The 108,242-nt window shown below is 40.2% G+C and overlaps 3 protein-coding genes and 2 long non-coding RNA genes across 13 annotated transcripts; 4 read left to right on the forward strand and 1 right to left on the reverse strand.

Moving 5' to 3' along the window:
* The first annotated feature begins 7,859 nt into the window (after positions 1 to 7,859).
* On the forward strand, positions 7,860 to 26,493 carry gtpbp4 (GTP binding protein 4). Its single transcript, XM_061730992.1, has 17 exons — positions 7,860 to 7,984; positions 9,479 to 9,649; positions 9,736 to 9,839; positions 12,530 to 12,666; positions 12,780 to 12,880; positions 12,975 to 13,067; positions 14,810 to 15,001; positions 17,176 to 17,241; positions 17,359 to 17,448; positions 17,532 to 17,642; positions 18,662 to 18,739; positions 20,385 to 20,436; positions 20,535 to 20,635; positions 21,713 to 21,910; positions 22,173 to 22,238; positions 25,536 to 25,679; positions 25,962 to 26,493. Exons 1-17 carry the CDS (start codon positions 7,937 to 7,939, stop codon positions 26,112 to 26,114), a joined length of 1,905 nt encoding a protein of 634 aa, XP_061586976.1. The 5' UTR covers positions 7,860 to 7,936; the 3' UTR covers positions 26,115 to 26,493.
* A 1,318-nt stretch (positions 26,494 to 27,811) lies between these two features.
* On the forward strand, positions 27,812 to 103,913 carry LOC133452413 (WD repeat-containing protein 37). Of its 9 annotated transcripts, XR_009783256.1 has the most exons (17): positions 27,812 to 27,955; positions 33,515 to 33,680; positions 35,768 to 35,803; positions 38,779 to 38,875; positions 39,866 to 39,961; positions 40,216 to 40,280; positions 40,671 to 40,757; positions 44,487 to 44,622; positions 46,883 to 46,954; positions 47,062 to 47,106; positions 48,364 to 48,440; positions 48,530 to 48,767; positions 48,840 to 48,981; positions 95,880 to 96,014; positions 97,786 to 97,900; positions 99,032 to 100,913; positions 100,962 to 103,913. XR_009783256.1 is itself a non-coding variant. In XM_061731694.1 (16 exons), exons 2-16 carry the CDS (start codon positions 33,543 to 33,545, stop codon positions 99,161 to 99,163), a joined length of 1,611 nt encoding a protein of 536 aa, XP_061587678.1. In that variant the 5' UTR covers positions 27,812 to 27,955; positions 33,515 to 33,542; the 3' UTR covers positions 99,164 to 103,913. The 9 variants fall into 9 exon arrangements, 8 of the variants coding, with proteins under 8 accessions (XP_061587678.1, XP_061587677.1, XP_061587679.1 ...); XM_061731694.1 differs by having other exon boundaries at positions 99,032 to 103,913; XM_061731693.1 differs by lacking the exons at positions 95,880 to 96,014; positions 97,786 to 97,900; positions 99,032 to 100,913; positions 100,962 to 103,913 and adding exons at positions 51,654 to 51,788; positions 53,539 to 53,653; positions 54,788 to 59,022.
* On the forward strand, positions 73,939 to 75,126 carry LOC133451850 (uncharacterized). Its single transcript, XR_009783216.1, has 3 exons — positions 73,939 to 74,297; positions 74,426 to 74,487; positions 75,082 to 75,126. It is a non-coding gene; the product is annotated as an uncharacterized LOC133451850 (long non-coding RNA).
* LOC133451851 (uncharacterized) lies at positions 75,151 to 75,584 on the forward strand. The gene is made up of 3 exons (XR_009783217.1): positions 75,151 to 75,173; positions 75,272 to 75,390; positions 75,516 to 75,584. It is a non-coding gene; the product is annotated as an uncharacterized LOC133451851 (long non-coding RNA).
* LOC133451852 (tripartite motif-containing protein 16-like) lies at positions 88,458 to 90,140 on the reverse strand. The gene has a single exon (XM_061730993.1). It carries the CDS (start codon positions 90,120 to 90,122, stop codon positions 88,458 to 88,460), a length of 1,665 nt encoding a protein of 554 aa, XP_061586977.1. The 5' UTR covers positions 90,123 to 90,140.
* Positions 103,914 to 108,242: the final 4,329 nt, after the last annotated feature.

Consider the following 108,242-nt stretch of genomic DNA (forward strand, 5'->3'; position numbering starts at 1 on the left):
GTGCATATTTCTGTAATGTTGTTGACTGTCTGACCCTTTAAAATCAATAAATATACTTTATAAAAAGAAATAATAATAATTAACCCCCCACTATGGACAACTGGATTGGGATCATCTACGAGATCTATGTTATGGAGAAGATCTCTTCCTCCCTCAAGGTTGAGAAAGAAAACTTTTATAAGATCTGGTCCAAATGGACTGAGTATGTGAAACCAATCACATCTGATTTCATGTGAACTGTTTTTTTATGTGACGTAATGATTGTAGACATGGGTGCGCTCCCCGGTTCTGTTTTTTTTTCTTTTTTTTCTGTTATTGTTTCTAATTACTGTTCATGAAAAACACCTGGAGGACAGTAGGGACAAAATCATTTAATTTAAAGATTGAATTATTTTATTTTATTTTATTTATTTTTTTAAATTTTATTTTATTTATTTTTATTTTTATTATTATTATTTAACCAGTTTACTTATTCGCTTTCCCCCCTTTATTAACGTATGATTTTATTTTTCTTAACTTAGTCATTTTATTATTCAGGCTCAACATACCTAGGGGCGAGGGTGGGGGGTGGGGGGAGTGGGTAAAAGCTCACTATAAAAATGGAAAAAATAATGTAAACAGGATTCGATGTGAAGATGGAGCACACCTCTTCTTTCCGTTTATTTTTCCTTTCTCAAGAGATTCCGATATATTGTGCTCCTTTTTTCTTTTTTCTTTTTTTTGTTCTTTTTGTCATTCACCGTTATTATTATTTAATTGTTTTCTCTGATCAGCAAGCACCTGTACTGTATACAGTAATGTTCTACTCGCTTTGTTGCTCTTGTTATTGTTTTTATCATTGTCCTGTTTACAATAAACAAATTTATAAAAAAAAAAAAGATTGAATGTTAAAACATTCAATCAGATGGAATCCTGCTGTTCTAAATAAAAAGAGAATAAAAAAAAAAAAAAATAGTAATAATTTGACAGAGTCCTTACAAACACCAGGAAACTGGACCATAATACACCGGTCATGAAAACACTACACTGGCTTCCAGTTAGTCAAAGGATAGAGTTTAAAATCTTACTGCTGGTCTACAAAGCACTGAATGGTCTTGGACCAGAATACTTGATCCTTTAGTTCCTATGAAGCTCCCAGACCCCTGAGGTTCATCTGGATCTGGTTTGTTGTGTTTCCCAAGAACCAGAACCAAGCAAGGTGAGGCAGCGTTCAGTTATTCTGCTCCTCACCGGTGGAACAAACTTCCTGTAGACCTGAGGTCTGCTCCAACTGTCAGCTCCTTAAAATCAGGCCTAAAAACATTACTGTTTACTGAAACTGAAGTTTTTATGTAAAGCACTTTGAGCTGCTGTGTGCACGAATTGTGCTATACAAATAAATCTGACTTTGACTTTGACTTTGACTTTGAAGAGTACTCTTAAATTAAATACTTACCAGCTGTACTCTACTGCCCTTACTTTTTAACAACTTGTAATTTTTATTATTTTGCCCCTTTTCTTATCATTTTATTTGTTATTTACTGTTTAATTATGTCTTGCCACTTTTAATGTTGATGTAAAGCACTTTGAATAACCTTGTGTTGAGTTGTGCTATTCAAATAAACTTGCCTTGCCTTAAACGTTGTTTTAAAATGTTTTTATTTTATTTTATTTACTTCTGGAAGTAAGGGGTGCCGGTCAAACAGAATCCAGTGTCAGCTCTCCAACATTTGATAATCACGTGACCTGAGGATCTTTTAATTGGTTTGAATTAGATTCGTAAAGAAACTCAGTTACCAGCAACGAATCAGCGATCAGCATCGTGACTCGTATGTTGTTTTTAATCTAGTGTGATTGGACAATTTATTCCCCGTCTTTTTTAGAAAATCAAACTGAACTACACAAACCAGATTTTCATGTGGGTTTTAAATAGGTTAAATAACACTTGCTTTTGAAATAATATTTGTTGATTTTGTATATTATCAAATATCTGAAAGAAAGGAACTTTCAAAAAATATAAATTCCAGACAGAACAATGGAAATGTTAATATTTTTCTTCTCTCTAATGTGTAAAATAAACTGAACCCAAACCAGGAAGAATAAAAACAAAATAACAGTGGACTTGTTGAAATGTTAAACTTTACTTACTACTTTATGTTCAGTTTTCTTTTTCCACTGCAGCAGAACTGATCTGTTTCACTAAAACTTATGACCAATAAGCCATTGTTGGATGGTTACATTTTTCTAAATTAAAAGGACCAAAATATTATTTTTTACCTTTCTTTTTTCCCCATTGTACCAATCTTGTACCTAGCCGTGACTTCTGTGTACCGTTACACCCCGATGTATGCCAAGGTCAATTGCGCCCTCCAAAAACATTTTAGCATCAGCCGCCACTGATGGCCAGGTATAAAAGAATGAGATAGACACAACAGCTCCCAGAAATATGTGGGTTTTATTTTCCGACTGTCCTCAGGATGCATTAATTTTAATCAGCATTCATTTTGGTTCAATTTGGAGTTATGGAAATATCTGTTAACAGTTGCTCTACCAGTGTAGGCTAAGGTAAAGGTACTACCTTTGACATTTTATAGTATGTCAAAAAATACGTTTTTATAGACTTTTCATTTGAAATGTCACATTTATTTATACCACTAATGAATTAATGGATGGGTGTGGTTATCTGAGAAAGTTGCATCCCTCACCATCCTCCCTTCCAAATAAAACTCAACATTTTTTATCTTTTCAGTAATAATTGTATTTTTTAAATTCTTTGAGCTTTCAAGGCTTCACTGATATTGGCAGAAAAACCACCCAAAGTGGCTGCACATGACTTAATAGCCCGATGTCACACATGAACAACGTTGAAAGTCAGAGTTACAGCAGATGTGATGCCAGAAGCAGCTAAGACAGTTACTCAGGCTGCAGACTTGTATGTATTTGTGTTTTTGTGTACCAATGAAATGCCATCCGTCACAGCCAAAGTACCGCTCCAAATCAAAGTTTGCAACGAGCACCCAACGTTTCAACTTTTAGATGTGGAAGCGTTAAAGATTGCAGTTCAAAAACTCCAAAACTGAGTGAATCTCCACCTCAATGTCAAAAAGTCTGACTTTAAAGTAGGAATGAACATATTTAATTTCTGGTTTGTTCAAATTCAAAAAAATCATAAAATAACTATAACAAAGTAAAATATAAAAAGTAGTTTTTAAATTAAATTAAATATATTTAAGTCTCAAATATATATATATATATTTATATTTATTTATTTTTTTTACATTTTTTTAAATGTATTTCTTCATTAATATATATTTTTTTTATTTTTTACATGAGACCATCTCTATTCTCCAGTGATTTAAATCATTTCATGTCTGATCTCACACAACTTAGAAATACTTCACAGGTCTTAAGTTTTAGTTTGAACAAAACTGAAACTGTCAAGCTTCAGTTTCATTTCATTTCATTCATTTATCTTAGCACTTGGTCATAAACTATTGAACCAGTGAAGGAGCCTCAATTAGAGATCAGTAGTAATATTGGTCTGTTTAGTGGAGATTGGATTGTTTAAAAATGAACAGTAAATGTTTTCTTACATGTTTGCAATAAAAGTGGTAAAAAAAAAAAAAATCTTTGGAAAACCGTCTCAAATTACAAAATGTAGTACAAATGTAGACGGACAAGAGGGCCGTAAAGGAAGTAAACACGAGTTTGCCGCTGCCGGTCGGAGTGAGACCTCCTCCTGCTTCTCCTCTCTCTGGTGCAGCACTGAACTCGCGCTGTCACACAGAGCTCAGGCCCCGCCCCTCCTCCCGCAGCGCGGCTTCTGATTGGCCCAGACTGTTGGTGGGCGCGACAGGCCGGCTCGTGATTAAACAGAGTGGGCGTGGCCTGGAGACGTCGGTGATCGCTGATTGGTTGGATATTGATTAGCGCAGATCACAACAAATATATATTGTTTCCTCCTCCCATATTTTTATTTATAGCAAAGGATGTAAAGTGGAAGCTTAAAATAAGGATATTGAATATATATGGCCTATTTAGAAAATGTGAATAAATAAACTAACAATTTCTAAAGTGTTTTTTTTAATTAGATGTAACATGTATAAATAATAAAATATAAAATAAATTGTGGCTTGCAATACCAAAAAAAAAAAATTGTTGTTTTTCTTCCCCTCTTTTGCTTTTTTTCTTCTTAATAACAATTACAATTTTAAGGCCATACTTTGTTGTGTTCAAAGTAGAAGTGTACATTTTTACTAATCAAGCAAGAATCAATTTGAAAGTTAAAATTTTGTAATCAATCTTTATATCATCTGTTTTCAAAACCACATATTAGTACAGAAACATCACTGAAAAAAATCACAAAAGGTCATGGCATCAGACTTGAGTTCTTGTTTCCACTTTTAGTTTTACCTGATTTGATGCAAATAAATAAATAAATAATTAAAATAAAACCACCCCCTGGGGAGTTGGAGGCCAAAAGTATTTTTTAATACCCGACTGTAAATATGTTTGTTTCTGCAGTAAATTCCGATATGGAGGTCGGTGGAAACTGATTCAGTTTTGGAGCCAGCCCCTAGTGGACAGTTGAGGAACTGTAACTTTTTATTTGTTCCACATAATATATAAATGTTATAAGAAAAATGTATTTCACTGAACTAGATTGCTAATTAGTTAACAAATACACAATTACATTTTCTAATTTTTAAAGTGTTTTCTTAATGAATAATTTATTATATATTTTAATATATATTCTTTTTTTTTATAATTATCTGATTGACAACAAATTAATTATCAAATAAGGTCACTTAAAAATCTTTTGGAAAATGCATTTTGAAACAGAAAAATAAAGAACTCAATTAGAACATTTATTTAGGGATATGTTTCTACACAGGCTTTGTGTTTCTTCATTTTTTACATTTCCTTTTTTAAACCACTAGATAGGGTTGCACTTGAAAATAATATAGGATTTAATGAAATGATATAAATCACTATATGAGTCTCCCAGAATATTAAGGGAGGTATTTTTTTGTGTGTTTGTAAAAAACACTTAAAGTTTACAGACATAAATAACTTTTTCTGGAACATCAAGAAAAAACATTGAATTATATGTTAATAAGAAAATTTGCATGTGATTTAAATTATTACCTAATTTATCAGTTCAATTAAAAGAGTACTGATTACACACACACACAGGCTCTGGTTTTGGTTCTTGGCTGGTTCTAGTTGTGTGTTTGGGGTCATTGTCCCGCTGGAGGACCCGTGACCTTTCAAGCTTTTCTGACACTGGGCGGCACACTGGTCTTCATAAAGTCTTGATTGTCTTGAGATTCATTGAACCTGCACAGACTCAAGAAGACCCCAGAACCAGACGCAGCTCCAGAACAGAACCGAGCCTCTTCCAGGTTCCACAGTGGATCTTTCTTGTTTCCATATCATTTATTATACATGTTTCTGCCTAAATCTATATTAATATATCTGTCTAATTAATTAATTTAAGGCATTAAGAAGAATTCCTGAATCTGAATGAGTTTGTGTTTTCTTGCGGTGATCTGCGCATGCCCAGAAGCCAGGGTACTCTGCGCATGCCCGGACGCCAGGGTTTTTTTAAAAAAAATACTTTATTTAACATTTCAAAGTACAAAATTCCTTTGAGGAAACATTTGTTGCATCTGAAACATAACAAGCTCACAACACACTTAGCAAATATGTATACCTATACATTTGTTTTCTAATATAATTTTCTAAGATGAAATAAAAAATTAAAATTAAAAAAATAATCAAAAATAAAATAATCACAGGGGTTGACATTTCAACAAAAGTGTTTAAGCGTAGCAAGATTGTAACTTAAAGAGCAAGAGACTTTGACATGGTTTCACATAAATCCTGTATAGACTGATTTTCTTTTGATAGTACCTTTATGGATGTTATATAATTTTTTATTTCATTTTTAAAACAGACTATGGAGGGTTTGCTGTTTTCCATTTATTTTTATGTAGGCTATATGATATTTTCCCAAAATGAGAATTATGTTCACCATCTTGGATACCTTCTTTGGCAGACCAATCCGTATAAATTATGACCTGAAGCTTGCTAAACAAAGAGTTTTTGATCCCAATATTTAACCAGCGATAAACATCTTGCCAAAAAAGCATTGTGACCTAATAAGAAAAGAATAAGTGTTCAATTGTTTTGTGTTCTGTCTTACAAAATACACAAGGATCTACTTCAAAATTGAACCTTCTCTTTAGGGTTTCAGCAGCAGGATAAATATTGTTAACAGATGTGTCAAGTAACGAAGTACAAATACTTAAGTAGAAATTTTGGTTATCTATACTTCACTGGAGTAATTATTTTTCAGACGACTTTTTACTGTTACTCCTTACATTTTGACGCAATTATCTGTACTTTTTACTCCTTACATTTTAAAAACAGCCTCATTACTCTATTTCATTTCGGCCTTTAAACAAAAAACTATCCAGTTAAATTGCTCCATCCAGATAGAGTGAATTTGGTTGTGGTTGTTTCAGATGTTCTTGTCCAGTTTTATTCTTACATCCGTTGCCCTCAGATTCCTGCAACTAAACTTGGATGTACATTCCAATAAAGGTTAGGATAAATGATAACATGCCTCTGAAGTTTGACTTTTTACACCATTACAATACTTATAGGCAACTAGTCATCATATCTCCTGCTCTCTGAAACACATGTTAATGCTCAATAGTACACATATATGGTTCTTTAATATATTTGCATTATACTAAGATGCATTCATTTTCAATGGCTTTTGTCCTTAATGGCTTTTTTCCCCCTTACATTACTTTAATTTTTATACTTTAAGTAGTTTCGAAACCAGTACTTTTATACTTTTACTTGAGTAAAAAACTTGTGTTGATACTTCAACTTTTACAGGAGTATTTTTAAACTCTAGTATCTATACTTTTACCTGAGTAATGAATGTGAATACTTTTGACACCTCTGATTGTTTATTATTTTAAACTGATTTTTTTTTGAAACTTTATTAAAAAGTCAGACGTCACAATTAGTGAAAACACATTCATGTGTTCCCAAGGCAGGTGGTAATGTACATGTGCAATTACAACAGTAATAATAAACAACAATTAAACAAATGTAGTACATATAATGGCATGACGTTATTAATAGAAAAGACTACAACAGCTGAGTGAATTGAGCATGATGAATAATTAGAAATCCAGAAAGAGTAACAAGGGAACATAAAACTGACCCTAATGTGACATATTTTAAAATGCTTTAACATAAAGTGCAACAGACTGATAATAAAAAATAAATAATAAACAAAAAATAAATAATAAACAGACATAATGAAATAAAAGGAACTTGTAGAAATAAGTAATGAAATTAGTAAAGTAATTAAACTAGTAAGGAAAAAAAGCAGCTTTTATAAGGGGGAATTCACACTGAATTTATTCAATTCAGTAGGGAAAATTCTTTAAGAGATCATATAAATTTCGTGCCTTAATTGTTGTTATAAGTTTTAGAGATTTCAAATACATTTTAAATTCGTTCATAAATACACAAAATTTGGGGGATGATTTTAGTATCCTATTCTTGTGGATAAAAAATTTTGCCAAGCAGAGGATTACATTGCAACAGAGTTCATCATTTTTGTTTTTCAAGATCATACCAAAAGTTACATTATCTTTAGAAATAGAGGATGGGATTTTAAACTGAATTTCTTTTGCTTTGGGTGCCCGGACGCCAGGGTGCTCTGCGCATGCCCAGACGCCAGGGTGCTCTGCGCATGCCCGGACGCCAGGGTGCTCTGCGCATGCCCGGACGCCAGGGTGCTCTGCGCATGCCCAGACGCCAGGGGGCGCCACGCTGAAGCGCGTCAGCTGATCGTGTTTTCCGTTTCCAGCGGATCTCGGACTTTCCTCTTCCTCGTGCCGCGGCGGACCCCAACGTGTCCGACAACATGGCAACTTACAATTTCAAGAAGATTATGGTGGTTCCCACCGCAAAGGTGAGCTTAATACCCCATTTATTGATTGTTAAAGGTCCCGGCGATGCGTTCACGGGCTGCAGGAAACGGTCGTTTTTAAAAAAAACACGAAGCCACGAAGAAAAACACGTGGTTCCCTGACGTGAATCCACGACCGCAGGATTCAGAGGAAAAAAGTCGACTGTTACTTGAAATCTGTCAAAAAACAAAGGGCCGATGTGAGGTTTTTGTTGAATTAAAGAGACGTGAACTACACGATACAGATATAGTTGTTAAATGTTTCTGCTTTTTGATTCAGCTGTTACATAACAGATCAAATCAAGATGACACGTTTTGCTACTGGCTGTAATCATTGCAAATAAGTGATATCTTACTTTTTTTTTTAACTTGGGTGGTTTTAACTGTTTGTTTGGGTCATTATGTTGTTCCCAGTACTGGAGTTGAGGGGGGGATGGCATCCCCCTGAAATAAAAACGGTCCAAATCATCCCCCCTGTAAAACTGCCATCCCCCCTTTCCATCCCTTATGTCATTTCATCAATGAATGTGGTTTTACTGCTATTTCAACATTTAGAGTCTACCAGAAAAATAACTTATTTGACAATTTTCACCTGTTTCAAGTAAATTTTCATTCGAAATAAGTAGAAAAATCTGCCAGTGGGACAAGATTTATCTTCTCATTACAAGCAAAAAAATCTTGTTCCACTGGCAGATTTTTCTCTTATTTTAAGTGAAAATCTACTTGAAACTGGTGAAAATTGTTGTTTTTCCAGTGATGAGTCTTGTTTTAAGTGTAATGAGATTTTTTTTTACTAAAATGAGACATTTTAACTAGAAATAAGACAAATATTCTTGTTGTGATTTTGAGTTTTTGCAGTGATCCATTTTACTTATCCTGTGAAGGACAGAGTCATATTGATAAGTTCAGAAAACTGTTTTTTATTGTTGTGTTTTGATGTATTTGATGTAAGCCCAGTGGATATTTAAAGCTTACAGAAGGCTGCATTTAACTGCTGCTATGTCATTCCTGCAGTATTTCCGCAGGTGTTTTGGTCTGTGCTATTATTTTTAATATGTTATATTATTTGTTATCAGCACAAATTATCTGTCCCCATATGATAAAATCCACCATCCCCTCTGTTTTTCTTTTTTTTTTTTACAACTCGAGTACTAGTTGTTCCTCTGATCTGTGACGGAGAGCAGACCTTCAGCAACACTAATTTCCTTGTAAAGTGGGATCTACATTGTGTTTTGGGTAAAAAGGCTATAAATATACTATGAATAATCTCTTTATTCATCAGTATACATGGAAACACTGAGATTTGTAGTCTGCTTTTTAATCCATCAATAGTTAAGACTCTGTAACCACTTCACACATTTTTCTGGAGTGTGTCATCTTGTCCTTTTATTTCTGTGATTTACATATTTCTCTCATCTTTGTGACATTCATTTTGCCCCTTGTTGGTAAAGTGATGATATATTTTTTTTAATTTGTGTGTTTTCTGGCTGTCTGCAGGAATTCATCGACATCACTTTATCCAAAACCCAAAGGAAGACGCCCACGGTGGTACACAAGCATTACCAGATCCACCGTATTCGTCACTTTTACATGCGGAAGGTGAAGTTCACGCAGCAGAACTACCACGACCGTCTGACGCAGATCCTCACCGACTTCCCCAAGCTCGACGTGAGTCCGGACGCCCCCGAAACAACGAGCTCCGGTCCTTCGAGATCAGTCTGTGACGTTGTTTTGTGTTTGTTGTTCCTCTGCAGGACATCCATCCGTTCTACGCGGATCTGATGAATGTGCTGTACGACAAGGACCACTACAAGCTGGCCCTGGGGCAGATCAACATTGCCAAGAACCTGATTGATAAGTACGTCTGGAGAACGTGAATGCCGCGTCATGTGGTGGCAGGCGTGGGGGCGGAGCCAGACCCTCCCCTACAGGCCTGCTACCATGGTAACCAGGTTACCTTTTGTGTTTTTTGGCGGGTAAACAGACGTTTACTGCTCTACGTTTCTCCCAAACCCACTAGTCCTCATTGGTTCAAAGTCTCCAGACATCCCAACTTGACCCTGAACATAGACAACTACCCGGTCTGGGTGGTACCCCATCATACCACACCCACAGCAGCATCCGGTCCGCCTACCTCCGCCTCCGAAACATCAACCTGTCATCTCTCCCGTCCACTTCCATTGTAAAAACAGGGATTGGATCAAAGACAATCAACAGCAACCAGAAATAAATAAAAAGGAACACTTCAGGTACCGAGGAGTTTAAAAAACGGAGGTTTTCGGCGAAAACGACATCTTTTGTTGAATTTAGCTGATAGCACGGTGGAAGGTGCGGTCGTCCACGTAACTTTATCCAAATTTACAATTGGTTTTGGGATGAAATCTATTCCTGTGATTCTCTCTTTTACAAGTGCCCCGACCACACCGCCTAATCATTTTAATAAAAATAAATAAAAGGCTTTCACAGTTGTAACTATGGGTTGTAGCCTGCTGCCGAGCCGACTTTATGACTTTTGGATTTCTGGGGATAAAAATACGCTGCAATTTCACGACACTACAAGTGTTCCTTTTACTAATACAAAGTTTAAAAAAGTAATCCAGTTATTTACATTTGGATACAAGGCAAGTAAAAACTAGGCTGTTTCCATTGATGTGAACGAGAGAGACGACTGTTTTTCCCCAGTCAGGGACCAATCAGAAGGCAGAGAAAGGGGTAATTCCTGTCTCTTTGGTCTCCCCTAAAAACTGCCCCATAAACTCCAACTGGACCAGAACCTGCTGCCCGGATCCTCACCAGAACTCCGTCCATCAGTGACATCACCAACTCTGCGTGCTTCCCATCAAACACTCTATCAACTACCGTATTTTCGCGACCATATGGCGCACTGTGTGGAAAGGCGCACCCTCAGTTTTGTGTGTCATTTTTGGTTTTAAAACACACATACGGCGCACCGACCCAAAAGGCGCCGTCTACGGAGACGGAGCTGCACACACAGGCGTTGCAAAACGCACACGCGCTAAAAATACAGCGGAAGCAAAACTTAGTTTGATATTTTATTTCACTTTTCACATCAATCAAACCCTTCAAAGGTTCATATTCTGTTTCTGCATTAAAGAATTTAAAAAAACCACCGGGTTGCTGCACAAACCTGTCTCAGCCACTGATCATCTCCTCATCCATCCAGCCCTTCATTTCACTCTGGCTGGAAAAGTCTCTTTAGGGAACGCTTTTCTTTTAAAAATCCCGACCGCGGCGGTCCCGGGTCCCGCTCCCCGTCTGCTCCCTCGCGCTGGACCCGCTCACACACGCGCTGTCGGGGAGCCGGTACCGGGGTTTGTATCCGACTGAGCTCCGTTAATTCAGCTGCGCCAGTCCGAATTTCCAGACCTGTCTCAGCTTGTTGATCATCATCCCTTCATGCAGCCCCCTCTTTTCATTCGTCCTTATAATGACTCCGGCTGGAAACGTCTTATGCAAAGTTTTTCTTTTAAAAATCCCCATACAGTTTCTGTCCATCAGCTGCGCCAGGCCAGCACCACATAAACCAGTAAGTGTGTGTCGCGCCGCGCCGCGAACACACCCGCGCATGTCGGGATCCGGTACCGGGTTTGTAACCGACAGATTTGGCTGCAAATTTCGGAGGGTGAAGCTGATCCGACCTGAGACAGACCCCAGAAATCTCTGCTCCCAAAGCGGCCGGGAACCAGGTCGATCGGACCGCTTTGGGAACCAGGAAGTCGGCTGCAGCAGCGCCCATCACCGCGCTGCTCCAGCCGCTGCTTTAACCGGGGAAAGTCACCGGTTCCGACCGACCGGGACCGGAGCAGCCCACATGGACTGGTAGCAGGGGCTCCCGGGGAAAGAGCACCGGCATTTCAGCCGGATCTGCAGCGGGGATGCGGCGATCGGACCCGCAACCCCACGGCAGGTGCGATCGGTTCCGACATGCAAAACACACGCGCGCTGCAGAACACTCACACACAAGTGTGCTTATTTAAATAGAGCGGAGCAAAACTTAGTTTGATTGTATTTTATTTCACTTTACACATCAAGCAAATCCTTAAAAGTCTTCATCTGTTTCGCATTAATCAGCTCAGTGAATGGTCTCATTCACGTCGTAACTCACGGGGGCTTCACCCGCCCCCTTCTCCCTTTACCATTCTCATGGTGGCCGGCCTGACATTACCGTAATTCAGGTAATAGACACGGCGCACCGTTTCTTAAGGCGCCCGGCACATAAAAAAAAAAAAAAAAAGTTGCGCCTTATGGTCGCGAAAATACGGTACAATCATCCAAACCCTCCCTCAGACCTCTCTGCCCCCCATGCATCAATATCCCCAACTGGTGTCTCAGATCCGCCTCCTCCATGAGCCCGGCTCACTAGTGAGGACTCGGGTCTCCTCGTCCTAGTGAGGACTCGGTTTTTATATCTTGATTGTTGTACGACGACCCTGAGTGCCATAAAAGGCCCCTAACAAATACAATGTATATTTATTATCATTATTATTGTTATTATTATATTGATTAATTTCTCCTTCGACCCTCCAGTGTTGCCAAAGACTACGTCCGTCTGATGAAGTACGGCGATTCTCTGTACCGGTGCAAGCAGCTGAAGAGAGCCGCTCTGGGCCGCATGTGCACCATCCTCAAACGCCAGAAGTCCAGCCTGGAGTACCTGGAACAAGGTGACGGAGGGCGGCAGTCCTGCATGCCGAACACCGGTTTCCTTGCTTTTCTGATCTGCTTTAATCCGTCTTTCCTGACGGCGCGTCGTCTCTCTGTCGTCTTCCCCCTGCAGTCCGCCAGCATCTGTCCCGTCTGCCGAGCATCGACCCCAACACGCGGACCCTGCTCCTGTGCGGTTACCCCAACGTCGGCAAGTCCAGTTTCATCAACAAGGTAGAGATCCCGGGTCCGAGCTCCGTCGTCACAGAGACGCTTCAGTCCCTCGACCTGGTTCTTCTCGATCATTAACCGTCTCCTTCTCCCTCAGGTGACCAGAGCAGATGTGGACGTCCAGCCGTACGCTTTCACCACCAAGTCTCTGTTTGTGGGTCACATGGACTACAGATACCTCCGATGGCAGGTCAGACGCCGCCGCCACAGATTTACACCACAATATGCAGGTCCTTTATGACCTACTATAGAACAAGTCCGCCTCAGCATATTTTTTACATTTCTGCGTGCTATACTGCCATTTTATGGAGTATTTTTATTTGCTTTGCATCAAAATAACCCATATAATCCAGTCTTTAATAATCTGTGTTAAGTCCATACTAACTAAATAAATAGCTAAAAAGTGCAAATAACTACCAAAAAAATTTAAATCGTTTTTTAATTTTACACATTTTTCTGAATACAGAAATCCCACAGCTAGATCCCTCAAAACTGTCAACTGAAAAAAGTAACAGAAACCTGTCAAACCTCAGGAAATGTATTTGGAATTAATTCATACTTTAGTTTTTGAGATATATCATTTTATATAGCGTATTAAGATATCACGTCTCATCCGGCGCTGAAATCAGCTCCAAAACTTCGCTCACGGTAAACCGTTTCATAATGTGTGTGTGTGTGTGTGTGTGTGTGTGTGTGTGTGTGTGTGTGTGTGTGTGTATAGTGAGTGTGTGTGTGTGTGTATAGTTGGTGTGTGTGTGGGTTGTCGCTGAGTAATCTTTCGTGAAAATCTCGATTTAATGGATTAAAACAGCACTCTGGGACACTAAATGCAAGATATCTAAGTGAAACTTTTCTTTCTTCATGCAAAAACAATTATTGCACTGTTTTATTTGGTTGTAATTATACGTTTTGAAAATCAATATGCAAACGGGATTGCCGGCCCTCCAGCTGATCATAAAGGGTTAAAAAGTCTTAAATTCCATTTTTGCTAAAATAAGGCCTTTAAGTGTCTTAATTTGTCTTAAATCTCAATCCAGGGGTCTTAATTTTAGAGGGAATTTATCCGGTCGTTATTAAATAGTTTTGAGGAGAAATAAATTTGTTTACCAGTTGTTAGACGCACGCTTGCTTGACAACACCTCAGTCAGTGTTGCCAGATTGGGCGGGTTTCCACCTGATTGGGCTTCATTTGGCTTTGGGCTGAAAAACACAGGACTGGCAGTTTGATAAAATTTGGGCTGCTTTTGCTTGTTTTACATAGGTTTTACATTGCGTTTGGGATGGAACCTCTCAGCCAGATCTGGCAACCTCGACCTCAGCGCTGGATTTCTTAATGACTTCTTAATGACGTCTTTTTGGTCTTAAATTTTCTTTGAAAATGGTATTAAAAAGTCTTAAATCTCAATCCAAGGGTCTTAATTTTAGAGGAAATGTATCCAGTCATCATTAAAAAGTTTATTTCATCGTTTTGAGGAGAATCTCCTGCAGAGGTTCTAAAATCTGTGTTGCCACATTGGGCAAGTTTTCAGCCCAATTGGGCGGAAAAATATATATTTAGGCTGCTTTTCCTGGTTTTTACAAAATATTTAAGGGAAATTATTAACAAAAAAGTTACCATTATGGCAGAGAAAAGTAGAAACTTACACAATAAACTCACTGATATTTGATATGCTTTAATCTACTCAATTTAATTGTAGTTTTTTTTTTTGGCTTCTTTTGCTCATGACTTGAAATTTATTACGCATTTGATAATTGACGGTTGTAAAATAGAGAATGTATGATTTGGACTGATTTTTCATTATTTCGGCAGGTTTTACATCATGTTTGGATCTGGCAACCTCAACCTCAGCGCTGCATTTCTTAGTGACTTGTCTTTGGTCTTAAATTTAGTTTGAAAATGGTATTAAAGAGTCTTTAATTTCCGGTGTGTAGGTGGTGGACACCCCAGGGATCCTGGACCACCCGCTGGAGGAGAGGAACACCATCGAGATGCAGGCCATCACGGCCCTGGCCCACCTGCGGGCGGCGGTGCTCTACGTCATGGACCTGTCGGAGCAGTGCGGCCACACCCTGCCGGAGCAGCTGGAGCTCTTCAGCAGCATCCGCCCGCTGTTCGCCAACAAGGTAAGACATCAGCACCCCGGACCGTCCTGCAGTGTTGGATACAGTATTGATCGTGATGCTAAAATATCCGGACACTACAAACCTCTACTCAAAAATATTAGTTTTTTTGTTAAATTTGAAGACTTTTATGTCTTTATATGCTGCTTTTTTTTTTAACTCTACGACTCAATTTTGCACTTATTCAATTGAAAAGAATGTTTATATTGTTTTTGTGTGTTTAAGACAACTAGAAGATCATGTGATGCTGCTTAAGCCAGACAACATACATGCAAGTGTGCTGAGTTGTAAATAATACTGGACTGAATTGGGCTGAGGATCGATTCAAATGTCAACAATCGATTCAATTCCGATTCTTGATCGATTATCACGATTTGATTCAATCTGATATCAAATTTGGGTTAGTGTTATTAAAAATGTTTTTTGAGCTGTTGCCTGAATTACAGGACCGTGTAGTTATGCAACATATTAATACTGGTATGAAACTTGAGGCCGTGATCATTATTTGATAGTTTCACATCACATGTGGAGGACCAAAACTGACATAATTAAAAATAAATGCAGAAATATATGTATTTTGTTTTTCCTTTTCCTTATACCTTCATTCCTTGTTTTTTACATCCCATCGTCTCCTCTTTTTACTGCTCTGCTATTGATCAATAAACAGGAAGAAGCAGGATCCTTCCCGTTTACTGATCGATAGTAGAGGAGCCCCGCCCTCATTTGCATAACGTGGCAGAAATGCATAAAGTAAAGTAAAAAGCGCAGATGAGGAAATGTTAAAAAAAGAAAAGCTTTTGTAAGGAAAAGGAAATATATATACATACATATGTGTGTGTGTGTTTATATATGTTATATATGTGTGTTTATATATGTTATATATATGTTTTCCGTTTCTGTTTCTGCTTTTATCTTTTATTATGTTAGTTTTGGTCCTCCATAACCACGTTCATGCGTGAATTAAATGACGTGACTACTGGGATTAAAGTTCACCGGGTGAAAATATAATATAATAACAAAAAAAACCTATCTTTAAACATATAAATTGATTTTTAGGAATTAATATGAGAATCATTTTTAGAATCGGAGAATCGATTTTTCAACACGGGCCTCGGACTGAATGGTACCGTGGACATGTTTGTCCCTCCAAAGCAGCCATGGTCAGGTTCGTTTTAAACTTCCGCCTCAGAGGAGCAGCTTTAGGATCAGGAGGGTAACGATCAGCGCGACTGGTCGAACGTTGACGCACAATCCTGAAACCCACAACGAAGATGAACTTGTAGAGGCTCTGAAGGAGCCACAGAGTAGAGGGCTGCATTGGGATTGGGTCCCGCCGGGTCCCGCAGAACGGTTTGAACTTTGCTGCGGGCAGCTAAAAAAAACACCGCAGGATCAGGATGTAGCCTAGCGACTAGATGGAAATCAATGACTTGGAAAAGAACCTCAAACAAGGTCTTTACAAAACAAAGACAAAGCAATGAAAGTCAGATATTTGGAGAAACTGCATTTAGTGTCTGTGGCGCATCTTGGAAGAAAGACGGAGGGATTGGAACCGCAGTCGGTCAGCAACATTCTCTCCCTCCACAGCAATGTAATGGCTAAGTGGTTAATTTGTTAAATTAATTCATTTCATTCGTTATCTTGGTTTATTTTATGTTATTTATTAGTGTTATTTGAGCCACTCACAGCTACTCTCGTTGCTATAACCTCAATCCCATAATTGATGCGACGCGAAAGGCGAAATAGCTTGTGCAATGATGACAATGATGGATTTGCATCTAACTTTCTGTCCGGTGACCTATGAACTGTCAATTATCCATCAAGCTCCACAATTATCATGTTAACATTAAATCAGATAGATTTGTCCAGGACATTTCTCTTGCAGGACAGGAGAAGACACAAAATCAATCCATCTCTATTATTGTGTGGGCATGAGTTCTAAGAGTTTTGCGGGAGCGGGCGGGAGTGGAACACACACGTTGCAGGTGCAGGCGGTAATGGTGAGACATTCAGCGCGAGTGTTGGGAGCGGGATGAGGAAAACAGTCCCGCACAGGGCTCTACCACATGACCACGTGTTTGTAGCTCAAATCAGATGTTTTTATTTCATGTTGACTGCAGCCTGCGGGACTAAAAGTTAGTTTGATGTGAAACTAATGCAGATTCTTCCTCCTGCAGCCTCTCATCGTCGTGGCGAACAAATGTGACGTGAAGAAGCTGAACGAGCTCTCTGAGGAGAACCAGGTTAATATTTACTTAATATACTCTTAACTAGATAGCGGAAGAATCGTCCCTGTTTTCATTCCATCGTACAGTCGAGCCAGTCAGGACTAATCATCCTCTGATCCTTTGTGTTGTCAGAAAATCTTTGCAGACCTCTCCGGTGAGGGCATCCCCGTCATCGAGACGAGCACCCTGACGGAGGAGGGAGTCATGCAGGTTAAAACTGAGGTGAGAAGCAGCATCATGCAGGATCCTACTGCCCCCCCCGGCCGAGGCGGTGGCTGTGATAAACTCCTCCCCCGTGTTTCCAGGCCTGCGACCAGCTCCTCGCCCACCGCGTCAACAACAAGATGAAGGGCAAGAAGGTCCACGACGTTCTCAACCGGCTGCACCTGGCCATGCCCAGCAAGAGGGACGAGAAGGTACTCGCCCCGAGCTCTCTGAGCTTCAGGTTTCTGCCTGCAGCCGCTGCTTTCTGGTGTTGATGATTATTATACAAATATTTTCATTGAGTTTTCAGTGTTATGAATTACAAATAGCACACATAAGAACATCTCAGCCATATATACAACTGCACATTGACAAAAGACGGAAACAAACAAAAATAATACATATCACCTAATCAGGGGGTGGGGGGGTGCTGCTGCCATGTGCAGCCACAGAGAGTCCCTTATTGAAATAGTCCATGAATGGCTGCCAAACATTATAAAACTTTTGGGTACAACCGTGAGAGGAGTATCTCAGTTTCTCTAACTTTAAATGGGCCAATACTTCCTCGAGCCAGTGTTTATGTGTTGGAGCCTTGACATTCTTCCAATTGCGAAGAATCAATTTTCTGGCAAGTAGTGTAACGAAAGCAACCACATCTGTACCAAATATTGCCATAATTGGGTTGGGGCTGATCTTTTTCTTAAAAACATGAGAGATGGTGTCAAAGAGAGACAGCCAGAAGGAGCTCAACCTCGAGCACGACCAAAACATGTGGCTGAGGGTGGCCTCGGTCTGGTGACATCTTTCACATATTGGGTCAACATTTGGATATAGCCTAGCTAGTCTGGTTCGGGATAAGTGGAGTCTGTGGAATACTCTGAACTGGATCAGACCATGTCTGATACAGATGGAGGATGCGTTCACTCTACCAATTGCCAGTTGCCAGGTCACATCTGGTATTTGCAGGTTGAGATCCTCACCCCATTTTGTCTTTATATGATGAAGAGAGGGAGAAGCTGCAATTTGGATTGCTTCATATACAAATGAAATAAAGCCTTTAGTTTGTGGATCCCTGTCTACACAATCACCAATCCAATCTCCCTCTGTAGGTGTTAGGGAAGGTGAGAAACATGTCTTAATGTAATTTCGAATCTGCGGATACCTGAAGAAGTGAGTTTTTGGAATGTTGTGATGCGCTGCTTTCTGGTGTTGATGATTGTCTGCTCTGCAGGAGAGGCCTCCGTTCATCCCCGAGGGAGCTCTGACTCGCAGGAAAGCCATGGAGGTGGACGCTCCCAAACGCAAACTGGTACGTTAACTTCATGGGAGCTGATCGGATTAGTTTATTTCAGAGGTAGATATTTATCATCAAAGTTTAGTTTCTTAGACTTGGAACAGTTTTATGAAGTTTTGATAAAATGTGTCTGCTTTGCAACCGTCTTCTTTTCATAGTGGGTGGAGTCTGGGCTGACTCCTCCATGTCATCTTTACAGCTCTGCTCCACCAGACAGATTAAAATATGGTTATAAAAGTATACAGTGATCCCTCGCTATAACACGGTTCACCTTTCACGTTTCGCTGCTTCACGGATTTGCAGTGTGCATCGTGTTCTGCATTCTGATTGGCTAAACAGTCTTCACCTCCTGTGTCAATAACGTTGGTCGCTTAGCAACAATGCTGAGAACGGCCAATGAGCTTCAGCAGCAGCTCAAGAACGGGACCCTTTGATGAATCGATCATTACAGTCTCAGATATAATCCATGGTGGCATGTCGGTTTATAAGAATCTTTTTGCCCAGAAGAAAAAACAGCGACAACAACTGCCCATAACTATTTTTCTTCTCTCGAAAAAACACACCTGCACCGCGAGCTTTAGAAGAAAAAGACGCTACAGAGCGAGTCAGGATGCAACAGCGCAGTCAGAAGAGCAGTGAAATACTGTAGACCAGTAACAATTTGTCATACTGTACTTATTATATATTTTTTCATAATCATTTTTCATTTTTTCCCGTTCAAATCCAATTACTCGGTCGCCGTGGGGCGGGGCTGATCTCCGCAATTTGAAGCCTTGTATAATTGTGAAAAAAAAAAAGGTTGCTACTTGCCGGATTTCACTTATCACGGGTTCTTTTTGGAACTTATTTTCCAACCCATGGAAAACGAGGGATTACTGTATTCGATATAGTTGCAGTTTTTGTTCTCAGATCTTGACGTTTCCTTCATCTGCAGTTTAACTGCAGACCGTTTAGGGAACAGTTTTTAGTCATGAATTAAACTGGTTCAGACTGTTAAAACTGGACTACAGGTAGTATTTTCTGCTAAGTAAAATTGTTGTTGTGTTGTGTTTAAAAAAAAAAGTGAATTCTCTTGCTTATCAGCTTGATGAACTCTGGGTTTCACAGCTCGCTTTGTTTTTGTCCGTCTTTACTTTTAGAGGCTGACGTTGGAATCTCTTGCTCGTATTTAAGTTTTACTAACTTTTACTCTTGCAGTGGCGCTGATGGTGTTTACGGACGATAGATCTGATTTTCAAACTTCCCACTAGAAAATAAAACATTAAAAAATGAAAACTAATGGTAGAACCTCTTAATCTAACCTTCAGCTTACATCACCTGGACAGCTGCTTATCACATTTAATCAGTGTTTGAGTGGAGATCACAGGAGAAGGCTGTACTTTACACCCTAACGGGGGTCTGTGATGTCATAGAGCCCGAAAACATGAACCTCTCTCCGAATGAGACATTTTCAGGCTCTAGTGGGCTCAAACGAAAAGACGCGGTCAGTTTTTAAGTTTGTCTTCACTGCAGACGCCAAACTAGAATCTCTCAAACACGTTTCCTTGTAAGATCAAACCCATCGAATGGATTGTTGCATGTTTTTATTGGTTAAAGTAAAAGGGGTTCAGATTCGGCTCCTATAAAAGATCGGGGTTGATGGATGTCGTTGTTCTTGCAGGAGAGAGACCTGGAGATGGAGCTCGGTGACGACTACATCCTGGATCTGCAGAGTAAGGAGAGGTTTCATTCCAGGAACAGAGTTGTCTGAGTGAAGTTGGAGGAAGTTAAACTCTTAGTTTCCTTTTTTAAATTTTTTTCTTCCCACCAGAATACTGGGATCTGATGAACACAGACGAGAAGCAGGACAAGATCCCTGAGGTGTGGGAGGGCCACAATATTGCAGACTACATCGATCCTGATATCATGAGGGTGAGTCGCGGCTTGCTGTTCTCCGATTGGAGACTCTTTGCTTTTCTTTATCTCCTACGTGCTCGTTTAACCCCTGATATATTAAATAATGCACAGAAAATTATATATTTTCTATATTATTCTATATTCTTACAGTCTAAAGTACTAAAACTCATGGATCTATGGGCATTTCAATCTGCACAAGTAATGTTTAAAGCAAAAAATCAATCGCTACCGGATAACATTAAGAAATTATTCATTGGGAGGGAAGGGGGTTATAATTCAAGGGGAAACCTAAACTTCAAATCTTTATTCGTGCGTAAAAACAAAAAGATGTTTTTGTGTATCAGTTTGTGGAATTAAACTGTGGAATGGTTTGAATTTGGAGTTAAAAGAATGTACAAACATAACACAATTTCAGAAGAAATGGTTTATTTGAGGTATAAAAGTAAAGACTGTTTAAAGATCATCTGCTGTGTGTGTACTTGTATTTTGTCATGTTGTCTTTATGTTTATATACTTAGATATACGTATTATATTTATGTCATAGTTATATTATATTTATTTCATAGTTATATTTATGATAGAGCTTACATCTTGTTGATATAATATAAATAAACAAATATTTATATAATATTTACAGGTTATTTTGTAAAAAATGATATATATTTATACAAATTAGTGTATAGTATAAAAAATAAATACAGACATACATTTATGTGTTATGTTATGTGTGGAAAGGGGGTGGGATTAAATAAGTTTATACTTCCTCCCACTCCTTTTCGAACATGTAACTTGAAATATATGTTTTGATCTTGGTTTTTTTTCTTTATGTGGTGGAATGCCCACCTGTATTTGTTTTCTCGTCTTTTTTTTTTTTTTTTTTTACATGTTCGAAATAAACAAACAAAAAACAAAGCAATATTTTAAATGTGTCGGAGTTAAAAACACTAAATAGTTTTTTTAAAGAATAATTAGCTTCACACCTGCTCGGTCATTGAATGTCTCAACATGATAGCGGACATGAAGGTTATTTCTCCTCTAATGGTTTAAAGTCCGCCACCTCATCCTCCGGTTTGTTCCCGTCTTCCTTCCCAGAAACTGGAGACGCTGGAGAAGGAGGAGGAGCTGAAGGAGCGGGCCGGGGAGTACGACTCCGACGACGAGAGCGAGGACGAGGAGATGCAGGAGATCCGCGTTCTGGCCAAGCAGATCCGCGAGAAGAAGCAGCTCATGGTCATGGCGTCCAAGGAGAAGGACGTGCACGGGCCTCGCATGCCCAGGACCGCCACCAGGGTGAGTCGCTCATACACGCTGCAGGTGAACCCGGGGCTCCACCCTCGGTTACCCGTTACCATGGTGACCAGGCAGCATTTAGGCTGCCTTTTTTCCCTGTTACACATGTTAAAACGAATAGAGGTTATAAAAGTGTAATAACGAACATCTTATGTCCCTTTTTCTCAGCACAATCAAGGAAATCTAATGATATTTTTTTTTTTTTCTCATTTTCATCACTTTCCGTGTCTGATGTGAGGAGTTTTTTGTGTTTTCACGACAGGTTGAGAAGAAGAAACTGGAGAAGGAGATGGGTAACCTCGGCCTGGACATGGACGACAAGGACGGAGTGAGTTCTCCTACGGGTCCCTCTTGTAGGACACGGTTGAATTATTGTAAATTCTTTCAAGATTCATCGTCGTATATGAAGATACAACGAAAGAAATGGCTTATTTTCTGCACTATAAGGCTTAAAATCCTGAATTTTTCTCAACAATCATCAGTGCGGACTATAATCCGGGTCGAGTTTTTGCCGGACCAGTTTAATGTGTTACACTGAACTCAAAAATCTGTCAACATGTAATTCTACAAATATCATCATGGGATGAGGATGCAAGGCTGCTTTGTAGCCGTGACTCGTGGATATTTGGTTCAAGATAAAACGTGCAATAAAAATAACACTGCGACTTTGGTAGTGACGAAGCCGCTCCGCCTGATCGATGTCGGACTGTTTAGACACGTTAAAGTCGGTCCTTGGTTGGATACGGGTTGAAACATCAGACAACGTTAGATAACTAACTATGTAGATCTGCAAGCAACCATCATCCAACATCTAGTCAACGTTACCTTACTGTAATTAGACGTCAACGTTAAGTTTTTAGATTAAACCCAGTTTTTAAGTCTACATCATAATCAAATGTTGGACTACAACGTTGTTCCAACCTCACACTAACTTCAGGTGTCTGCTATCGCTGGCAACGATGAACCAATCAGAGAACAGGACGTAGTACGACGTTTACCTCCACTTTTTATTGGTGGATTTCTGGAAGATGAAAAGATGTTTTTATTTTTTTGTTTTAGTTTCAACTGAACAACATTCTGAGTTATTGTTAATGAGTTGAATATAGTTCAACTTACCAGACTGTTTTGTTTGGCTTTATATGTTTTATCATGCGCCTTGACCTGCTCATTGATATTGGGCCTTATAATGGCTAATGGTCTGAAAAATACGGTAACAAAAATAACCAAACCTCAGGAACCAAATGGAAATTCCAGCAGCAACGAAGTCCAAACCTGTGATGAGACCGGCATCCTTGTGTGGTGCAACACGTCCCATTTTATCAGGCTGAGAAGTTGATAAACTGGGCAGGGGCGTATTTATCTTTTTAAGAGGTCGTAAAGTTGGGGGCCGTCAGATACAGATAATCCCTTTGGGGATTTTTAAAGTGTGTTTTTGACCAACAGCAAAGAGTCATCGAAGAAAGAAATAAAGGTCAACGGTCAAATACTTGAAAGTGTCACAAAATTCAAATATCTAGGCTCAATAATCTCCGACGAAGGATCAAAGCCTGAAATACTGTCCAGAATAGCCCAGACTACAGCCGCTCTGACCAAACTTAAATCCATCTGGAACAATAAGATCATTGCTATTAGCTCTAAGATCAGACTGCTACGTTCCTTGGTCATGTCAATTTTTCTCTATGCCTGTGAGTCATGGACACTAAATGCTGGTACTGAAAGAAGAATCAGAGCCATGGAAATGAGGTGCTATAGAAGACTACTTGGTATCTCATATAAAGATCATATCACAAATGAGGAAGTGAGAGGAAGAATCGAAAATGCCATTGGACCACATGTTGACCTTCTGACCGTCGTCCGACAACGGAAACTGAGATGGTATGGGCACACTACTCGCTCATCTGGCCTTGCCAAGACCATCATGCAGGGTACCGTAAATGGGGGCAGAAGGAGAGGGAGGCAGAAGAAACGCTGGGAAGATAACATCAAGGAATGGACGGGACTTGAGCTGAGCGACACCTTACGGAAAGCTGAAGATAGAGAGGAATGGGAAGCTGTGGTTCGGAGATCCGCTGCTGCGCCCCGACGGATTCTAATCTAAGGGACAGGACAGGACAAAGTGTGTTTTTAATTGAATTGATTTGGATTCATCCATCGGGTAGGAGGGTCCATACTGACGCCCATAGACTCACGTGGTTACTGAAGACACGCCCACCACATGTCAATCAAAGTTGGCTTCGCCCTCAGCCTCTTCAGTGGATCCCTGCTGAATTATCCACCGCCAGAGAGGGATGTGATACTTCCCACACCAGAAAGGTGCCTTTATTTCTAAAGCTGCACTGCTGAAGGCTCTAAAACAATAAAATCTCTCAACTCGGCCCTTTCCCTGAAATAAAATGTCACATCTATCAAACAGAAATCCTTGATGGACATTTTTAGCACATTTCCTAGTTCGAATGAAGTTCCACTTCATTACTAATTAATCTAATTAATAAAATATACCCACATCCGGCTCTTCACAATTGTTCATGTTTCATGGCTCTGCGTCCTTTTCCTCATTTAACAAACGAGGATCTGTGAAATACTCAGAGGAACCGGTCCAGTGCAACGAGGAGTAAATAGGAGAAAAGAAACTCCGCAAATGCTTGCGTGGCACAGAGGAGACGCTTGTATCTCAAGGATAAGAACACGTCCACATTCTGGCCTGAAAAACCTGATGATTTGATGGGAAGAGGGAAAGAAACGGGAAAAACTGCCATTAAACAGAAGCGGTGGCATTAGGCTCATCTGTCAATCATAAAACGACATGGAAAATATACGACTGGGGGATTTCCACTAGGGCTGGGGATCGATTCAAATGTCAAGATTCGATTCCGATTCTTAAAATTCAGAATCAATTATCAAGATTTGATTCGATCCGATTCGATTCCGATATTGATTTGGGTTAGTGTTATTAAAACAGTTTTTTGAGCTGTTGCATGAATTATATGACTGTAGTTCTGCAACATATTACTACTAGTATTATATTGAGATTAAACAGCAAGTATTGCAGCTAATGATGCTGTAAGGACCAATCAGCTCCCAGAATGCTGATAGAACTGCTTTCAGAAACATAATGTGGGTCATTTTTTACCAAACAGATCCAGGGCAGCAAACGGAGACGGATGAAATCGGTTTTATTTTTTCCCACATTCCGTTTTTATTCGTCTATTTTGGTTTTTAATTTTTGAGCATTTGGTTTTTAGCATTTTTTGCAAATGTAACCCCAACACAGTATATAAAGTAATGAAATATAGACAATTTATGCAATTATAACCTAACATTTTAATGTTTTCATACCTTTAAACATATTTAAAGGCAAAAACATGGCACCAGTTATTCTCGTGTCCAACAAAACATTCCTTTTTTGGGGATAAACAAAAAAATAACCAAAAGTTGTAATGTAATGATGAAAAAAAAAATACATAAATAAATTTAAAAAAAAAAAATCGATCTTTAGACATATGAATCGATTTTTAGGAATTAATATGAGAACCGATTTAGAATTGGGAAATCCAATTTTTTCAACACAGGCCTAATTTCCACCAATAAGATGGTGGACACTAACTTTAATTCCTTGTATTTTCAGAGTCACTACGCTGAGCAGGCGCGGCGCTCACGCAGCGTGGCGAAGAAACGCAAGCGTGATGCTTCTGCACCTCCGCTCTCTAAAACCCGCAGCCAGAGCGCCTCCCGTCCACCTCGATCCCAGTCTGGCATCCGGGATCCAAAGGTTTGTGGCAACGCTTTCACTGCGCTTTATGACACTTTGTGTTTGGGTTTATGAAGTAAAATGTTCATGGGAAGGCTGTGCTGCCTTGTATTCGTTAGAGATGTGTAATTAATAATTATTACTGTTTCACAGGTGAATAAGGCCAAAATAGCAGTTTTTGACCATATAGGTGGATTAAAACTGGATTTTGTTGAGATCAGCAGATCTTGATCGATATAATAGTCTTGTATGGGTTTAATAACAGGAAACTCAGTGCTGATGTCTCCCGTGTTTGTTCCACAGATGATGAAGAAGACAAAGATGATGATGAAGAACTCCCAGAAAGACATGAACCGTCAAGGCAGGAAGGGCGAGGCCGACAGACACGTGTTTGACCTCAAACCCAAACATCTCTTTGTCGGGAAGAGGAAGGCGGGCAAAACAGATCGCAGATAAAACACTTTTTTTTGGACTGTTGGGGCCTGGATATTGAGAAAGATTGCGCCTTAAACAAACTGTGGAAATTATACGGATCTGCTTACATGAATAATTGTACTAAAACAGTGATGTATCTCATCTGACATTTGTGCATAGGTCAACTGCAAAGATCTTTGGACAGAACACCAGAGATTATTGTTAATCCAGTGAGATTTACACACCGATGTCAGATATTAGTTGGTTATAACCAAGTTTTGCTGTTGGCAGTAAAAGGAACTGTGGCTCAGGAAATGCTGGGCTTACGTTGGATAAAGTGATGTCGATGTTTTCTCCTCATGGCTCATATTGAAAAATATTTACCAACATGGGAGCCAAATAAATAAACCGCTGAATTCAACGGCTTTAAGTTGTCTTTATGGTATAACTCTCTCATAGTGCTTTTATTTTGAAAACCTCTGTTGTGTCCCAACTTGACCTTTTTCCAAATGTTTTCTTTTTTTACATTTTAACCACCTAACCAATTCTACTTGCATTTAATGTTTACATAATTTTACTAGTTTTAGTATATTGTTGCTGGATTAAGTAGGGGCGCAATGACTGTGCTACTGACGTAGGGTTGTTTTAATTTAGCTGAAAACATTTTGGTTCAGAACAAGCAGGTGGATCCTTGTTCCTGTTTCACGGATTAGGTTCAGTTTATAAGACTGCGTAACCGGTAGGATGCACCATGAGTGCAACTTTACGGATATTCGCCGTCAGAAAGGGAAGTCAGCCAGAATGGAAAAGTGGGAACCTCAGTTTGTTTTTTAAACAATATTTTTTATTAATTTTTCACTTTTACAAGTAAAGGATGGATACATAATATGATCCACAGAAATAACAAGCAAAACAGGCAGACAAACAAACAACACAAAAACAAACCACCAGCTCAGATCCATATAGATAATACCTGGGTTACAGTAAAGATGTACAGTATGACCAGTCAAGAAAATCCCCGCAGCATGATATATACGAGAGATACGGGAGCCATCTCCAGTTTTAAGGGAACGTCATAGTTAAAAACTGAGGATTAAGGCAAGGCAAGTTTATTTGTATAGCACAATTCAACACAAGTTAATTCAAAGTGCTTTACATGAACATTAAAAGCGGCAAGACACAAACAGTAAATAACAAATAAAATTAAAAAAGGTAAAATAATAAAAAGCACAAGTTGCTGAAAACTAAGGGCAGTAGAGTACAGCAGGTAAGTATCTAATTTAAGAGTATGCTTCAGTAAACAGTAAGGTTTTTATCCTGATTTAAAGGAGCTGACAGTTGGAGCAGACCTCAGGTCTACAGGAAGTTTGTTCCACCGGTGAGGAGCAGAATAACTGAACATAACTTATCATTAACTTAACATTACAGAAAATAGAGGACTTTATCACAATATTCAAATTTTCTGAGACAGTCCTGTATATTTTATTTGCATTGAAGACCGTTAACTGCAACAGGTGCAACAGTACAATTACTTTGTGATTTATTTATGTATGTATTTATTTATTTGACTAGTTTTAGTATATTAATGATACAGGCAAAAATATGTATGTGTATATTTTATTTGAAAAAGAAAAAACATTTCTGAATAGATTTTTAGTTGGAAATTGCGTTTTTATTCCTTTTATGTGTATAACCGTGCAGAGGCTTTTATTGTGAAAACCCCGCGCCGGAATTGGCTCGTTAGCGTCGCCGCCGCTGTCAGCTGTCAACACACTTTACACGATAATTCTGCATCATCATTGCCCCTTTCTGCAAAATGATGGACAGAATAACAATCTCCACGACATCCTGGGAATAACAGCCTGTTTCTTTTAGACTTTCGGGTAAGTTAGTTCCTCATGTCTTGAGACGTTAATGGCCGATAGCCCGTTAGCATTCAGCAGCTAAACGGTGAGAACCTTATTTTTTTTAGTCGTGTTTAGGAAAAACTAGGCTTTTTAGTCCCTGTGTTTAATTTCCAGTGATGGAAATGGGTTTTTGTTTTTTTATTTCTCCGCACAAAGGCGGCATTAAGGGTGTTTCCCATCGTGGGTCTGGTTTGTTCTGCTGCTGCACATCTGGAGAAACATCTGCTTTCATGTTTCCATCAGCTCTCCAGACACTGACTCGTCCTTGACTCGTCCTTGAGTCAGCCCAAGGGCAGACCAGGAGGGACAGCTGCAAACACCTGGCACAAGGTGTCTAGATTCTCCATGAAACACGTCCTAACTCGATTGTTCTGCTGTTTTTTTAAGCCATTCACTCACCTGTACATCTGTCAAGGTGTGGATTTAAAAATAAGGGTCACACCCAGGTCTAGTATCTTACATTTCAAGACAGAAATTAACCCTTGTGCTGTCTTTGGGTCAAGGGAGGGTGAAGGGAGAAAGGAAGGAAGGAAAGATGGGAGGAATGGAAGGAAGGGAGAAAAGAAGGAAGGAAGTAGGAAAGGGAGTAAGGAAGGGAGAAAAGATGGAAGTGAGGAAAGAAGGGAGAAAAGATGGAAGGAAGGGAAAAAGAAGGAAGGAAGTAGGAAAGGGAGTAAGGAAGTAGGAAAGGGAGTAAGGAAGGGATAAAAGATGGAAAGAAGGAAGGAAGTAGGAAAGGGAGTAAGGAAGGGAGAAAAGATGGAAGTGAGGAAAGAAGGGAGAAAAGATGGAAGAAGGAAGGGAAAAAGAAGGAAGGAAGTAGGAAAGGGAGTAAGGAAGTAGGAAAGGGAGTAAGGAAGGGATAAAAGATGGAAAGAAGGAAGGAAGTAGGAAAGGGAGTAAGGAAGGGATAAAAGATGGAAAGAAGGGAGAAAGAAGGAAGTAGGAAAGGGAGTAAGGAAGGGAGAAAAGATGGAAGTGAGGAAAGAAGGGAGAAAAGATGGAAGAAGGAAGGGAAAAAGAAGGAAGGAAGTAGGAAAGGGAGTAAGGAAGGAAGAAATGATGGAAGGGAGGGAGAAAAGATGGAAAGAAGGGAGAAAGTAGGAAGGAAGTAGGAAAGGGAGTAAGGAAGGGATAAAAGATGGAAAGAAGGGAGAAAGAAGGAAGGAAGTAGGAAAGGGAGTAAGGAAGTAGGAAAGGGAGTAAGGAAGGGAGAAAAGATGGAAGAAAGGGCGAAAGGAAGGAAGTAGGAAAGGGAGTAAGGAAGGGAGAAAAGATGGAAGGGAGGGAGAAAGGAAGGAAAGATGGGAGAAAATGAAGGAAAGAAGGGAGAAAAGGAAAGAAAGAAGGGAGGGAAGAAGGAAGGAAGGAAAAGCAAAGAAGGTAATAAAGGAACGAATGACGGAAGGAAGTTAGGAAGAAAAAGGAGTAAAGGAGGGTAAAAAAGGAGGAAAAGAGGAAAGGAAGAAGGAAGGAGAGAGCATGGCAGGAGGAAAGAAGGATAGAAGAATTGGGTCATTTTGACCCGAAGACCGCACAAGGGTTAAAAAATAACTACAATTATGAGGTCAGAATCTGATAGGACTACCTTTGTTGACACATTCATATGTATTTAATTCCTATAATAGAGCCTAAATGAAAACACAAAGGGGAATTAAAGCACATTTATTTATTTTAAATATTTTCAGCTTATATCATACCTGTCACGGTTTGGATTCAAATATAAGGGTTCCACCAGCCCAACGCAGGTCCAGTGTCCTACATTTCAAGACAGATTTACGGGAAATCTAAAATAACGACATGTCAACAATTATGTGCTCAGAACCTGCCAGTTGTACCTTTGTTGACACTGAAATGCTGTGGACTTACTATGTATGTAATTCCTATAATAGTCTAAATGAAAACACAAAGGGGAATTAAAGCACATTTATTTATTTGAAATATTTTCCGTTTATATACACATTGATTGTCTTCAAGTGAAACATTTACATTTTCTTTTAATTTATCATTTTCACCTATGTGGCTCTGGCCTTCACTGACTGATGACGAGGACGGATGTTTCTGAGCCTCCAGCTGACGGAGAGAGAGACGGATGGAAAATGTCCCTTTTTATGTCTTCACTTTTAGCATTTAAGCACTTTCTGTGAAGCTCTTTGGTTGTGGCTCAGCCGTTTGTATATGTGCTATACAAATAAAATCTGACTTGAATGGACGGACATCGTTCCTCCCCCCGTGAGACACTAAAATCACAGTTACACATCTTTCAGAACTCGTAACTGAGCCCCGTCCTGCTCCTCTTTAGGAAAGTAAATTATCCATCCCATTTTTAGAGATATTTACACAAAGTCTTTCACACACACATCCATCTCTAGGGTTTATAGAAAAGGCTCTGAAAATCAGAAAATATTCAGTTGCATGGAGAAAGAAATGTCCCGATGTCAGAGGAGAAGGAGCAGACTGGTTCAAGATGATAGGAAAGCAAAGGGAACTCAAATAACCATTGGTTACAACCAAGGAATATTATATTATTATAAATAGGAATGGGCGATATTTTACCGTTCACGATAAACCGTCAAAAACATTCCCCACGGTAAGAATTTGTATCTCACGGTAAAAACAATAAATTCCCATTGATGACGTTTTTGTGTAAAGCTGAATTTATGGTTCTGTGTTAAATCCACGCACAATGTACGGGAAGGAAGGAAGGAAGGAAGGAAGGAAGGAAGGAAGGAAGGAAGGAAGGAAGGAAGGAAGGAAGGAAGGAAGGAAGGAAGGAAGGAAGGAAGGAAGGAAGGAAGGAAGGAAGGAAGGAAGGAAGGAAGGAAGGAAGGAAGGAAGGAAGGAAGGAAGGAAGGAAGGAAGGAAGGAGAGAGCAGGAGGAAGGAAGGAAGGAAAGGGGAGAAAGAAGGGAAAAAAGAAGGAAGGAAGGAAGGAAGGAAGGAAGGAAGGAAGGAAGGAAGGAAGGAAGGAAGGAGAGAGCAGGAGAAAGGGAGGAAGGAAAGGGGAGAAAGAAGGGAAAAAAGAAGGAAGGAAGGAAGGAAGGAAGGAAGGAAGGAAGGAAGGAAGGAAGGAAGGAAGGAAGGAAGGAAGGAAGGAAGGAAGGAAGGAAGGAAGGAAGGAAGGAAGGAAGGAGAGAGCAGGAGGAAGGAAGGAAGGAAAGGGGAGAAAGAAGGGAAAAAAGAAGGAAGGAAGGAAGGAAGGAAGGAAGGAAGGAAGGAAGGAAGGAAGGAAGGAAGGAAGGAAGGAAGGAAGGAAGGAAGGAAGGAAGGAAGGAAGGAAGGAAGGAAGGAAGGAAGGAGAGAGCAGGAGGAAGGGAGAAAGGGAGGAAGGAAAGGGGAGAAAGAAGGGAAAAAAGAAGGAAGGAAGGAAGGAAAGGGGAGAACGAAGGAAGGAAGGAAAGGGGAGAAGGGAGGGAGGGAGGAAGGAAGGAAATGAGCCAGAAAGAAAGAAAGAAAGAAAGAAAGAAAGAAAGAAAGAAAGAAAGAAAGAAAGAAAGAAAGAAAGAAAGAAAGAAAGAAAGAAAGAAAGAAAGAAAGAAAGAAAGAAAGAAAGAAAGAAAGATAAATTCCCGTTGATGACGTTTTTGTGTAACAAACATGGTGGATCTGAGAGCGAGATAGATTTATAGTTAAAAAGGTGGAGTTGAATTGGTATTTTTTTTATCGTCATTTTTATCTTTATCGGGATAAATGCCAGAAATTATCGTGATACATTTTTTAGTCCATACCGCCCATCCCTAATTATAAAGCACAGTGAGTATCCAGATGTGCTGCAGCAGCAGAACAGCACACCTGAAGCTACTCCTGTCAGCTAAGAACAGCCCCTTATAATTGGACAATAAAAGATTGGGAAAATGTCTGGTCTCACGAATCCCAAATTCATCTGTGACATTCAGACCGTAGAGTCAGATAAAATAAAAGCATGGATCCATCCTGCCTTGTATCGGTGGTTCAGTTTGCTGGTGGGATCATGGTACGGGAAATATTTTCTTGCCACACTTTTAGGCCCCTTATTGATTGATACCCAATTGAGTATCATTTAAATGCCACAACCTACCTGAGTATTGTTGCTGCTCAAGTCCATCCCTTTATGATCACAGTGTCTTCTGATGGCTCCTTCCAGCAGGAAAATACACCGTGTCTCTGAGCTCAGATCATCTCAAACTGTTTTTTTGAACATGATAATGAGTTCACTGGACTGCAGTCACCAGATCTCACCAGATTGTCTTTGGGATGTGGTGGAACGGGAGATTTGCATCATGGATGTAAAGCGGATGAATCTGCAGCAACTGCGTGAGGCTGTCATGTGAATATGGACCAAACTCTCTGAGAAATGTTTCCAATATCTTGTTGAATCTACGCTACAAAGAACTAAGGCATGTCTGAAGGCAAAAGGGGGTCCGACCCGGTACTAGCAAGGTGCATCTAATGAAGTATTTAATGCAAAGCTGACAAGTCTTTCACTGGTATTTCTGCTCCACTCCACATTTGATGCCTTTAGTTTATGGTTGTTTGATAAGCTGAAGGCAGTTTATTCTGTACGTGAAGATTACCCTCTGAATTTTACTAATCCTGTGATACTTTTTTAGATTTTGCTCCTTATTCTCCATCCCTAGATGAAATAATCCCTCCTACATGGCCTTGAGGTATTGGAGGATTTGTGCAGCGTTTACTGTGTGACTAGCAACCAGAGGTGGACAGAGTACTCGACCCCAGTACTTGAGTAAGAGTACAAATACTACTGGTCAAAATTTACTCCGTTACAAGTAAAAGTAGCTCAGTCAAAATATTACTCGAGTAAGAGTAGAAAAGTACTTGCTTTTAAAGGTACTTAAGTATCCAAAAGTAAATGCTTTTAAATTTACTTTAAGTAAACGTAAGAGTAAGAGTAAATTTCTTATTTTCCACATCAGTAAATTACTATATTTTTTCTAAATTAATTGTTGCGGCTCTGTCTTGACAAACGCAGGCTACTTTGGCGGTATCGTTTTGAGGAGGCTTGACGTATTTCCGCTTTACGTACATCCCAGTGGAGAGCGTGCACTGTGATAGGTCTCCTCCTTTGACAAAAACAGCTCGTGTCCAATTAATTAAATAGGATTTTAGGGAAGAAGAAAAAAGAGCAGACCTGAAAGTAACGAGTACTTTTCAGCCTTCCTAGAAATTTACTCGAGTAAAAGTAAAAATATTTGTCTTGGAAATGTATTCAAGTAAGAGTAATAAGTACCAAAGAAATCTAATACTCAAGTAAAGTACAAATCCTCTGGATATGTACTTTAGTACAGTACTCAAGTAAATTTACTCCGTTACTGTCCACCACTGGTAGCAACACTCTGTGTTTGTTTTACACTTGTTCACTCGGTCCTTTCACACATTCACACTTCAGCTGCCAAATACAACCCGCTGCCAAGATCTGAACTTTTATGTTGTGCTTTTCACTGAATGAAAAAAGACTCACTTTACAGTTATTTCAAGCAGGATTTTATTTCGTCTGATCATTCGGCCGCCTCGCCTCCCTCTTGTTTTTTTCTTTCAGACCGGTTGCGTCAGGTCGGCGCAGAGGGATGCCGGTGGAGAGCGGCAGCAGCGCTGCTGCCCGCCAGGCTAAGCAGAAGAGGAAGTCTCACAGCCTTTCCATCCGCAGGACCAACAGCACCGAGCAGGACCGCTCGGGCCTGCAGAGAGACATGCTGGAAGGACAGGTGATGAAGGCCGTCAAAAAGGAAAAACAGAGCTAATTTAAATGCCATGATAACTCGAAACACCTCCCCGTGTCTTCAGCCGCTCTGATAATGTCTGTCATTATTAGCTTTCTGTCCTGCTGTTGCAGGCTGCGCCTGTAAGCGCTCTGTAAGCCTAAGCCAATTATGTTTTAATGCACCCATTTAGAGGACACAATGGTTTATATTGTTCCCGGGTTAAGTAGGGGCGCAATTACTGTGCTACTGACGTAAGGTTGTTTTAATTTAGCTGAAACATTTTGATTCAGAACAAGCAGGTGGATCCTGGTTCCTGTGTCACGGATTAGGTTCAGCCAGCTTATGAGACTCTGCGTAACTGTTAGGATGCACAATGAGTGCAACTTTATGGATATTCGCCGTCAGAAAGGGAAATCAGCCAGAATGAAAAAGTGGGAATCTCATAGTTAAAAACTGTGAGGATTTAATCCTTTTGAATGTCTATCCTGCAGCCGGTGCAGACTGAAGACGGTTAACTGTCTCCTTAAAGTCCCAGAGAGCTTGTCAGATGTAAATAAAAGGAGGACTACATTTTTTACCGGTGTTAGGAAACTGTAATTTAACCAATTAAATGGCCACCCCAGTGGTATTTGCAATGAACAGACAAGAAGTCATTCATCTTTTGTCTCCCAGCATGAGTCAAATACCGGTTCAAAAACTTCCACGGAGCTCATGAGCGTCTTTTCATAGACCAGCCCATCCCACATCCGTCGAAGCTTGACATAGGTGGGATGGTTAGGTCTAAAAAAAGACGTGTCAGTCAGGAGACGACGCTTTAGAACGCTGCTGTGACTTTTACTGAATCATTTCATCTGACTCATCAAAGCTCCTTCAGAGCTCGATGAAAGATCAGGCACCGTCCTCTGAAAAATGATTCCTAGGCTCATTTAGAAACAACGAGGTGTTTTCTTTTATCGTGTATCTTGTAGGGCTGTTCGATTTTGCCCAAAAATAAAATCTCGATTTTTTTCTCTCAAAATCCGATTTTCGATTACGATTACGATTATTTTGTGAATTGACAAAAGGCAAAGAAATGATTTCAAATATGCTGTTTTTTTTATTGAACATTTGCCCCATTGGGCTTTAAGTGCAAACTTTGCTCTTATTAAACCAAAAATGAATGAATAAAGTGCAAAACTCTGTAAAATAAGTTGAAAAAACAGTTTTAAAAAATATAATAAAATATAAAGTTTTATCTCTGAAAAAAAAAAAATCAGCAAATCAGCACTTGCAAACATACAGTAAGTTATATTTCCAATTAAATAAAACAAGACATTTTCTATGTTACAACGCCCCCTCCTACACTAAAGAGCCTCTCCGATGGGGCACTTGTCGCAGGTATTGAGAGGTGTTTCCATCAATCATTAATATGGTATCAATCATTAATATATGTGCAGACAAGGTATAAAAAAAAAAAAAAAAAAAAAGTGAAAAATCGATTTTACGATTTTCACGTTTTAACATCGTTCTAATTACATAATCGCGATTACGATTTATAATCGAACAGCCCTAGTATCTTGATATGGATTCATGACAAACAGTCCAGAATGAGTATTGTGACTGGTGGTAAACACAGCTGATGAGAAACAGCAAGCCAAATATATAAATCATTATTATTATTATTGTTATGTGATGTGCAAAATGCAACACTGTAACTTGGTTTATGTTTCTAACTCTTTCTGAGCGTTTTATTGGCCCTTTTGCTGTTAAGAGGTCATTGACTTTTACATGGTAAGCTTTTCCTGACAGATGGAGGAAGTTATGCAACACTTCTGTCTTATTTTTTTTTAGAATCATTTTAGTAAATGTAGTTTCAGTACTCTAAATGGAAAAGTAAACGGTTTATTGCTGCTTCCATCTTTCCAACGTCACTTAAAGTAGAAACTAAACATGATCATGCAGATGCAGTGGAAGCAGGATGGAGCTGTCTAGGTTGTTTTTAAAAAAAAATATTTTTGAAACCCTTACAAGGGTTCATTTTTGAGCAGAGATGTTATAATCCCTTCCTCATGACTCTTTTGTTTTTTCACTTTGGTCCCTTGTGGTTCCAGTCCTCTGATAATCTGGAATCCTTCGTGAGGATGGAGGTAAGTTTCAGGTGTTTCAGACGGTAGTGTAACACCCCGAGTAGCTTTTAGAGCTCAGCGTTGTTGTGTAGGTTTGCTGTAGTTTAGCTCCAGTGGAGGAATCCGAGTTTTCTACATAATTTAGCAACTTTTAGTGTCCCGTTTCAGCTTTTAAGAGGCTGTCTTGTGCTAGGTTTCAGTGTGATTTGTATTTTGTTTCTTTGAGATACTGCTGTTGAGAACCTAACGTCACTTTTGTCTCTCCCAGATTCTTGACCAGTTCCTTTCAAGGTTGATGTGTTGGGGATTAACGTTACTGTTAATGCTTATTTGAGGGCGTCTTCCAGGGAATTCTGACCGTCATGAAGTTACTGTTTCTTGTAGATTTGGCACTAATTTAGAAGAATCATCCATGACCTATTCCACTACCGGTATCAACAGTTTAGTTCTATGTTGGTGTTATTTTACAGTCATTAATCGAGCCTGCAGTATTAATGGTGCTGAATGTAGAACCAGTAACATCGCTGCACATTTAAGACCCATTCTGTGAAATGGGACAGGTCATCCTTAAGTCAAACGGGGAGATGGGGAGAAACTCCCTAACGAAAGCCGGAAAACCTCAGCAATAACAAACAAAATCCCAGATTTAAAAGTCTTGGATGAGCAGCTCCTGCCAATCAATGGAAGTGTTGGATATCCCTACTCGATTTAACATTCGGAGCTGCAGCTATGCATGTCTGCCGTCCCAGAGACGTGTTAGTGGGGCTCTGGCACCAATCATCTGACAATCTATCAAGGTTGGAAGTGAATATAACTAATTTATTTTTACTTTTTTCAAAATAACACAGTTATTGGTTTGGTTTTGGTATCACAATCTAGATTTTCTGGTGGCATTTGGCCTCACAGAGGTCCCCTCCGCCCCCCAGTCCACTTCCAGCCTCCTTCCTCTCACCCAGCTGATTTTTCCTCAGTGTTTTGCCTCCATCTGTTAACATCAACCTGCTATGACACTGATGGTGCACTTGACTGATCCTCGTTAGAAACTGTAGCTCCAAGCACGAGTTCAGGCTAAGAAAGCATGACTTATGTAGAGAACGTGGTGCCCTGGGACTAAGAAGCTCCTCACTTGGAGACCAACGCTTTGAGGGGAAATATTGAAGCCCAATGATTAGGTCTGGGGCACATTAAAAGGGTTTATAACTCATAGAGGTGGGTGCAATTCATCAATGTGTCGATGCATCGCGATGCGTCACGTGACGATTTGTAATCGATTATGGTCCAGTAATTTTTTTTTTTTTTTTTTTTTTTTTTTTTTTTTTTTTTAAGTAATCCTATCCAGGTTCCAGACTGAATAAGCTGCGGAATCATTTCATTTTCAAGAATGCACATTTCTTATTGTTCACTTGAAATATGGCAGATATGTTTACACTAAATACATATCTTGTTTACTTGAATTAATGAACTCATTAAATCCAGGGCTTGACCGTTTTCAGTGTTTTCCGCCAATAGAGGGCGCTCTCATGCAAGTGCAGCTTTCCCTGGTCAAAGTTAAGTAAGTCAAAGAGCAAATGTTTACATAGTCATAAAATACATTATTTTGTGTCTTTGAAAAATACATGTCAAATGTTCAAAAAACCTTGTTATTTACTTAATGAGTGTTGTTAGAGGAACTGAGTTCATTGATTGGCTATTTATTTACAAATGTAGCCACAGATGAAGACAAAATCAATCTTGTATGGAAAAAAGCATTAAAAATCACAATAATCGAAGAATCGTGGCCCCAATAATCGAATCGAATCGACAATCGTTATAATCGAAGAATCGAAGAATCGAAGCTCCAATAATCGAAATCGAATGGAATCGTGAGGTACCCTTGTTTGCACACCCCTAATAACTCTAGATGGTTGGTCATTTAGTCAGTATTTGATTCAGAGTTGTGGTTATGAGGTTTTTCTTCAGTTAGCTGAAAACAGTATAGATATCTACCATTACCTTACTCCACGGTTAAAACTTGAACCGAAGGAAATTAAAAAAGAATGATGTGAAAATTGAAATTTGATCAACGTTCCTCGTCATTCTAGTACAGAGTTAGTGATCTGCTTTATAAAACGGGGTGTAAACATTCTGTCTGCAGGTTCACAAGCTTGAGTTGATATCAGAGTAAGAATTTTTGGCTGCAGGCCTTTGAAAACACGTTTCTCCGGTGCCAACATGTCCAGCTTGTATTTATCCTTTCCTGTCAGAGCCTGAAACAGGACCTTGCTACTTCCTGGCTCAGGGTTTAATGTGTGATGGGACTTTTTTGGGGGTAAACTTGCTGTGGGAGGGTTGTTGTGGGCGCTTTCAACACCCAGCTTTAGAGTAGAATAGGCTTTATTGTCAATGTGCGGGTCCAAGAACAGCAAACTGGGTTTTCTAACCTTTTTGATTTAAATGTATTAATCATATTAAGGATTTTTCTATATTTCTGTGTAGTCACTTGTGTGTGAACCTTCTTTCACTACAATAAGATCCAGTGACCTGGGCATTTCCTTTATTAAACATTGCCACTAAAATTTGCTAAAACTTTGTTTTGTGTATAAAAAGTAGAAGCTGAATTTGGCCCTTGAACATTTTCTGCTGTGAAACAGCAGAAATGTGGAGGTGAAATGTGAATATGGATGAAGAGAATCCTAAGTATTTGGAAAGAATGACATAGATGATGGTACCGGACCTGCGAGGAGGCGAAGCAGCGATGCTGACGTTGATGTCTTTGGTATCAGCTGTTGCTAAAGCCGCTGTAACTGCGGTCTCTAGTTAAGATTGTCTCCAGCTGAGTTTTGCATCTGCTCTGGCTCTTCCGCGTGACACGTCAATGAAATGCTTTTGTTGCTGCAGCTTTGTCTCATTTCAAAACAGCATTTTAAAGACTGAAATGGACCCGTGTGGATGTGGCCTCGGTGGTGAAGTCGCATGTTTCCATGTTGTTGAGCTTTCTCCTTTTTCTTCCCCCTCAGGACTCCAAACTGCCTCTGTCCCTGAGGACCAATCTGCTGGACCTGTTCAGTCAGATCGAGAGGGAGTTTGAAAACCTCTACTTGGAAAACATAGAACGTGAGTTACCGTGAAAGCAGACACACGAGCTTCCCAATGCTAGACTTGTAGTCAAGACCGACTAAACCAAGACCAAGACCAGAGAGTATCAAGACCAAGACTAGTTCGGATCAAGAACAAAAACATACTGTACCTAGTTATTTCCTGATCCTGCGTGCGTAGAACATCAGCTCCATCCTGGTTCAGCTAGTTTCCATATGAGCTTGTATTCACCTGCAGCTCAATAACACAGAGAAGTGGATGATGATGCTGTTGCTGAACTCACTATAAATGTTTCCATCCATCAGCTGAGATCAGATCTGTGTGGCGACTGCACTACTGCTATTTCTACACTATTGGAGGATTGACTCCAGAGCTTTTAAGGATTGACACGACTACTAACTAGTCCCAAAGTATCTAGCAGAATAACCAGCTCCAACACCCCCCTCCACCTCAGGAAAGGAATGAATAGTAAATGTTACTGATTTAAATTGGACTTAATTTGGAGATGAAACCTGAAATTTAAATATTAAAGATACAATTATCGACTTGAAATTACATTATTACCATTATAGTAATCAGATTACACCGTATATCAGCATCACTTAATCAATCGATGGATAAGGTTGTGAAGTTAAGGACTAATAATTATGTTGTATTTACGGGTTCTTCTGCTGCGGTGACGGTGAAGCAGCCAGAATCTGAAGCTGAAAACACTCTTGTGTTTCTGTGTTATTAATGATATATACACATATTTGAACGAGAAGTTATTTTATGATATGTAACTTAAAAAAACTGCATTAAAACAGATCAGTCACCAGCAACAATAGCTTGTGCCGGTGGAATCCCAAAACAGCGTTCCAATAAAAACCTCAGGAAATCGCTTTTGCTTCAGGATTTCATTCCCAAGCGTCAGATAGTTTTTACGAGTCTTTACATTCCAGAGGTTTCTGGTCTAAACATGGCAGAAACTCCCGAAACCTGCTGTGACGCCATGCGTTTCTCTTCCAGTACGCAGAGAAATCGACCAGCTGAATGACCGTTTGGCTGCAGAGGGACACGCGTTCGAAGGGTCCGATTTAACCAAAGGAGCTCTGAAAACTAAAGGTGAGTCCCTCTCCGCACCCCAATGTCACATCCTGCTCTGCTTTATCTTTTTATATTCATTATTTTTTTTTATATCTTTAAAAAATATATATATATATATTTAGAATATTTTTAAAAATATAATTACCCTTGTTATTGAATTGAATGCATTAACTCTTTTAGGTAGGAAAATAAACATTTCTCTAAAGTAATATTTCTGTGTTTTTTATAATTTATCGACCGTCTGTGTTAATTTCTCTGTTGTTGATACCCAGCGAGTCATAGTACCAGTCAGCTGTCTCAGAAACTGAAAACAACCTACAAGGCTTCCACCAGCAAGGTAAATATGAATTTAATTGATTCCTTCTTTAAGTCTCCAGTAATGTGGACATTAAAAACCGTAGTGCAGTGTTGTGCATGCAGGTGCCAATTTGAGGTGCATTTCATCTAAAGAGGTACTTCTGATTGGTTTAATTCATCCTGCGGTCTTCTTGTGGAAACTAACGTATTTATTCTACCCTTCATGAACAGTAAAATGCTTCAAGAATATTCTGGAAACAGTTTTCTGTATGTTTCAGAGCAGAGCATCTTTAACTGTACTGACAGAGTTGGATCACAGTTGTAAAAGAGTGTAATTGTTGTCTGTATTTTCCAGCTCGTCAGTGTCTAACGATGATCATTTGAATGTTAAAGAGAGCTGTCTGTTTCACCTTTTTTTTTTTGCTCGTAGCCGCGTTCAAATTCTTGCCATGCCAGAGTAGGTGGATCCCGCAACTTCAGCGTAACCAGCTGGGAGTTGTGGGGTGGAGACTCATGGGTAACTCACTGATTTCTCCCCCTTGTGTGCCAATATGCATGAGCAGCCCAGCCCGGGGGTCGACACTCCCTCCCCACGACACTTGGTCATTCAAATGTAGGACTCTGAGCTTTTCTATCAGTTTCTATCAGCGTGAGATATATGGAGCCAAATCAGGGCCAAAAGTTTTGCTAATTTGAAAATAAAATTTGAACCTGAAATTTTTTTTTTACAGTTTCAGTTTTATTTTTTTCAGTATCAGATCTTTTTTTCAGTTTCAAATCTTTTTATTTCAGTTTCAAATCTTTTTTTCAGTTTCAAATCTTTTTTTTTTCAGTTTCACATTTTTTTTTTCAGTTTCACATTTTTTTTTTTCAGTTTCACTTCTTTTTTTTCAGTTTCACTTCTTTTTTTTTCAGTTACAAATTTTTTTTTCAGTTTCAAATCTTTTTTTTTTCAGTTTCAAATCTTTTTTTTTCAGTTTCACGTCTTTTTTTTCAGTTTCACATTTTTTTTTTCAGTTTCACTTCTTTTTTTTTCAGTTACAAATTTTTTTTTCAGGTTCAGACTTTTGGCCCGGATCTGGCGTGGGGGGCGTGGCATCAACTGAGAGGGCGTGGCATCATGAGTGACAGCAGAACAGAGAAGGCGGGGGACCTTCCTCAGTCATGTTGCCTTCAGGAAACGTAGGTTGCAGAAGTTATCAGTAGAAGTATGATTCAACACTGTATATACACCATATTCACGTGATTGGCAGTGGAAAAAACGGATACTAGTGACACATTTCTGTTTAAAAAGCTGTTTTAGACCGTACTTGGTAGTATGTAGAAGTGGGAAATGTCAAACTTTAAAGTGTGGCTGTTGAACTGTACAGTCTGGCATAGTTTATTGCTTTTATACTGCGATTGGTGCCAAGTACGGTCTAAAACAGCCTTTCAAACAGAAATGTGTCACTAATATCAGTTTTTTCCACTGCCAATCACGTGAATATAGTGTATATACAGTGTTGATTCATACTTCTACTGATAACTTCTGCAACCTACGTTTCCTGAAGGCAACATGACTGAGGAACGTCCCCCGCCTTCTCTGTTATGCTGTCACTCATGATGCCACGCCCCTCTCAGTTGATGCCACGCCCCCCACGCCAGATCGGGGCCAAAAGTCTGAACCTGAAAAAAAAATTTGTAACTGAAAAAAAAGAAGTGAAACTGAAAAAAAAAAATGTGAAACTGAAAAAAAAAGATGTGAAACTGAAAAAAAAAAGATTTGAAACTGAAAAAAAGATTTGAAACTGAAATAAAAAGATTTGAAACTGAAAAAAAGATCTGATACTGAAAAAAATAAAACTGAAACTGTAAAAAAAAAATTTCAGGTTCAAATTTTATTTTCAAATTAGCAAAACTTTTGGCCCTGATTTGGCTCCATAAAGATAAAACTTTTATTATCTCACTAACAGGCTTGTTTCAGTTGCACCTTTTTGGTTTTGATTTGGCTTCTTGTTGGCATTCACATAATGGTACACCGCAGAGACGTCTTTAACACGAGGCAGCCGTCGCCCCGAAATGCTTTTTACTCCTTGAATAACAGCGTTCAAGGAGGACGAGCGTTTGGCGGCTGCTTCAGATCATCACTCCGTCACCACGAGCGCTCGGCCACATCAGATTTTGCATTTGAATATTTTTTTTGTGTTTTTATTTTCCCCTTTTAATCACACAAAACTCCTCTAAACCCTGATAGATGGCCTGTATTTTCACCGTGTGGATATTCAGTGGTTCTGGTGGACTGTAACTGAAACCAGGTTAGAAATATCCTGAAAAGTGCATGATAAAATGCACTTTTTATTATAAAATATTTTAAGATTTCTTTTTTTTTTTTGTCTGCATATACAGGACTGTCTCAGAAAATTAGAATATTGTGATTTTCTGTAATGCAATTACAAAAACAAAAATGTCATACATTCTGGATTAATTACAAATCAACTTAAATATTGCAAGCCTTTTAATATTTTAATATTGCTGATCATGGCTTACAGCTTAAGAAAACTCAAATATCCTATCTCAAAAAATTAGAATATTCTGGGAATCTTAAACTGTAAACCATAATCAGCAATATTAAAATAATAAAAGGCTTGCAATATTTCAGTTGATTTGTAATGAATCCAGAATGTATGACATTTTTGTTTTTTAAATTGCATTACAGAAAATAAAGAACTTTATCACAATATTCAAATTTTCTGAGACAGTCCTGTATATTAATGGTTAATACCATGTTGTTAAGAACCTAAGGTATATATATATATATATATATATATATATATATATATATATATATGCATTTTTAATATATCATATATTTTATAAAAAAAAAAAATATATATATATATATATATATATTTTTTTTTTAATGATATTTTAAGATTTAAACTTAAGGAATCATCTCCCTCACGTCAGTAAACCTCAGACGTCTCAGCTGTGGCGGCATGAGACCGCAGCTCTGACTCGGTTTCTGAGCCTCAAACCTGCCGCTCCGCTAGCATGACGTCCAGATCGTCGTCACGCTGAAGAGCTGATTCAGGCCTGAGGAGATTATTTCTTTTGTAATGATATTCTGCCATGAGAATGTCAGAAACGAGCAAAATCTGGATGTGGCCGCGTCGGGCTGCTCGCCTCAACGCTCCAGACTCTAGAGCATCAGCCGCTGGTCGCGCTAGATCCGCTCCGCAGCCAGGTAGTGAAGCTCGCTCTGCAGCGCTGAACCCAACAGCCTCCCGTTTCCCCGTCCTGCTCTTTTTCATTCTGACATTTTGAAGTTCTGGATTCATCATCATCCGTCTCGTACACAGAAGTTCATCTTAGCGGTTTCACACTAACATAAACCTGAGGTCATCTGCTCACTAACAGTTAGCCGCTGTTTCCCATCAGGCTTAGCAACACTGTGTTTCCTCTGTACAGGGATGATGCTCTGAATGTGAAGCCTGACTTTTCTCTTCAGATCAGTGATTTCTTTCTCTTCCTTCGTTTCAGTTGGAACTTATTTAGCGGTCTGTGTCCGAAACGAACCAGGAGTCCTGTTTGTATCATTCCCATTTTTAATGTAAACACCACCACCAGACTTTGATACAGCTGATTGAAATAAAACAATACTGACCCACGTCTTCTCTCACCATCACCGGCCCTCTCTAGGTTTCTTTTTGATTTGCATCAAACGTAATCTGCCGTACTGAAATATCTCAACCGTCTGCATTGATTTTTCTGTTGCACTCCTGGGTTTGCTGGTACCTGATGGTGTTTGTGTTAAGGCTCTTGAAACGACGTTACGGGGCGGTTTACGGCAGCCCCGCCTGTCGTGTGTGTCAATGAGCTTGAAGCAAACATCATTTAAGATATCATTTGTAAAAGAGATCCCTCATAAAACATCTTCTAATATTTTAAAAAGCTTCTTAGCCCCGGCATACTACAAGGACCCCAGCGAGCATCTCCTCAGTGATCCTCCTTCCTGCTGACCCGCTTCCTCCCGCTCAGGCCAGGGTTCCTGCACAGCTCTCAAACAAATGATAAATGTTTGAAACCAAAGTTTTTTAATTGGGCATTTAAAGCAAATTAATTCAGCTCATTTAAAGCTTGTTAATTAAAAGATGTTTGGTGAAATATCAAACGTAGGAGAGTCCCGTTTGAGAAGTGCAGGAACCCTGTTAGTGGCACGTCGGGGGTCTTGGCTCGTTCTGCATTAACGTCAGCGTGTTGGTGTCAGATTGTGTCCAGCTTCAAGGCGACCACGTCCCGAGCCGTTTGTCAGCTGGTCAGAGAGTACGTGAGTCACAGAGACGGGATCTGGGACCTCAGCGTCACCAGGACCCAACCCGTGGTGCTCGGCACCGCGTCTGCAGGTGAGTCCTCGTTTACTCAGAAACACTGCTCTGCTTTGGGTTTGACTTGATCTCTTTTCTTTTGTACTCTCAGCTTGGGTTTAAAATGTTTCAGGCTATAAAGATGACATGCGTTTAGCAGACTGCATGATATCGGATTCATAAGGTGCATCTTATAATAACTCCAATTAGGGAGTGGGGATTGATTCAAATGTCAAGAATAGATTCGATTCCGATTCTTAAGATTCAGAATCGATTATCAAGATTTGATTTGATTCGATTCCGATATTGATTTGGGTTAGTGTTATTAAAACTGTTTTTTGAGCTGTTGCATGAATTATATGACTGTAGTTATCCAAAATATTACTACTAGTATTATATTGAGATTAAACAGCAAGTATTGGCAGCTAATGATGCTGTAAGGACCAATCAGCTCCCAGAATGCTGATAGAACTGCTTTCAGAAACATCCTGTGGGTCAGAATTACCAAACAGATCCAGGGAGGAAACAGAGACGGATGAAATCTGTTTTATTTTTTCCCACATTCCGTGTTTATTTGTTCCATTTTCGGTCTTTTTTTGCAAATGTAACCCCAAGACAGTATATAACAGGGGTTCTTAACCTTTCTGACCTTGGGGCCCAATTTTTTCAGTACAGAGTGGCCCGGGGCCCGTTAAATATTAACACTGTATAGCAGGGGTATTCAACTTTAAGAGGTCCATTTAGAGAAAATTTACTCAAGCGAATGTCCAGAACATCCTAATATACATATACATATATATATATATATATATATATATATACGTATACATATATATATATATATATACATATACATATACACATATATAGTTGTTGTATGTAGTTGTATCAACATCTGCATCTGACTGTTATATTAAAAAAGTACATATTTGCCCATTAACATGTGTAACTTCAATTACACATATTTTTCCACTTAAAAATAAAATAGATTTTATTTTAATTTTTCAAATGCTATCTTATTTTATTTCTTTACCAGCAGTTTGAATTTCCCCTTTTCTTTGTTAATTGTCTCAACACATTTTTATAATAAATGAATATAAACACATCTTAACAATTGAACAGTTTTGCAGTTTTTCTTTCTTCCCCTTAATCTTATGCCCCCACTTTCTGTCGTTCAGTGAGAGAACTGAGCTCTAATTTCTCCTGTCAGAACTTTAAATCTGGGCTGGATGGTGTCAGGTTCTCATGCACATGTGAAGGTGCTCATTGGTGAGCCTGGAAAGATATTTAGTTTTAATTATGTTCATTGTGGAGACGTGTCACTTTCCGATGCTTTTGCGAGCCCGAACAACAGTCCAGCCCACACATCTACATCTACAATCCTTCAGCAATAACGACGGAGCCCGCAAGCCCGAGCGGCACCGACCTCCCCGGCCGCGGGGACGCGTCAGGATAAATGAGCACGCCGCGCTCGCTCGCTCGCTCTGGGCGCAGACCCAAGTAATCGATCCCTGATCCTGGCGGATCTAAACGTACTCTGTGCCAAATGAAGGATTTTCTATATAAATACACACCATTTCTCTTACTATTACACGTACAGCTAGCTGAGGGTTTTCTTCTCCCCATTTGGTTGGGAGTTGCTATGCAGTCCCACGGCCCTCGCGGCCCACACGTACAAAACTGATATTTTTTTCGCGGCCCACTAGATGGCGCTCACGGCCCAAGTGTGGGCCGCGGCCCTATGGTTAAGAATCACTGGTATATAAAGTAATGAAATATAGACAATTTATGCAGTTATAACCTAACACTTTAATGTTTTCATACCTTTAAACATATTTAAAGGCAAAAATATGGCACCAGTTATTCTCGTGTCCAACAAAACATTCCTTTTTTGGGGATAAACAAAAAAATAACCAAAAGTTGAGATGTAATGGGCTGCTCGGTGGCGCAGTGGGTTAAGCAGCAGCTCATATACTGAGGCTACAGTCCTCCTGCAGCAGTCGCAGGTTCGAATCCCGGCCTGCGCACCTTTTCTGCGTGTCATCCCCGTTCTCTCTCTCTACCCCTTTCCAGTCTGCATCTCCAATAAAGGGCCACTAGAGCCCAAAAAAATCTTAAAAAAAAAAAAAAAAGTTGTAATGATGAAAAAAAAATGCATAAATTAAAAAAAAAAAAAAAACCTGATCGATCTTTAGACATATGAATCGATTTTTAGGAATTAATATGAGAATCGATTTAAAATTGGGAAATCGATTTTTTTTTTTCAACACAGGCCTAACTCCAATGCTTTTGCCGACAGATCACACTGCGATGCTGTGGAGCATTGAGACGGGGAAGTGCCTCCTGAAGTATTTGGGCCATCAAGGATCAGGTCGTTACAAATAAACTGCAGAATAAGTGTTATTTTAACCAAACCTTGTTTGTTTATTTGAGTGGCAGTATGAGGTGTGATTTGACGTAATGATCTGCTTCTTGCAGTCAACTCCATCAAGTTCCACCCGACTGAGCAGATGGCTCTAACAGGTAACAACCCCCAGCCTCCTGGACCTCTCCTGCAGCAGCTTTTACAGCCATAAGAGGAGAATCGTAACATGCTGAGGTCCACACGAGGGGCTGAGTGTGCATTGGTTTTGATTAGTTTTGGCTCGACCTGCCCCCCTCAGCCAGACAGTACCGGGGCACCAGAACCAGGACCAACAGACTCAAAAAACAGTTTCTTCTCCAAAGCCATCACGTTCCCAAACACGCATCTGACCATCATCAAACAGAAACCTTCTGGGCATTAAATACTTTATTTTACTTATCTTGCACTCACATTAGGACCAGCAGCTGCGATGAAGCACCTGTAATTTCACTGTTATGAAAAATGAACGATGACAAATAAAGAATCTGGAATCACACATCTCCACATGAGACAGTTGTTAAAATATCAGTTTCAAGTACATTTTAAGGATCAATTGCTTACTATTACAAGCGTGCTGTAGCTCTTGCGCCTTGCGTTCCTGCTGTCAGCAAAAACCAGACCCATCCTGGTGGTCTCGTGTCACAGATCAACGCCAGGAAACTGGCACAGCACACATATGTGGCGAAAGAGAGACTCAAGGAAGGAAATATGGAGGATAAAATGAGAGATTTGCTAAGTGAGAGTCCAAACACGAGTAATATTGTACAGCGTTTGTAGAGATCTAGGGTGTCTAGTCTCCGTCAGTCACACAAAATCCACAACAGCTTCCAGATGAGATGACAAGCTGTTGTGTTTGACTTCACTTTAGAGGTCAGACAACCGTTACTCTTCAAGTTTTAGTTAATAATCCAATATCTCAGTTGGTGTTGGCCGTAATTGATTGTTTCCGGACACGTCTGACGCTCCTCTCAGAACTCTGAATGTTGTTTTTAACTGTTTGTAGATTATTTTTTTAGGGGCCGAATACAGCTCACTATTTAATTATATTCATTTAAACGTCTAAGACAAATCTAGAAGATATTGTATTTAAAAACAACGTCTGATCCCAGATATGTGATCATATTTACTCAGTAGTTCGTTGTTTTAGTTTGAATCCCCCTACTTTGATTTGAGATATTGATATCTCTTAAGACAACTGCAGCAAGTTTTCCATACATTAACATCTACTAATTTAACTTGGATATCGCTTTTGTTTGAGATCTGCTTCTACATGTTTGTGTTTTGTAAACTTCTGGAAATATATTTCCTCACAAAGTGTGTGTGAACTCCTCCAGATGTTGGTGTTGATGGTTGAATGATTGATGTCTCTCCTTCAGCCTCCGGAGACCAGACGGCTCACATCTGGAGGTACATGGTGCAGCTGCCGACGCCGCAGCCCGTCGCTGACCTCACTGTAAGCCCGACCGCAGCCTGCGTGTGTTTGCCGCTTCAGACCTGCGCTGTGTTCCTAACTCCACCCGCCTGTCCCCCCCGCCGCTGCAGCAGACGCCCTGCGAGGACGACCTGGACTTTTCTGACAAAGATGAGGCGGACGGCGAGCTGGAGGGGCCCAACGACTGCCCCTCCGTCCGGGTCGCGACCACGACGCTGCGCAGCCACCAGGGGGTGGTGATCGCTGCCGACTGGTTGGTCGGGGGTAAACAGGTCGTGACGGCTTCCTGGGACCGCGCTGCCAATCTGTACGACGTGGAGACGTCGGAGCTGGTCCACTCGCTTACTGGTAGGAGGATCGACCCAGCACCTGCACCGGGAACCGGCCGAGTTTCATCAACGTGTGTGTGTGTGTGTGCAGGTCACGACCAGGAGCTCACCCACTGCTGCACCCACCCCACCCAACGCTTGGTGGTCACCTCGTCCAGAGACACCACCTTCAGACTCTGGGACTTCAGAGACCCGTCCATCCACTCTGTCAACGTCTTCCAGGGACACACCGAGTCAGTCTGACACACACACACACACACACACACACACACACACACACACACACACACACACACACACACACACACACACACACACACACACGCACATCCTTTCATGTCTTGTCTCGTTTGACTGCAAAGTTGGACGGATAGAAAATGGACAGAATTACAGAACAAACTTTGATGTTGATCGGCTCAAGATGCCACGTCAGGTTTGGACCGGTGAGACTCAACAATTGAGAGTGGATTTAAAACAACCTTTTTTTTTAAAAAAAACAACTTATTATTATTAAGATTTTAAATTTTTCATAAAGACAGGTACAAATAACAAAGACAAAAAACAAGTGTAGTGACTATCTTTACAATTAACGTTTTCTTCTTTTGCTACACTTGTTAGTCACTTCATGACTGTACGGTAATGACGACAGGAGATTATTTATGCGTTGAGTACGGCAACAGAACGGTAAAAACACTGTGTTGCTCCACCGTCACTCGTTTATTCAATGCTTTGTTCACTGGCTTTGTTCAGTTTTTAAATGGTACTTTTTTCATGCAATTATCCTACATTTTCTTCATTTTTTTCCATCTTTCAATAATTCAGTAGTTTTTCTTTTTCATGTTAAATTGTCTTTTTCTGTCTTATATTATCTATTTCTATATTGTGTTTTTGCTTTTGCTGTTGTTATTGTTGTTGTTGTTTTATAAACGGGAGGCATTTTCATAAGCCTTTTTGGCTTCCACCTCTCCTGCACAATGCTTCATTTGACCTTTTTGTTTTTTACTGTTATGTTTTATGTGCAAAATAAACTAAACTAAACTAATGACTCACAAAAAACACAGTCCTGCACTTCCTCCCGCTACGGAAGCCCCACAGGCCCAAACTACAGAAACAGTTAAGGCAAAACGAATCTCAGTAGTGAAATTTAAGTATTAATCACTAAAGTATAAAGTAATAGCTCTCAAAATTTAAACTGAAATATATTCCTCTGTGTAAAACAACAAGGCATATTATGCAATGAAATAGTTAAATTCTAAGCTATATGTGGCGCTTACAACAAGATTATGGTCATCAACTAGGTCGAGGCTGAACATACATGAACTACAATATAAAACATGTATGTAAAATAAAGGAAGTTACACCCTCAGCAAAATGTAAAGTCAGAGCACAGAGTATGATAACAACAAAACAAACAAGAAAAAAGAAGAAAAGACAATACTAATAACAAGTAGGCACTGTCACACATGGAGATCAGAAGAAATGAAGCATGGCGGTTTTTTAAATCGGTAGGCAGGATTAAATGATTATGAGACTGCAGACAATTGGATATTAACTTTAATGTGTTTCAGGAAAGGGTTCCACAATTTAGGAGGAGTTTTAGCAAAGCCTCTAATGGAATACTTTATTTTCTCTAGTTTCAAAAAATAGAGTAAATCCCTTATCCAGTGAGTAAAGGTGGGGGTTTGCCAACTTCCATTTGAATAAAACGAATCGCCTGGCGAGCAGAGTGGCGAAAGCGACGCAGTCAGCCTCTGCCTTTGAAAGTACAATTGTGTCTGGGGGAACGTGAAGATTGCTATAGATGGGCACGGAGAAATTAATTTATTAAGGCAATCAGAAATTGTTCTAAAAATAAGAGAACAAAATTCTTCAAGTTCAACACATGACCAGAACATGTGCGCATGAGTGGCAGGCATTAACTTGCAGCGATTGCAAGTTGAACTCACATCTGGAAAAAAACTACCTTTTTTTTTTCAGTAAATGTTTTTATTATTTTTCCACAGAGAAAAACAACAACAAATAACATGCAGAACAGAACAATCACAGTAAGGTTGTTCTCAAATATACTAATTTACTAAAATACCGGGCTCTGGAGGGAATTGTGGGACACAGTCCAAAGCAAAAATTGCTTTTAAGTCTCCCTGGAGGTTCAGTAATTGTCCCGTAACCCAGGAAAGAAAAGCACTTGAACGTAAATATACATCTTAATAAATCAGCAAGCTGAAACATACATTCAATTAAAGGTTGACATTAACAGTCAAGGCTAGCATGCTTCTAATGCTTCCCTCCCCTCTAAGAATACCGTAAAAGATCTCCGTATCTTATAAAAGATTATGTATTTACCTTTTATAATATAAGTCAATTTTATAATATAAGTCAATTTTTCAAGTGCAAGAGAGTTTGACAATCCTGTAAGCCAAACGCTTAGGCTTGTAGTGGTGGATTTCCAGGAGTTGGAAAACCACCTTTGAAACCAAGAAAATAAAGAAACAACATCTTCTGTTGATTCTGTTGCATAGGATGTAATTGTAAAGAAAAATTCTTACCCCTCTCTTGAACTTAAGCCAATACAACCTCGGGCGAACAGCTTAGTATGTAGCGTTCAAGTGAGTTCACACGCTGCAAAGGAGGAAAATCAAAGGTGTCGATGTTGGAGAAGCAGTTGCTTCTGCACGTCAGTCTGGGGAGGATTGAGAGACCGGCCCGATACGCCCGTCACAGAGCAGGTTATGTATAAACAACCCGAGGATCTGTCAGAAATATATGGGGTATTAAACGAGCCAGGGCATCGATGGATGTCACCACGAGGACAAAGCCACAAGGGTTTTTTTTTTCTCTTCTCCAACTCTCTCTGCTCAGACTTTAACCTTCCTGCTGATCAACCTCTCTTTCCTGTCGTCCGCAGCACCGTGACGTCGGCCGTGTTCACCGTGGGCGACAACGTGGTGTCCGGCAGCGACGATCGAACCGTCAAAGTGTGGGACCTGAAGAACATGAGGTCGCCCATAGCAACCATCCGCACGGACTCTGCCGTCAACAGGTCTGGGGGCTGTTAACCTCGCCGATGTTTACCATCACTGCTTCTAGACCTTTATCATCAAAAGAACCATTATGCCCCAACTTCTACAAAAAATAACAGAGATTTTAAAAGTTTTCATCTTTTATTTATTTTAGCTGTTGCAACAACTAAACATAACAACAGAAGTGCATTTGAAGGCGTACTTTGAAATAAATTAAACTGTGAACTCGAGGCCTATTTAAGTGTATATTTGTGTAAAAGTAAAATAAAAACTACCCCAACTTTAATATAAATAAAAATTTTTGCTGCAGCTTTAAAAATAAATATAAAATAATAGATGCTCTGATATTTTTATGAACAAATCTTTCATATATTCCCCGTCTTTACGAGAATACTTGTTTTGGAAGTGTCTTTCAACGTAACATTTTTTGTTGTTGGATATCTTCCCGCCACATATCAAGCACGAAGAGCCGGCGTCACTGGCGATGAAGGCAAATGAATATGGCTGAAGGCGTTACGTGACTGACGTATATTTTTGTTGACAAATTAGAAATTAAAAATAGTTCAACTCAAACTCCAAGATAACTGCCCAACAAAATAAACTAATAATATGAATAAAAATGAATTCAGAAATATCATTTATTTATGTTCAGGTTTTTTTTCAAGGCCAAAGGGAGTCGCTACGATGAGGACGAAGAGTCGCAGGTTGCAGACCGCTGTTCTAGACAGACACAGTCAAGAACCTGAATAAAAACACCTAAATAAAAAGAGCAACGATGTCCTGAAACACATCATTGCTCGTGTTCAAACAGCGATTACGAGCCTGAGTGGAAATTTCTCTTTCCCTTAACAGCCTGTGAGTGTTTTCTTATTGGAAAATCGCTTCATCGTCTCTGATGATTCAATTATTTTTGACTGAAAAATGTCATGAAGTAGTGAAGTTTGGAGACGAGCAAACGTTGTTGAAATACTAAGAAAATACAGGTTTTCAGAGGTTTTAATCAGAGAAGAGTTGACTCATTTTATTTAAATGAATTAAAAAAATAACGGTTGGATTATCAGAGTATTGATCTTTTTGTTTTGATCTTCTCATCACATGATCCTCCCTCATGTGGCGTACCACAAGGCTCCATTTTTTGGCCCTACTATCTTCTCTTTTTATTTTCTACATTTATGATCAGTTTCATCCAAACATAAAACATCTTCCTATTTATATATAAATGTCTTGTAAATATATCCACCTTTGAGTCCAAATGACGGTGATTGGGAAGAATCCCTGTTTAATTGTGTTAATAGCATCAAGCTGCGGCTGTCGCAAGACTTCGTTCACCTGATCGAGGATAAAACATTATCGTGGTTGGGACAGCTGATGGCGATGCCGGTCTCTTGGGCTCCGGTGCCTCGCTGCGTACTTAAAACCAGCTGTGAGACATCTGGGAGTGATTTTAGTTTTGATAAGCAGATCAACATTGTGGTCTGGTTAACGTCCCGGCCCGTAACCCTCCTCCTCGAGCTTTCAATACATACTAGTTTTTTACTGTGCGTCATGTTTACTTAGGTATTTATTGATGTTAATCCCTTTGGACACCTGCTGGTAGCTGTAATGGGTCATTTAAATACATGTTTATTGTGGATTTTTATTTATTTTTGACTCAAACTAAAACCATAGATCTGCAAAACATCAAATGTTGCTGCAAATGTAAAATGTTGTGCTCTGGCAGGGGTGGACGTATCTAATGCCTCTTTCCGCTCTGTTTTTCGCTGCGTTCAGGATCAGCGTGTCGGTGAACCAGAGGATCATCGCTCTCCCTCACGACAATCGGCAGGTCCGGCTGTTCGACATGTCCGGGGTCCGACTGGCTCGACTCCCACGAAGCAACAGACAGGTACACAGAAGTCACGGTTAGGTACAAGATTGGTACAATGGGGAAAAAGGAAAAATAATATTTTGGTCCTTTTTTAATTTAGAAAAATATAACTATCCAACAATGGCTTATTGGTCATAAGTTTTAGTGAAGCAGTTCAGTTCTGCTGCAGTGGAAAAAGAAAACTGAACATAAAATAGGGGTTTAACATTTCAACAAGTCCACTGTTATTTTGAATTGTTTTTTTCTTCCTGGTTCGGGTTCAGTTTATTTTACACATTAGAGAGAAGAAAAACATGAACATTTCCATTGTTCTGTCTGGAATTTATATTATTTGAAAAGATAACGTTCCTTTCTTTCAGATATTTGAAAGTGTTATTTAACCTGTTTAAAACAAACATAAAAATCTGATTTGTGTAGTTCAGTTTGATTTTCTAAATGAATTAAATGAATTGTCCAATCACATTAGATTAAAAACAACATACGAGTCACGATGCTGATCGCTGATTCGTTGCTGATAACTGAGTTTCTGGGACGAACACGACTGCGTCCCTTTAGAATCTAATTCAAACCAATTAAAAGATCCTCAGATCACGTGTTTATCAAATTATTATTATTAATATTTGTGTCAAAGGTTCATTATAAAACAAACATTGCAAATATACATTCCATACAAATACACTCGAGGTTGATAAACAGAACAGTACATTGGACACTGTATGTAAACAGGAGAATAAAGTGTATAGAGACTGAATGTCCCATGACAATTATACAGTAATATAATATGAAAATAAGTTACAAACAATAATAAATAAATTAAATACATGACATTTAAGTAAAATAATACAACAAAGTCCATCATAAAAGGGGTAAGTAAGGATATCAGTCTTAACACTTCATACATTTTTTGTGCATTTTTTTCAGTTATTAGTTTTAAAGATTTTAAATATAATCTAAATTCATTTAAAAAAAAAACAATTTGGAAAAGGACTTTAAATATCTATTTAAATAAATAATTTGGCTAAACAGAGGATGACATTATAACAGAGTTCATCACTTTAGTTTTGTACAAACATGCCAAATGTTATATTATCTCTAGAAATCACGCGGACTAGAAACAAGGCGGTCATGGGTTTGTTGTGTGTTGTGGTTCAGGGTCACCGCCGCATGGTCTGCTGCTCCGCCTGGTGTGAAGACAACGCCACCTGCAACCTGTTCACCTGCGGCTTCGACCGGCAGGCCATCGGCTGGAACATCAACATCCCCGCGCTGCTGCAGGAGAAGTGAGGCGGCGGACGCTCCTCTCCGGTCCCGGTCCGGCGTCGCGCTCCTCCGAGGCTGAAAAGACAGCTGGAAGAGTGTCGTCTCCGTGTTTGTGAAAGCTGCCGCCATGCCGACGGCTGTCTTCTGAGCTTACGGAGGGAAACGCCGCCACGTTTGATGGTTCACCAGATCCGTCCTGCTCCGGACTGAGAGGCAGGACAGGAAACGGACTTTAGCTCGCCGTCCGTCGCATCTGTTCCACTCCCGGAAACGCCACCGCTGCACAGCAGACTTGGATGTTCACCTTCCCAAAGGAAAACGCACCACTTGTTCCACTAATAGAAATAAGCACAAAGACAAAAGTCGCCATTCTCCCTCTGTGAAAGTGAAGACGGGAAGCTTTCGGCTGCAGCTAAAGATGTAGATTGCTTGAATGCTGATTGAAGCTGCATCTTACCTGTGCCACTAACAGCAGATTCCCGTCTCCACGGAGACGGCAGTCTGCTGCTTCCAGGAAAAAAGGTCAACACGTGTTGTTGTGTCTTGGTTTTTGCCGTTGTGTACATGTCGGGTGTTTCGTCTCCGGTGACTTACAGGAAGTTCAGCGTCTGAACACGGCTTGGCTTAGCTTTGTTTCGCTCTGCTTGTCGTCTACAGTTTTTCAGAAGTTCACTCGTCCCTGAAGCGAGTCGTGCACTTTTCTTTTTCTTTGAGAGAACCGGTGGCTGTTACAAACTCGTTTCTGGTATCGTTTTGTGTTGGATTTGTCCGTAACTTGAAGGTGCTTCGTGTTGCTGCTGTTGCAGCGATATTTTAAAGGGAAACTCGCGTTCAGGAGCTGATAAAAGGTGCCTGATGGCTGTAAAATTAAAATAAAGAAGCATTTGACGGCCTGCATATTTAGCAGTATGTAATAGATACTTGATTGTCATCTTCCTGTGAAATCCTTTGAAGGTTAAGAAAGCTCACTTTTATCTTAAATGTTACTGCAGACGGATATTTAACCCCTAGAGATTTCTGAATCCACTCAGACTTGAGGCCTGCCGTTAAAATGTCGTTTGTTCAAATCTGTTCACTAAAAGCTTTTATTTCTCATCTTCTGAACCAACGACCAACATGACATGAAACTTTCGTCTTGTGATATTTTGAAGAAACTGTAGTAGAGGATCTTAACGCGTGTTTCGTGCGTCACTCCGGGGTTAAGATGTAAACGCAAACATGTTTTAATGAGGTCATAAAGGGCAGTTTTAAAGTGGTTTCCACTCAAACCTTCACAGAGAAACCCGGGGAAACCAAGTGAGGTCATCAACGAGGGCGGGGCCTCGAGTCTCTTCAGACGTAGATGTTAGATCTGAAACCCCGCCCACATTTCTGATGCCGCGGCTTATTGTCCAATCAGGAGGCTGCAGTGTTGCCGGTGAGTTCTGCTCTCCTCGCGTGAACCCACGAACCACAACTTTAAAGACGGGATCCTCAGATTGATCAGGTGATCCAGATGTTTCCACAGATGTCCAACAGGATGTAGATCAGGGGCCGGATTCACCAATATGTTCTTAAGAACTATCTTAACAAATGTCTTAAGATCTAAAATTAAGAAGTTCACAAGAAAGTTAAGTGAAGTGAAATTCCTCAATATTTTCTTAAGAACCGTCTTAAGAACTGTCATTTCTTACGAATTTCTTATTTTTCCTACTTAAGAACTTCTTAAAATATGTCATTGCATTGCACGCGCCCACAAACAACATTTATACAGGTAGTTTGGGTCTTAACCGTCAGTCACTAAACATGGAGAAGGAGAAAAAGAGATGCAGGAACTTTTCAAGGTTATGGTGGATGAGATTAATGTGCGAAAAAAAATACTATTGGGGAAAATTAATAATAATTAACTACCACGCTAACTAACATGCTAACAAACAGTTAACAGGCTCTTTGTGTAATTAATTACAAAGTATATCCTCAAACTCAGACCTACTAGTCTAAACTTGTCTAAAATGTGTTGAAAAAGGTGATATTAGAGGCTTTACCTTTTCACAGAATACATTTCAAGACAGGTCAAGGTTGTCTTAAAGTTAAGAAAAAAGTCAAGAACAAATTTGAGAACTTTTATTTCAAGAATACCATTTATTCTTAAGTTTGTTCTTAAGAAAAAACTTAAGAAGAAAGTTGAGAAAATACTTAGAACTTTTTTGGAGAATACGACTTCTTCTCTTTTTTCTTCTTAAGACTGAACTTAAGAAAAAAATGACACTTAAGAAGATTTTTTTTCTTAAGAATGTTTTGTGAATCCGGCCCCAGGACTCTATTCCCGTGTTTGGTTCTGGGTTGGTTCTAGTGGAGGGTTTTGGGCCGTTGTCCTGTTGGAGGACTCATGACCTGTGACATCGCCGGTTTTCCTCTTGTGTCCACGTGCAGCGAGGTTTTCTTCAGTCCTCTGGAGCCTGAACTCCACCTGTCGTCTCAGAAACATCCGGCTGCTCGGAGACGGTCTTCACCTTCACCTTCAACACGCTCGTCCGGAGTCTCATTGTTACTTTGCTCCGTTTCAACTTCTTCTGGTTTTCTGTCCATGTAAAACCCGACACGTCTTTGTTACCGGACAGGAGACACATCAACACTGAAACATGTGACATCCAGGAGTGTTTTCGGCAGAGAATCGTGTTCAGCCGCGTGCGTTACTTTGGTTTACGCCGATTATGTAAGAAAAAAAGATTCCAGGCTGCAACAAAGGGAATAAAGAAAGAGACGGGTGTGAAGCTCTAACATGGGTGAAACTGCTATATTCCTTCTCTCTCTTTCTAGATATCGGCAGTGTCTAAACAGTGTTTAAACGTAGTTTTGTCGTGGTTCTCCGGACTCGCTCACTAACTCGTGTTGGTTCAGACGTTGACGCAGACATCGGCGTCTTCACTGGGTACAGACGCGCTCTGGTGGACGTTCACGGCTGCTGTTGGTGAGCGTTGGGCTGCAGGACTAAAGAAACCTCTGGAAACATGAAAGATCAATAACTTCTGGATTGAATAAATCAGTCAAACTAAAAACGCTGCTCTGCTTGTCAAAAGGGAAACCTGCAAACCTGCTTTAACTTTAAAACCGCAATATTTCTGTGATTTAAACTGTAAAATATAAAAGTCTGTCCGTCTAGTGACGACTCAGCAGCAGCTGTTTTATTATTAGCCTTTATAACTTGATAATGTTGCATTTAGTGTTTTATTTAGTATGAATCTGTTTTGTTGCTCGATGACTGACGTCTCATCTGTTTTTACTTTTGTGTAAAACTGAGTTCATGTTGTCATTTATGACGGGAATTAAAGGTTTATGGTCCAAATCCAGACGGCTCGTCCTGCGTCAGACTCTCCCATCGTGTGAATTTTAAAACTTGATCGACTGCGAACAAAATCTTATCAGTAAAAACCAAATCTTGAAGTGTTTTTGCTGTTTGGACAAACAATTTAATTAACTGCTTGTTATTGGAGAAAAAATACAATTTCAGGAAATATAACTATAAAAGCAACCTCAGAAAAAGATCTCCTACACTACCTTTAAATCTGATGTTCACATGACAACTCACACGAGGGCAGTCCTGCAGACATCCGTTTTTGTGAATAAAAACGAGAAGCTCCTCAAAAGGCGTCTTGAGCAGGTTTTTCTTCTCTTGAATTCACTGAGCCACTTTTCTGAGTCTTGACTCACAACTTTCAGCCGAATGTTCAGTTGAATCTCTCACAGAAAGACCAGATCACACACGCACTGGCCGAGCATCGTCCATCTGGAGTCCGACACGTGTGGAGTCTGAGAGGTCGTGGCTGCTCGGTGTTGACAGTGTTTTGTTGTCGAGGTAGAACAGAAAGAAAAACACTAAAGTGAAAACTTCTCAAATGTGTGGATGTGTGGAGGGAACAAGCGCCCACTTGTGGAATAAAAAATAAACAGTTTGTGCTGTTTGATGACGTTCAACTTGGCTGGTTTTTGAACATTAAGTCACTATGTAGTAATATCACTTCTCACCACATGGTGGCAGAACATCACAAGTAATTTCACCTCTTTAAATATCTGTGGATCAGCTGTATTACAGGTAATGTGTGCATTATTATGAGTAAGACTATATTATTATTATTAGACTATTATTGAATATAATTATTATATTAATATTACTGTTATTATTGCTACGACAACTGTAATTGTGATTATAATTGTTAGAATATTACTGTTATTACTTCTGTCATTATATTATTAATTGATTATTAATCAAACATAATCATTGTTACTTATTTTCCTTTTCTTTTCTGAAAGAATGTGTATTTTTTTATAGATCGCCATTATTACTGCATTGCTATGTCTAAAGAGGATTGTGATATAGGTGAAGATTTATTATTATAATTTACATGACTTATTTAATTGATTTGATTGTCCCCGTGTCAATCAGTTATATTAGAAATTAATTTAAAGCTATTTGTCACTTTATATAAACTCTGCTGGCGTGGTACAAAAAAAATATACCCACCTCAGAGTTGTCATGAATAAGAAATAAAATGGTTGAGGCCAAAATTGATTTATTTATTTTGAACCAGGCTGTAAATATGTTTAAAAACTTGGACATTGTCAGTGGACATTGACTCGCGTTTGCACCCCGCCCTCTATCGGCCAGCTGAAGAACTGCAACCCTTGAGCGGTCTCCGTTCGTTTAATCACGTGATCTAACGCGAGCCGCGGTCGGTCACGTGGTGTATTATACATTTTTCCCCACACACATAATTGCGCTGTGGTGTGTTGGATTAAAAATTAACGTGAACAACCTGACATTTTTAGTTATTTTTCTTAACATAAAAAATTGCTTCGGTTTTAAAAACTAAAAAAAGAAATCTATTAAGAATGCAAACAAACGGTGACGTCATACTGTAATGCGTCAAGATCAAAGGCAGTCACGTGATCACACATTATATATAGGCTACACCCAAGAATTGGAATCTTCTGTCATAAAACCTGAAATCTGTTGTGAGATTCTCTGGAGACAGTTTGCATTTTTTTTTTGCTGTAAAAAACCTTTAAATCTTCGAAATGGAGCCAAACATCAGTTCTACATCAAATTCACTGTTTGATATTCGACCGAGGAAAGTTCTCCGTGGTGGCTCCTGCCTTTACAACATTGATAAGTTGGTTGGTGAAGGTACATTTGGAAAAGTGGCCAGCTGTATTAACCTGAAAACACAAGAACATGTGGCTGTCAAAGTGATGAAAAGAGGAGCCGGTGTATTTGGCTTGAGAGAAGCCAAGATGCTGGAAAAACTCAGACAACTTGAGCCTGACAAGAGCAATTTGCTAAAATTCACAGAACATTTCAGGTATAGAAACTATTTTTGTTTGGTCCTAGAAAAGTTGGACATGAATTTGGTTGATTTCATGGAAAGAAGGAATTACACTCCACTTAGCATTCGTGAAATCAGGCCAATTGCCCAGCAGATGCTAATCGCATTGAAGGCTCTGAATAGCATACAAATGGTTCATGCTGATATTAAACCAGACAACATCATGCTTGTTAACCATTGTTCACAGCCTTTCAAGGTGAAGCTGATTGACTTTGGTTTTGCAAACATGGGATCACATCAAATGTTGACCTGTCAAAACCTGTCTTACAGAGCCCCAGAAGTCCTACTACAATATCCCACCTTGGATGAAGGCATCGATATGTGGGCCCTTGGTGGCGTTTTGGCCTATTTGTACCTCGGACAACACTTGTATCCGATGGAAAGTCGATATGAGGCCATGAGGGTGATGGTGCAACTGAACGGTCAACCTGACGATGATTTCCTGGACAAGGCAGCCAACATCCGTCACTACTTTCATCTGGTCAAGAAGGATTTTCGTCGTACGTGGTGGCTGAATTCCCCAGATCTATACTCGTGCATGGCAAGAGAGAATGTTGAAAACTATCATGGTGATTTTACAAATGTGTTTTCTCTGGATCAACTGATGGCAATGCAGCCACAAAGAATGATCCCTGTTTGTCGTGAAGACACCAAAGCATTCATCAGTCTCCTGAAGGAAATGTTCGCAATGAATCCACAAAAACGGATCACCCCAATTAAAGCTCTCGACCATACGTTCATCACGATGAAACACTTTCTTAGTGATGATGATCTAAGTTATATGATCTCAGCAAATACTTTAATGACAGTGTGTCACTTTGATGAAACAAAGGGGACTTCTGTTAAATGTGACGAGGAAAAGGCTGGAACCTCTGGAAGCGATGGTGGCAGCTGTCACAAACCAGCAGCAGCAGCAGCAGATTCCAGCCTTAACAGAAAAACCACCAATAAACGTAAACTAACATCTGCAGAAGGAACTTCCAAGAGGGTCAAGCTAGCCGACGATAACATATTATCTAATTACTTAAAAGGGATCAAAGGCTGCGAGCTCCAGTAAAGAAGATGCAACGTTTTTACGGAGAGCTGTAATTACAGCCGAGAGAGACTGTAAATGTTTTGTTATCAACGATGGATCAAATGAAAGCAGCTCCAATAAACGAAAAGCAACATATGTTGAAGAAACTTGCAGGAGTGTCAACCATGATGACTCTAAAATATTACCTGATAAATATGGATCAAATGAAGGCAGCTTTAATAAACAAAAAGCAACTTGTGTAGAAACAACTTTGTGTAGAAACCACTTTGATGAAACAAAGGGGACTTCTGTTAAATGTGACGAGGAAAAGGCTGGAACCTCTGGAAGCGATGGCGGCAGCTGTCACAAACCAGCAGCAGCAGAATCCAGCTTTAACAGAAAAACCACCAACAAACGTAAACTAACATCTGCAGAAGGAGCTTCCAAGAGGGTCAAGCTAGCCGACGATAACATATTACCTGTTAAAAAGGGATGAAATGCTGCCAGCTCCAGTAAAGAAGATGCAACGTTTGTACAGAGAGCTGTAATTACAGCCGAGAGAGACTCTAAATGTTTTGTTATCAACGATGGATCAAATGAAAGCAGCTCCAATAAACGAAAAGCAACATATGTTGAAGAAACTTGCAGGAGTGTCAACCATGATGACTCTAAAATATTACCTGCTAAATATGGATTAAATGAAGGCAGCTCTGTTACGGTTGGCTCAAGCAGCGGTTGTTTTTTGCACTCCGTTTTATGTGGTTCACAACTTTGATGACATCTTTCAAAGCCTCGTCGAGCTCCGGCACCATATCCTTGGCCGCCAGCGCTTCACGGTGCAAAAAGCAGTGGTTCCACGTCGCATTCGGTGCTCCGTCCAGAATTTGCTTCACCACACCGGAATGTTTCCCGGTCATGGCAGCCGCGCCATCAGTTGTGATTCCCACGCAGTATTCCCAGCTCAGGCCCACTGAGCTCAAATACAAGTCCACACTGTTGAAAATGTCCTCTGCCTTTGTAGTGGTAGGGAGATCTGTGCTGCAGAGAAACTGTTCCTTCAAATCACCATCCAAGATGTGTCTCACATAAACCAACAAAATAGCATGGCTAGATACATCGGTGGATTCGTCCATCTGCAGGGCATAGTAGGGGCTTGCTTGGACGCGGGCTGTGGTCTGTTCTTTAATATTACCAGACATGTCATGAATACGTCGAGCTATAGTATCATTGGACAGCGGTATGGTTTTCAGCTTGTCGGCCGCTGATTGACCCATCACCTCTCTCACCATATCCATTGCTGCAGGTAAAATAAGCTCTTCGGCTATTGTGTGGGGTTTCTTTGCCTTGGCAATACGGTGAGCTACGTGGTAAGAGGCACGGAGAGCTTCCTCTTGTTTGGAGCAAGACGCTGTCAGACACTTCTGTGAAGTCCTCAGCTTCTGGAGTTGTCTTTGAAAAAACTCCACTGGCTTGTCTTTCCATGCAGGATGTTTAGTATCCAAATGGCGCTTCAGTTTCGATGGTTTCATGCTCTCATTTGCAAGCACTTTACTACATACAACACACTGGGGTTTCTGTCCCTTAATATCCTCAATGTACGAAAATCCGCATTTTAAATACACCGGGTCATATTTACGCTTGAAATCAAGTGGCTCCCGGTCTTGTTGGCTCCCTCGAGCCAGGACCTTCAGCATGCACTGGGGCGGTTTGCAGCCGAGTGTGAAGCAGCTGGGATGAGAATCAGCACCTCTAAGTCTGAGGCCATGGTTCTCGACCGGAAAAAGGTGGCTTGCACCCTCCAGGTCGGGGGAGAGTTCCTGCCTCAGGTGGAGGAGTTTAAGTATCTTGGGGTCTTGTTCACGAGTGAGGGGAGAACGGAGCGCGAGATCGACAGGCGGATCGGTGCGGCGGCCGCAGTAATGCGGTCATTGTATCGGTCCGTCGTGGTGAAGAAGGAGCTGAGCCGAAAGGCAAAGCTCTCGATTTACCTCGATCTACGTTCCCACCCTCACCTATGGTCATGAACTCTGGGTCATGACCGAAAGAACGGGATCCCGGATACAAGCGGCCGAAATTAGTTTCCTCCGCAGGGTGGCGGGGCGCTCCCTTAGAGATAGGGTGAGGAGCTCTGTCACCCGGGAGGAGCTCGGAGTAGAGCCGCTGCTCCTCCACATTGAGAGGAGCCAGCTGAGGTGGCTCGGGCACCTGTATAGGATGCCCCCTGGACGCCTCCCTCGTGAGGTGTTCCGGGCATGTCCCACCGGGAGGAGGCCCCGAGGAAGACCCAGGACACGCTGGAGTGACTACGTCACTCGGCTGGCCTGGGAACGCCTTGGAGTCCCCCCGGAAGAGCTGGAGGAAGTGTCCGGGGAGAGGGAAGCCTGGGGATCCCTGCTCCGACTGCTGCCCCCGCGACCCGGACTCGGATAATGCGGTGGACAATGGATGGATGAATGGATGGATATTTACGCTTCGCCATTGCAACACAGACAGTGAGCGTCAAGTGGCAGTTACCATGGCTACCGCCTAGGCGGCTGCACGTGTCTGACGAGTGCCTTTCAAAATAAATCATTTTTCAAAATAAAAGACATGTCAAATTCTTAATTTAAAAAAAAAAAAAAAATAATTAAAACATTTTTTTTCAATTTTTTTTTTTTTTTTGACCAGCTGTCCGCGACCCACCCAGAACGGGTCCGCGACCCACTTTTGGGTCGCGACCCACCAGTTGAGAACCACTGGTTTATAGCGTCCTCTTCACATGCGCGTTCCCGCGACGAGGGGGGGCTTTTCACGGCAGGGGGGCTGAATCATGGATCTATTATATAACTGGATAAAGTATCGAAAATGGCCGCCCATTCATTTCAATGGAGTTTGCTCACCCAGCGCATCCGCCGAAAAAATTTCTGACTTCCTGGTTTACTTCCTGGTACACGGGCCCATAGAGCATGCGCAGTTGAGTCACCTCCCATGATGCTCTGGGGCCTCCCATCATGCCCCGGGGCAATGTGAACGAGCGCTGCGCGCTCTGGACAAGCGCTGCGCGCTCATGAGTCCTTCAGACCGGTAATGATAGATGTACACAATGAAATTAGGGATTTATAGGGCAAATCAACCGATGCTGTTCTCAAAGTCATGGTTATAGACTATACATGGTTCATTTGTGTGTTTTTTTTAATTAAAGATAAAACGAGTCATTTTTATTTAAGATGAGACACCCCAGGTTAATAGGCTAAAATAGGGTAAAAATGTAAATAGCAGGTATCACCATGAAACTTCCCAAGTTTATTACTTACATTAAGACAAATATTTTTTGTATTACAAGTTTTGTCAAGTATTATGTTTAAATATGTCAAATATTATGTTTAAATGTGGTTAATTTGTGGAGTTTTATTTTTTTGAGTAAGGATAAAACGAGTCATCTTTATAAAAACAAACAAAAGACAATAACAATAACAAAAGCTGTCATATGCTATTTATCTATATACCTTTGGGTAAATCTTTTTGTCTATTAATGATCGTGCAGTCCGAATGTTAGGCGTAATTAACTTTGCATTTTCTCTGATTCTTTTACAGCTTCTGGGCTCACATTAAGTGTTATTCCTGCCTGATATCTTATTTTCACAAACCATACACCGTTGGCTACAACGGAAATGTTTAAGTACAAGAATGACAAACCATTATTATTCTTGCTATTAAACATTTCTGTTTGGTGCAAATTGGCAATGCAATGTGTTGACAGTGTAGTGTGTGTGCTGCAGCTACAGCCAGAGACAAGACCAAACTGCAGCATGCTTTCACTCTGCTGAGCGGGTGATCGGCTGTAGCCTCCCATCTCTGCAAGACCTGCAAGACATCTCCAGGACCCGGACAAGTGCAGCCAGAGTTGCTGCTGACCCCTCTCACCCTGGACGCTATCACTTGCAGTCCCTCCCCTTTGTCAAAAGGACCAGGACCAGGACTTCACGCCACAAGTAGTGTCTGTCTTCCCCTCTGCAGTCAGCCTGTTGAACAATGGCCCAGCTCCCCCTAAATAACCCCAAATCTATTGGCAGTCACCGCACTACAACATTTTTCACGATAACTTAGCCTCTTTGTTCTATTATTTTATGTATATTTATGCGGGGGGAGGTATTTTATTTTAATTCTTAATTCTATTTTTATACTTCTCTTTAAAGTATTTTTTTTACCGGTACCTTTATGTTTGCACCTTACATCAAGACAAGTTCCTTGTGCTGTAAACTGACCTTTACTGCTCTTGGCAATAAAAACAGTTCTTATTCTGATTCTGAGAGTGGTCACCGCTGCCTTCACTCCGTCTGTGATCCCCCTGGTCAGGGCGTTTAGACCGAGTGTGACCTGAGCGTCCCACCTGAGCTCTGTGCCATAGCGCGCAGCTCCAGCTCAATGAATGACAGAGGGTCTCCTGCTCAGCTGCTGCTCAACACTGATCAGAGCAGCTCCCCCTCGTTTACTGAGGTTTTATTATAAACCCAATGTCTTTTGTCATGGAAAAAAAAATTAAGAGACCGCTTGCAAGTGTTTCTTAAAAGCATATCTAGTCATTCTTTTAAATATCAACACAAACAACTCCTTGATGAGCATTTCTTTCATTTAAATACATTTTTGTATTTGTATTAAGCAAATACAGATACAAATACAGCAAATATCAGATTTGTATTAAGCAAATACCATGGGTTATGGGTTAAGCGTAGAACTTGGGGGGGAAGAACAAACAAAAAAAAAGCAAATAAATTACACAAGTCACAAACAACAAAAGGTCAACTATATACAACAAAAAATGTTTTATTTATTTACAAGACACAAAACACAACGAATTTAAACACTAGGACTTGGGGTGAACAGTGTGATAAAAAACTAAAATAAAATAAAACAACAACCAAAAAGCAAGACGTTAAAGCAAACAAAAAAGGCCACCCTCACTTTCCCTGGTCTATTCGTGGGCTTAAATTTATTTACAAAAAAAAACAATAAAACCCACTATCAGGTAAGGAAAAAGAAGACAAAAAAAAAGGAAAGGAACAACAACAACAAACAATCCTAACCCATAAATCTATACCTGATAGTACAAACATAGATAGCAGGTGGGTTCAGGTGGTCAGTCTGTAGTGCAAAAAAAAGAGGTAGTAGTGCAATGGGATACATAATAAAAACTGGATAAATAATACGTGTGTGTGTGTGTGTGTGTGTGTGTATATATATATATATATATATATATATATATATATATATATGTATATGTATGTATGTATGTATGTATGTATGTATGTGTGTATGTATATATATATATATATATATATATATATACATATATATATATATATATATATATATACATATATATATATATATATATATATATATATATATATATACATACACACACTGTGTCTGTCCTGTTTGGTGGCTGAACCAAACCAGACAATCAGGCAAGTGCAGAGTAAAACTGGATCAGCAGCTCCAGATGTAGGTTGACCTTCCTGTGCCGGCGCATGAAACGCATGCTCTGCTGGGCAGAGGAATACCTGGAAGACCAAAAGATAAAACTTATCCATTACAAATATAAAGAACATAAAATCTCAGTCGGGTCACTTTTGACCCATGTTGTGCATCAGAGGGTTAAAAACGAAAGCTGACAAGAGACTAATAACAGACTTTAACTATCATAAAGTTAAACTAAATCGATGTGACCAAACAAAAACACACCTTTGAGCCGTGTTTTCCACTTTTCTGAGTGATTATTCCGCCGAACGGCTTAGATTCAGCCATGCTCGTTCCCGAGACACACACGACCGCGCTTTGCGAGTGCACGGACAAAGCCGTGACGTCACGCCCAGAAAGAGACTTTTCTTTGAGTTTTCTGGCCGTTATAAAACATTTTTGACGGATATAAAGTCCATGACTTAAAAATATAGAATACAAAGATTAGTAATTGCCGGTGATTACAGCTGGAGGTGTCCTGTGAACAGTTTTAGAGGCTTCTCTTTTACTATTGCGGTCTATGGGAAAAAAGCTTTCTGGGCCCCATGGGATTTTTTGTTGCAGTACCGCGGCTGGCCACTGGAAAAAATCGGCGTGGCTTCTTTTTTTTTTTTTTTTTTTTTTTTTGAATTTAATTTACAAACAATGTCAAACATTGAACATATACGTTAATACACACAATAAATGAGAGCTGTTTACCAAATACAAAAAGACAGTTAATAAACAGTACAAGATACATTTAACAGTTCATAAACAAAAACAAATAAATACATACTGAATAAAATAAGTGAATACAAAATTAAATAATCTTTCATCAAAAACATCAAATTTCAGGCAGCATAGTAAATATTGTAGTATACAAAATTCATTTTCAACAATTCATAAACAAAAACAAATACATAAATAAATACAAAATTAAATAATCTGATCAAAAACTTCATCAAATGTCAGGTAGCACAGTAAATATTTTATCATAGCTATCTAAAAATGTTTTATTCTTTTTATTATTAACAAGGGCTAAGGATTTATAAAGTGAGTTAAATTCGATGAGAAAATGTGGAAAGGTTGGCTTGGAGGCTGCAAATTTTTGCTTATGAATGAAATATTTTCCAAACAAAATGAAAAAATTAACTAAGTACTAAAGGCACTTGTTCTTATTTTCATAATAACATATAACATCTTTAAGAGAAAAACAGTATGACATATCAACAAAGGTGAAGATATGAGAACACATGTTCGACCAAAATTGCATTGTGATGTTACATTCAAAAAACAGATGGTTTAAAGTTTCATCAGCATGCCCACAAAAAACACAAGAGCTATCCACATCTGTGAATTTTGAAATGAAAACGTTAACAGGATATATCTTGTGAAGAATTTTGAAATGAGTTTCTTTTACTTTGTTATGAATACAGTACTTGTAAGGTAATAGCCATGCTTTTTCCCAGTCTATGTCCTCTAAATAAGAGCGCCAATAAAATTTTCCTCGTGGTGAAAACCTCTTTTTATCTTGAAAAATATTCCTTATATGTTTATTGTTACATTTCTTATCTTGTATGTTAATACCATTCAAAAGTAAAACAGACAAGCCCTCTGGTCTACTTTCTTGACAGAAAGATAAGTGACTTTTCATTAAATTGAGTAAGCCAGAAGGGATTGCTTTTATCGCCGAGTTGTATTCCTTGAAAGGTATAGGAAAATTATGACGAGATATGAAACTCTCATAGGACAGGACAAGACCATGTTCATCCAAAACTGATAAGATATTATTAATATTTCTCTCAGACCATTTGGGATAGAAAAGAGACTTATTCCTAATAGTTATACATTGGTTATTCCATAACAAAGTTTTGTGAGGAGAAAAATTGTGAATGAAGCACAGCTTCCAGGAAAGAAGTGACTGCTGATGAAATTTAGACAGTGTGATCGGAAGTTTGTCAGGTAGGTAGTTACAGTTTAAAACAAAAGCAAGTCCACCAATACTATTGAAAATATGATTGGGGATGAAGAACCACAATGAATTTAGATATTTTAAACATCTTTTTAACCAATTGACTTTAAAAGTATTAATGATATCAATGAAATTAATCACTTCAAGACCACCTTCCGCTCTGCGATTAGATAGAACTGCATCTTTAATTTTGTGCGTTTTATTTCTCCAGATAAAATTCAGAAATAGCCTGTTAATTTCATTAGCAGTTACATCATTCACAAAAAGAGAAAGAGATGGATAAACAAAATGAGAAATCCCTTCAGCTTTTGACAAAAGGACTCTTCCATATAATGTTAAGTCTCTCTGAAGCCAAAGGTTAAAAATATCTCTAGTCTTTTTAATTCTTCCAGAAAAATTGAGATGTTGCCTTGCTATTAAATTTTTTGTTATTTGAATGCCTAAATACTTGACTGTGGTTTTTACAGGGATATTATCTATGAAAGTATCAACACAATTATGTATGGGTAATAATTCACATTTGGATACATTGAGTTTCAGACCTGAAGCTAATGAGAACTGTGTAACTAAGTCAAAAGCTTTGACCAACTGTTCTTTGTCTTTCAGGAAAAGTGTTGTATCGTCCGCCAGCTGAGAAATTCTTATTTCTCTATTAAATATAGAAATGCCCTTAAATTCTTCATCATGTACTACATTTAATGACAATAGTTCGACAACTAAAATAAAGAGAAATGGTGCGATCGGACATCCTTGTCTTACGCCGCGATTTATATCAAATCTATTCGAGGTGTTGTGATTGATAATCACCGAGCTATTAATTCCTTTATAAAACATTTCAATAGTATCAATGAATTGACTTCCAAAACCAAACAATTTAAGACATTCTATAAGAAACTTATGCTCTATAGTGTCAAAGGCTTTGTAAAAGTCTAAAAATAAAATGAACGCATCTGAGTGTACTGAGTCTGCATAGTCCAATAGATCCAAAATAAGTCTGATGTTATTACTTATGTGTCTATCTTTAATGAATCCTGATTGTGTTTCAGCAACAATATGAGGTAGACCTGTTTTTAATCTAGTTGCATAAACTGAGGCCAGAATTTTGTAATCAATAGTAAGGAGAGTAATAGGCCTCCAGTTTTCTATCAATAAATTGTCTTTATCTGGCTTTGGGATTAGCGAGATAACACCCTGTTTCATAGTTGTACTCATCTGTCCCTGACCAACACACTCACAGTACATACAAAATAGAGGTTCCTGAATGATATCCCAAAAGTGAACATAAAATTCAACTGAAAGCCCATCTACACCAGGGGCTTTACCCTTTTTCATTGAGAAAAGAGCAGTTTTGATCTCCTCTCTGGTCAGATTAGAGTCACAAGTCTTTTTCAAGTCTTCATCAATTGTGACTATGTGTTTTTTAATTTTATCCATAAACATTTCACAAGAGGGGTTGTTGAATTCTGATTTGTACAAATTGCTATAAAAGGAAAAAACAGAATCAGATATTAATTTTTGGTCCATACAATTACTACCATTAATATTTAGCATACTTAGTGACTTCCTTTGACCATTCCTTTTCTCCAAAGCAAAAAAATAGCTGGAGTTTGCTTCCCCTTCTTCCAACCACTTGGCTCTAGATCTTACAAATGCACCCTTGGCTAATTCAATGTAAATCTGATCTATTTTTAATTGTATCTCCTTTACTTCTAACTCCTCTTCAGAAGACATACTGGGCTTAGATAAGAGGAGACCAATCCTGCTCAGTAACTCAGCCTCAGTTCTATTTTTTAGAGCTTTTAAGTCTTTACCTCTCTTTACAGCAATATTTATTGTCATAAATTTGAAGTATTCCCATTTTTGTGTATATTCATTGCCCCTAATGTTATTAAAAAGTTCACTAGCAAGATGTTTTATACTGTCAATGAAGCAGTTGTCATTAAGGAGGGCATTATTAAATTTCCAGTATCCTCGTAATTTAGATGTGTTTTCTAACCTCCCTAATTTCAATGTGATCTTCTTATGATCCGACAAAGGGGCAAAAGAATGGGAGACATCTTTCACATACTGAAGTGCAGAGGAAGAAATTAAAAAAAGATCGATTCTAGATCTAGATGTAAGGTTACTCTTAGACCATGTAAAATCCTGTGTATCTGGGTTGAAAAACCGCCATGTATCAGTCAGGGAGAGATCCGAGCAAAGTTTTGAAACAATATTGTCGCTCACAAGAGATTGACAGAGCTTTGGGGGGAATCTATCTAATGTATCATCAGGACACTCATTAAAATCACCACCTAATACTACATAAGAGTTAGGATATTTGTGTAAGAGTTCATTTATTTTTGAGGTTATCCGACAAAAAAGTATCTTATTGGACGAATGAGAGTTATGCCCATAAATATTACATGCTATAAAATTTGAATTATCATGCTTCAAGATGACAAGAATCCATCTACCATCATGTGAAGACACCACCTCTAAGACCTCCCCTTTAAATCTATGCAAAAAAATAGAAACTCCAGCAGAACGGTTGGTACCATGACTGCAGTAAATCTTATTTCCCCACTGCCCTTTCCAAAACTTTATATCTGACTCACTTGAATGTGTTTCTTGTAAAAATACTAGGTCAGCCTCACTACTTTTACGGAATATTTTCTTTTCAGCAAATCACGTATACCTCTGACATTCAATGACATAACCGTTAAAGAATCAAACTTAAGAGCCATCAAAAAAATAAATAAATAAATAAAATTAAATTTTTTTTAAAAAAAATACAGAAATACAAGAATGAAGTAGCTCTCACAAATAGATAACCAGGACTTTAAAGTGTGTTTTAAATTCCTGAAACAAGGCTGTGATAGACAGCCAAAACAAAATTGTGACTATAGAAAAATTACATTTAGGCACCATAAATGTTTTTAGTTAAAACTGATTTAACCAATAACAATTAAAGATGTTTAGTTAAACCCAGAATAATGCCATTTTAACATAACACATTTTCCTTCTGTTTTTAACTGTAAGTTATATAAACTAAATATCATGAATATATTGTATAAGCTATGAACACACAATGAATTGTTATGAAAAGGCAAAAGTGTGAATATCTTATAGAATCATTTGGAACAAACAATTTGTATAGACTTGTATAGAAATGTGGAATTAATCCACTGAATGTAACTGCTGGTGGTTTTAACAACGACTTTCAACTACAAGGAGTCTCTTAAAGCTCAGTGTGGAAACATCTGCTTCGGTCATCTCTGACCTAGATATAATCTTCCTGGAGATGTGAAATGTTTGGAAGAAGCAACCTTCCGTCATCCCCCAGAGTTAATAGTTCATAGTCAATAAGTCTATTAGTTCTTTTATAACCATCCTGGAGGCGTGCAGTAGGCTATATGACACATCTCTTCATTTATCTGACTTACTCAATGTCTAAATGGTCAATTTTCTTCCCCTCTATCAGAGCATACGGTCCTAGGAAGGACGCCTTTTTACCTTCTTTCCTTGCTTTTTCCACAAGTGGCCAGAGTTTTTCTCTGGCCAGTCGGTCTTCTGGAGAGAGCGCCTCGGTGAGACGCAGCTTGTTGCTCCGCAGGTACTTGCAGCCCCTGGCACTTTTCCAAACAGCATCACGCATACGGCGCAGCGCGAAGAGGATGATGAGGGACCGGTGGGACCCGTCCTTCCTCCTCGGACCAAGGCGATGCGCAATGTCGACACTCTCTTGTAGATATTCCTGAAGTCCCGGAGCCACTTTCCCGAGGATGTCAATCACCACTGTTCTCACGTCCTCGTTCACCTCCTCTCTTACTCCGTGTAGTTTCAATGCCCATCTGTAACTGTAGCGCTTGTTTTCAGCAACTCCTGCTCTCAAAAGCCGGTTCTCTCTTTTCAGTTGTTCAATGTCTGTTTCTGTCCGCTTCAAAATTTCTTTGTGGTGATTAATATCAACCACAAGCTGCTCAACTGTATGAGAGAGTTTTTCAATGTGTTGAGACGTTGTTTCCGTCGTGGATTCAATCACTGAAATCTTACGGTACGTCTCGTCATGTTTAACAGAGAGCTCCTGGATAGCTGCCAAAATGTCCACACTTGCACTGTCACCGTTGAAGTCTCGTTTCTTCCTCTTGTTAGCACTCCTCGCTTGAGTGTCAGACTGGACCGAGAGTGTGTCCATTGTATCTTCGGGGGTAATTTCTATGTCCTCCTCACTTGTCGCAGCAATTTCAGCGGACTTTTCAGAGTCATTCATTTTAGCATTCGAAGACATCTTTCTTTGACGTTAACGTCCGTTGGCGCGTTAGCTAGCTTGTGTTCAAACTTTTACCTTCACGTAGTTCCCGAAGTTATTTACTTTTTCCACAGGTTTTTAGTCCTGGCACCAAAATATTAATTTATTAAAGTCACTTTTGTATCATAAAAACGTTTAAATTACCGCATGTTCTGTCTGCCTATTCACAAAGCCTCAAGTTGTTTGACGGAGAAACTGCGCACCGAACAACCTACGCCACCGCCATCTTGGCTCTCCACAAATGCGCCATCGGCGTGGCTTCTGAGCGCGAGGCTGGGGGGCTGATTGCATCACCTACTGACGTCGCCGCCATATTGGATGTGGCAAGACTGGGCTGCAAACTAATACAAGTAAATGGACTTATTTTCATAAAGCGCCTTTCTACAAAGACATTTACGTCGCTGAATCTCGGTCGCATGGGACACGGTTTAATAGTGTACGGAGCCGGTTCTTCTCCCCGGAGCGAGGCTTTGTCCCCTCCCCTGCTACACGTCATTCAAGCAGCCAATCAGCACAGAGCGTCATTATCATAGCCTCCCACAGCACGAAAAGATGAGTTTATGGGAATATGCTGACATAGCATTTAACCGGTAATGTTCGTGTTTGCTGGGTGTATGTAGATGTTATTGGGAATTTACTAGTGAAAGAAGTTTACTGTGAAATACGGCCATTTCTGGGCTGTAATCGGGAGTTTACTGACCCCACTTTTTACTGTTACAGTCCTGACAGACCAATCGCAGCGCATGTTATTGCGGGGGCGTGGCTAAGAATTGATTCAGCAATGTGATTGGTTCCTCTCTCACAGCGTTGAGAGTTGCGGGGGTCTTTAAAGTTTGTCCTAGTCAGTTACTGTTTGTTTTGCTCCCGCCCGGTAGAACTTTTTTTGCTTTTGAGGAGATACTGCTGCGTTGTTGTAAAACATGTCGCATAAACGGTCCTTGTGCTTTTATCCAAATCAACCTGAAGCAGATGTTACTCCGACCAGACCTGCAGTAGAGCGACAAGGACGGTCAACTCCATCTTCTTCCCCATGAGAAAGTCCCGGTTCAGGTGTATCTGTTGTTGTTAATGCTTTAAATTCTTTGTCGCGACAAATATCGAAATTCGAAGAAAAAGTAGACAGCAGATTTGAAAAGATAGAGCGCAGACTACAGGACATCGACGGCAGATTTGAGCTACTGGACGAGGAAGTGAAGAACTTAAGCTCTGATCGTGTTGAAACTTTCAGCTCCGATTCCACACCCGCAAAACGGATTAAAAGAGCAAAGAACACACGTGTTGCTGTAAGTAAGTTTGCTTATGACTAAGGACTGTGCACAATTCCTTTTACATTTAACTGCATGTCCACATGAGGTAATAATGCTTAAATACTTTTAGAATCACACTAACTTTGTATTATTAATCTATACAGGAGGCTGTAAGACGTTTACACAATTCTGAAAACAACGCTATGAAGCTGGATCCAAAACAAAGGTAAATATATGTTTTTTGTTTGTAATCACTGTAATTTACCACAGCAAAATAAAAAATAAATGAATAAACGGCATTAGGAAAGAAATTGTTGAAAAACCATAGACATATATAAACTTTATATATGTCTATGGACTTTATTAAAGGCTAGATGACTCGTCCGCGCTGCTGCCAATGCAGAGCGACGTCGTCACAAGGTGGCCATCTTGCCACAGGAGAGCTCGCTCACTCTAACATTGTGTTTAATGGTGCATGTACTGCTTAAACAACCTTAACTTGCTCAATTCTCAACAGATTTTCAAACAGTTTGGTTTTTTATCAACGTCAGAGATGTAGTTATGACACTGCATACTTGTGAATAATTATAAACATTGAAAAACGTACTTTTATATGAAAATAACCAGAAACAGATAGCTATGACATGGTATTTATATTAAATCAATATTTCTATAGTATTCTTAGTAACGTGTCACGTGTGCTCAGTGTAGTCACGTGTGATCTAGATCTATTTTCTCCACACAAAAATAAATAAAAGGTTGCTTTGCGGGTTTGAGTTTGTTTTTAATCAACTAACATGGCTCCTCTCTTTCCCAACAGTATCAATTCTCCACATAACCTTGCAGTTACGACATACATGTTGGAGCAGGTCGGCATTGGTTTTCCTGACACAGACAGCGACGTGATAACAGGTAAAAAGAAAGGCACATCCATCCTTGTTCTTTTAGAATTGCTTTGAATAGATATTGAAACTAATTAAATTCTAATTGTATTTTTGCTTGTGCTTTAGCTGCTTGCAAGACTTATTTTGAGTCTTTGAAAAGGAGCCATCGTCTCGATCAGCCAGAAAATGCTCCCCAGAAAAAGAAATTAAACAATGCAATGAAGACTAGACAACGGAAAACAAGGGTAAGTTACAGCAATATTTGGGTTAGTGAGTTACAGTATATGGAACTGAGATGTTTTTAATTTAGTGTTAATTGAATATTGGTAAAAAATTATACACATTTTAATTGCTACTCTATATTTTGCAGTTGCTGGCCTCCAGGGCTAGATGTGTACAGACTCCCGCTGAAATGTGACCTGATGACCTGATGTCAGAAGAAAAAGATGGCGTCGTAGATGGACGGGCGGTGTGGATAGTTTCACCTCCACCCCAAAGACACGAGGCTTCTGCTTTGTGCCAGGTGCTTCAGCAGAGGAAAGACAAGCAGAGTTCAGCCCTATACCTACATGTGCAGCGACAGTCACTGGGGCAGAGCGGTGCCACGCAACGGGCGGCGCCACTGGGAGACAATGGCTCGTTTTTAGCTCTGTTAAACTCTTAAGTTGACCTGTTTGGTAGAGGAGCAGGGGCCATTCAGATCAAACTGTAAAAAAAAACTGCAAGAGAGAGAAGTGCTCACTGACTGGACTAAGTTTTGATCTCTTTGTCGGAGATTTGCTTTTAAAAGTGCCTTTTTTGTTTTTTTCATGTGGACACACACTGAACTTTTTGGAATACTGTGTTTTAATTTTCTGCAATAAATACATTTACTTGTACTGAGGTGGTTGCTTATTTGATTTCTGAAATGTGCATGTATTTGTAGCCTGGTAAACTGCAGGTAGCTTGCAGTAATCCTCTCGGGTGCAATTTTCTTTTGCACCAGTAGAGGTTGCTGTGCTTGGGGGGGTTGGGGGGATGGGGCTTGGGGGGGGTTGGGGAGTGAGGGTAGGGGGGATGGGGCTTGGGGGGGGTTGGGGAGTGAGGGTAGGGGGGGTGGGGGTTGGGGGAGGTTGGGGGGTGAGGGTTGAGGGGCTGAGGGTTGGGGGAGGTTGGGGGGGTGGGGCTTGGAGGTGTGGGGGGGGGGGGGGGGGGGTGAGGCTTGGGGGGGTGAAGTTCCCCCCCCCCCGCCCCCCTCAAGTCTGGAATGTCACACCTGTGTGTGACAATAGCCAGCATGGCACCCTGCTGAGCTGGCTACTCCAAACACAGCAGGAGGTCCCAGTACAATACAGGTGTTTCCGGACCGGGGAAATTTTTAGTTTTCGGCTGGTTTACCTTACATAAATTCCCGTGCTAGCACCTGAAATACCGGGGGTATACACAGCCGTAAACCCTGGTTTTTTTGCTGTGTCCCCTCCCCTCGGGATCACTCAGAGAAAGGAGGGTAGAAGCTGTAAAACTAGAGACATGGCCCACAGGCTGCATTTCTAATATATGAAGAAAAAACAAGCTTTTGATTGTTTTTAAGACATTCAAGGCCTGTTTGAAATATACATTAAATGCCATAATAGGTCACCTTTAATGTGTGCATTATTATGAGTAAGACTATATTATTATTATTAGACTATTATTGAATATAATTATTATATTAATATTACTGTCATTATTGCTATGACAACTGTAATTGTGATTATTATAATTGTTAGAATATTACTGTTATTACTTCTGTCATTATTATATTATTAATTGATTATTAATCAAACATAATTATTGTTACTTATTTTCCTTTTCTTTTCTGAAATAATGTGTATTTTTTTATAGATCGCCATTATTACTGCGTTGCTATGTCTAAAGAGGATTGTGATATTGGTGAAGATTTATTATTATAATTTACATTACTTATTTAATTGATTTGATTGTCCCTGTGTCAATCAGTTATATTAGAAATTAATTTAAAGCTATTTGTCACTTTATATAAACTCTGCTGGCGTGGTACAAAAAAAATGTACCCACCTCAGAGTTGTCATGAATAAGAAATAAAATGATTGAGGCCAAAATTGATTTATTTATTTTGAACCAGGCTGTAAATATGTTTATGTATGCTATAAAGTTGGACTTTTTTTGTTTGTTTTATTCATAAACTTGGACATTGTCAGTGGACATTGACTCGCGTTTGCACCCTGCCCTCTATCGGCCAGCTGAAGAACTGCAACCCTTGAGCGGTCTGCGTTCGTTTAATCACGTGATCTAACGCGAGCCGCGGTCGGTCACGTGGTGTATTATACATTTTTCCCCACACACATAATTGCGCTGTGGTGTGTTGGATTAAAAATGAACGTGAACAACCTGACATTTTTAGTTATTTTTCTTAACATAAAAAATTGCTTCGGTTTTAAAAACTAAAAAAAGAAATCTATTAAGAAGAATGCAAACAAACGGTGACGTCATACTGTAATGCGTCAAGATCAAAGGCAGTCACGTGATCACACATTATATATAGCCTACACCCAAGAATTGGAATCTTCTGTCATAAACCTCAAATCTGTTGTGAGATTCTCTGGAGACAGTTTGCATTTTTTTTTTTGCTGTAAAAAACCTTTAAATCTTCGAAATGGAGACAAACAACATCAGTTCTACATCAAATTCCCTGTTTGATATTCAACCGAGGAAAGTTCTCCGTGGTGGCTCCTGCCTTTACAACATTGATAAGTTGGTTGGTGAAGGTACTTTTGGAAAAGTGGCCAGCTGTATAAACCTGAAAACACTAGAACATGTGGCTGTCAAAGTGATGAAACAAGAAGACGCTGCATTTGGCTTGAGAGAAGCCAAGATGCTGGAAAAACTCAGACAACTTGAGCCTGACAAGAGCAATTTGCTAAAATTCACAGAACATTTCAGGTATGGAAACTATTTTTGTTTGGTCCTAGAAACGTTGGACATGAATTTGGTTGATTTCATGGAAAGAAGGAATTACACTCCACTTAGCATTCGTGAAATCAGGCCAATTGCTCAGCAGATGCTAATCGCATTGAAGGCTCTGAATAGCATACAAATGGTTCATGCTGATATTAAACCAGACAACATCATGCTTGTTAACCATTGTTCACAGCTGTTGGACTACCGTCCATATGATTATGAATTCATGACATATGTGAGTGGGTGAACATTTCTCTTGGACCAGTAAACCTAAAGACCTAAACTTTCATGATCCCTGCCTCATGGTGAGTTTACGACACCTCCAGCGTGGTCTGGAGAACGGAAAGACCCCATGGACACCAGGATTTGCATATGTGACCCTCTTGGTGATAAGGCACCACACTTTGATTGGACAAGGACCCCAAGCTGCAGGAAGGGGTATCAACTTCCTGTATGCAGCTATAAAAGAGGAGACCCCCCTCTCTCCGGTCTCTTCTCTCTTTTCTGCTTCTTCCTTCTCACCCACAGGTCTCTGTAACACCAGGGAGCCAGCCAAGGGCCGGCTTTCTCCTTCGTGAACGAAGGAGCGTCCGTTTTGCAGCGCTGCACGAGCGACCCACGCAGTTCCGAGCCCAGAAAGCCGAACTAGGGACCCTGCATTGCCTCGACGTGAACCCGACGCCGATCCGAAGTTGAAGGAAGCCAAGTGCTGTGCCCAGCTGCTATCCCCTCATCTGCAGCAAGGACACAGGAGGGAGTGATAGCCGCTTTATCAGGATCCCCTGCTGAGCGTAAACACCCAGCTGTTCCCCGAGGAACGCTGACCGACCACCCTTTTTTCCTTCAACTGCAAAGATTCACGTGAGAGGCTGTTTTTGGTGTCTGGGCAGAGAAAACTAAGTAATACACTTTAAAAGTTAGTTTACGCTGTGAGCTGGACTGCTGATCCCGTCATAGTTGTGTTTATTAACTTAAGTGTTTTTGTTTATCTTCTTATTGGTCTACTGCTGCATCCACATTGCTGGATCGTTATGACATGCTCCTCGACAACCGAAAACAAGGCCCTTCTAAATTTCCCAGTTGAATGACCAGAGCGCACGTGTGAAGTTTAGTTTCACCGTGGGGCATTTCTGTGTGGGAAAGATCAGAAGGTCTTGGGTTTCTGGTAATGAGAAATTATTTAAGAGTGTCTATTATTTTACTTTTCTTCTGTATCTCTCTCTCTCTCTTCCTCTCGTACTAACCCCCCCCCCCACACGCACACACACACACGCACACACACACCCAGACGCTCCCCTCGGTCATAAATTCCCGAGCCGTTCTGAGATCCGACACACACACACACACACACACACACACACACACACACACACACACACACACACACACACACACACACACACACACACACACACACACACACACGCACACACACACTAGTCACACCCCACACAGATGACTGGAACTTTTGCATTGTATAATTTCTGTCCCTGTGTACGTAGTGTGCCATCAGGATTTTATTTGGGGTGTTGCGTCTATCATCTTTTGACACCTGGATGTAAATAAATCTTTTATCTCTTTTATTACTAAATTTTTAATGAGTGGTTGTTGTTATTTCATGCAAGATTTGGTCACAAATTGATTTGTTTAAGCAGAGCCTAGTGTTCGGACATCACGCCTTCATTGTTATTCTGTAAGATATAGTAAGATTTGCTGTTCTGCAGGATAATTCAAATCATGTGAGACTGATTTTCTGCTGTTTTAGTTATCGAATCCCACCGGAGTAAGGCCCGGCGGTGGTGCCCCGAGAATAATTATCATTTTGATAATACGATTTGATAAATAGTCAACTTTATTAATTATTAATAATATTCATTTATAGCCTTGGATAACTAATCAGCCAAGCTACCCGAGTTGCACAACAAAATGGTGCCCCGTGTGAGGCTCTCGAAACAATATTTGTGGCCAAGTTTGTATGAAATAACAGAACATTAATTTTGATCGGGAAAGAAAATATTTTTATTTTTCTTCCCCTCTCATTATCTGATTCCTACGGTTATTTTAAAAACCTCCCTGTTCTAATGGCAACCTCGCTTCACTAAGGGTTGGTCGCTTTAAGTTTATTAACTTGAACTTTTATTTTTATCACTACTTTTATTAATCTGTTTGATTAATTTTCCTCTGCAACCTTGCTTCACTGAAGTTAATGGTTGGTTTCTATTCTATTAATAGAACTTTGTCGGGATTACCCCATGTGAGTTATTCTTTCGGATTAATTTCTATCGTGTTTTTTAAATTGAATCTTTAATTTGGGTGGCATTTCAATTTTAATCCACCTTATTGATTCTCTTTTGGTTTTTTTTGTGCTTCCAAGGTTATCTCAATTCTGTTTATGATAACCAAGAACCCAACTGCCTTCAGGCACAGATCAGAGTTGGCTCAGCCTCTCATGCTTCATTTATTGTCTCATTCCTTCTAATCTGGGTGATAATGTGAATCTACTTCATTACTGAGTGTTAATCTCTTGGCAGAGTCGCAAGCGAAACACTGGTGTCCGGTTCGTGAACTGGTGGTGTACAGGGCAGGAAACTCATCGCATTTGGACGCAGAGCCAGCAGAGGTGACCAGAGGTTGACTAAGAAGGACCGTCAAGCAAGTTCCGTTTGAATAGGAAGCTTTTCGCCAGGTTCCCTTCCTTCCTGGGCCCCTGGCCAGACGCGCGATGACTAGCCCAGGTAACCATGAAAGGGGGGCCGAGGCTTCCCCCAGCGTCACTTTTACCGACACTCAAGAAGTAATTGCACGTATTATGGAAATACCCAGAGATGAGCTGAGCATAATAAATAACTATGACCTCCAGATCTGCGAAGGGAGGATAGCAGAGCTCACTAGCTTCGCCAAGAAACCGTATAAAAAAGCCTGTGTAGCCAACGTTCCGGGTAAACTGGCGTTGCTATGGCAACGTAAGGCAGAACTCCATGCTGGGGAAAACAAACACAGGTGGCGACAAAAATACGAGGGGGAAGTGTTGGCGCATTGCGATGCGCAGGAAGAGATTGAACGCTTGAAAAGCCTGTTAAGAGAGGCTCAAGCACGAATCCGAGAAACTAACCGATGCGCCTCAGAGGAGGTGAATAACGTCCATAATTATGAACGTAACGCTGGTGATAGGATACAGGAGTGGATCTCTTCAATTAAGAGTTCTTCCAGAGAAGCATTCTTCTCCGATGTGCTTAGCTGCAAAACCCAGCTCCAGTCACATAAGTTCAGCCACGTGGAGGAACGCCATGAAAAGTCATGGCTGCTCCGTGAGCACGCACTTAGCCTCCGGGAGAAGGCATTAAGCCTCTATGAGCAGTCGCTTAGTCTCCGCCAGCAGTCGCTGGACTTTCGTCAGCAGTCACTGGACTCCTGTAACGGGTCCACTCGAAGCTCCGAGAAAATGGAGCCGCGCTGGGTTGAAAACAAGCATGTGAACCGCGAGCCACGGCTCGAATCAGAAATTAAAGTAGATCAACTCTCCAGTGTCCCGATCATTAACAATTTGCAGCAGTGTGATGAAAGGCGTGACCAATCTCACACTGACCCACGGCCAGCAGGGGGCCAGAGAAAGGATCCAGCAGTTAACCTGCTTATCCTGTCTGAGCCCAGGGGGACAGCCAGTAGCCCAAACGCTACTGACACTGTTCCAGACCTTATCACCTGGGATGAAATGAAAGTGCAGCCACCCAGGTGCAAAATGAGGAAAGGGGGGTCAGACTTAAAGCGTGCCCCCCCGTTCACCCTCAGGCCCACTGCTCCGCGTGTTCAAGATGAGGTGCTGAGCCCGAAATGCGGCCAGCCTCATAATCTGAAGGCCGTAAATCCAAATTTCCGGGAACCTTTCCCTGATGGACAAAAAGTTGTGTCAGGTGGTTTAGACCCCCACTCCGACCTACCTGTTCCAAACCAGACAAGAACTAATTATTCTTCTCGGCACAGGGACCGGTTGTATCAGGAATGTTCTGGTGGACCAGACGACCCTGGCCCGCCACATAGACAAGGCTTGCGTCTCCGTGACCTTGAGTCCCTGGCCAATGACATAGAACACTTTGACCCGGATGATCCAGGGTCAAATATTGAGAATTATCTCGATGAGGTTCAGGATTGCCTCCGAGATTTACCTCATGCATCCTCTAGCGAGAAGGTAAAGCTTCTTTGGAAAACCACAGCCAGGAGCGTTCGTGTTTTCATAAGATCCCTTCCAGTTAAAACCAGAGACTGCTATGAAGCACTCCGTCAGGCTTTGCTAGAGGAGTATTTTTCTGAAACCGACTGGGCTTCAGCTACTCTGGCTGCTTCTTCAATTAAGCACCAGGAGTCAGAAACCCCCAAAGATTATTACTGGCGTCTGAGAGCTGCGTTTTTCCAGGGACGCAACACTCCCGGTTTGGAGAATGATCGTCATTTTAAGTCTCTATTCCTACATAACCTCCATGAAAGGGGGCGATGTAAGGTAACTCTTTACTGCAGCGGGAGGCGAGATCTCAAAATGCGAGAAATCCGCGGGTACGCTGAGCTGGCGTGGGAAACACAGAGACGTCCCACGGTAGATTCTAAGAACGGTCCACAGAGTGACCGAGAGGTGTTCCACCCCGGTGCTGACGCCAGGGCGCCGCCCAAGAGACGGCGCAGACGTCGTAGATCAGCAGGCCAGGGGGGGGGCCATATACACCCTGTTGGCCAGAGCACTGAACGAGCTGCATGACTCGTCTGCAGCCGACTGACAACTTCTGACCCAGAAGTGCAAATCCCCCCACCCCTGAAAAAGGGGGGGGGAGGGATCTTGGAGTGTTAGGGAAGTAAAGCTCAGGCCTACACTCACAATTTTATTTCATTTGTTCTGTTTTTGTTTTTCCGGATCTAGCAATTAATCGCAGAACGATTAAACTGTTAGGGAATAAGACTTTCTTCCTCCGTTACCCGAGGTCGGTTCTGTTACAGGACGGACCCCCTCCGATCCGTTTCCTTCCTCAGCACCGCTCTGCCAAGGGATTAACACGTAGTGAACACCCGCTGGGTCCGGTATGCTTTTGGCAGTTACGTATCGAGGGTCCGTAACCTAACTAACCTCCCTTCTTTTTATCTTTATCTACCTCATTCTGCTAGTAATGACACTGAACTGCATAATCGAATCCCTTATCGTTTCTATATGTTTTATGTTTTATGTTTATTGTTATGTTTTATACCCTAGTCTCGTATAGCATAGCGTATTTCCGTCTGCCCAGACGTGCCTCACCTCTGCCCAGACAAAGCCTCCAGCGCTATGCTAACCTCTGAACTTTTAAGTACTGTGCCCCTCTGCCAACCAGGACTGCATCACATGGACTGTTGCACCGTTGGTAGATTTGACAACCAGACCCTGCATTCCCGCCGTCAAATCTAAGGGGGGATGTTGGACTACCGTCCATATGATTATGAATTCATGACATATGTGAGTGGGTGAACATTTCTCTTGGACCAGTAAACCTAAAGACCTAAACTTTCATGATCCCTGCCTCATGGTGAGTTTACGACACCTCCAGCGTGGTCTGGAGAACGGAAAGACCCCATGGACACCAGGATTTGCATATGTGACCCTCTTGGTGATAAGGCACCACACTTTGATTGGACAAGGACCCCAAGCTGCAGGAAGGGGTATCAACTTCCTGTATGCAGCTATAAAAGAGGAGACCCCCCTCTCTCCGGTCTCTTCTCTCTTTTCTGCTTCTTCCTTCTCACCCACAGGTCTCTGTAACACCAGGGAGCCAGCCAAGGGCCGGCTTTCTCCTTCGTGAACGAAGGAGCGTCCGTTTTGCAGCGCTGCACGAGCGACCCACGCAGTTCCGAGCCCAGAAAGCCGAACTAGGGACCCTGCATTGCCTCGACGTGAACGCAACGCCGATCCGAAGTTGAAGGAAGCCAAGTGCTGTGCCCAGCTGCTATCCCCTCATCTGCAGCAAGGACACAGGAGGGAGTGATAGCCGCTTTATCAGGATCCCCTGCTGAGCGTAAACACCCAGCTGTTCCCCGAGGAACGCTGACCGACCACCCTTTTTTCCTTCAACTGCAAAGATTCACGTGAGAGGCTGTTTTTGGTGTCTGGGCAGAGAAAACTTAGTAATACACTTTAAAAGTTAGTTTACGCTGTGAGCTGGACTGCTGATCCCGTCATAGTTGTGTTTATTAACTTAAGTGTTTTTGTTTATCTTCTTATTGGTCTACTGCTGCATCCACATTGCTGGATCGTTATGACATGCTCCTCGACAACCGAAAACAAGGCCCTTCTAAATTTCCCAGTTGAATGACCAGAGCGCACGTGTGAAGTTTAGTTTCACCGTGGGGCATTTCTGTGTGGGAAAGATCAGAAGGTCTTGGGTTTCTGGTAATGAGAAATTATTTAAGAGTGTCTATTATTTTACTTTTCTTCTGTATCTCTCTCTCTCTTCCTCTCGTACTAACCCCCCCCCCCACACGCACACACACACACACGCACACACACACCCAGACGCTCCCCTCGGTCATAAATTCCCGAGCCGTTCTGAGATCCGACACACACACACACACACACACACACACACACACACACACACACACACACACACACACAAACACACACACACACACACACACACACACACACACACACACACACACACACACACACACACACACACACACACACACGCACACACACACTAGTCACACCCCACACAGATGACTGGAACTTTTGCATTGTATAATTTCTGTCCCTGTGTACGTAGTGTGCCATCAGGATTTTATTTGGGGTGTTGCGTCTATCATCTTTTGACACCTGGATGTAAATAAATCTTTTATCTCTTTTATTACTAAATTTTTAATGAGTGGTTGTTGTTATTTCATGCAAGATTTGGTCACAAATTGATTTGTTTAAGCAGAGCCTAGTGTTCGGACATCACGCCTTCATTGTTATTCTGTAAGATATAGTAAGATTTGCTGTTCTGCAGGATAATTCAAATCATGTGAGACTGATTTTCTGCTGTTTTAGTTATCGAATCCCACCGGAGTAAGGCCCGGCGGTGGTGCCCCGAGAATAATTATCATTTTGATAATACGATTTGATAAATAGTCAACGTTATTAATTATTAATAATATTCATTTATAGCCTTGGATAACTAATCAGCCAAGCTACCCGAGTTGCACAACACAGCCTTTCAAGGTGAAGCTGATTGACTTTGGTTTTGCAAACATGGGATCAAATCAAATGTGGAACTGTCAAAACCTGTCTTACAGAGCCCCAGAAGTCCTACTAGAACATCCCACCTTGGATGAAGGCATCGATATGTGGGCCCTTGGTGGCGTTTTGGCCTATTTGTACCTCGGACAACACTTGTATCCGATGGAAAGTCAATATGAGGCCATGAGGGTGATGGTGCAACTGAACGGTCAACCTGACGATGATTTCCTGGACAGGGCAGCCAACACCCGTCACTACTTTCATCTGGTCGAGAAGGATTTTCGTCGTACGTGGTGGCTGAATTCCCCAAATCAATACTCGTGGATGAAAAGAGAGAATGTTGAAAACTATCATGGTGATTTTACAAATGCATTTTCTCTGGATCAACTGATGGCAATGCAGCCACGAAGAATGATCCCTGTTTGTCGTGAAGACACCAAAGCATTCATCAGTCTCCAAGACAAAGCAATGAAAGTCAGATATTTGGAGAAACTGCATTTAGTGTCTGTGGAGCATCTTGGAAGAAAGACGGAGGGATTGGGACCTCAGTCGGTCAGCAGCATTCTCTCCCTCCACAGCAATGTAATGGCCACGCGATTCATTTGTTAAATTAATTCATTTCATTCGTTAACTTTGTTTACTTTATGTTATTTATTCGTTCTATTTGAGCCACTCACAGACTCGTTGCCATAACCTCAATCACATAATTGATGCGTGCGCGAAAGGCAAAATGATGGATTTGCATCTAACTTTCTGTCAGGTGACCAATGAACTGTCAATTATCCATCAAGCTCCACAGTGATCATGTTAACATTAAATCAGATAGATTTGTGTAGGACATTTCTCTTGCGGGACAGTGTGGAAACAGAACATTCTTGAAATCTGATGGTAAACCCATTTTAAATGCACCACAAGTTGCGTCTCCTCTTGAAGCTATTCTGCTCCCTTCTGCCATTGCTGTGTGTAAGTGTCAGGCCCAAACTTCTTCTTCTGACCCTATTAGCCAAGGCAACAGTACACTTGGCCTGTTTGGAGGCTCTGCCCCCCTTCTGAAGGCCAAGTTGAGATCTCTGATCAGAGTCTGAACAGAGATCTCAACTTGGCCTTCAGTACATTCTGCATCCCTAAAAATATTAACTTTCATATCCAGCAGCAACAAAAGATTTTATTAACATACTTTATCTCAAAAACCTTTTATTGAACTCTAAATGACAATAAAATGATTAAATATATGAAAAAAGTAATCCAGACAGGAGGAAAAGTGTTAAAACACGTGACTTCTTTCCTCTCTAAAAACCTCACTACATTCATGTAACCATCTTCCTGTAGGGGGCGGTGTGACGTCACTCCCCAGACTCCTGATCTTCACTGTTTCCAGATTCTGAGGTTGCAGACGTGAACCAGGATAAAATGTTCAGGACAGAAAGTTACATCAACAGCAGAAACACTAAAAAAAGAAGTAAAACATAAATATTGTAAATGATGAAATGTGAAGTGTTATGAAGTGAAGCTCAGCAGTCTGCAGCTTGTGATGAACCAGCGTTTGCTGAACCCAGCAGTCACTTCCACTTTACCACAGGCTGATATGTTCCCCTGAACTGAACCCTGGAGAGTGGAGGTCACATGTTTCTGCTGGAGCTTCTCTTTCTCCACAGTCTGCAGTCAGAGTCTCTGGATCTCAAAGCTTCCAATCAGTTTTTCTACTTTTGAATCAACCTGATTCAGAAAAACATCCACGTATTAATATGATTATTATCATTTTAGCTGAAAAAGTCTTGTAAACATCAGTGTAGACACCAGTGTGATCCTGGTCTGGGGAAGTTCTAGAAACCTGGGAACACAGGAGAGACGACCCGAGCTGACTTTACATCCCCAGAGGTCCAGATGAGCTTCTGTCTCCATCATGATTCATTTTTATTGCTGCTTCTGTTCACCTGCACATTGAAACTCAAAGTTTACTTGACCCTTGCTCTCAGGCTTCACGGCCCACTAAAAGTCAAACATTTACTACGTGTAGTGTCACAACGTGCACTCAGTTGTTAACACGCTGACGGTAAAGTGAGCCATCTTGGGAGGTTTCCTGAGCCACGTTCCCAGACCTCCACCCTGCAGAGTGAAGCTGAACCGCTGCACCGCCCTCTGGTACCGTCCAGCAGCATCTTCCAAGCAGAACATGTTCCTGCAGCGGCTCCTGCTCCCAAGACGGGTCCATTTCACTGAGATTCAACTGTTTACTGTTTTAATTCACTTATTCCATCTTTATTTAACAGGAAAAGAGGATTGTGGAGATTTAAAGCCTCATTTCTGAGTGAAGTCTTGCCAGAACAAGAGCAGTAAAATCAGTAAAGACACATTTAAATCCAGAAATATGATCTGTTGTGAACATGAACTCTGTACTTTGGGATGTTTCAGGAGGAAAACTGCCCCAGTTTTACTTTAATATTAGATTAATGTTTTTCTCCCTCAGATCTGAGTCAAATCCTGGAATGAAGACTGAAGAAAACACTTTTTTAGAGCATCAGAAGTTTTATTTCTTAAAGATCCAGATTGTTAAACATCCTCAACAGATTTAGACATCAACAACATCTGATCTGCAGATCTAGTCTGGTCCTGCAGCTGCAGCTTTGACTACCGGCCCCAACACACTAGTTTACACCAACTACAGGCTTTACTGAACTGTTTGCTGCGTTGCTGCTGGTCAGTAATATTTCTGAAATAATTTACTTTGTGCTCCAGTCTAAAAAATATTTTCATCTTTAGAAAACAAGAACATTTGGTTTGCTAATGAATGAAGAAGGTCTGGTGGGTCGTCTGTTGGAGTCCATGAAGTGGAAGAAAAGAGAAATACAACATAGAAACACATCAAAACTAATAGTTAACAACAATTACAACAAAGGCTTATTTCTTTGCTTAAATAGAAAATGTTAATATTATTAATATTTCCCAGGTGAAACTACAAACTACAAAACAATAACTTCCACCTACAAAAGAGGAAATAACAACAAAACATCAACTTATAGAACAAAAACGTCCCTCCACCATCAAAGTTTGAGATGTTCATCTCTGAGAAGAAAAGAAAATCAAGAAAAACTGAGATAAAAACATGAAGAGTAAATAAGTCTATTTGAGTTTACAGAACTCAGCTGAGTGTCCAGAAGTGTTACAAACCCGAACTCCAGCGTGTAGCGGCTGAGTGAAGGTGGTCTGGACTCTGTGGAGGAGGGTCATGGTTCCAGAGACGCTGTAGAAGGACAGAACACCTGCTCTGTGATCCAGGTAAACTCCTATTCTGGAGCTCTGAGGACCTGAGATGGAGGTTAGGATGCTGTTGTAAAAAAATCCACAACTGTCTGAGGAACAATGTATTGACCAAGATTTGTCATTAAATCCAAATATACTTTCCTCCCCTGATCTGCTGATGTCCTTGTATGAAACTGCTACACCAGCACCTGCTTTCTTCTCCACCTCCCAGTAATGACGTCCAGCCAGACTCTCTCTACTCAGGACCTGAAGATATTCAGTGAATCTGTATGGATGACTAGAATAAGACTGATCTTGGTCCATAAAAGTCACCTTTCTGTTTTCCTCTGACAGTAACAGCTGTGTGTTTACTGTGTTTGGATCCAGAGTGATTTCACATGAATATTTCAAGAATCCAGCTCTGCTCTTTGGTTCTGGTTGTGGCAGTAAAACATCCACATCAGTGATGGTCAGTGAGATGTTTGTCCACGTGTCTCTCGGGATGTCCTGTAGTTGACCTCTGACCTCTGACACAGCTGCTGTCACATCCTCAAAGTACCTGAGAGGACGGATGCTGATGCTGGAGGAGTGTGTGGACTCACTGAGTGGTGACAGTGAGGGGTAGTTGTGGAGAAACTGGTTGTGGTCCTCGGTGTCTGAGAGCTGCTTCATCTCAGCGTCTCTCCTCTTCAGGTCAGTGATCTCCTGCTGCAGCTTCTCCTCAAGCTCTCTGACTCTCCTCACCTCAGTTTCCTGCTGGGATCTGATCTGCTGCTTCACATCAGAGCTTCTTTTCTGGAGGAGAGAGATCAGCTCAGTGAAGATCTCCTCACTGTGCTCCACTGTTTTATCAGCAGACTGATTGATGGCCTCCACCTCCTGCTGAAGCAGCTTCACATCTTTCTCTCTGTCCTGGATCTCCTGCTGGATTTGTTGTCGACTCACCTCCATCTCTCTCTGCCTCTCAGTCCTTTCTGCTGCAGCTGAGACTGTGTCATGGCCTTTATGTTCATCCACAGAGCAGAGATAACAGATACACTTCTGATCAGTACGACAGAACATCTTCATCACCTCATCATGACGGGGGCAGATGTTGTCCTGCAGGTTCTTGGAGGGATCCACCAGCTTGTGTTTCTTGAATGGAGCCACATCATGATGAGGTTGAAGGTGATTCTCGCAGTAAGAGGCCAGACAGAATAAACAGGACTTGATGGCTTTCAGTTTTCTTCCAGAGCAGAAATCACAGGCCACATCTTCAGGTCCAGCATACCAGTGATCAGCAGGAGCAGCTTGGGGTCCAGTCTTCTTCATCTGCTCTAATAAAGCAGCAAACACGGTGCTTCTCACCAGTGCAGGTCTCGGTATGAACGTCTTTCTACACTGAGGACAGCTGGGGAGTTTCTTCTCTCCTTCATCCCAGTAGTTGTTAATACAGTTCATACAGTAACTGTGTCCACAGGGAATAGTCACCGGATCCTTTAAAACCTCCAAACAGATCGAACAAGAAAATGTTTCCTGGTCCAGCTGATCTCCTTTCTGCGCCATTTCTCCTCTCGATAACTGAGACTGAAGTTTTTACTTCCTCAACACTGAAACTATTCTGCACATCTGCAGGGGAGGGAACAAGGAAACGTGTCCTGAGTTGAGCTGCTGGTTTATGAGGCTCAGAGTCCATGAGGAGAAGTTGTCTGTGATAAAAACCCTTTAACTCTTTCAGAACAGAAAACGTTCCTGTTTAAAAACAACTATCAGTCTCCCGTTCCAGGTTTCCAGATCGTTTTAATGTCAGTTTCTCAACAATGATACAATAGATAAATGTTTAATTTTGTCTCAAAATGTGAGCAGCGCAGGTTCATATAAAAACATGAAAATGTGTTTGGAAAAATTAAAATAAAAATGTTTTAAAAAAATATCATATTTCAAATTATAGTTTTATAATGAATACAAGTCATCAGCGTAATTATTCTTCTTGTTTAAGTATAAAAAAAAAACAATAATAACAAAAAAACTGAAAAGTACACGTTGGTTAACAGCAGGTGTATCAAATATAAAATGCTTACCTTAACATTTTAACACAAACTTAACAAAGTTAAGTGTGTTTTGCAGCCGTACCTTACCGATTACAGCGTGTATTAACTTCATTCATTACTTCACAATCACATTTGCTTATATCATTTTTTAATTGAAATGGGAATCTGTAGATTTTAAGGCGCTGAAATAGCTCCACACATGATTTAATTCGTGATCGATCGTCAGTAACGTTCTGACTGTAGTTTCGTTGTCACTCATTAATTTACTCAGCTGTATTTCACATATGATAATAACAGACCATTTAGGCTAGATTATTATAGTAAATTTACTTCCCACTGTGCTCTTATTAATGACAAACTAAATATTTACTCCACATTTCTAAAGTTTCAATATTTTAATGTTAAAATGTCCAAATCTCAAGGAGAAATAAACACACATATTCCTGGTTAAAAAAAATGGTTTTGGTCTCCATGGACAGATTTCACATCCATGACAACAGTTCAGTACATCAGGTAAAATAATATAAAGCAACAAAGTTATGCATAATTATGTTTTTTTTTTTTGGTTTGTTTGGTGGCACGCACCGAAGCCCGTGTGTGTGGTGCAGAAAACGGTGATTCTAGACCACATCTTGGCTGTAATGTGCAATTTCTGAGCTTTGGGAAAACGTTGGAGTTTCTCCAGCAGCACAGGCCGTTGTGCAAACGTGTGGCCAGCGACACACCTCTGTGCTACAGCATTCATGCAGCTTTACCAACAGTTGGCTGAGACTGGCTGCGTCTCGGCCTGGAGGGCTCAGAGCACGAGGTCGAACTAACAGCAGGTACCTCGTGATAATAACACAGTGCTGGATAAACACAGTGGTCATTACTGATTTTGCAGCTGAAATGATATTTAAAATGGGAAGTCCTGTTGGAAATGTAGCCGAGAGCCGACTGGAAATTTTTGTATCCTTCCAAGTGGACGTGTGCTGGCACTGGCTGTACATCAGGTTGTGACGCCAGGAGGGTGCCTGACTACTAAAGTTGCTTTCGTCAATGGAAATTATGACTAAATATCATCATCAATCAACCTTTATCACCTGAGGAAAACGAGACGCAACGCAAAAGCTGGTCATGTGACGATAACGATAATTAAATATATAATGCAATATCGTAGAGGAATAAAAACAAGACTAAAATGTAGATTACAAAATAAAAACTCTGCTAAAACGAGACGAAATGTTCTACCAAAGATCCTTAATGTCCATGTTTTAAGTAGTTTCCTCTGGTTTAGTGAGTGGAGGTTCAAGAAAACGTGTCCAGAGTCCAGCTGCTGGTTTATGAGGCTCAGAGTCCATGAGGAGAAGTTGTATGAGATAAAAACCCTTTAACTCTTTCAGAACAGAAAACGTTCCTGTTTAAGAACTACTATCAGTCTCCCGTTCCAGGTTTCCAGATCTTTTAATGCCAGTTTCTCAACAATGAAACAATATATACATTTTTAATTTTGTCTCCAGCTGTTTATTTGAATAAAAATGTGAATAAAACATTTCTTGGTGAGGTGATGGTGACTCTTCAAAGAGATCTAGGGTTGCCACCCGTCCCGTAAAATACGGAATTGTCCTTTATTTGACAAAAAAATGTTGCGTCCCGTATTGAACTAATATGGGACGCGATTTTTGTCCCGTACACACGTCTGTCACACACACATCAACACTAAATTTAACAATAATGAACAAAATAAAACACAGGAAACATTAAGGCCAGCAAAATCTTTGTGGCGGGAAACCAGGACCTGCTGCGTCTGTGCCCATATCTTTATATGTGTGTGACAGACAGCGCGGAGGACTCAGGCTTCACCTCCAGGTAGGGATTGGGAATTGGGAATTAAAAGTTGCTGCCGGACACATTCCTCCTTTAACAACATCTGATCTGCAGATCTAGTCTGGTCCTGCAGCTGCAGCTATGACTACCGGCCCCAACACACTAGTTTACACCAACTAGAGGCTTTACTGAACTGTTTGCTGCGTTGCTGCTGGTCAGTAACATTTCTGAAATCATCATCAACAGAAGCACGGTGCGCGCAGCGGCTCTGCTGGTATTCATCCGCTCTGGACACGATGTCTCCCCTCTCCGACGCAGGGAAGGCTTTCTCCATCTTCAACGCCTTGTTGGGCGTCCCCTTCACCATGCTGGTGCTGACGGCCTGCGTGCAGAGGCTCATGTACCCACATTTCAATTTTTCATAAAGACAGGTACAAAAAACAAAGACAAAAAACAAGTGTAGTGACTATCTTCACAATTAACGTTTTCTTCTTTTGCTACACTTGTTAGTCACTTCCTGACTGTACGGTAATGACGACAGGAGATTATTTACGCGTTGAGTACGGCAACAGAACGGTAAAAACACTGTGTTGCTCCACCGTCACTCGTTTATTCAATGACTCACAAAAAACACAGTCCTGCACTTCCTCCCGCTACGGAAGCCCCACAGGCCCAAACTACAGAAACCGTTAAGGCAAAACAAATCTCAGTAGTGAAATTTAAGTATTAATCACTAAAGTATAAAGTAATAGCTCTCAAAATGTAAACTGAAATATATTCCCTCTGTGTAAAACAACAAGGCATATTATGCAATAAAATAGTTAAATTATAAGTTATATGTGGCGCTTACAACAAGATTATGGTCATCAACTAGGTAGAGGCCGAACATACATGAACTACAATATAAAACATGTATGTAAAATAAAGGAAGTTACACCCTCAAAAATGTAAAGTCAGAGCACAGAGTATGATAACAACAAAACAAACAAGAAAAAAGAAGAAAAGACAATACTAATAACAAGTAGGCACTGTCACACATGGAGATCAGAAGAAATGAAGCATGGCGGTTTTTTAAATTTGTAGGCAGGATTAAATCATTATGGGACTGCAGACAATTGGATATTAACTTTAATGTGTTTTTTTGAGTTTTAGCAAAGCCTCCCGTGGAATACTTTATTTTCTCTAGTTTCAAAAAATAGAGTAAATCCCTTATCCAGTGAGTAAAGGTGGGGGTTTGCCTCCTTCCATTTGAATAAAATGAATCGCCTGGCGACTAGAGTGGCGAAAGCGACGCAGTCAGCCTCTGCCTTTGAAAGTACAATTGTGTCTGGGGGAATGTGAAGATTGCTATTGATGGGCACGGAGAAATTAATTTATTAAGGCAATCAGAAATTGTTCTAATAATAAGAGACCAAAATTCTTCAAGTTCAACACATGACCAGAACATGTGCGCATGAGTGGCAGGCATTAACTTGCAGCGATTGCAAGTTGAACTCACATCTGGAAAAAAACAACCTTTTTTTTTCAGTATGTTTTTATTAATTTTCCACAGAGAAAGACAACAACAAATAACATGCAGAACAGAACAATCACAGTAAGGTTGTTCTCAAATATGCTAAATTACTAAAATACCGGGCTACGGAGGGAATTGTGGGACACAGTCCAAAGCAAAAATTGCTTTTAAGTTTCCCTGGAGGTTCAGTAATTGTCCCGTAACCCAGGAAAGAAAAGCACTTGAACGTAAATATACATCTTAATAAATCAGCAAGCTGAAACATACATTCAATTAAAGGTTGACATTAACAATCAAGGCTAGCATGCTTCTAATGCTTCCCTCCCCTCTAAGAATACCGTAAAAGATCTCCGTATCTTATAAAAGATGATGTATTTACCTTTTATAATATAAGTCAATTTTTTAATTTTTTATTTTTTATTTTTTTAATTTTTTAATTTTTTTTTTTTTTTTTTTTTTTTTTAATTCTCTTTTTATTTAGAACAGCAGTATTCCAACTTACACATTTATGCATTCAATCTTTAAACTTAAATGATTCTGTCCCTACTGTCCTCCAGGCATTTTTTATGAACAGTAATTGAAAACACTAACAGAAAAATAAAAATAAAAAATAAAAATAAAGAAAATAAAAATAAAAACCAGGGAGCGCACCCATGTTTACAGTCATTACATCACATAAAAAAATAGTTCACATGAAATCGGATGTGATTGGTTTCACATACTCAGTCCATTTGGACCAGATCTTATAAAAGTTTTCTTTCTCAACCTTGAGGGAGAAAGAGATCTTCTCCATAACATAGATCTCGTAGATGATCCCAATCCAGTCGTCGATAGTGGGGGGTTCTACTTTCAACCATTTCCTTGTAAGACATTTCTTACTGGCTGCCAACAGTATAGTCAGCAGTTTTTTGTCTTTTCCATTCCACGTTTCGAACCTTATGTCTCCCAAAAATAACGTTTTACAATTCAAAGGCATGGTTACATTAAAAATATTCTCCACATGCATCTGTATCTCCTTCCAAAAAGGTCTTTTAACTTGGCAGTCCCAAAAAATATGGAAGTGGTTAGCTCCCTGAGACCCACATAGTCTCCAACAGGCATCCCCGCTGCCCTGATATCGTTTTTGAATGGGTGTGATAAAAAATCTTGTAATACTTTTCCAACAGAACTCCCTCCAAGTATTTGAACCAGTTGAGATCCATTGTAGTTGGCATATTTTTTCCCAGCTTTCCTGTGTGATTATTACCCCTATTTCCTTTTCCCATTTGCTTTTTATATAATCTGTATCATCTTGTTTGGAAAGTTGTATGGTCTTATATAATTTAGAGATAATTTTATTACTTGATTCAGACTTAATTAATGATAAAAAGACCCCCATGAACCCTGATTCATCGATTCAATATAAGTCAATTTTATAATATAAGTCCATTTTTCAAGTGCAAGAGAGTTTGACAATCCTGTAAGCCAAACTCTTAGGCTTGTAGTGGTGGATTTCCAGGAGTTGGAAAACCACATTTGAAACCAAGAAAATAAAGAAACAACATCTTCTGTTGATTCTGTTGCATAGGATGTAATTGTAAAGAAATATTCTTACCCCTCTCTTGAACTTAAGCCAATACAACCTCGGGCGAACAGCTTAGTATGTAGCGTTCAAGTGAGTTCACACGCTGCAAAGGAGGAGAATCAAAGGTGTTGATGTTGGAAAAGCAGTTGCTTCTGCACGTCAGTCTGGGGAGGATTGAGAGACCGGCCCGATACGCCCGTCACAGAGCAGGTTATGTATAAACAACCCGAGGATCTGTCAGAAATATATGGGGTATTAAACGAGCCAGGGCATCGATGGCTGTCACCACGAGGACAAAGCCACAAGGGTTTTTTTTTTCTCTTCTCCAACTCTCTCTGCTCAGACTTTAACCTTCCTGCCGGTCAACCTCTCTTTCCTGTCGTCCGCAGCACCGTGACGTCGGCCGTGTTCACCGTGGGCGACAACGTGGTGTCTGGCAGCGACGATCGAACCGTCAAAGTGTGGGACCTGAAGAACATGAGGTCGCCCATAGCAACCATCCGCACGGACTCTGCCGTCAACAGGTCTGGGGGCTGTTAACCTCGCCGGTGTTTACCATCACCGCTTCTAGACCTTTATCATCAAAAGAGCCATTATGCCCCAACTTCTACAAAAAATAACAGAGATTTTAAAAGTTTTCATCTTTTTTTTATTTTAGCTGTTGCAACAACTAAACATAACAACAGAAGTGCATTTGAAGGCGTACTTTGAAATAAATTAAACTGTGAACTCGAGGCCTATTTAAGTCTATATTTGTGTAAAAGTAAAATAAAAACTACCCCAACTTTAATATAAATAAAAAATTTTGCTGCAACTTTAAAAATAAATATAAAATAATAGATGCTCTGATATTTTTATGAACAAATCTTTCATATATTCCCTGTCTTTACGAGAATGCTTGTTTTGGAAGTGTCTTTCAAGGTTACATTTTTTGTTGTTGGATATCTTCCCGCCACATATCAAGCACGAAGAGCCGGCGTCACTGGCAATGAAGGCAAATGAATATGGCGGAAGGCGTTACGTGACTGACGTATATTTTTGTTGACAAATTAGAAATTAAAAATAGTTCTTTTAAAATTAGATGGCATCAACTCAAACTCCAAGATAACTGCCCAACAAAATAAACTAATAATATGAATAAAAATGAATTCAGAAATATCATTTTATTTATGTTCAGGTTTTTTTTCAAGGCCAAAGGGAGTCGCTACGATGAGGACGAAGAGTCGCAGGTTGCAGACCGCTGTTCTAGACAGACACAGTCAAGAACCTGAATAAAAACACCTAAATAAAAAGAGCAACGATGTCCTGAAACACATCATTGCTCGTGTTCAAACAGCGATTACGAGCCTGAGTGGAAATTTCTCTTTCCCTTAACAGCCTGTGAGTGTTTTCTTATTGGAAAATCGCTTCATCGTCTCTGATGATTCAATTATTTTTGACTGAAAAATGTCATGAAGTAGTGAAGTTTGGAGACGAGCAAACGTTGTTGAAATACTAAGAAAATACAGGTTTTCAGAGGTTTTAATCAGAGAAGAGTTGACTCATTTTATTTAAATGAATTAAAAAAATAACGGTTGGATTATCAGAGTATTGATCTTTTTGTTTTGATCTTCTCATCACATGATCCTCCCCCTTGTGGCGTACCACAAGGCTCCATTTTTTGGCCCTACTATCTTCTCTTTTTATTTTCTACATTTATGATCAGTTTCAGCCAAACATAAAACATCTTCCTATTTATATATAAATGTCTTGTAAATATATCCACCTTTGAGTCCAAATGACGGTGATTGGGAAGAATCCCTGTTTAATTGTGTTAATAGCATCAAGCTGTGGCTGTCGCAAGACTTCGTTCACCTGATCGAGGATAAAACATTATCGTGGTTGGGACAGCTGATGGCGATGCCGGTCTCTTGGGCTCCGGTGCCTCGCTGCGTACTTAAAACCAGCTGTGAGACATCTGGGAGTGATTTTAGTTTTGATAAGCAGATCAACATTGTGGTCTGGTTAACGTCCCGGCCCGTAACCCTCCTCCTCGAGCTTTCAATACATCCTAGTTTTTTACTGTGCGTCATGTTTACTTAGGTATTTATTGATGTTAATCCCTTTGGACACCTGCTGGTAGCTGTAAAGGGTCATTTAAATACATGTTTATTGTGGATTTTTATTTATTTTTGACTCAAACTAACACCATAAATCTGCAAAACATCAAATGTTGCTGCAAATGTAAAATGTTGTGCTCTGGCAGGGGTGGACGTATCTAATGCCTCTTTCCGCTCTGTTCTTCGCTGCGTTCAGGATCAGCGTGTCGGTGAACCAGAGGATCATCGCTCTCCCTCACGACAATCGGCAGGTCCGGCTGTTCGACATGTCCGGCGTCCGACTGGCTCGACTCCCACGAAGCAACAGACAGGTACACAGAAGTCACGGTTAGGTACAAGATTGGTACAATGGGGAAAAAAGAAAAATAATATTTTGGTCCTTTTTAATTTAGAAAAATGTAACTATCCAACAATGGCTTATTGGTCATAAGTTTTAGTGAAGCAGTTCAGTTCTGCTGCAGTGGAAAAAGAAAACTGAACATAAAATAGGGGTTTAACATTTCAACAAGTCCACTGTTATTTTGAATTGTTTTTTTCTTCCTGGTTCGGGTTCAGTTTGTTTTACACATTAGAGAGAAGAAAAACATGAACATTTCCATTATTCTGTCTGGAATTTATATTATTTGAAAAGATAACGTTCCTTTCTTTCAGATATTTGAAAGTGTTATTTAACCTGTTTAAAACAAACATAAAAATCTGATTTGTGTAGTTCAGTTTGATTTTCTAAATGAATTAAATGAATTGTCCAATCACATTAGATTAAAACAACATACGAGTCACGATGCTGATCGCTGATTCGTTGCTGATAACTGAGTTTCTGGGACGAACACGACTGCGTCCCTTTAGAATCTAATTCAAACCAATTAAAAGATCCTCAGATCACGTGTTTATCAAATTATTATTATTAATATTTGTGTCAAAGGTTCATTATAAAACAAACATTGCAAATATACATTCCATACAAATACACTCGAGGTTGATAAACAGAACAGTACATTGGACACTGTATGTAAACAGGAGAATAAAGTGTATAGAGACTGAATGTCCCATGACAATTATACAGTAATATAATATGAAAATAAGTTACAAACAATAATAAATAAATTAAATACATGACATTTAAGTAAAATAATACAACAAAGTCCATCATACAAGGGGTAAGTAAGGATATCAGTCTTAACACTTCATACATTTTTTGTGCATTTTTTTCAGTTATTAGTTTTAAAGATTTTAAATATAATCCAAATTCATTTAAAAAAAAACTATTTGGAAGAGGACTTTAAATATCTATTTAAATAAATAATTTGGCTAAACAGAGGATGACATTATAACAGAGTTCATCACTTTAGTTTTGTACAAACATGCCAAATGTTATATTATCTCTAGAAATCACGCGGACTAGAAACAAGGCGGTCATGGGTTTGTTGTGTGTTGTGGTTCAGGGTCACCGCCGCATGGTCTGCTGCTCCGCCTGGTGTGAAGACAACGCCACCTGCAACCTGTTCACCTGCGGCTTCGACCGGCAGGCCATCGGCTGGAACATCAACATCCCCGCGCTGCTGCAGGAGAAGTGAGGCGGCGGACGGACTCTCCGGTCCCGGTCCGGCGTCGGGCTCCTCCGAGGCTGAAAAGACAGCTGGAAGAGTGTCGTCTCCGTGTCTGTGAAAGCTGCCGCCATGCCGACGGCTGTCTTCTGAGCTTACGGAGGGAAGCGCCGCCACGTTTGATGGTTCACCAGATCCGTCCTGCTCCGGACTGAGAGGCAGGACAGGAAACGGACTTTAGCTCGCCGTCCGTCGCATCTGTTCCACTCCCGGAAACGCCACCGCTGCACAGCAGACTTGGATGTTCACCTTCCCAAAGGAAAACGCACCACTTGTTCCACTAATAGAAATAAGCACAAAGACAAAAGTCGCCATTCTCCGTCTGTGAAAGTGAAGACGGGAAGCTTTCGGCTGCAGCTAAAGATGTAGATTGCTTGAATGCTGATTGAAGCTGCATCTAACCTGTGCCACTAACAGCAGATTCCCGTCTCCACGGAGACGGCAGTCTGCTGCTTCCAGGAAAAAAGGTCAACACGTGTTGTTGTGTCTTGGTTTTTGCCGTTGTGTACATGTCGGGTGTTTCGTCTCCGGTGACTTACAGGAAGTTCAGCGTCTGAACGCGGCTTGGCTTAGCTTCGTTTCGCTCTGTTTGTCGTCTACAGTTTTTCAGAAGTTCACTCGTCCCTGAAGCGAGTCGTGCACTTTTCTTTTTCTTTGAGAGAACCGGTGGCTGTTACAAACTCGTTTCTGGTATCGTTTTGTGTTGGATTTGTCCGTAACTTGAAGGTGCTTCGTGTTGCTGCTGTTGCAGCGATATTTTAAAGGGAAACTCGCGTTCAGGAGCTGATAAAAGGTGCCTGATGGCTGTAAAATTAAAATAAAGAAGCATTTGACGGCCTGCATATTTAGCAGTATGTAATAGATACTTGATTGTCATCTTCCTGTGAAATCCTTTGAAGGTTAAGAAAGCTCACTTTTATCTTAAATGTTACTGCAGACGGATATTTAACCCCTAGAGATTTCTGAATCCACTCAGACTTGAGGCCTGCCGTTAAAATGTCGTTTGTTCAAATCTGTTCACTAAAAGCTTTTATTTCTCATCTTCTGAACCAACGACCAACATGACATGAAACTTTCGTCTTGTGATATTTTGAAGAAACTGTAGTAGAGGATCTTAACGCGTGTTTCGTGCGTCACTCCGGGGTTAAGATGTAAATGCAAACATGTTTTAATGAGGTCATAAAGGGCAGTTTTAAAGTGGTTTCCACTCAAACCTTCACAGAGAAACCCGGGGAAACCAAGTGAGGTCATCAACGAGGGCGGGGCCTCGAGTCTCTTCAGACGTAGATGTTAGATCTGAAACCCCGCCCACATTTCTGATGCCACGGCTTATTGTCCAATCAGGAGGCTGCAGTGTTGCCGGTGAGTTCTGCTCTCCTCGCGTGAACCCACGAACCACAACTTTAAAGACGGGATCCTCAGATTGATCAGGTGATCCAGATGTTTCCACAGATGTCCAACAGGATGTAGATCAGGGGCCGGATTCACCAATATGTTCTTAAGAACTATCTTAACAAATGTCTTAAGATCTAAAATTAAGAAGTTCATAAGAAAGTTAAGTGAAGTGAAATTCCTCAATATTTTCTTAAGAACCGTCTTAAGAACTGTCATTTCTTACGAATTTCTTATTTTTCCTACTTAAGAACTTCTTAAAATATGTCATTGCATTGCACGCGCCAACAAACAACATTTATACAGGTAGTTTGGGTCTTAACCGTCAGTCACTAAACATGGAGAAGGAGAAAAAGAGATGCAGGAACTTTTCAAGGTTATGGTGGATGAGATTAATGTGCGAAAAAAAATACTATTGGGGAAAATTAATAATAATTAACTACCACGCTAACTAACATGCTAACAAACAGTTAACAGGCTCTTTGTGTAATTAATTACAAAGTATATCCTCAAACTCAGACCTACTAGTCTAAACTTGTCTAAAATGTGTTGAAAAAGGTGATATTAGAGTTTTACCTTTTCACAGAATACATTTCAAGACAGGTCAAGGTTGTCTTAAAGTTAAGAAAAAAGTCAAGAACAAATTTGAGAACTTTTATTTCAAGAATACCATTTATTCTTAAGTTTGTTCTTAAGAAAAAACTTAAGAAGAAAGTTGAGAAAATACTAAGAACTTTTTTGGAGAATATGACTTCTTCTCTTTTTTCTTCTTAAGACTGAACTTAAGAAAAAAATGACACTTAAGAAGATTTTTTTTCTTAAGAATGTTTTGTGAATCCGGCCCCAGGACTCTATTCCCGTGTTTGGTTCTGGGTTGGTTCTAGTGGAGGGTTTTGGGCCGTTGTCCTGTTGGAGGACTCATGACCTGTGACATCGCCGGTTTTCCTCTTGTGTCCACGTGCAGCGAGGTTTTCTTCAGTCCTCTGGAGCCTGAACTCCACCTGTCGTCTCAGAAACATCCGGCTGCTCGGAGACGGTCTTCACCTTCACCTTCAACACGCTCGTCTGGAGTCTCATTGTTACTTTGCTCCGTTTCAACTTCTTCTGGTTTTCTGTCCATGTAAAACCCGACACGGCTTTGTTACCGGACAGGAGACACATCAACACTGAAACATGTGACATCCAGGAGTGTTTTCGGCAGAGAATCGTGTTTAGCCGCGTGCGTTACTTTGGTTTACGCCGATTATGTAAGAAAAAAAGATTCCAGGCTGCAACAAAGGGAATAAAGAAAGAGACGGGTGTGAAGCTCTAACATGGGTGAAACTGCTATATTCCTTCTCTTTCTTTCTAGATATCGGCAGTGTCTAAACAGTGTTTAAACGTAGTTTTGTCGTGGTTCTCCGGACTCGCTCACTAACTCGTGTTGGTTCAGACGTTGACGCAGACATCGGCGTCTTCACTGGGTACAGACGCGCTCTGGTGGACGTTCACGGCTGCTGTTGGTGAGCGTTGGGCTGCAGGACTAAAGAAACCTCTGGAAACATGAAAGATCAATAACTTCTGGATTGAATAAATCAGTCAAACTAAAAACGCTGCTCTGCTTGTCAAAAGGGAAACCTGCAAACCTGCTTTAACTTTAAAACCGCAATATTTCTGTGATTTAAACTGTAAAATATAAAAGTCTGTCCGTCTAGTGACGACTCGGCAGCAGCTGTTTTATTATTAGCCTTTATAACTTGATAATGTTGCATTTAGTGTTTTATTTAGTATGAATCTGTTTTGTTGCTCGATGACTGACGTCTCATCTGTTTTTACTTTTGTGTAAAACTGAGTTCATGTTGTCATTTATGACGGGAATTAAAGGTTTATGGTCCAAATCCAGACGGCTCGTCCTGCGTCAGACTCTCCCATCGTGTGAATTTTAAAACTTGATCGACTGCGAACAAAATCTTATCAGTAAAAACCAAATCTTGAAGTGTTTTTGCTGTTTGGAAATGTTGGAGAAACAAGTCAGGGACCTTAGACAAACAATTTAATTAACTGCTTGTTATTGGAGAAAAAATACAATTTCAGGAAATATAACCAGTACTGGAGTTGAGGGGGGATGAGGGGGGATGGCATCCCCCCTGAAATAAAAACGGTCAAAATCATCCCCCTGTAAAACTGCCATCCCTCCTTTCCATCCCTTATGTCATTTCATCAATGAATGTGGATTTACTGCTATTTCAACTTTTAGAGTCATCACCAGCAAAATAACACCAGAAAAATAACTTATTTGACAATTTTCACCTGTTTCAAGTAAATTTTCACTTGAAATAAATAGGAAAATCTGCCAATAGGACAATATTTTTCTTCTCATTACAAGCAATACAATCTTGTTCCACATGCAGATTTGTCTACTTATTTTAAGTGAAAATCTACTTGAAACAGGAGAAAATTGTTGTTTTTTCCAGTGATGAGTCTTGTTTTAAGTGTAATGAGATTTTTTTTACTAAAATGAGACATTTTAACTAGAAATAAGACAAATATTCTTGTTATGATTTTGAGTTTTTGCAGTGATCCATTTTACTTATCCTGTGAAGGACAGAGTCATATTGATAAGTTCAGAAAAGTGTTTTTTATTGTTGTGTTTTGATGTATTTGATGTAAGCCCAGTGGATATTTAAAGTTTACAGAAGGCTGCATTTAACTGCTGCTATGTCATTCCTGCAGTATTTCTGCAGGTGTTTTGGTCAGTGCTATTGTTTGTAATATATTATATTATTTGTAATCAGCACAAATTATCTGTCCCCATATGATAAAATCCACCATCCCCCCTGATTTTTTCTTACAACTCGAGTACTGAATATAACTATAAAAGCAACCTCAGAAGAAGATCTCCTACACTACCTTTAAATCTGATGTTCACATGACAACTCACACGAGGGCAGTCCTGCAGACATCCCTTTTTGTGAATAAAAACGAGAAGCTCCTCAAAAGGCGTCTTGAGCAGGTTTTTCTTCTCTTGAATTCACTGAGCCACTTTTCTGAGTCTTGACTCACAACTTTCAGCCGAATGTTCAGTTGAATCTCTCACAGAAAGACCAGATCACACACGCACTGGCCGAGCATCGTCCATCTGGAGTCCGACACGTGTGGAGTCTGAGAGGTCGTGGCTGCTCGGTGTTGACAGTGTTTTGTTGTCGAGGTAGAACAGAAAGAAAAACACTAAAGTGAAAACTTCTCAAATGTGTGGATGTGTGGAGGGAACAAGCGCCCACTTGTGGAATAAAAAATAAACAGTTTGTGCTGTTTGATGACGTTCAACTTGGCTGGTTTTTGAACATTAAGTCACTAAGTAGTAATATCACTTCTCACCACATGGTGGCAGAACATCACAAGTAATTTCACCTCTTTAAATATCTGTGGATCAGCTGTATTACAGGTAATGTGTGCATTATTATGAGTAAGACTATATTATTATTATTAGACTATTATTGAATATAATTATTATATTAATATTACTGTTATTATTGCTACGACAACTGTAATTGTGATTATAATTGTTAGAATATTACTGTTATTACTTCTGTCATTATATTATTAATTGATTATTAATCAAACATAATCATTGTTACTTATTTTCCTTTTCTTTTCTGAAAGAATGTGTATTTTTTTATAGATCGCCATTATTACTGCATTGCTATGTCTAAAGAGGATTGTGATATAGGTGAAGATTTATTATTATAATTTACATGACTTATTTAATTGATTTGATTGTCCCCGTGTCAATCAGTTATATTAGAAATTAATTTAAAGCTATTTGTCACTTTATATAAACTATACAAATATATACAAAAAAAATATACCCACCTCAGAGTTGTCATGAATAAGAAATAAAATGATTGAGGCCAAAATTGATTTATTTATTTTGAACCAGGCTGTAAATATGTTTAAAAACTTGGACATTGTCAGTGGACGTTGACTCGCGTTTGCACCCCGCCCTCTATCGGCCAGCTGAAGAACTGCAACCCTTGAGCGGTCTCCGTTCGTTTAATCACGTGATCTAACGCGAGCCGCGGTCGGTCACGTGGTGTATTATACATTTTTCCCCACACACATAATTGCGCTGTGGTGTGTTGGATTAAAAATTAACGTGAACAACCTGACATTTTTAGTTATTTTTCTTAACATAAAAAATTGCTTCGGTTTTAAAAACTAAAAAAAGAAATCTATTAAGAATGCAAACAAACGGTGACGTCATACTGTAATGCGTCAAGATCAAAGGCAGTCACGTGATCACACATTATATATAGGCTACACCCAAGAATTGGAATCTTCTGTCATAAAACCTGAAATCTGTTGTGAGATTCTCTGGAGACAGTTTGCATTTTTTTTTTGCTGTAAAAAACCTTTAAATCTTCGAAATGGAGCCAAACAACATCAGTTCTACATCAAATTCACTGTTTGATATTCGACCGAGGAAAGTTCTCCGTGGTGGCTCCTGCCTTTACAACATTGATAAGTTGGTTGGTGAAGGTACATTTGGAAAAGTGGCCAGCTGTATTAACCTGAAAACACAAGAACATGTGGCTGTCAAAGTGATGAAAAGAGGAGCCGGTGTATTTGGCTTGAGAGAAGCCAAGATGCTGGAAAAACTCAGACAACTTGAGCCTGACAAGAGCAATTTGCTAAAATTCACAGAACATTTCAGGTATAGAAACTATTTTTGTTTGGTCCTAGAAAAGTTGGACATGAATTTGGTTGATTTCATGGAAAGAAGGAATTACACTCCACTTAGCATTCGTGAAATCAGGCCAATTGCCCAGCAGATGCTAATCGCATTGAAGGCTCTGAATAGCATACAAATGGTTCATGCTGATATTAAACCAGACAACATCATGCTTGTTAACCATTGTTCACAGCCTTTCAAGGTGAAGCTGATTGACTTTGGTTTTGCAAACATGGGATCACATCAAATGTGGACCTGTCAAAACCTGTCTTACAGAGCCCCAGAAGTCCTACTAGAACATCCCACCTTGGATGAAGGCATCGATATGTGGGCCCTTGGTGGCGTTTTGGCCTATTTGTACCTCGGACAACACTTGTATCCGATGGAAAGTCGATATGAGGCCATGAGGGTGATGGTGCAACTGAACGGTCAACCTGACGATGATTTCCTGGACAAGGCAGCCAACATCCGTCACTACTTTCATCAGGTCGAGATAGATTCTCGTCGTACGTGGTGGCTGAATTCCCCAGATCTATACTCGTGGATGACAAGAGAGAATGTTGAAAACTATCATGGTGATTTTACAAATGCATTTTCTCTGGATAAACTGATGACAATGCAGCCACAAAGAATGATCCCTGTTTGTCGTGAAGACACCAAAGCATTCATCAGTCTCCTGAAGGAAATGTTCGCAATGAATCCACAAAAACGGATCACCCCAATTAAAGCTCTCGACCATACGTTCATCACGATGAAACACTTTCTTAGTGATGATGATCTAAGTTATATGATCTCAGCAAATACTTTAATGACAGTGTGTCACTTTGATGAAACAAAGGGGACTTCTGTTGAATGTGACGAGGAAAAGGCTGGAACCTCTGGAAGCGATGGTGGCAGCTGTCACAAACCAGCAGCAGCAGCAGCAGATTCCAGCCTTAACAAGAAAACCACCAATAAACGTAAACTAACATCTGCAGAAGGAACTTCCAAGAGGGTCAAGCTAGCCGACGATAACATATTATCTAATTACTTAAAAGGGATCAAAGGCTGCGAGCTCCAGTAAAGAAGATGCAACGTTTGTACGGAGAGCTGTAATTACAGCCGAGAGAGACTCTAAATGTTTTGTTATCAACGATGGATCAAATGAAAGCAGCTCCAATAAACGAAAAGCAACATATGTTAAAGAAACTTGCAGGAGTGTCAACCATGATGACTCTAAAATATTACCTGCTAAATATGGATCAAATGAAGGCAGCTCTAATAAACAAAAAGCAACTTGTGTAGAAACAACTTTGTGTAGAGACACTGCTGTGTGAACGGTCTGCTGGAGCAGCGTACTGAATCCTTCATTTAGTAGGCAGTGTACAGTGCATACTTTGCAGTATGTAGCATATAGTGCGGTAGTGTCCGAATTTGGAAACAGCCCATGTCTGGAGTCCATGATGGACTCCAGATATGCACTAGGATTAGGTGTCGTTCATGATTTTGGAGTAGAGGGCTGCACTGGGATTGGATCCCGCCAGGTCCCGCGGGACCCAACGCAAATCTCGCGGGAACGGGCGATTTGAACTTTCCTGCGGGCGGGAGCGGGCGGCCAAAAAAAACAAAACAATGCGGGATTGGGATGTAGTCTAGCGACCAGATGGAAATCAATGACGTGGAAAATAAACCTCAAAGAAGGTCTTTACAAAACAAAGACAAAGCAATGAAAGTCAGATATTTGGAGAAACTGCATTTAGTGTCTGTGGAGCATCTTGGAAGAAAGACAGAGGGATTGGGACCGCAGTCGGTCAGCAGGATTCTCTCCCTCCACAGCAATGTAATGGCCAAGTGATTAATTTGTTAAATTAATTCATTTCATTCGTTAACTTTGTTTATTTTATGTTATTTATTTGTTTTATTTGAGCCACTCACAGACTCGTTGCTATAACCTCAATCACATAATTGATGCGTGCGCGAAAGGCAAAATGATGGATTTGCATTTAACTTTCTGTCAGGTGACCAATGAACTGTCAATTATCCATCAAGCTCCACAGTGATCATGTTAACATTAAATCAGATAGATTTGTGTAGGACATTTCTCTTGCGGGACAGGAGAAGACACAAAATGAATGCATCTCTCTTATTGTGCGGGCGTGAATTCTCAGTTTTGCGGGAGCGGGCGGGAGTGGAAAACACACGTTGCGGGTGGTAATGGTCAGAAATTCAGCGGGAGCGGGATGAAGAAAACAGTCCCACGAAGGGCTCTACTTTGGAGCACTGTGGAAACAGAACATTCTTGAAATCTGATGGTAAACCCATTTTAAATGCACCACAAGTTGCCTCTCCTCTTGAAGCTATTCTGCTCCCTTCTGCCATTGCTGTGTGTAAGTGTCAGGCCCAAACTTCTTCTTCTGACCCTATTAGCCGAGGCAACAGTACACTTGGCCTGTTTGGAGGCTCTGCCCCCCTTCTGAAGGCCAAGTTGAGATCTCTGATCAGAGTCTGAACAGAGATCTCAACTTGGCCTTCAGTACATTCTGCATCCCTAAAAATATTAACTTTCATATCCAGCAGCAACAAAAGATTTTATTAACATACTTTACCTCAAAAAATCTTTTATTGAACTCTAAATGACAATAAAATTATGAAATATATGAAAAAAGTAATCTAGACAGGAGGAAAAGTGTTTAAACACGTGACTTCTTTCCTCTCTAAAAACCTCACTACATTCATGTAACCATCTTCCTGTAGGGGGCGGTGTGACGTCACTCCCCAGACTCCTGATCTTCACTGTTTCCAGGTCCGGAGGTTGCAGACGTGAACCAGAATAAAATGTTCAGGACAGAAAGTTACATCAACAGCAGAATCACTAAAAGAAGAAGTAAAACATAAATATGGTAAATGATGAAATGTGAAGTGTTATGAAGTGAAGCTCAGCAGTCTGCAGCTTGTGATAAACCAGCG

This window comes from Cololabis saira, chromosome 10, assembly GCF_033807715.1.
Source record: "Cololabis saira isolate AMF1-May2022 chromosome 10, fColSai1.1, whole genome shotgun sequence".
NCBI classification, from domain to species: domain Eukaryota; kingdom Metazoa; phylum Chordata; class Actinopteri; order Beloniformes; family Belonidae; genus Cololabis; species Cololabis saira.

What these genes read in the sequence shown, in the direction of transcription:
- gtpbp4 (XM_061730992.1), top strand. Translation starts at nt 7,937, where the DNA reads ATGGCAACTTACAATTTCAAGAAGATTATGGTGGTTCCCACCGCAAAG. An exon ending in AGCTCTCTGAGGAGAACCAG is followed by an intron (nt 17,242 to 17,358) that starts GTTAATATTTAC and finishes TTGTGTTGTCAG; the next exon opens with AAAATCTTTGCAGACCTCTC. An exon ending in TCATGCAGGTTAAAACTGAG is followed by an intron (nt 17,449 to 17,531) that starts GTGAGAAGCAGC and finishes CCGTGTTTCCAG; the next exon opens with GCCTGCGACCAGCTCCTCGC.
- LOC133452413 (XM_061731694.1), top strand. Translation starts at nt 33,543, where the DNA reads ATGCCGGTGGAGAGCGGCAGCAGCGCTGCTGCCCGCCAGGCTAAGCAG. An exon ending in AATCCTTCGTGAGGATGGAG is followed by an intron (nt 35,804 to 38,778) that starts GTAAGTTTCAGG and finishes CTTCCCCCTCAG; the next exon opens with GACTCCAAACTGCCTCTGTC. An exon ending in TCCCACGAAGCAACAGACAG is followed by an intron (nt 97,901 to 99,031) that starts GTACACAGAAGT and finishes GTTGTGGTTCAG; the next exon opens with GGTCACCGCCGCATGGTCTG.
- LOC133451852 (XM_061730993.1), bottom strand. Translation starts at nt 90,122, where the DNA reads ATGGCGCAGAAAGGAGATCAGCTGGACCAGGAAACATTTTCTTGTTCG.